The 104,686-nt window shown below is 41.9% G+C and overlaps 2 protein-coding genes across 9 annotated transcripts; both read left to right on the plus strand.

Moving 5' to 3' along the window:
• The first annotated feature begins 14,319 nt into the window (after positions 1–14,319).
• Positions 14,320–52,886, plus strand: nrip1b (nuclear receptor interacting protein 1b). The gene is made up of 2 exons (XM_084374548.1): positions 14,320–14,608; positions 46,565–52,886. Exon 2 carries the CDS (start codon positions 47,020–47,022, stop codon positions 50,662–50,664), a length of 3,645 nt encoding a protein of 1,214 aa, XP_084230674.1. The 5' UTR covers positions 14,320–14,608; positions 46,565–47,019; the 3' UTR covers positions 50,665–52,886.
• An 11,616-nt stretch (positions 52,887–64,502) lies between these two features.
• usp25 (ubiquitin specific peptidase 25) lies at positions 64,503–99,201 on the plus strand. Of its 8 annotated transcripts, XM_084372861.1 has the most exons (27): positions 64,504–64,743; positions 66,583–66,728; positions 71,230–71,307; positions 71,890–72,034; positions 72,184–72,307; positions 74,134–74,296; positions 76,567–76,653; positions 77,846–77,983; positions 80,336–80,412; positions 80,576–80,649; positions 81,587–81,738; positions 82,867–82,994; positions 83,119–83,214; positions 83,871–84,035; positions 85,723–85,964; positions 86,107–86,177; positions 86,273–86,501; positions 87,320–87,586; positions 88,159–88,298; positions 89,354–89,527; positions 90,382–90,477; positions 91,815–91,993; positions 92,659–92,737; positions 92,918–92,997; positions 93,327–93,450; positions 95,581–95,773; positions 97,746–99,201. In XM_084372861.1, the coding sequence occupies exons 2-27, from the start codon at positions 66,708–66,710 to the stop codon at positions 97,916–97,918; spliced, it is 3,495 nt and encodes a 1,164-aa protein (XP_084228987.1). In that variant the 5' UTR covers positions 64,504–64,743; positions 66,583–66,707; the 3' UTR covers positions 97,919–99,201. The 8 variants fall into 8 exon arrangements, with proteins under 8 accessions (XP_084228986.1, XP_084228987.1, XP_084228985.1 ...); XM_084372860.1 differs by lacking the exon at positions 66,583–66,728 and having other exon boundaries at positions 64,503–64,743; positions 80,339–80,412; XM_084372859.1 differs by lacking the exon at positions 66,583–66,728.
• The last annotated feature ends 5,485 nt before the right edge of the window (positions 99,202–104,686 follow it).

Genomic DNA, 104,686 nt, shown 5'->3' on the forward strand with positions numbered 1-104,686 from the left:
GTTTGAAGTGTGCCTTAAAAAAATGCAATTTATGTAGAACTTATGTACAGTTAGATGGAAGTTTTACTTGTAATTGAAATACATAAAGTCAATGTTTCAGGGAAATTACTTTTTTGAGTGTTATGGGGCCGAACCTAACCCAATCCCAACAAGAGTCAGGTAACCGTACTACAATGCCATTGTTCATCAGCCCAACCCTAGTAGGGTAGTAGGATAGACAGCCATCGACTACTAATCCCTGACCATCGTAACATCGTCATTCAAAAGGCTTCCCACCAGATAGTTCAACCCAAGACACTCAGTTAAATTTGTGGCAGCAGTGTTTCTTTCCCCGCGGGGTGCCACAGGGTTTTTACACACAGTTTTCTTAGGCTATCTTCCTTGGCTAGTCAGCCAGCGTTGCATATGAGGTTGAACAAAGCTATGTCACAAACATTTGGTGCAGAGACAAGGACACTTTTAAACCTGGCACAGGGGCGTATGTTGGTGGTAACGGGAGATAGTTTCCTCCGCAGGGTGAGATTCATGTCAGAGCAACGGTGGGCACAGTGGCAGCTACAGTGGTGAGCTAATACGCAACTGCTGCCTGAGGACAACACTGAGGGGACACGCTGCCTCAAATTCATAAACAACGATGTCATCGTCCATCACAATGTTTCACCGTAGACATCGTCATATGCCAATTCGGCAGACATCCGCCAACCTTAAACCCTACCCCTAGATGTGAACACTCAAAACAGAGGGGTAGGGCTAAGTAGTGGGGGCAAGGGGTGTTTGGCCTGATATTACAACTCATCCTGAGGAGAACATGAATGTACCAAATTTAAAGGAAAGTTATTAGTTATCAAAACATGTCACTAAAATTCACTGATGTTGACCTCATGGACATGGTCAGAGGAAAAGTCAGGGGATCACTGAAGTAAACTTCACCCTTTGGGGACAATGAATGTATAAAATTTCATGACAATTCATGTTATTTGTAATTTATGCAACTTACAGTACAACTAGGAGGAACAACCTCTTATACACATACTGTTGATTGTCATTGTCAAGTTCTGTCTCTCTCCCCTTTGTTCCTTTAGATAGGGGCCTGGTCTTGTTAGCCTGAAATAACTGCCCGGGGTAGTAGCAAAGATGGCTGCTGAGTGCCGAGACTGTGGTAATAACTGTCTGGATAGACTTTCAAAATAAAAGCCTCAGACAAACATTACTGATATTTTGACTTTTTGACTGTTAATGTTGTTAAAGGGTTGTAGTTTGGTTAGGACTAGACACCAAAACTACTGGGTTAGGTTAGAAACAGATTGTGGTTTGGGTTAAAAGAAGTGTGTCAGTTCAGTTACCTAACTGAGCTGACATACATACTAAACACGGAACTCAATCTCCAGTTTCCTAAGTGGATGTCCTGTGTCTGACAGAAATGATGCTAGAGGGGTAACTACAGCGTCATAGTCTGAAGTGTTGGGCCACTGAGCAAGCTGCCATTTTTCCAGCTTTGGGAGTGAGAACAGGCTGTGATATCCATCTGTCTGTCCATTTCTAACAGGTTTCATAACATGACACAGATAAGCTGAAGTAAGGTATGCTAACAACCCTTCATGATTCAGAGATTAAACCCAGTGATTTGTTGACCCCGGTTAACATCAGATGCTGCGGTAACACTTCATGCACGGTATATCCTGTCGGTCTGGCCCCAATCTAGTTCTTCATCATTTTGTTGAAAGAACAAAACCAACTCATGCAGTTGTTGATTGGTTTGCAATCTTTCCTTTCAGTTTCACGGCATGTACAACAGATATTTGGGTGGTAGTGCAACTGAAATGAGTTTACATAACCAGACAGCAAACAGCAATGGAGAATTTGAGTAATGGCAATCATATTCAAAATGAACACAAGCCTGGTAGTTTTAAACATAAAACGCACACAAAGAAACACACACACACACACACACTTTCTAAGCAACACAATAAGCCACGCTTCTTGCTGAAATTAGACATTGCATAACTGACATCTGTAACTTGCTGACACATTTGCAATTTCCAGTGAATGCAGCAAATCTTGAGGCATCCTATATATGAAGGGATGGCTGTAGGAGGAGGAGGAGGGGTGGAGGGGGAGGGGGGGTGTTGCCAGCACTCACCTGGCAACCCGCTTTGGTTGCGCTCTTAAAGCGTCAAACATTTCACAGCTCAAAGAGTTTGCGGGGGAAGTCTTTAATATGGTTGGTAGTATCTGCCGCCGCCGCCTTTTGCGTCTTGCTCGTCTGCCTTTGAGGTGCAGCGGCAGATCAGACGCATCAGTGCCATCACTGCTTGTCATGAGGAACAATCATGTCTTGAAATAACACAAACAGCCGTGTTCAAAGACCAGACATGAAAAGATGACATGCATATCAAGAGTTGTGAATATGCTCCTGTGTGTGAGCGTGTGTGTAGACAGTTTTTGCAGGGATGGAAAATAGAGGGGAACGAGTTTAACACGAGGTGCGGAAAACGAGGGATTTAACGTGAACGCAACTACTGTAGAAGAAAGAGAGAGAGGGATAGAAGGAGGAAACAGTGAGACAGGCAGGGGGGGGAGGGAGGGGATGAGAAGGATAGACTTTAACTGTCTGAAGGACAAAGCTACTGACCCGCGGATCATTCAGAGGATTGCCTTTCAGTTTCAGAGCAAGGTCAGGCTGCTTATTTTACCTCAGTGTTTTCACTAATCTGTTTTTTGTGTGACACAAACAAACACTGAGGCCGTGTACACATACACACAGGCGGCACACGCGCACACACATGCAGACACTGAAACTAAGCCTTCCCATACTGCCTTGAAATAATAACAGCCTATGTAGGCTTTGCTATCAATAAACATTAGATGTGCAGGCTTTGTGCCTACATGAGTATCACACTACCTCGGACCTGTCATGAATATCAATTGCTGGAAGGGGCTGTCACAGACTACACATGTCCACGCTGAATTCTAATGTCTGTGAGACATTTTTTCGCGGCTGCTGATTTGGCCTTCAAATGAATAAAAAAATAGCGTGAGCTTTAATGCTTTAATCTATTGTTAGACATCGGAGCGTAATGAGCTAAAATCAGCCTGCGTTTTACTGCATATTGACAGGTCTTAAGGAGCTGACAGTGGTTGGTGGTTGGCAGCTCATTAGTAGCCACACTACATTTATGTCAACACGTTTACTGACAATCAGCGGGGGGATGCTGGGAAGCCGTGCCTGTCCCAAGGGACCCGCCAGCATCTGTGGAGGAGACGTACCAGTGGGCGTTGAGCTGCTGGTTGAGCACTCTGTCACAGTACAACAACACTGAGGAGTGATGGTTGGAGCTCGCTCAGAGCCCTACTGTGGGTTTGAGGGTAGGGTTGCTATGGAGCAGCGGGCCAAAATACTGTTCTGAGAGCAGAGTAATCCGCAACCAGTGTGTGTGTGGAGCGTGAGGATGTGTGTGTGTGTATACAGAGTGGGTTAAAGTGCCCCACTGTGTTCCATGCTGATCTGATAATGAGTGAGCAGGGTCAATAGGATGTTAACGGCCCCGTGGGAACGGCTGGTGGTGGATGGGTGGAGGAAGGACGAGGGCCCAGGGACACTGAGCTGTGTTTTCACTGTCCTCGCTCCCCGCCATCTGTGTGTGTGTGCGTGTCTGTGTGAGAGAGCAGGGACAGTAAGGTGCCTCTGTCCCTGATATTTGACTCTTTAGCTCAGCCCCCGCTGTGTCCTCCCAGTAAAGTCTCAGTCAAACAAAGCCGCTCGTCCAGTGTAAAACCAACATCAACACAGCAGCTTTGACCACGGATTAGCCGTCGCTCTACTGCTTCATTTGTCACACACATGCTAAACAAATATGCACATTATACAGTGTATGATCTTATCAAGAAACAGTGGTCGAAACCTAGGGTAAAATTCTATGTTAATATCTGTGTGGTTAGTGCTAGTTAAAGGAACAGTTCACCCAAAAATGAAAATTCAGTCATTATCTCCTTACCCCTATGTCAGATGGAAAGTCAGATGAAGTTTCATGGTCCAAAGAGCATTTCTGGAGCTTCACAGCAAAACAGCGTTGCAACATTCTCCTAAACGGAAGTAGATGGGGATTTCAAAACCCATTGAAATGTCTTCATACAGCTTGTCGGGTGTGGTCCACGTCTTCGACAGCCCTGAGATCCCGAACTGATTTGAAAAGGCATTATTTACCCCCTCGATGTGCAGCTTGTGCACCAACTTCTGATGGGGTTTGTGCTAACACTTTTAGCTTAGCAGCTACACTGAAGATTTTGGCTTTAAAAAGGGTGTAAATAACTTCTTTCAAATCAATTTAGGATCTTGGTCTGTGAGTAGATGATGACTGAGTTTTCAGTTTTAGGTGGACTTAACCTTTAATTGTCCTTATAAGATTCTTAATAATATAATAAAGGATATATTAAATTAATAAAGCATTACTTCAGCTTTTTTTGCTTTTGCTCACTTTCAGTTGCAAAAAGCATATGTAACTCTCAATAAGAGCATAGTTACCTGTTGATTAACTGTCAGTAAAGCATGTATTCACCTAAATGAACCAACAAAAAAGCTTAGTAAAGGTTTATCAATGACATAATAGGTTAGTGAACCTCAATACATGTGTTTTGTTATAAACAACTATAAGAAACTAATTTTATTAATGTTCTCAAGTGTCTTTAAACTCTTTCTTTTAAAGGTTTATAATGTCTTATAATTTAACAATGAACATGTTTATGATGCTATTATTAACTATTGTTAATGAACATCTTATAAGGACTTATAAGATTCTTATTAACATAATAAAGATTTAATCTTACTAGAGCTACGGTAAGGTTTAAAAAGGACATTATGTTAGTTAAACTCAAAAAATGTTATTATATACAATTATAAGAAAGTCATCAGGCTTTAATTAATTGTCTTTAGAGTCTATATTTAGTGTCTATGTCTTGTAAGCGCTTATAAATGTCTCATAATCTAACAATAAACATGTTCATGATGCTATTAAAGTTAATAAGCATCTATAAGGACTTATTACCTATTACCTAATGATTATTACAAGGGACTAAACATAAAGCGTTACCAAACCGATAAGTGGCTCTAAACAGATGCTTGTTTTTGCACTTTCACTTCCAGCCTAACATCATTCTGAAGGTGTTTTATAGAAATATGGCACAGTATCGCTCATTATGCTTGCAAATGGCCCATACTGAGTGAACGAACGGGTTAGAGGAGCCATAAACCACAAGGTGAAAGAGTAATTGGATCAGCCAAACATAAGTAATAAAACCTCATACAAGGAGACAGCATGTCAGCTGTGTGTCAGTGGGGAAACTCCTGTTACATGTGTAAGCTGAGAGAGCAGCACTGATAGCTGAACGGTGTGGACGGCTACGTGATCAGGACTACGGCCAGGCCTCTAATCGCTCGGAAAGAAAACACACACGCAAACACAAACACAATGAAAGTATCAGTGTCGCTTTGAACCAGTGGGTCAATATGGTGAAAAAATATGGGTGCCTTTTATGTCTGACAAGTGGATGAAAGAAGAAGAGCCATGATGGCATATGAGAGCTGGAGAGAGAGAGAGAGAGAGAGAGAGAGAGAGAGAGGAGGTGCAGGGAGCACTAAAAAAACATTGCGTGTTGTGTTGGCAGGCGCTCCAGTCAAATCCCTTGGCAGTTCAGAGATGTTGTTTTTTTTTTTTCGTCGAGGCCCCGCCTTTGCCATCTGATATTCAAATGCGGAGGAAACTGGAGGAGAGCTCCTCCCAGACCACCCGCAGAATCGTCAGGGATTAGTCAAAGAGCACCAACTAGGTCAACAAGATGCAGGGCCAGTGCATGTTCAGGGGGACGTGAGGCAGCTCACCCACACAGGAGTCGACCTAGTCTTATTCACACGCGTGACTCGCTCTCTCTCTCTCTCTCACACACACACACAAACGCCGTGCTCTCACACAGAGGCAGCCACGCTTATGCAGTGACCTGTTTTCCCATACTTTGACAGTTATCCAAAAACAACTCCAAAATTCCTCTTGATTTTTCTATTTCAGAGCAAGTGGGTATGGGTTAAGCATTAGATATGAGGACAGGCGTAGGGAGATGTAAACATTCCCACTGCTGTCAGCAGCCTTACAATTGATTCCCTGGCAGAACATTTGCTTTGCTGGGTGAAAGCAAAATGATGAAATGGAGAGTTTGAGTCAGTGAGGACGTCCTTTCTGGAGCAAACTAGTTGTTGCACCTCTAAACTCTACATGCTGGGTGCGTTCAGGTCATGTAGACTATTGGATAACATCTCTGCAGTTTCACAGTCACACCTTAACAAAACAGCTCCAGGCAGGATGGCCTTGGAGATTCCTTTCTTTTTTTTTTAACCATAGGTGTTTATGAAGTCTATTCTTCTCTGCACTGGTAGCAGACTAAAGAAACTGTTGAATGGGAAAGCAGACACCATCCCTATTGTGAGGCCAGCATCATGATATCCATTCGCAGGGTGCTGCTCCGAGCGTGGATCCTTTCAGGCAGATCACTGGCCCTCCAGAGAAACTCAAGACGGAGCTGCTGCACTAAATAACACTGACATACCTGGACAGTGACCGTCGTATCAACTGTCTGGGCGTCAATTCCCCAGAAGACATTTCTCAATGTCCCACGATGACCTCAGTCAAATATAACGTTGCTTTCCCGGAGCACTCTTCCTGGCAGCGCACACTTAAATAACTCAGAACGTACTGATTGTGAGTCTGATGACAAAATAATGTGAAATGGGAGAGATGGGGTCATCATATTGAATCAGTAGTTTGGCACACCTTTTCTGACGGCGGCAGCTGTGACTTTCATGTATCTCCTCTATTAGCGCATTGCTGCGTTGTGCTGGAATTATCTATCTTGTCTATCAGGCATAGTTTCATCTCCCTGACACACTTCAAGGACAAAAGTGGAATATTTACTGAGACGGCTGAGATGGCTGTTTAGCATGTCTGCCATAATCCACTCATAATCACTCTTGTCTGTTTATTTTGAACAGAGGTCATGCATTTTTCTTCTTCCATCCATAGTTTGTTGCAGCAATAAAGACAGTTTCACTCGTTAATGAATAATCCACTCATCCTGAGGCCACTGTCGAGTCTGTATAAAGATATCACCTTCATCTTTAATGCTCCGCAAGTTCTAACGCTTCTCTTTACACTAAAAACTGAATGTTGATTTACCTGCTTATTTCTTTATTTGCTTTGTTGAATTAAATATGTGGCCTTGGCGGTGTTTTATTCAAGCCGAAGAATCCAAATGGGCCTCATCTGCCTCTCTGCGGGCAGGTTGTGCTGCATCACAAATTTGGAGGAAAACCTTCCCTGCAGCTGTAAACGTGAGGAATGTCACAACCATCCCTTACTCATTCCAGTTCAAAGGTTACAGTATGGTGTGACTTCCAGCAGGCCCTCCCACTGCACTCGCACCTGCCTCCTCCCCAAGAGGGCCTTCTCTCACTCCAAAGCTTGGGAGACGCCGTGGCTGAAATTGGGGAGTAGAGGTCAAAGGTGGAGGGTTAATGTCTGCTGACACTCCGGCTCCCTCCCTCGGAGACAATCAGGCGTCTGAATCTAAACTCTCCTCTGTTTGCACTGCTGGGCCAAGAGAACACCGCTGCAGAGCTGACCTCTGCCCACGCATTCATATGTTTTCCATCTATTTTTTTTCTTTACCTTCAAATATTCAGCGGAGTACAGTATAAGTGTATAGAAAACCAATTTCAAAGAGGGCTGGGGTCAGATTACTCTATTCCTGAATGGAAGAACAAATCAAATCTGCGTATCCCATCCAAAGATTTGAATGATAATCTGCCCCAGTAACCGCTCAGTGAACTCAGGCTGACATGCGAGGTGAGGCACAGATGAATTGGCTGTATTACAGCGTTATGCAGATGAAAAATCTGGTGTATAGTTTTGAAATATGTTTATCAGCAAAGTGTTTCTGCTTGAAGTTTTCAGATGTTGCCTCACAAAATGCTTCTGTTTTGATTAGCTCAGAGGTCTGAAGTGGTTTAATTAGAGAAGCAAACTTCATCATGGAGATATGACTGGTTTGTTTTTAAAGCCTTCAGTTATGACTCTCACTTGTACCTCTCTGTATGAGGTCAAGTCAGTTAATGTTTCTACAAATTTCTGATATGTTCACATCTGTACATGTCATAGGCCGACATGTCACATTATCATCTCTACAAAGCGTGTCATATCACTTTCGCAAAATATGTTCATGACTTGATGGCATCTGGAGGGGTTGCTGGTTTCCAGACGTGTTTGTGGCAACAAAAAACTGATATATTTGATGAGAGGTCGTAACTCAGCCATGATTGTGGTGACCATAACAGGTATTTTAAGCCAAAACATGATCTTTCCCGACCCTAACCATGTTGTTTTTGTGCCTAAACCTAACCAGACCATAAGCACAGCACTGTCACAACATAAACTAGAAAACTGAACATAAAGAAATGTAGAGTTTCAACATATCCATGATGTGCAGAAATGTACACTGCCAACATTTATTCTGCCGATTGTGTTGGTTTGTCTACAGCTGTCGGTTATTTTGATCAAATTCCGCTACCAAATCCCAGTCCTGCACTGTTTTACACACTTAATACGACACTGTGTTAACAAGATTGTAAAAAGTCAGACTTGTAAAACAACAAAGTCTGTTTCCTAATGACGTTCAAATGCTTGTTAACCTTCTCTTTTATAGTGCGACACACTTTTTCCATTTTCTGCACTCCTTCTGTCACTAGCCACAGCTGTATCAAGCCAAACACTGCAACCAGTCTGTTAACATCTGCAACTAACCGTTGTTTTCAGCACTTCCTCACAGACTAAAATATCATTTCATGATAGAACCTTTCAGAAAGGCCCCAGACCTTTTTGTTAGCCACAGTCTGTCCCCATAAGGTCAAAGGACAAAGTTTGCTGAACCACATTTGTGTGGAAAGCTCCGGGGCCAGAGTTCAGCCTCTTCTGGTTGGGGGGAGGAATGAAAGGGAGGATATTGTATCTCCATTTATGTGGCATTCGGGGTCAGAGTTCAAAGATGAAAGGTCACTCCAGTTCAGAGGTTACAAGGTGAGATACCATCCAAATTGCTGAGCAAGTCTGCTCATCTGACTTAAGGCCGATGTTAACACACAACATTGTCCTGAGCAGAGCTCGCGGTGCAATCAGACAACAACAATAAAGTCAGCAACATCAACTTTTTATGAATAGCACTTTGGCGAGGACTTTGATCAGACTTTTAACTGCTGTTGTACTCAAAATGCAAATTGCAGGTAGCACCTATTGTGGACAACAGCCTTGTAAAATAAAACTATCCAATTTACCTGACTGACATGTTGAGTGCCGCCTCTGTTTATACTACTGGCAATGAACTGAATTACTGTTTAAACACCACGGTGGGGGCAAAGCAGGTTAGAAGGCACAGTATCCAACTGGCTGAATACAAGTGGCCAATAACACAGCATGATGTGATAGCAGAGACGTGGGCGGAGGAGGAGGAGCTAGCCCCTGGCACACACACACACACACACACACACACACACACATTCAGAAGCACGCACTCTGTCTCTACTCACGCATACACTTCCCCCATCCTGGATTTGAAAAGGGAAACAGAGACAGGGATGGGTAGAAGTAGGTTATGTTGTTGTGTTCTTATTCATGAGAACACTGATGTTCCCCTGGTCCTTAGAGACATTTTGTTCAAGGCCATGTTGAGAAGCCAGGCTGCAGGCCAGCGGACCTGATAGCACAGATTAACACAAGATGTCAGAGAAGAAAGAAATAAAGTTGTGTGTAAGCATTTGGGTCATAATCATAAGTTTAGATATACTCTATTAATGTTGGACTGTGAAAGCCACCTCTTCCTAGGGACGGCTGAGAGACAGGAGGTGATATTTGAATTCATTTAAAAGTTTCCACAGGCACATCTGCTGCTTGTGAATGACACCCTGCTTCACACTTTAGTGACACACGTTCACACCTGGGAGCAGTGCCTTGTTCAAGGGCACCTCGATGGTGTTGATGTTGTTCCTCTTCTCCACTTGGTCACTGTGTGCTGCGGCAGGTAGTAAATCTCCCGTTCTGTGGCAGATATATCTTTCAATTCTCATATCCAAGGAGAGGCCTAATGATTTGTTTAGAGATGCTGAGTAAGAGGTTGGTTGGGCCACTTCTTACTTAATTCTTCATTTAACTGAAAGGCAATTTTATTAACCTGCTTCTGTTATAAAGGGGATAGGTTAAGGAATTATTGTATAGTCTCCATTAAGGTTTTTGATTTCAGACTGCTCATTAAAAGATATTTGACTGTTATTATAAAACAGGACACGTGGAGATGATGTACAAGGGTATTAACTGTGGTGTAATAAATTATGTAAATTCTATCTTCCACCATTATGTTTTATGTTGGCCAAAAAGAGGGGAACAATCATTATTCCAGAAATAAAAAGAAATGTGGGACTGAATGATCCTTCGTTAGAATATGTCATGTATATGGATACCGGTGTTGAGGAGCTTTGCTGAATGCATAGCTTTGCAAGCTACCAAGTACTTTACACTGAAAGAAGGTAACTACAGCAAAGCTACCCTCAACAGAAATCTATTTCGGGAAACTAAAAATACTTAATAATAAATACTGGTTTATTATGCTTTGTAAAAGAAACTGTTCAAAATGACAATCAATAAAATATAATATAAAATGACACTTAGTTTAATATGTCGCGCACTTGTTTACAGGTCATACATAAACCAAAGAAGGAAGTATCGACCCTACAGGGTAAAATGCAAAGAATGTCAGCTTTGGTTTTGTATACCATGTCCATCAGTCATCTGACACCCGCCTTCTGGAAACATCAGTCCATTTGGGGGTATAGAGTGCTGCAGGAATGAGCTAAGACCAGGAAATAAGTTAGCATTTTTGCACTTCCAGTTCCCCCGTCAGTGGGTTTTTGGCTAAATGTCTGAATCACAGTCTGTGTTTCACACAAGTTTGAAGCATTCAAGTGGCTAAATGACACTACAGAGGCTGTCGGGGACATTAAACATCATCATGGAGACTCACCTACTCACTAACACAACATGCAAGCATCATAACCTTGTGTTTGACACGGAGCATATTCTGCAATAATCCAAAATCCAATTGAAAATGATGGGAACCAGGCTGGTGCTTACTTCATCCCTGCAGCACTCTGTTGCAACAAGTAGGATTATTCTCTTAGCCAGCTAACTTCTAATATAGCTGAACTCCTGGTAATAAATAGCAAAAATCACTACTTACCACTAAGTGACACCAAATAAAATCAAGTGACAAATGCACTGTCTGAACATATGGACATCAAATTTTAAAGTTGTGCCAACTCTAAAAACATTCAGCCCTATAGAGTCCTTTCTATTGCACTTTCACAAATATTGGAGCAGAGTTGGAGTCACATTAATAAAACAAATGATCGTACTATGGGTACAGCTCCAAAAACACTGGATCCTATATTTCCCGTAATACATCTTGATAGCTTCTTTCTCTGAACTTCCCCTGCTTTGTAAATGATCAAACCCTGCGCCCCAATTTGTATCCCCAGCTTTCTGTCTGGAATGTTATTCTCCAGGCCCAGCGATTTAGACGTTTATTTCAGACCCATGTATTTTCTCTGAAGCAGAGCAGTACTTGGTCTTATAGAAACATGAAGCAAATTTTTTTTCAATCAGATGGGTTGTCAGATGCAAATATTTACATAATAAACAAAACATTCATGAACTAAGATATTTAACCTGTAATGTTACTGAAATCCATTGAACTCGATCGCATGTCAATTAATGTATGAAGTAACTGGGTAATAACATGTGAACTGATCACATGAAGTCATAGTGACTTGATCACTTGTGATCATGTGTATGGAACTCATAATACATCCTGCATCGACTCATCATGAATCATGCATTAGCATTACCTAAAGATCATTTCCACACATGCATTATGGCACTATTGGAAATTCTCTGTCATGTGTCTGACATGGTTTTTGCAGAAAAAAGTATATACAAAGTATAATTGCTACATTAAAAACCTTAAAATGGCACCTACTCCTTCTCCAACGTTAGAAATTCCAGAATATATGAATATGTAAATATTTTTAATTTCATAAGTTTAACTGCAGGTCACAAGATGTCTCCTCCTTCACTGAAAATCCATTCTCAGTGTCTGAGCACTGGACGCTTCATGTTTCCACATCACACTTGTTTATGCTAAATATTGGACCGGGATTGACTTCTAAACTATTTGTGAAGTCACAACTCATGCTCGGAGGCCACGTCCTAAAAACAAGTTTCTCATTGAGCACAGAGAAAATTTACACTTGGGTAGCAGTGAATATGAACACAGCCTGCTAATGTCAAACTCTGCACAGACATTTAACTGTAGGAACATCTCTGCGACCTCACAATATGAAAGGTTGCAGCGACCTTTGACCTCCAAAATCTAATCAGTTCACCCTCGAGTCTAAGTGTAGGTTAGTGCCAAATTTTGGTCACAAGATTTGAGGTCACAGTGACTTTGACCTTTGACATCCAAAATGTAATCAGTTTATCCTCGAGTCGAAGTTGTCATTTGTGCCAAATTTTAAGAAACTCCCTCAAGGAGATCTTGAGATACTGCTTTCACAATGCGCAACGTCACAGTGACCTTGACCTTTGACTTCCAAAATGTAATCAGTTCATCCTTGAGGATCGATGGACCAAATCTGAAGAAATTCCCTGAAGACATTCTTGAGATGTCGCATTCATGAAACGTGAGGTTGCAGTGACTGTGGACCACCAAAATCTAATCAGTTCATCCCTGAGTGTATGTAGATATTTGTGCCTAATATAGCCAAATTTCTTCACAGCGTTATTGAGATATTGCGTTCATAAGATGTTAGGTTTCAGTCAACTTTGACCTTTGACCTCCAAAATCTAATCTGTTCATCCTTGAGTCCAAGTTTGGGTTTGTGCCGAATTTGATGAAAATCCCTTAAGGCGCTCTTGAGTTCATGAGGCAGGAGGTTGCTGTGACCTTTGACTTTTGACCCCCAAAATTGAATCAGGTCATCCTTGAGTCAGAGTTGACATTTGTGCAAAGTTTGAAGAAAACCCCCCAAAGCGTTCTTGAGATATCGCAGTCGCAAGTAAAGCCCGGAGAGACATGCTTACGTACGTAAGGACAGATGGACTGACAACCCGAAAACATAATGCCTCTGGCCGTGGCTGTCCCCGGCTCAGAGGTATAAAATACCTTGTTCACTGGAGGGGGACTTTAAAGGACCTGTTCACCCAAAAATGAAAATTCAGTCATTATCTACTCACCCTCATGCTGATGGAAAGTCAGGTGTAGTCCACAAAACATTTCTGGAGCTTCACAGCAAAACAGTGTTGCAGCATTCTCAGAAAAAACTGTAGATGGGTAAAATAGCTCCATACAGTCTGGTGTAATCCAAGTCCCTGGTAAAGGAAAAGTTATTATTAACATCCTTGACACGCGGTCGAGCTCCTGCACCCTCTTCAGACAGGGTGATGAAATGCTTTTAGCTTAGCAGCTACAGTGAAGATGAGCTTAAATCGCTTAAAAAAGGGTGTAAATAACATCTTTTCAAATAAATGTGGGATCTGGGAGCTTCCAGAGATCTGGATTACACCGTAAAAAGCTATATGTAGACATTTTATATTTTGATTCAATGTTTTCATCACATTTTAAAACAAGTCCCCGGCTACTTCAAGTTGTTAAGAAGAATGCTGCAACAATGTTTTCCTGCGAAGCTCCAGAAATGTTTTGTGGACTACGAAACTTCACCTGGCTTTGCATCGGCAACGGGGGCGAGTGGATAGACTGATGACTGAATTTTCATTTTTGGGTGAACTGTTCCTTTAAGTAGGCTGATTTGTACCAAACACTGTTGCTACAGTTAGAGATACTGCTGCTACTACTTCTGCTGAGGCCTTTTTTTCACTGCTGCCACTAATAGTACTGTCCCTGGTAATGGCTTCTGCTGGTAGTGTCACAACTATAACTATATGTACAATAATAATACAAACAATTAGAGCTTTAATAACAACTAAATGAATGTATTTATAATTTGTGTTGTTGTTGTACTTATTATTATTATTATTATTATTATTATGAGCAGTGTGTGTGTGTGTGTGTGTGTGTATGTGTGTGTGCGTGTGTGCAGCAGCAGCAGCAGCAGCAGGGTGAAGCTTGTTCCTTTAAGGGTGGTGTCGGCGGCAGCAGAGTAGGAGGAGTGTGGCTGTCTCCGCTCACTTCTCCACAGCGAGGGGACTGTGAGAATAAACAATCCCCTCAGACTGCACGCCACACACCTCAAGCCCGCTTTTCAGTCGCAGCACGTAAAAAGACGAGGCATCTTTTTGGACTAAACATTTTTGAATTTTTTTTTTTTTTCAAACCCTGCCTCGCCGTCCTCCCGTCCGCTGCCACAGAGTGTCAAGACAGACGCGACCGTTTTCATTGGATTTGCCTCCTCCTGTCGAGCACTAACGATGCGCCTCTCCGGCTGACTGTGGGGTGGACAACGCAGGTAGGTGCTATAGATGAACGCACTGTCATATGTGGGGAATTATTAGTATCAGCGGCCGGGGGTGAAAAATACACGGGGGAGGCGGTGTCGAGGATTATAGTGGGTTATTTCGTGTGTTTTTTTCGAGGGGTAGGAAAGAGCTGCCCGTGTGTCGTAAGGCGAGCAGAGGCGCGTATGGATACAGCGCTGAAAACGCTGCATAAAGAAGTGAATGGAGCTGGCTGTGTGCGGGGCTGAAGCCTCCTGTTTCAGCCCGCTAACTCGTTCACTTGTAACCGCCGAGGTCCGCACACCCTGGCCGACACATGACCACTGAATTCGGCCTACAGCAGAGGGGTTTTATTGTGAAATGAACGACACTTCCAGCGCGTTTATTCTCCGCGGAGCGACCCGCGGCTAAACCCAGCGAACCCGTCCTGCTACACCTCCGAAGTGTGCTGTAGCTCCTGCCCGTGTACAGCCCTGGAGGGATGGAGGCTGCGTTAACACACAGCACACACAGTTGTAATGTAACGTCAGTACACTTAATGTAGTTCATCACATCGGGTCACAACAGCGGGCAGCCTCCTATCTGCGAGTCGTTTTAGCACCACCAACGGGAAACACCTCACAGTTGCACCGCTCTGTACATTATAGTGAGACGGGTTTTGAATGGACCTCAAGGCCTTGAAGAGGAGCTGGGCTGTGATTATGTGTGGACCCTGAATCCGAGGTGTTAGAATACAGCTTTGTCCTGGATGCAGTGAGAAATCTGCTTAGTCTCCCACACTCACACTGCACTGTGAGCTTCTTACATTTGGGGCTGGAATCTCTTTAAATGGTACACTACTGACTGATGGAGTGTGGGATTTGCCTTGCACACATCGGTGGTGTTATATCTGTGTGTGTTTTACATTGCAGTGGCCCTCAGGGGGAGTCGGTGACAATGGCAGTAGCCCCCGAGCATGAACAGTAAATACAAGGCAGGCGAAAGTGGCTGAAATGTTGCAAATCGTTATCTGTGTCTGTTGATACAACAAGTCTACATTACAGTCAGTATGAAGGGCAACATTTGGCCCGTCATCGCATGATAAACAGTCATAGTCCGGAGTCATGACTTAGTTTATGATCCCCATTAATGCTCATTTTGTCGTACACATTGTAAAGCATGTACCCGTCTGTAGCCGCTGGCTGGTCCATTCAGGTTTTTGGAAGGGCACTAGTTCAGTCTGCAGATGAAAGTGCAGTTGGTCCGTTGCAGCCTGTCACATCACTGTGTCATCATGTCAGATATGTTTTGATAGAGTTCAAAGACTTGGATGTTTTTCACTGGCTGCCAGAGAGGCTCTCTGAATGGCCTTTGCGTAGGTGTTCCCTTTCCTGAAATGTATTATTGCTTCACTGGACTTTGGATCAGCTCGGAGGCAGAAGGTCAGGGGCTGAAGTTTGCTGTGAGTTACAGGAAAGAGGGCAGAGTACGTCTCCAGTTCAGGATCTAAAAGGGCAATTTACAAAGCTTCCTAACAGTGACCTGTTGGGATGTCGTAATATGAGGAGGATTAAACAAAAACAGCGTGTTCAGTTAATGTGCTACCTTTCACAGAGGCACTGTAACTCAGACTAACAATCTAAAGTGATGTGGAGAAAAGTCAAACTTCTTTAAAGCCTTCTAAATACTGTCTGTGTCTGGGGGTCTGCCTTTTAGCCTTTCTTTTGTTGAGCATTTAAGCTGCTTAATTATTTGACCCGAACTTACACAAGATGTTCAAGGTAGTTCAGCTTGTCCTCTTTTGCCATAGATAACTAAAACCTGCACATTTATAGCTCATCTTTAAAGTTGCAGAAGTACTTGTGTTTGAGCGGTGTGGCCTGTGTGCTGGAGCTCAGAGGATCCTCCTGTATGTACTGGATGTAGCTTGATTTGACTGGGATGTCTGCTATTGTCCAGGGAGCTGCTGTTGAGTGATGTGCAGTAGCCTGCAACAGAACCAGAGGACATTCAAATGGCCAAATGCAAATGATGTCGAGGCTGCTGAACAGTCACAAGACTGGACTCTGGACTACTGCACTCTACTCTCCTATCCACTGGCTGCCTTTCATGACAACAAATCTTATCTGCCATCAAAACACCACTGCTGCTGTATGAAAGTGACATGTTTTGGCGCGAGTGAGTGTGTGATTGTGTTCACGCAGGTGTGTTCTGCATCTTTTTCTGCCCTTAACGTAGAAGTAATTCCAGAATCGCACTATTTGTTGCTGCTTAGTGACGTCCATTCTCCTGTAAATAATTTGATGTGATAGTGTATTTTTATCCCGGGTGATGCCACCGATACAGGAGTACCTGCCTTGGCACTTATCTCTACTAACAGCCTCTCTAACTGCTACCACTGTGCCGACTCAAGCCCCACTGTTTGTAAATCTGTCAGTCACAATAGCATGAGGCACGGCGCAGACGAAATCGAGGGCGGCATCCCGCTTTTTGATTGCCGAGATAGTCGGCGAAAAAACAAACTAATGTGCAATCTACCAGAACAAGTGTCATGCATTTACTGCAGAGTTTTTGATTTATTATAGACCTGGGAGCTGCCCAGCACTTGTGTTGTTGGCCACCGAACATTGTTCAAGGGCACTTTGACAGTAGATGTTGAGGAGTAGAAGTGCATTTCTCATCTACTTACGGGCCCGTACTGTCGGCCCGCTGAGGATCCAAACCTGAGACCTTTTGGCCACGAGCTCATTTCTCTAATTGTTTGGGCTCTATAATATTTGTGTGGAGCATGCATTAAGCCAAATCATTTTATTGTTGCGTTTATTGTTTGTTTATTCAGTAGACACTCTCTGCTAATGACAGTCGTCACTACTACTGCTGTTATTGGGCCGAGATTTACACCGCAACAATTATGCTGTAAATTTAATATTCGGACTAAGACGTTTGTCTCAAATTTACGAGACCGAAACACAACGTCGTGTTTGAAATGATCCCTTTTCAGTATCTCACTACTGAGAGGATGTTAGCACTCCTTAGCATCTTGACTCTCTTCTGCGCCTCCTCCTCCTCCACACCTCTTATCTCTCACTGGATTTCACACAAGTATTATACAGACTGCAGCATCATACTCGCAAGTCTTGATACCACAACAAGGCCAGATTGCATAAAATTGGACTGGAAAATGTCCTGTAATGGATATGAAGAAGACGAAGCTAAAATGTCAAGGCTTGACTGATGAAAGTGTAAACACACACAGATGGATTTAGCGACTGAAGCCAACATAACTGAATAAAAAATGAATATATAATAGAAAACTACCAGCGGAGCTCTGCTATTCTAAGCTCGTCCTACATCCATATTGGCCTGATATTGGGGAAATTTACATTATTGGCTGTTTATCGTGTCTGAAGAATTATAGCCGATAAATATAGACTTTCATACATTTGTGATTGGCCACACAACACAGGGGTGAAGAAGAGGAAGGGCGCAGTACTTGTCCTGCAAAGGTTCAGAAAAGGAGATTTAACATAGAAAATCTTATGAGAGCCGGGATTGACATCTTTGCTCACTACATCTCAGCCTTTCTTACCTTCAGGTTTGTAGAAACTACAGGTTAGGAACTTCTTTTTAAAATACAAAAATGTGAAATTATATGTGAACTTATCAGTATTGGCCAAGACAAGCAGGTAATTATCAGTTATCAGTAGCGGCTCAAAAGAAAATCCATGTCATGCACCCCTACTTCAATCAAAGAGGCATGCAGACATCTTCTGTTTACTCATCATATGGCATTTTAGTGTATTTTATGAGATTATTCTTCCACTAGAGCACCCAAAGAATGAGGCCGCATCAGAAAACAAGGCGCAAAACTCCTGAAGTCAATTTTTCTGTCTGAAATAAGATCATTGTGTGGGCAGTTTTGGAGTATTCCCATTGTGTGCTGCTAAGAAGATAGGGTTTAGTGAGGGCTCTCAGTTATAGCAGCACTATCTCATTCTGAGACAATCACTCCGGCTCCTGTTGGTGCTTCTGTCATGAACAGAAGGCAACCAAAGTCAATGGGACTCATTTTGATGACAAGGCAGGAACTGCTAAATGCGTCTTTACAGCCATCGCTCCTGGATGCGGAGCTGGAATGACGAAATGCGAGGAAGAAAGATGGACGCCTCCGCTGCAACCCCTGAGAGCTATACTAGCCAGAGCTCATCTGTTGAATGGCTCCCCCCCCCTCCTCCTCCTCCTCCTCGTCCTCCTCTCTCTTCACCCTCACCTCCAACTCTCCACCCCTCTGCCTTCGCACTTCACCTTGGCCTTGGCGCAATGACAGGCCCCTCAATTATCTCCACCGATTGATCGCTGCTGATTGCAATTGCCGTGAATTATTTAGACTTTGCTGAAATTGCTCACTAAAGGGGAGGGGAGACCAAAAAGAGAAAGATATTGTCGGCCAAATAAATTACACATTACCCACACGAAGCATCGGCCCATTACGAAAACAACAGCTGTGGAAGCCGAACTGTGCCGATCAATGAAGCAGAGCAGGGAAACGGCATCAAGCTACCTTGTGCTGTGGTAACGGAGCGACCAGCTCAGCACCAAATCCCCACCGCCCCTCTCCTCTGGTACGTTAAGTAAAGACTGAGGAGATGTAGCGTGGAGCAGCAGACCTCCTGGGTGATGTGAGAGGAGCTGACTCTTTCACTGGCCGGGCTGGTGTGGTCACAGCAGAGGAGCGGAGTGGAACTGACTCCCTCCCTCGCTCCTCTCCCTCCCCCTCTGCCTCTCGTGCTCCTGTAGCAGAGCTGCTGCCCCCGGGCTGTAGAGGTGCAGTAGGAAGGTTTCTCTACCATTGTGGCAAGCGTGCTGCCAGGATGCTGCAGTCAGACGAAGGGGAAGGTCTCTGCTTTGCCACAAGCGGGCCAATGTCACAGGCGTGACTGAGTGGGCGGACTGCAAGGGGAATGAGGACAGACGCTCATAGATGGCAGGAATACCCAAGCTGTGTGTGTGCATGTGATGAAGAGCGTCTGTCTTGTTGTTTTCACAAAGGCTAAAGATGCTAGATACTTGTCTGCTTTTTTGAAGCGTTTGTTCAGCTGCAACCGTCACAGGATGTACGAAATTAAGTCTGTGATAATGCAGTCGTTGACCCTAAAGATCATAGCACACATGGATTCACGTGAGCTTGCGTCACGCGTCGCTCAAACAAAACAGCTCCTGACAGGCGTCAGACAAGGCTGCTGCACCTTGTGTACCGAATGCTATTTGTGTTGCCTCCAAATGTATTATCACATACATGTCCCTGGCATGGTCTAAGAAGCCTTAGGGTTGAAGGCTAGGACGGGTCACCAAGTCCAAGGACTGAGGTCGGCTGTTATTCAACTGTCTTATTTTAACCAGGTTATGTGGCAGGCGTGCAGGGGAGAAGCCGGGGCTAAGTGAAAATGCCACTCATTCCTGAAGAGTCCCTGGCCTCGTCAAGGTTAGTGGCTTGTCTTTGTAAGTTGAGGGATTGATGCATGAGCCTGTCTGGCGCTGAATTCAAAGTCCAAAGCTGTCACAGGCAGCAGCTCTCCTTCCACTCCCCCCTCCAACCTCCCTCCCTCCCTCCCTCCCTCCCTCTCTTTGCAGGCTATCACAGGGCCCCGTCCTTCCCAACTTCTTAGCAGCCTGTCCTTTTGGGAACCTTGAGCAGCCCAGGCAAGGACACAGCGTCTGGTGCAGTAAGCCTGTGCAGAGGGGGAGGCTTTACGTAACGTTCTGCTTTAAACATGGGTGTATGACTTCCCTGACACGGAGCAGTGCGGTGCAGAGCTGCACAGCTCACAGCACATGTCCCCTCGGCCCCCCCTGGACAAGGAGGGGGCAGAGAGATCCCTGCAACTTAATTATATCTTTCTCTTTTAAAAGCTTTCGTTTGAAATTAAATTTTCCCAGGCAATTAACTAAAGAGGAGTTTTCAGAATTTATGAATGAATGATGGATATATTGCACAGGACGACAGGGGAGGGAGGGAGGGAGGGAGGGAGGGAGGCGGAGGGGGATGCATATGCAGTATATGCTGTGAGGTTGTGTCTCTGAGATTTATTTCCATTGTGAAACGGGTGAAGTTCGGGGAAATTCAGGCATCATTAAACTTTGTACCTGAGAGCTGTTCTTTTATGCCACGGCTGCTACAACACTTCTGAGTTCATAGTACACCATTCTACTGTCAATATTTGGGTTATTTTCAGTACAACCCTGTGAACGCCCGCATACTTCCACATTGCTCTGCTTTTCAGGATGGAGGTGGGGTTTTCCCACTCTCTCTCGGTCATTCAGCCCCATCTTACTGAAGTTGGATGTAACTTCCTGAATGATGTTACATGCTGCACACCCCAAATCCTCTTTTGGCTTGAACTGTAATTGTGTAACTTTTTGGCTTCTAGTGATGAGCTGAATTGTTGCTGGGCAACAAGGGACCTGTGCGGGTGGCCGTGGAGAGTCTGAGCTATGTGAGTTCAGATAGATCTGCAGCACATTATCCGGATTCCCAAAAGAGGAATGTCACTGAATCCCCCTTGAAATACCTTCTTTTTTGCATATTATTCCAGGCTTGATGATTTGTCATTCGGCTTTAATAATATTCCATTAGAGTCTGCCTTCTGAGATGCATAAAGACTGGCCCTGTAATGGCTCTGACATTACAGGCTCCCTTCACTCCATTTGAAATTTGTCAATGAATACATAAATGACTCATTGCACTTTCAATAAACATCTTTTAACAGACGGCGGTTAAATAAGTGGCACATCTCTAAATTAAAAAATGAATGCACTCCCACGCCACAAAGCAAGGAGCGAGGACATTTGGCATAACCCCCGTCCCCCTCTTTCACTCAGAGTGGTCTCTTGAATTTCTGAAACATGCTGTCCTTTTGTGAAGCTCCAGCCCACTTTTAAATCCATTAGTGAGGTGGCGTTATTCAGCGGCTCCTCACTGGAGCTGGGTAAACAGACCGAGAGACTGTGGTTCAGACTTACAGCTCTCCCATAACTGTGTTAGGAGGCGCACAGTAGCAGAGAGGCCATTTGAGAGGAGATGGAGAGCACTGGGCTGATGACTGGAGGCAGCCATATGACCTATTACTTTGGGAAAATGGACTGGTGACCAGAAGATTGCTGGCTCATACTCTGCTCACCCTCTGCCCTTGAGCAAAGGCAATTAACCTGGATTCCTCCAGTAAATATCCAGCTGTAGAAATAGAAAGAGATGTGCAAGAGTGATAATCGTGTAAGTGACTTTGAATAAAAGTGTCCACTAAGCAGGAAGATTAATACAGCTAATAGAATCATAGCTTGTGTTTTCAAGTTATCAAGGACCCAGGACTGCTGAACATGTAGAGGAGTACGTAGTCACCCCTCCTCCCCCCCCCATCTGTCTTTGTGCACTCTTCCACACGCACTCATTCACAGACTTCTCTCTTTTCCTGTAGCTTTAAGTCTAAAGCATGACCTTGACCTGATTGCTCAGGGGCTTTTTAAGTAACTCTCCAGAAGGCGATCCAATCATATGACACCCTTCACCCAGCCTCACCCCCTATCCTCTCTCCTGACCTTGTATGTCTATGAGGACGAGGGGGTGGAGACAGTCTTGCATGCAGCTGCAGGGGCTGTCATTCAATTGGGTAATCGCCCCAAGGTCAAACAGGGTCAAGGTCGTGTCAGAAAGAGCGCCGTGGCTCCAGCAATCCCCCGCCGCTATCGGAATTTGGGAATCGCCAGCCACAAGTTTCCGCCTGGTTTGACTGTGGTGACGAAGTGAGCAGGTTTAGTCATCCTCTCAATTCTTAATCACTGATACCAGCATATGTCAGGGAAAGGTTGTTTCATGTCCAGAGTGATTCATGTCCAGAGTGAGCTGGCTGCTAGGATTTGTGTTATTGCAGTTGCCTTCACTCACTCCCTACAGCTGCCCCGCTGTTTAAACCACGCTGGCTCACTGTCTCGCTTCAGAGCACGCTACTGTCTCTGCTTCAGAGTATTTTTATGCTAGTACGTTAACATTTCTGCCCCCTGGATATGTTTACCATATGGCTGGGTAGATCAGGATCCAGGCCCACTTTGTTAAAACATGCAATCATACACCCAAGTCAAATGTCAGTCTTTCTACATGTGATTGAACCCCTCTTCACTTCTTGGATTCTGGATATTGCGCTATGCTTTGTCTTTAAACTATAGTTGTAGGATTGGAGAATCAGAGGGAGGCACTGTTTCCACCACATCCTTTTAGGTTGGTTGCAGACTATTATCATTTTTATGATTATTATGACAGTAATATGTTTCCATATAGCGCGTTTAGTGAGAGTAAATGAGACATTTTAAACCACAACTGAATTTTAAATGTAACATCCAAATCAGGCGTGGACCTAATGACTATTTCATTAATGAATAATCTGCTGATTATTTTTTACAATTAATAGTTTAATGGTTCAGTCCATACATTGTCAAAAAATTATGAAAAAAGCTGAATTGTTTGACATTTGAGTAAATATTATGAATACACTGGATAAACAAACTGACTTTAAAGGACAACACAATTTCGTACTATCTCACTCTATTTTATTTTAAAATTGCAGGACCCTTGTTTCAAACTGTGTTCTGGGGAACTTATTTCACTGTGAGGACGACTTGTTTATTCAGTTATGGAAATATATAAAATAAATTATTCAGAGCTTGTGTTATCACCATATTAATGTGGTATTAACTTTCTGAGTTTGAATTTCTTTTCCAAAACTGCATAGTGCACCTTTAGTAGATTATCAAATTACTGTAGTTGGCAACAGGTTGTCTTTCCTTGACTAATCGTTGCAGCTCTAATCCAAATGATACACAATGTGATGTACCATAAAAATGCATATTGGAATGGACTGAAATAGAATTCAGTCAACCAAAGTTAGTTGACATTTTGTCAGGTGATTAAACACAACCCGTGATGTCATCAGTGCACCTACTGTAAATACATATCTTAGTTGAATTAAATGTTAATCCACCCCCTGATATAAATGGAACACTGTATCTGACACGAGGGGCCTCCTGGCTGCACACAGGGTCTCAGGAACCTATATGACAAAGCAAAGACTAATTTCAAGACTTGTTGTCACAGAAATGTCCCCGTTCTTCACTCTCTGTGGAGCCAAGTGTCATTAATTCTCAAATGCTGTGCTTCCTATTTTATCGTAGTGTTATTAGAAAACAGGCAGAGACATGCCAGCTTTAATAAAACAGTTCTGGAAGGAGTATGGCATTATACAAGCCTGTTGTCATTGTCAGGATGGACAGAGAGGCGTTAGCAGAAGATCCAGAGGAGCATATGTCCCGTATCTAACAACTGTTTGAACGAGTGTTCTTACTTTTTCATTTTTCTCTTGTCTTGACAAATATTGCAGTTTTAATTTGGTACTTGTTTATCAGGCATTTTATTATTATCTCGGATGGCCCCAGTGGGAATCAGACTCCAGATCCTGGTATTGTTAGCGCAGTCCTCTCCCCTGTGGTCCCAACACTTCATAAGCTCTCTTGATTGTGTGCAGAGACTTGTCTTATTAGACACAACTAAAATGAAGGTGATCTCTTGCAAGGATTTGACATTTAAAATCAGACATCAATTGCTGCCCGCGTGGATACACCTTTAGCTCACACACACACACACACACACACACACACACACACACACACACACACACACAAAGGAGCCGACAGGAACCTGTAGCATGTACTTGTTGGATGTTGACTTTTTCAGCTGCTCTTGTATAACTGCATTATGTCCAAAGAGAGCAGCACGACAACTTGCTAACTCATATGTCACTTTAAGTTAAGCCTTGTTTGGGTTATAAAAGGTAATGGTAGCTACAGTAAAGCTTGTATAACGTGTGAGATCTCTCTTTTTTGCACGCACACACACCTAGGGTGAGCACAGGAGCGGTGTGCTTGTGTAACTGTGTTTACACGTCTGGGGCTGGTGCTGGCACAGGAGCCAGACGAATGTGGTTTATCCAGGGCCTCTTTCTCTCTAAGCCACCTTCCCTTCCATTCAGCGTTGACCTTGGTGCTTATGAGGAGGCAGGGCTTGACCTACATCCACCCCCTTAACTGGAACTAGAACCTCCACCAGCCCCCGCCGAATAAAGAGACCTGACACCCTATCCTGCTCGCTCCAACAGCCATTTTCTCTCTGTCTCCGGACCTATTTGCTGCACTTTACACATGAAAGTAAGAAACAGCAGAGCTCCATGGTTTTTTGCAGCGTGTCTGGCAGCAGAGAAAAGTGGAGCAGCGGGCTCCATGACTCGTCTCTGAGGCACCAACATGTCTGTGTGCACTGGGTCACCATTAGCACGCAGGGGCTTAGCACCGGGCTGGTGAGAGTTTAGCGGCAGGTCAACCCTCCTCTGGTTTTTAAAGTGGAGTGTCAAACTGTGGCTGATGCAAATGAGTACACACGCATACACATGTAGTCGCTAGCATCTGGTGGGACTAATGTTCGTGTGCGAGCAAACTGTGTGACACTGGGGTGCTAACATAAGGCACGCTAATATTCCGAGAGCTATTTGACAGTCTATTTGTAAAAGGTTTGGGTAACCAAATTTTTCGGATTTGCGTACATGAGTCCTGCTGTGGTTTCAGAAGGGCTAAGATGTGTAAAATCATTGTAACACGTAGAGACGAGTACAAAGCTACTGCTGTTTGATCTCACTTTACTTCACTTTTTAATCAAAATATTTCTTAAAGGTCATCTCCACCAATTTTACACACTGAAATGTGTTTGCAGGTCTTGAGGAGTACTACTGCATATGTGAAAAGGTTGATGTCACTCAGCAGCTAAGTTGCATTGTGGGTAATGTAGGTGACAGGTTGAAGAATGTGTGGAATAAAAAAGGTGATAACTCTGGTTCTGCTGTATCGATTGTGATCATTTTGTTTTTAAACAGTCCCTAATGAGAAACAGTGTTATAGGAGTGGGATGCTAGACCAGTTCACTGTGTTTAAAAATCTGGTGCATACATTACCCACCATGCAACTTAGCCACTGAGTGACATCACCATTAGATGCAGCTTACTCTGGAGCCACAAAAGGTTTGATGCTACTGTTTTTACATATGCAGTTGTATTCCTCAAGACCTGTAAACACAACTAAAAGTGGCGAATTGGTGGAGTTGCCCTTTAAATTGGTCTTGCTTTATAGGCCATACACTGTTTGATATTCATGATATAACACAATATTTAACCAAACACCAAATCCAACACCATAAACATATATTGAATTAGACATTATGGATACGTACCTGGAGTGCAATTAATAGTGGAATGTAGCAAAGTGCAATTACTTGAGCACGGGTCTTAAGTACAATTTTGAGGTACCTGTAACCTGCAACTTTATATTTTCACTCCGCTACGTTTTGGAGTCAAAGATTGTACCATTACATTTATTTCATAACTTTAGTTACGAGTTACTTTTCAGATTCCATCCTGCGTCAGAGCCAAAGTGGTGCTTTTTAAATGAACTTGTACCACATTTGGATGAAAAAAACAAAAAAACACTGATTGGTAAAATCAGAAAAAATACAGAATTTCAGATCTAATGATCAGCCAGGTCGATTATCAGTCAAAATATAGTACACAGTATGTATGTTAATATACATATAATTTACTTTCATTTGTATTTTTGATACTTTATATTTACAGCCAGAAAATGACACTGGACACTATCCAAAATGACATTGGATAGCTTTACTCGGATACTACATCAGATACTTTAAGACTTTGACTCAAGAACTATTACTATGGGTGACATTCACTTTAACCGAAGTTATATTTTAAAACGATGTCTTTTATTCACGTTTGACTATTAGGGACTTTTTACAACACTGAATGCAATCAATATAATTGCTCTCTTCTACATTCAGAGCTTAGTCTGCAGCGGTGCCAAAGACTAAAAGTATAAAAGAAAAGGTAGCACGCTGCAGCTGAAGTAGTATTGTTCAGTTCAGTCAGTCTCTTTAAAGGTAAAAGGTTTTTCAAAGGTAATAATTAAATGTCACTCTCACAGTTACAAATATAGCTCTTGAACAGAAGCTAAACAAAGGTTGCTAAGCGACACCGAGGCACTGAGTGATGAGTGATGATTTTTGGCCGCTGCATTAATATTTAAATTAGCAGTCAAAGATGTGCGTTGATTAGGTATTTCACAATGGCTTCGAATAGGAATCCGACAGTGATACAGATTGCAGAACAAACTATCTGTTTTTATAAATGAATGAAACTCTCAGCTGTTGTCGGAGGAACGTGCCTGTCGAGGAGAGGAGAGCCGTGCTTAATGTATGGAGGGATTACAAAAGCAATGCATGAGTGAGCGCGGCTTAATGAGGGAAGGGTTTGCATGAGAGCACCGTGCGTGATCTGAGATATATCATGAGCTGTCCTATCCCCGCACGGAGGCATTCGAGGGGGCCAGTGTCATGCTACCAGGCATTAGGGCAGCTCAGCTCAGCTAGCCCCGTAATATCTCCCCCAGCCAAGAACGGCTCATAATTTTTCTGGCTGGATGACATGTCATACCTTCATGGGTGTTAAATGACTGCAAAAAGCAGTGTGTATGTCTGCGTTTAAATAAGGCAGAGGATCCCATTTAGCATTCTGAGTAAGACATGAGATAATGGCCACCTAGAAGACGAGATGTAGAAATTAGGTGGCGGGGTGCACTGTGGATGGTGTTTAACCTCAGGAGCAGTTGTTGTATCAAGGCGTGGGAGGGGTTTTACCAAACATACAGCAAGCCAACTGATAAGGGTTGCCTCTAATCCAAAGGCCACAGGAACGCATCGCTAAAATGCAAGGACCCATCACAGAGACGCGTCTGAGTGGGTCATTTTTAACTTCTTTTCTTCCTTTGTTTCCCTCCCTCTCTCCCTTTTACTGTCTCCCTCGATCATGCTCTGCAGAACTCCTTGCACGATCTTAGGGAGGGGAGAGAAAAAAAAAGAAGAAGAAAAGTGGGTCAGGGCGACCTATTTTTTTTCCCACAGTTCACGGAGGCAGAGGGTGGCGGTGTTATCGTCAGTTAGACGAGGAGCAGGGCCTGATGGGGAGGCAGGGCCTTGTCGCGAGACGCAGCCACTCAGAACTGGGTCAGCAGCAGAGGCTACGTCTTGTAAACGGCTTGTCATACTGGGGAGAAAAGCTGCAAATGAACCATAGATTATACGCCCCAAGCTGAGCACTGAGGTCTCTCCTCACTCCCCAGCCCCACACTTCAAAAAACACACGCACATATAAGCCTTACAGTAGCGCAGGAGTCTCTGAAGCACTGCCACCTCCTATAAGTTCCTCTCTTCCCCTCTCAGTCTCCAGTAATAGCGTTTGATTACTGCAGTCAGACCTGACAGGCTCAAAGCCCGAGCCACACACACTTTTAAGTAAAGGATCCTTTCACATTTCTCTCTCTCTGACACACGGGTTGCTGTTTGCTAAATATAGTGCGCTTTCTCCCAGATTTGCCTGACTTTATTCAGGTCAGGTTATTTACTGTACCAAGTTCAACTGTGGTTTAGAAATGAGCAATACAGATGCTTATTCAGCTGCAGTGACCTCTTTGCATATCATCTGTGCCAAAGCCAGACATGTGAATACTGAATAGATAATATGCCTACATGATCCCTCATGAGATATGATTCTTTTTTCTGACCAAAAAAAAAAGGCTTTTATTTAACTCACTCTGGTTAACTGTTCAAAGGAACCTCAGTATCACTGCAGTGCCAGCTAAACCGACTGATGGTTGATGTTATGTTAGAGGAAGAATTAGTGGTAGGTCAGATTTGCTCATGTGGATTTTTGGCAGGTTGCCCTCAAGCCGCGGGGAAGATATAATCCACGGTCACCATATATTTTTGATATTGATTTCAAATGGGTCTGTGCCACGGCTCGTTGTTTCATATCCTTTGTGTCTCCGACAGACAAAGCGGGATAAACAGTGGGTTTGATCTCCTCCTCACAAATAATTGCTGTGGCTGTTGTTTTGAGCTAAGACCTTAGAACTGAATATCGGGGCTTATTCTTGCATTGGGGTCTGCTTATGGAGCAATGCAATTTTCAGGCAGTAGAGCTCACTCATATTTCACTATGTGGAACAAATCTGCCTGTAATGAATCTCCCAGGACACTGTGGTGTCTCCACAACCCAGCCTGCTTTTTGGCTCTTCTGCGGGGGAGATCTATAGTGGGCATTTTAATATTTCAACACACCCATCTCCCTGATATGAAAACTAGATTTTCGTGTTGGATGGGAGGGATTTCACTCCAAATAAACACAGGCTTCGTTAGAGTTGGTGTCTTTTTTTTTTTCTGCCTGTATCAGTCCCGACTAATGCTAATCATATTGGTTTCGCTCCGTGTAAAAACAGCCTTATTAGCAAAGGTGTCACACTAACAAACATAACATAATATCCCGAGGTGGGGCTAAACATGGCGGGGGATCGGATTAGCAGCAAGACTCCGGTTAGTACACACACCCGGCTCTCCTCGGTGCCACAGCTCCCGAGCACTGCCACTGCCGGGCAGCAGACCTGTCTAATGTTATTCTTAGCCCCAGAACTTCATGTCTCTGCGCGAAAGCCCCTTAACGCTAATTGAGGAGACTGCTCATGGCTCACGTCGCTCAACAACAGCCTCTGAGGGGGTGTATACGTGTCGCCGTCTGTCTACGTGTGTGTGTGTGTGTGTGTGTGTGTGTTTGTGTGCGTGTGTGTATCTGTGTGAAGGTGAGGCATGCTGAGCTGTAAACCAGTCAGAACCAGTACTTGGCCACTCCAGCCAGTGTTGTGTTGGGTTTTTTTTTTTACGATAGGGAGCCACAACAGTGCCTTTAGCAGATGGTTTCCAGCAGGCCTGCGTATGACATGTGATAACATTACAGTTTGGAAAGGTCAGGCATGAAGAGAGCCAGTAGGAGGGCTAGACCAGTCTCAGTGTCCAAACCTCCAATTCAGTCCTGTGCTCACACACTGTTACGGAGTGTACGAGCCTTATGTTCAAAAGAAAAGGCCTTTCATGATTTTCCCAACACCCAGTATTGAACACATTGCTAACAAGGCAATGCAAATATTTACTGTATTACTTGAACCTTGGTGGCCTGAGTTGCAGTCGCAGGGAGGGTGCCGCAATATTTGCATACTGATAAAAGCCGTCTTTGTTGCTTTTACAGTAGACGACGCTCAGTAACTCTAATGCGAGAGTAGTTTGACAGTGCAGAGCCAGACTTTGGACTGTGGACCACGGTGTTCTCTTTAAAAAAACAGAGGTCTTCTTTTGGACCCAGCAGGTCATCATCAACCTGTCAAAACACTGGCTCCGAGGCGCCGCCCCCTCTCTTAGTCGGAGAACCTTGATTGGCCAGTAGGCCGACGCTCATCCTTGGAACAGAGGCTGGGGTGTTTGTGTTGAAGCTACAGGTCACTGTGTGCCAATGGCTCAGAGCGGAGCACGGGGGAAAAACAGTCTGGAATTTCCTTGTATGTAAACAACACCTCAAGAGTGGATGGACATCTCATCACACAGGTGTATTCCATGAAGCCCCCCCTCACCACCACTTTCTTGAAATGGCACAGGGCTTGTGCATGAAGGAGGAGGAGGAGGTGGTGGTGGTGGTGGTGGTTTAAAAATAAATCTGCGCAGGCCGGTCAGACATTTTGAAATTCTGTTTCTATCTCAGTCTGATAGAGAGGTTAAAGATACAGCATCCTGATAAATCTCTTCCCACCAGGGGGAACAGATAAGGAGTGGCGTAGATTGAATAAAAGAGCTGAGGAGAAAGGGGGAGGATAGGTGGGGGGGGCTGAGGGCTGAGATGTCTATCAGGCCGCGTGAAGGTTTTTTTTTTTTTTTTTTTTTTGTCTTGCAGATCCAGTTCAAGGGCGCCCGCAGGCGAGGCAGCTCTCGCTCTTGCCGTGCCAACGCTGCTGCTCAAGGTCATATGAGCCAGCCCTGTGACATTAAAGAGGAACAGGAAAGGGGAACGGGGAGGGGGGCAGAAACCATCAACCACAGACATGCACACACACACACACACACACACAAGCACAGACACAGGATTGAGTCGTAAGGGGAAAAGTAGCCTTTAACTCCGTGAATCGCTCCTGCGACTTTCTGTACTGGTGTCTGGGTCTACAGTGGATTTTGTTAGGGCAAGAGCTTTTTAAGGGCAGTAATGAGAGTGTCTTATTCTCTCTGCACAGAGCCAAGAGATGCTTGGCTAACTGCTTTGTAGTTGCCAGCCACACGCACACACACACGCACACGCACACACACACACACACACACACACACACACACACGTGTGTGAGAAAGAGAGAGAGAGCAATGGGGAACGATGGAAGAGAGAAGAGTCACAGTGATAAACCTCGGGGGAGGGAGGTAGAGAAGAGAAAAAAGGTCTTAAAGTTATTTAAAGGGACAGTGAACCAATGGCAGCCGCTTCCAGATCTTCCTCAGTTGAGGCCTGAGACTAAAGTGTGTTTTTATCTTAGTGGAATTTCACCTTTTTTGACCAGTGAGCTCCAAAGAGCATGCACTGCCTTACAGGCAAACTATAGTATAGTGCATCAGCAGGTGGTTCCACATAGAAAGAAGATTTGTAGCCACAGGTGCATGTGTTTAATGTTTGTTACTGTTCTTGTAAGTAGCAGCTGCAGCTAAATGGCTGCAATGTGATATAAACAATTTTGGTACAATTACTCAGCATTTTAATTATGTCAGGCCTATGCTATCCTGTACACCCAGTGGGTTCCTGAAGTGCTCATTTGAACACCAGAGTTCCCCATGAGTCAGAAATATACTTGGGGTGAAGTCAGAGGGGATGCAGACTAGAGACAGCAGGCCTTTCAAACTGTTGATATTTTCACATTATAGTAGGAATAGCACAGTTTCCATTTGGCTGCTTCAGAGTAGAGCCTAGTCGATTAATCGATCAGTCAGTCGAAAGAAAATTAGTTGCCAATATTTTGATAATTGATTAGTTGCTTCAGTCCTTTTTCAAGCAAAAGCATCAAACATTTACTGGTTCCAGTTTTTAAATCAAACGGTTTGCTGCTTTTCTTTGTCATTTATGACAGTAAATGAAGTCTTTGGTTTTGGTTTGACTGTTGCTTGTACTTGCTGGCTCACTGTCACACTGCCAGTGGCTTGCTGGGACACTTACATAAATCGGTAATGCTATTAGCAACACCTGCACTTTTCCTACCATGACATGTCAAAATGTCTATGTGGAGAATTGTGTAATATATTATTTGTGTATAGATTATTTTTTACACAATACTGATGTCTCTTTTGGATTGAAATCATAGACAGTGCTAAAATAAATAATGCAATAATAATGTGCGATACGCTTTGGTGGCTGTCAGTAAAGCCTCTGTGTGGGAAGTAATGTTTTCTAACTTCAGTACAGTACCTTGACAAACATTCATAGTCAGTACCATAGCACTGAATATCATACAAAGAGACCTATAGTGTATTGTGATAGGAAACATACTTACTTACTATTTTCTTTCATCATTGACAATGCACATTGGTAATCATTGTTTTCAATGTGAGTTTGCCAAATGGCTTCTCATGTGTAGTACCTGGATAGATGAAGTCATCTTAAATATTGTAAATCAATAGCTATTTTATACAAATTTGCTTCATCAGTAGCAGTCAGACTTTTGTTTCCTGTTTTGATGTCATAGTAACAAAAGGGAGCTCACGACTGAATACCAACCAGGTAGTATACAGTATCCACTGGCTGACTTGCTCGTCCACTTTTTGTTTACATTGTAGTCATGTGTCCATCGGTCAATCCGGTATCGGCTTGCAGTGCCCATTACATTGTGACTGCACAATGTCTTGTCCTGTGACACAGCTGTTCGTATCAGCTGCACTTTAAAAGCATCAGAGTTGTGTAGTGAGTTTAGAAACTGTCCTTTAGCCTGACAACCTCAATTCAAGTCTATGTTTTTGGGCAGCATATTTTTGTTTGTACTGTACTGTCATTAAACACTGTATTACTATCAGCTCCAGACCAGGGGCTCAGCTGTGGAGCTGACTCTGACCTCTGACCTCCCTGTGTGAAGAGGATTTTCCTCAATAAAGTATCACATTATTAACAGAACCCAGTTATTATTTAATGCAGCTGTAAATTTGCATTGAGTGTATGTTTATCCCCTAGACTAGCATGGTTATTGCGGTCCATAGTCAGACATGAGAAGAACCTCCTCATCTATGATTAGTCAATACACGATTAATTAGGAAAGCCGTACAAGGTGAAGGTAATTGGGATGATTTTTGGACAAAGATAAGACTATGTTTTCTGGAACAGAACTAATAGCCCCTACTATCATCTAAATTTCCTTGTAGATGTAAAAGTACAGGCAGACATTGTATGAGTCCCCAAAGTCAGTCAGGCTGCTAATGGAGCTGCTTCAGGCTATGCATCAATATGACATCACAGATTACAATCTTTAGACTTTGGGAGCACTTTAGGTACTTTCAGTGCTGGAAGAACGGAGCAAGAACTGGCCGACAAAACACTGAGTCATTATAATAACAATCACAGAGATGGGTGGAGTCGCGCACTGATACAGCCAGAAATTACTCAAGTATTCCCAAAGGGACTTGTAGTGTCTGCGGGACTTAATAGGGATTTTACATGACCTTAATGAACTTTAGAGCATCACTTATCTCATAGAGTATTACAGTATTTCTTTTCCTATTATATTAGTCCAGAGTACAGGATTGGATTGCAGTATTTTTTTGTTTTTTGTCAAAGTCACATTAATTGGCAACGCACATGTAATTTACATTGATTTCAGAAAAAGCAGTTGAAATGCTGAAACTCTCCGCAGCCTGTCAAAGTAACCAAAGTCAATGTAAGTCAAGGTACCGGTGAAGCTTCAAGCTCCAGTAATAGATGGTGTCTAATGTATATGTATATGTATATTTACACTTTATGTCTTCGAGGGACCAAAATTGATATTAAACCACCGTTAATGGTATAATACGTAACATTTCTGCATCATAATGTAGCGTACTCAAGGTAACACTGCGTTTCATTTGGTCGCCTATTGCCAAAATGTCTGGGAGAGAATAAGAGAGTGGGGAAGGAATTCGGTGAATGTGACTAAACGTGGATAAAACATTACCTCGTCTGTAAACATTTCTGCCTGAGTCGAGTCAGAACGATTTTCATCTTCTGTCTTTTCATCTTTTTTTCATCATCTCTCATTAACCCACACTACTTCACAACCTTCAAAGGATATCATTTGTTTTTTGTTTTTGTGCTGCAGAAATGACGCACAAAAAGCAAGAAATAAGTTAGTATTTATGCACTTCCGGTTCTCTTGTCTCAAAACTCAAGGTTTCTTTTTTAATTGGCTTATGGTTAAATACCTGGAATAAGGTCTGTTGCTAACACAAGCTAAAGATATTTTCACATTTTGTTCTACAACATAAAATATAATTATAAAAAGTTTACGCGTCGCAAAATAGGCGGTTGCTTGAGTTGAAAACTATTCCTTCTTAACTTTAGTTGTAGAAGGATCAATGTACAGGCAACCAGGGCAATGCAACCTTACGCGTTAGTTGACTGAGAAACCCCTAGTCGACGAAATGACATACAGTGCTTTTAAACTGCCCCTACAACAGTGAGTAACTGCATGTTACAGGGATTAGTAACTGTAATGCAATGAATGGATTTCAACCTTTACACTGTGCTCATTACTGAAAAAGTAATCACATTTCTGTAACGTGTTATGTACGTTGACCAACTCCGCGATAAAACAGTAAAGGGGTTTATACGTTGCCACGGACTACAGAGAGGAAATGAGAGTGTTGCTACCTTGGAAAAGTCACTTCCAGTGATGAATAATAAATTGACATTCAAATTGCAGCAGAGAAAGTCCTTTCTGTGAGGGTTGCTCAGGGGATTTCAGTGTTTATCCCCGTTGCATGCTCTAACTATATTAATGTAGCAGGGCATTTTTACTCTGCCTCCGTCCTCCCTTCCATTTTGTGTGTGTGCTGGCTGACCGCCTAGCAGGGAGGACGGGTTTACCCCAGACACCTGTAGCCGAGTGAAAATCTTCCCCTAGGGTAGAGGAACATATGTATCCAGCCTGGATGACATCTAGCCTAAGTCTCTATGAACTGTACTTTCTACTCAGACAGGATTTACAGGATAAGTGTCCCTCTCTCTTGTGACGCAATCCTTTTGAACACTAACCACTCAAAGCTGGATTTGAAGCTCCACTGAACCCTGATGAACTTTGACATTTAAAGTGGAGCTAAGGAAGAAAAGGGTGTAGAAAGAGTTCCCCCTCACCAGTTAAAACCCCGCTGTGCGTCCCCTCCGGGCCCCCCTCAGTCACACCTGTTCATCACCCAGCTGGCGTAGGACCATTTTGACTCTTTCTTTTGATTAAACGGAAAAGCATTTAGACTAAACAATCAATAGGTACAGGCTTGAGTCCTGAATTGCTGGAGCATAAATCTTCCCGGTGCCTGGCGTGGAGTCGTCTCTGTATCATTTTTGCTGATTAGTTTTCCCATTACTCAAAACAGATGTGTTCGCTGGTGATGAATGATCCAATTATGGGATATTTGTCACCCATTTGATATCTGCTGCTAGTCTGCGAGTGTAAAGAATCTCAGTGTGGTGCTGCCCCCCCAGTCCACAGTCCACTGCTGCTGGGGACGTGTTGACCCGGCCTTTGGATCTGTTTAAATGGCCAACTGGCCGTTACACAGAGCTTGCCCTGTGGTGTTTTTCTGTCCCTGGGAGCACCCAGCCATTTCTCCCTGATCATCTCATCAATCTCGTGCTTATAGATAAGAGAGGTACTCTACTCAATACTCAGCACTCGTTTCATTCTGAGATAAGAATAGTTGCCCTGTCGAAAAAATTTAATTTAAGTACTGTATCCTCAAAAGTCCCTGCTGCCCCTCCTGATGACATGCCTCACATTGTAGTCATACATGTCTAAACTGTAGTTGACCCCCAACTGCTCCACACATACACACACACACGCACGCACACACACGCACACCAAAACAATACACAAACACTCACAGCTGAAAGGATTCATGTACACCCCCCAACCCCCCCTCTGTCTGTGGACAGTAGGCTGATTCTGCAGCCTCTCTCCCTCTCTCCCTCCCTCCCTCCCTCCCTTCCTCTCTTTCTCTCTCCTGCTCTGCTGTGCTGAGCTGTGTGTGTGTGTGTGTGTGTGTGTGTGTGCGTGTGTGTGTGTGTGTGTGACAGCTGCCTAATTGGGCATTCTCCCCTCGTCGGAGCGCCTGCCTCTCCTCTCTCTCCTCTCTCTCCTCCAGCCTGGGCCGGGGCTGCTGACGAATGGCAGCGGATTACAGATGAGGACACGGTGACCCGCCTGACCTTGCTGCACAGCCGCGGGGGAGGGAGAGGGGAGGGGGGGGGGAGACAGAGCGCTAGGGGTGGGGCGGACGGGGTGCTAGGACTGCAGAGGGGGCGGAGTGGTGGGGGCGGCGGTGGGCATAGGTGGAGGGGGGGGGGCAAGTGGCGTCAGGTCAGTGGAGGATGAGGTCGAGCGAAGGTGGGCGAGATATTGGGATGGGGGGGCGGAGGGGGTGTTTGCCAGGTGGCCGGGCGGGCAGGCGGGTGATCAGGCGAATGACAAGAGTGTCACATGACAGCACCCCCCTCCCTCCTCCACCCGTGTCAGTATGTCAAGGGCGCGAGCCCCCGCTGGCAACCGCCACTGCGGCATTTTCCCCCCACTTTTATTTATATATTTATTTCCTCTCCTCCCCTTCCCCTCCTCTCCTCCTTCTTCTACTTTTTTATGTGTTTTTATGTGTCTATCAGATGAGCAGCTTCTATATGACTGCTGGCTTGCCTCCACACACCCCCGGGCCGCGATGTGGTCGGTCAAAAGGAGGCGGCGGATCCTTGAGTGTGGTGAATTTTAATTTCTGTGCGCACTGTAGATATTTCCATGCCCCCGCCCCCAACCCCCCCACCTTCCTGCTGTGTGTGTGAGACTGCCAAGGTGAGGTTGTGTCCTCTTGTTAAGAGCGATTAATGGCACTCGTTATGTACATAATGAAATATCCCTGCTGATGCATAGGGTGGCGTTGTCTCTCTCTCTCTCCCTCTGACACACACACACACTCCTATTGCCTGTATATGTGTTTGTGTGTGTGCCGTGTAACATTGAGGACGCTTTGTTACAGCCCCCAGGCAACTCTGGTATGTGTTTGATATGGTGTAGAGACCCCCCCCCCCCCCTTGTAAGCCATCTCTCCAAATAGAAAAAGGACGGGAATTAAGGCCCTGTCAATTCACAGTCGAGTTTGTTCCTCTTTTTCGCTTTAGATGCGCACAACACTGCAGCCCCCTGCGTGACATGTGTTCTGAGAGATAGAGATGGGTGGCTCAACACCGAGTCCCGTTTTGACTGGCGGAGTAAATTTAGATCTAATCTTCTTGTGTGTGTTCTTTTATAGCCCGAGAATGTTCACCTAACATCAGCTTTTAAGTTGACCTTGTTGTGTTGTTTGCTCGTCTGAGGCTCGTGTGCATGTGTGTGTTTCTAGGACGAGATGCCGCCGGCTTCCCTATAGGTTTTTATTTTGACCTCGTGTGTGTTTGCCTGTGCGCGTATGTGTGTGTGTGCGCGCGCTAACACCATTCAGTGCCTGAGTCAAGCTGTGCAAGCTCTTTTAATCCCACGCCCCGGTGCACGTAGGCTTGATTAGTGGCAGCAGTTATCTGTGCAGAAGACAGCCCGCCCTCCTTTAGCATTTGGTCAGGTCTGGGGCACTGGGGGGGTGTCAAGTCATGAGAAAGGTGAACGAGGAAGGAGAAAGGCAGAGGGGGGTGGTGGCGGAGGGATGGCGAGAATGAGGGAAGAGGGGAGGGCTGAGGCCTGATTAGTATTCTAAAGGAGCACTCCTGCCAGTAGAGCAAATTGATTACTGCACTTTACCTGTATCAGCCTCCACAGCTAAGGATGACAAGGTACAGGAGCATGATGTGTGTCTGCGTTCACCCCCCAACCACAGCAGAATATGCGTGTTAGCATTTGGCTTAGTGTGGATCTTTTTGTTACTGTGTAGAGAACTTTTACGTTTACCACCAGATAGTTTTCTCTGTCCTCTCCATCTCCTTCATCACAGCGAAGTAATAGGCCAGTTGCAGTTGGGTGCTGGCCTTGTCTATCTCTCTCTGTCTGATTTAATAGTCAATGACTGACTGAGGGAAGACAGACTCATTTCCTGCGAGCCTTGGCCCCGTGCTTGTCTGCTTTTAGGCTGACAGTCGGTGTGTGTTTCACTCTTGGTTACAGTAAAGGCAACCTGATCAATTTCAAAGCAACTACAAACCTTGCAAAATTGAATTAATCTTTTATACTTTTTCATAATGTTCATTTTTATCACACTGTTCATTTAAAAACATGAGTTCACTTCTGGTCTTCAGGCTGCAGAGCCCTGCTGGTTTTCATTCTAGCTGCTCAATCAGGGACTGATTACACCTGGGCTGCCAGGTGAAGGCAATTAATTGCAATTAACCTCTGCTCAGATAGAAACCAGCAGTAGTTTGAGTAATGACGACCAGAATTCAGACCCACTGACTTGGATACAATACTTGTGTTTATCCACCCCTCTACTTTTGTCATGGCTGACTGAAGCAGATAATGTAATGGAAGACTAAAGTATTATTTTTTCAGCCCAGAATATGTGTTTCACTGTGAAATTTTAATTCAAAGCCAATTACACTGATCGGTTCAGCTTGTCAGTTGTGCGCTGTGTTGTGGCCGGGAATATTTATATTCTCTGCTGGTTTCAGAGGGGTGGGCAATCTGGCCAAAAAATATTATCACTGTCTGCGTATTGCAATCACGACCCGTGATCTTAATTGCGATCTTTTTTCTCAATTTTGAAATGTTGTGTAGACCACAGCCAGACTTTAAAAAGTCTATGAATTTCTCCATTTAGCTACAGCTCACATTGCATTATTTATAACACGTTACCCAAGGAAGAAGTAATTCATCCAATCAGCATAGCCCTCTAATTGGTTACAAGTGTCTATTGGTTTGTTTTTGTTACGTGGATCTGCAACATATCTTCTTACTTAAAAGACTGAAGACATGACTAAGTCACTTCTGTTACTAATGTACCTAGGTTATGTATAAAACTTTGCTTGCATAATGCATGTGACATATCTTTAGTAAGTTAATATACCTTGACATTAACTTTCGGTTTCTCCTGGGTGAAAAGTCTCTTTGACCCAACCATCCATCCCAGAAATCCTCCATATACAGACTGGTATGGACCCTCATTGTACTATTTCATCTGACTTCCTCCTCAACATTTACCTAAAAAGTAGCTTTTATGGATGCCTTCAAGATCACCCCTACCCTGCTTGTTCCCGGCCTGGCCCACATCATTAGCCATCCATTCACTGACAGAGTTTGACCACTGAAGCTGATTAAGCACATTTTTATCAGTCCACCTGTTTTAAAAAAGGATCCAGGTGAGATCTAGAAGCAGGTTTATTATTTCAGCATGATTAGGTGGTTATCACCAGTGATCTAAATGCATAGGTGAGGCCTGCCAACACACGCCTTTCTTTGTGCACAGAGATAAATATTCCCTATGAACCACACACCTGAATACTCTCGCATGTTGCTAAAATCCATTTATTATATCCATCGAGAACGGTTATTTGACTAATGATGATGATGATTTTTTTTTTCAAATTACACACAATCACACACATAGCTGGTGTATCTACGGAGGTAGTAATATAAAGAACTGGGCTAGTATATAAATCTTTGTGATAATGAGTTCCTGACCAAGGCAGCTCATTCACAAATACTGGACAAAGAACACCTCAGACAGAGCCTCATATCTTGTTTTCTAGCACTCAAGTTACCATGGTATTTTTTTAGTAAGTACTGCAGACCGTACTGTGTGTTAGCTTTTAAGAATTAATGGTGAGGGGATGGCTTAAATTCAAGGAGGAGGTCAAGCTCAATAAAGTGTGTGTTTTGCCCTGGTGTCTGAAAGATATGGATTTTTCTCTGGTTCAGTTGGAGATCATGGTGATCTCATAAAGAAAAGACTTTTAGCATGTGCAGAGAGAGTTTGTAGAAAATTTCACACTTCAACTTCTTGATGCATCTAACCTTGCAGAAAACTGTATTTTGTGTAATTATGTGTATTTGAATACATGCTTTTACTCTTTTCTTTTTAATCTTTCATGTCCAACTCAAGGATTCTGTAAAGCCTGGAAAAGGTTATGATACAAAGATAAGAGTTCTTCATATTGACAGTATTTTTGAAGTCAGATTGAAGTCATTTTTAGGTCAATTAACCCCTTTATTTTGTAGAGATGGAAATGACTGATGACCTTCTCATATCATGCTACACTGATTCAGGTGATGCAGACTTTAAATGAAGTTTTTTAACTGTCTGATTTTAGGATATGTTGAATGAATAGTTTTGAAATACTGAACTATGCAGTAGTCACCAGTAGAGTTGACTCATACTCTAATTGCTATGCAGTAAAATGTTTCAAAAGAAAGATGGGGTTGTCCTTTTTCTTTTTCTATGGCAGATGTTAAGCTTTATATTTCTGAGAAATGGGAGGAGAGGCAGATGTTTCCAGAGTCAGTAATGTAAAATGTTCTTTTCCATCTTTTTATTGGCAAATAACTTTGTTGTGATGTTTAGTGGAGTTTACTAACTGTTTTAGCCATTATTGCCAAGTGTTGGTTCATGTTTTAAGCTGAGATGCAGAGTAGTGTCACAGCTTTTGTTCAACATGGGTCCCGTTAGGGTTATTTTAACAGACATTGCGATTACGATACAAGTCTTGATTTTAGTGGGAATGACAACCTCTACATTTAATTTTCACTGGAAAAATATAAAAATAATGATGTGATTTTTGCTGGTGCTTCACATTGGTGACACATTTTACCTTTATCAAAAGTCGGCAGCTTCTGCAATCTGGTCTCCTCTTCATTGTCATCATCCTTCACTCTTGTTGTTATTTCCATTCCAATACCAAATGTGTATAAACAAAGCTATTGAATGTGTTGGTTATCATTATATTTTGGCCCCATGGAAGATTTAAAGCTGTAGCACACCTGATTTAAAAAAAGCTTTTTTTGTATTTGTCTTTTTGACCATGCAGAAGAAACTTCATAGCCCACAGGGCAGTGATGGCAAATATTCCATTATAATGTGTGTAATGGTGTAATGAATAGGGTCATCTGATCTTAATAATTGTCTAAAAACTTGTTTTGTCGGGTGTTTTGCCTGCAGAGCAATCATATGAGGCCTGTAATGATAACATGAGATGGGTGAGGTTGCCTGTCTGAAGCGTGTGCTTGGGTCTTCTCCAGGTTGTGTCGTAACAGGGTGCAGGGTGGGTACCAAGGACCTTTGGGGTTGCAGAATGGCAGGCATAATGTTTTTATTGTATCATCAGCGTCACCTAAAAACCCTTGTGGTGAAGTTCAGTTAGCTGCAGTTACTTATTTTGTTTTCCTAGCACTGTTGCTCTTAATGGGGCATGTAGTTGCACGGTAATAGGTTAGATCACCCATTCAGCTTACAGATGTATGGACATGAACGCGCCACCCACACCTAATTGCCAAGTAACAAACTTGTTTTTAAAGGTGCCGTTGGTTATGAAACTGGTTGCTAATTTAGATTCTGAGACTGTCAGAAATATTTAGAGTGAAGCAGTTTCTGTTGGTTGCACCAGCTATTGCTCCGTGAGTCACCGGGTCGAGTATCAGGGCCAGGTGTAGGACTAATCTTATTGAAGTCTCCTGTTCATTGGCATGTACTCAGCTCTGCCCTGCCAACTGGATTTGTGCTGCTTGAGAGATTTTCTCAGAAAAGGTTACACATAATTGTTTTATACTTTATTGGGTTAAATGTATCCAATTGATTTAAATGATTTCTTTAATTATGTTACTTTGAAATGGACTGTGTTCTTACTTAAGTAAAAGGAGAGGGAAAAAAATACAAATTGTGTTTCTGATGATTCTAATGGAATGTCCCTTCACAACCCATTGTACCCTTTAATATCATTCTCCAATCTCACTCAGAGCATTAGGATGATTTAAAAACTAGAAAGTAGGTCAATGGGAGCATTATGAAAGGCAAAATGATAGCAGAGATATGTCCTCTTCTTTTTTTCTGTCACTTAGACCTCTGTCACACACCATATTACTTCAAACCATCCAAAATTACTCACACTTAAAAGAAAAAGAGCAGTAGTCTTTTAACCCAATGAAGGCAGACATCTTGCTGACTCACGGCAATAGCCTTCTTAGGGCTGATGCCAAGGATATTATGGAAATGATTCATTAAAGGCCAAGGTTTTTTGGTGGTTTTATCCAGCTTTCAGGGCAGCCTGACAGTGGGACATTTGATCTCAATTGCAAAGTGGCCCATTTCCCTCAGACATCACCACTGCAGTCTGTTTCAAGAGCCTAGCGCTGCCTTTTGGCGTGCTGGCCATGGGGCAATCAGCTGTTCCTATTTCCAGCACCAGTGTTTACAAATGGAAAATGTGTGTTGTTTCGGGAGGGAAATGAGCACCATTTTGGACCGCCGATGTAAGCAGAAGATTACCTCAGAGCCCAATAGAAATGAATCAGGTATAGATTGATGGCAGCCACGGCTCATTAAGAAGGAATGTGTGTGTGTGTTTAATTGATGCAGTAATTTTCAGCCACTCAGGAAATGGCCCTTGGGTGGGTCTTCCAAATGGCACACAAATATTTACTATCGACACAAACATTTTTATAAGCACATCCATGCAAGCCTGGGCATGTAAGGTGAGGGGAAAGACAGTCCCGGTGTGTGATACAGTGCAGTGATATCATTATTGCACTGGGTAGTTTGGCTGGGTCCTCTGCCGGTCAGCTGGGCTCTGAACCGCTTAGATGACTCATCAGTGTGCATGAATTCCTCTATGCTCTCTCTCAACCCCAAGAACTCTTTGTACTGATGAGTACAGATGAAGTTAAAATCCGCCCCCGCGCTCCTCATCCAAGGCCAGATGCAGGCCAAGAACTCGAGCACTCCGGTCCCATTTTGTCCGTGTCTGAAATGTTAGCGTTCAGTCATCACACACTGTTCCTCACATTCAAGTGCTGTGAGTAGGATGATTTTTTTCCCAATGGATTGCCTGTGCTACTTAACACAAGAGGTCTGACTTCTCAGCATTTATGTATCACATTTCCTTTATGCGGGGTGCATCCACGGGTTTCTGTGTGCGCACATGGAGGCATGTGTGCTGTGCATGACTTGTTTGGTCAATGCATCCTAAGAAGTGGGTCAGAGTGCCCTAGTTCTCATTGTGTGGGCGTGCATGTGTCTGTGTATTGCATTTCACTGTTATTTTGTCCTGATTGACTTATCTGCAAAAACATCTTCTTGCTTGAGCTCTCCTGCTGTTTGCTAGCATGTTATTCTCTTGTTTACCTCTCTCAAGGTGAACAAGAGCTTTTAATTCAACTTTCCTCTGGTGCACTCGTTCACTTGTGGAAGGCTTGCAACAACTGCGTTTGGTCAGGTAGCTTATGTTTTGTCTTATTTAATCATGTCAGGCCATATTGAATTTACAAATAGCGGTCACGCCGCATGTGTAAGTGAGCTACCCCGTTGAGTATGTGCAGCAGGGCTGGGCTGCAGATTACATGATATAATAGTGTTTAGGCATCGCCTCTCCTTTTAAATTCCTTTAACCTTGACTCCCCTTAAATGCAGGGAGAACACATCTGCCAGGCTGGTGTCAGACATTAGTAATACACACCGCTCGGGCAGCATTGTCACTTTTTATTAACGCCCAGAGCTTTGCATGGACACCAGCTGTTGCATCAAGTGGAAAAGCCTTGGCGGCATGAATGACCTTGACTTTAACTGCCGCTCCTTTGGCTCTTCCCCTTTTTAATTCTTTTGTTTGGTCTCATACATTTTAAATGGCTTAAATGGATTACCATTCCTGACAATGAAGGTCATTTCAGAACTCACTTTTTTAAGATAAAAAAACAGGGGCTGTATTACCAGCAAGTGTGTTCGGGCCTGTGTGTCAGTGGGTGGCGGAGTGGGTATAATCTGGAGGTCAGTGGTGGGAATCAAGGTCACATCTAAGGAGATCTAATCCGTGACATCTGTATCGGCACATTTTTATGTCAGCCTACTGGTAATTCCACGTATCTACGGAAGTGGCTGAAAGTGCAGTGACCTTTTCTGTTCCTGGTGTCTTTTAAGTACAAGAGGAACGAAACAGAGAGGGAGAGAGAAACGGATGAAGAGTCCACCAGCCAGGGGATGATGAAGCTTTCACCCCTCCCCATCACTTTCCCTCCCACTCACATGTACGTGGCCGACTGTAGGGGTAAAAATCACTTTAGAATGGTGCCTGCTCTGTCATTGGCTGACATTGTCAAGGATAATGGATAATCACCACAGAAACCGTAGAGCAGCTCATTGGTGCTGTGGTGTCCCACAGTGGGGGAGGGGGGTGGAGGTCAGGCTTTTTGGGTGCCACCACCAATGAGATGACATGTTAACAGATGTGTAAGGTCATTTTCAATGTATACACCAGGGGAGATAATGTAATAGTAATGCACATCACACATTCAGAGAGAGGAAAGGAGGAGGGCTGTATGCTTTAGGGGCTCAGTATAGAGGACAGCTTTCCACATATTAAGGTCATTTATTTGTTAACAGAGCTCTGTCACTGAACAGAACATATTTTTTCTTGCCCTTGCTGTAGCAGGGCTTTTTAACACCGGCTCTGTCATTACATGTCTCTCAAGAGCCTGAAGGTCTCCACTTTGTTTAAAGAGTTATTCCTACTTAATGGGAGATAGTGAAGGCAGTATCTCTGTTGTATATAAACTATTACAGTGCCATGTCATCGTGTCCCTGTGCTGCCTTGTCTGCTCTGTATTGAAGTTTCTTTGGGCAAAAACATAGACAAGGTCAACCCTAATTCCAAAGGTTCAGTGCCAGCAGCAGAGAGATTAGCAGAATTTCTCATGTTGAAAGCGTGTCAGTGTTTCTTTCCCATTTACATTTTTTCTCTCACTAACTGGGGGGGGGCTGTATCTTGGCATATTAGTCACTATGCCATGCTATGTTGAAGGTACACACGTGTACATGTTTACAGTGCTGATCAAACGTGGTGTTACGGAGCATTCTATTATAATTGCGTTAAGCTCACTGGTGGGAAAATAGCCCTAATCCTGAGCATCTAAGATTAGCATGACAGCAGACGTCAGATGGCCCAGTATGACCAGGTTGGCTTTTGTTGTTGTCAGATTTAGGTCATCAGCTTAAAAATGGCCTTGAACTGTAATTGACGCTGATGGGCCAGTCCCAGTTAAGTCATTCCATTCTATAAAATGTGGCACAGTCTGAAGAGTCTCATCAACCTTTAGACCTTTGGTTGTTCGAATGGCTAACCTGATTGTTTTCCTACTCCTACTCAGACTTAATTGTGCACTAATCAACTTAAAACGTTTAAAACCTCCAGTTTCTAATCCCAGCTCATTTTCAAGGTGGCATTAAAAGTGCTACCTTGTTGGCCTTACTGTCATGACAACCTGTGGACCTTGGCCACAGGGATGGATTTTAGCCTGATTAGAAGCCTGCTGCCTTGTTGTTTTTGGCCCTTGCTACACTGCTCTCTGTGAAGTATTTAGGCTGGTGGCTGCGTGGGTTGCCATGGCCTTTCGTCATAATCAAGGGCTGCTGTCCTGTTGTGTGACCTGCTATGTTGGTCCACTCAGCGGACACCAAAGGTGAGGACGGCATCGGGAAAGGACACGGACAGCAGCTGAGGCGAGGTGGAAACTCTGTATTAATTAACCTTTATGGGATGCGGCCAGGACTGTCGGAGGTGTCCTGTATCCACGGAAACCACGCTGACAGGGTTCAGAGCAGAGGTCTCCCAGGGCAGTGCCGCTGACACTGTCATGGCAACTGGCACAATGCTCACCCCAGTGTCACCGGTTCTGCCCTCCTGACAGTGGTGTGGTGTGACAGGTGCACCTGATCCTTAAGCCACCCCCACCCCTCAATACACACACACAAAAGCACACTTGACAGTCAAGTACAGCTTGTCTGTTAGCTATATCCTTGCTGTGATTCTCCACTGTCTTTGTACTGTACCAATAAACACAACTCGTATCAAGCAGTTTAAATTTTGCTTTTGCTTGTTTTTTAATTTTAAAAATAATTCATGGAGGATTCACAGCTGGCCAGGTGTTAATACAGAAACTGAATTGGAACCAGGATAGGTTCCATTACTCTGTGTATGTAGAGTATGCATGTATATATGCATGTATGTATGTCTCCATGCCTATTTTCATGCGTGTGTCTAGGCATGAATGCTTAAAGGCTAACTTGTATGCATGTGGGTGGGTGGCTCCCGCTTTATGTAGACCGAGGGTTGCGTCGTGTGAGATGCTGCTCAAGTGCATAAGGAGCAGGAGGTAGTGGGGGGGGGGGATAATCCACTGAAATGACAAGCTGCATAAGAAATTATTCACAGCTCTCACAAGGCCCTTCACTTTTGAAAGACATCGCTGTGAGGGGCTTGCAGCTCAAGACCTGAATGTTTTCAAGGTAGTGGGCTTGAATTTTCAATTTGGATCCAATCAGGCCTAATCTACATTTGTCGTCTGTTCGGTGGCTGCAAGGGGAGAGTGCAGAGAGGAGAAGGAGCCGTGTGCAGTCAATCTGAAATGTTGCTAAGTAACAGAGATGGCAGACGAGGTGGTGAAATGAATGTGATATAGTGCTGTGCAAATCCCTGCTTCTCACACAGTTTCTCCTTTTTCTCCTCTTTTTCTCTACCCAACCATCTCTTTCTCCCTCCCGCCCTCCCTCTTTTCTCTCTCACTCACTCCCATAGGTCCCCCATGTGAGATCTGCAAAGCTGAAAGGCGCCACTGACAGAACCACAGCCAGGCCTTCGGACAGACATCCCAAACAGCCACAGCCACGGAATGTGTCAACATCTTTGTGGTGAAATCCAGCTGACTCGTTGCTTGCTACTCGCATAAGCCTGGAGCTGGGCCTTCTGGGATCCTGCAGTGTTTAACGGCATAAAACAATGCCTGGGAGGCCCACCTGCCCCAGATTGCCTCCAACCATGGTTGCTGTTTCACCATAGTGCTGACTGTGCCTGATACAGAGAGGGATCACATCCGGCCGGTGCATCCTTCAGTCCCCTGCAGACTCACTCTGCAATTGCCTGCCCTCTTTTTGGTATTTACTAAGTACATGCCACTGTCAACCAGATGACCTAGTGGACATTTGTTTCCCAGTAGCAGTGCTGAACCATACGAGGGGATCCTAGTATTGAACATGACTCATGGGGAGGAGCCTGGCCCTGAGACACACAAGGATTCAGCTGTTCTAACTTATCTGGAAGGTTTACTGATGCATCCAGTGGTAGCCGGGCCAGGGGCCACGGCAAGTGGAAGGTCTGAGGCTGCCCACAGCAACCAGGAGCAGGGTGACAAGGTGGGTGGGCCCTTCCAACTGCCCAACCATGGCCCCACAGCTCCCAAGGCTGGAACCAATGGACCTACACTAGGTTCTTCGCAGCACCTGAAGAAGGCCCGTCTACTGCGCTCTGACGCCTGGAATGATCCAGGGAACCAGCGGTTGAGTTCACCCCCAATGGAGCTGAATGGCCAAGGGGGAGGCCTACAAAATGGAGCACTAGAGGGGTCTCCTCATGCTGGGGAGAGCACCCTGTTGGCTTCCTTGCTTCAGTCATTCAGCTCACGGCTTCAGAGTGTGGCAATGTCTCAGCACTCTAATAAACCTCCCAGTGAGTGCTCCTCTCCCTCCAAGGCACCACCTGCAGACAAAGAGCCACTTCCTGTGTATGGGACCGCCTCAAGCCGCTTGAAGGGCCTCATGAGGAAGAGCAAGCTTCAAAATCACAGCAACACACCTTACAGTCGCCGGGGGCACAGTCAGGACAGACCACCAGAATCTCCTCGATCAGCACACAGTGCCACGCCTCCATCTGCTCCTACAACTGCTGAATCAGTGTCCTGTGCAGAGCGTCTGAAGGCTGTGGCCAACATGGTGAAAATTCGTTCTAGTCCAGCACCTTCACCCAAGCCCAGTGTGGCCTGCAGTCAACTGGCCCTGCTGCTGTCCAGTGAAGCCCATCTCCAGCAGTACTCCAGAGAGCATGCGCTCAAAGCCCAGCTTTCAGGAAGATCTGCCAGTGAGAGACTAGCTGCCATGGCAAACCAGCAGCATGGCCAAGACAAAAGGCCACCTAGTGCGGGAGGGACTGTGCCTGGAGCCCCAGACACACTAAGCTCCTTAACAACCCAAAATGGAATGACAACAACAACTACAATAACAACAACACTCCCTCGAACAGCCCTGTCCAGTCCACAGAGCCCCTCTTTGCTGCATGGCCATAGCCAAAGCTCCCCACCCACTCCCCCACATGTTCCAAACCACACTCACAGCCAAACACCTAGGGAGAAGCGAGGCTTTGACTCACGTCCAACCCGTCCCCCCCAGACATGCAGCAGCCTGCTGCTGCTGCTACTCAACAACCACAACAACCAGAAGCAGCTGACCAAGAATGGGCACCTGGAGGACAGCTGTGGCATTCTGCCACCAAGCGGCTCCTCTTCAGTTACGTCGGACAGCGAGTGCTCCACCCAGGAGAGGAGCTTGACCAAGGACAGCAGTGATGCAGAGAGTTCTTACTCAAGTTGCTCTCCCATTGACCTCTCCATGAGAAACCGGGCCCATACACAAGACACAGGGCCCAAAACTATCACCCCCACTTCCACCTTCTCCTCCTCCTCTTCTTCCACCTCTACCCTTTCTTCTTCCACCACAGTATTTTCCTCAACCCCAGTTGCGTTTTCTCCTCAAGCTTCTGCTCACCCCCCCAACACAACCTATTCACCATCCTCTACTGTTGTCTCCTCCGTTTCCACTGCTATTTCTGCATCTTCCTCCTCCTCTATCTCTACATCCTCCCTTGACAAACTAACAGAATCTTTAATAAACAAGTGGAAGCCAGAGCCATCAGGATCAAAGGTGTCCAAGAACAAGGAGCCTGAAACGAGCCCAGACCTGAAATCCCACCCTAAGCTCACACTTATGCAGCTTCTTCTTGAGCGCAGAAATAATGAGATGGCTAATAAAAGCGTAGGTAACCAGGAATTGCCACTTGATATAACTATGGCCACCATGTCTCGAGGCCAAACAAAGGGACTGGTGCCCTGGGAGGAGACCAGGACAAAAAGCTCCTTAGATAGACCTGTAGCACCAGCCCAGCCCCTGTACCCACTTAATCGTGACCCTAGCAGTGCACTATCCCCATTCTCATACCCCTCCCCCAATGTCCAGTCCAGCCCACTGGATTTGTGTAAGTCTAAAGCCTTCCCTGCTGAGAAGGCTTCAGAGCCTGCCTTCAGTGCCAGTAAACTGTTACAGAATCTGGCTCAGTGTGGCACAGCTTCTTCCTCCCCACCCATCCCCTCCAGCAAAGGGGTGGGTCAGGAGCTTGATGCCAGTCGGCCTCTTGCCCTCTTGGAAAGGCTCAATGCTCCAATACATAGGACCACCACCACTCCTCTCTCTGACAGACCCTCAGGCAGTGGCACACCTTTCAGTCAGAAGGAAGCCTCTCCTCCTTCATCCCAGATTGAGAACCTTCTGGAGAGGCGCACTGTGCTTCAGCTACTTCTGGGAACAGGCTCCGCTACTTCTACAGTCAACCGCAAAGATAGACCGAGTGGCAGTGGCAGGAGGAGTGTGGAGATGGCAGCGGGGTGCTATGAGAAGAGCCCTGGTGCTTCTATCATCTGTGACAGCTCCAATGGGCCCCCTTTGGACATTAAGGTCAAAACGGAGATTACAGAGGAGGTTGGGCCATCCTCAGCCATGTCTGAGGACTCCAGTGGCAGAAAGAGACCTAGTAGCTATGAGAAGAATAGTCCCTTCTCCGATCAACAGAACTTTAAAACAGAACCACGGCCTGCAGAGGTCATAGCAAAATATGGCCTCCTCAGCCAATTGCTTAAACAACAGACTGCTACCTATTACACCAGTGCTGCTATGCAGACTGAGTCACAGCCCAGACAGGTTAAAGAGGAGCAGAGGGAGTACCCAAGCCCCAGTCCCAAGAAGAGACGCCTCTGCTCTGATCGGACTGATAGTTTGAATAATATGAGCTCTCCTCGAGCAGTGGACAATGACACAAACATTTTTGCCTCTTCTGCTGTTCAGGAAGAGCCTGTACAGCAGAGGAGTCTGAAGGAAGAGGAGGCTCCACCCAGGAGCCCACCAAGTGAAACCCTTACAAGAGAAAGTCGGGGCTTCAATGTGCTCAAACAGCTGCTGCTCTCTGACAACTGCCTGAAGGAGCTGTCCCAGCAGCCCCGGGGGACACCCAGTCCTTCTGTACTGCAGTCCAATGGCAAGGCCAACGGCAGCATCCTCATTCAGCCTTCCCATAATCACAGCTTCCTCCACCTGCCCAGCTGGCACCCCCATGGTTCCCTTAACTCAGGGCTTCCAAGTAATCTCAGACCACTGCCCACCCCTCCTGCAGGTGACAGCCCTATTTGCACCCCCTGGAGCCGCCACCCGGCTCCATGGCCAGTCACTCAAAAACGGGACCCCCCTACTCTTGTCAAACAGGAGCCTGAGAGCCCTGTGCGATGGAGTAGTCAGGAGAATGAGGAGGAGGAGGAGGAGGGTTGTGACTCAAATCTGGACTCTCCACGGCTCTCGCGTTCCAACCCCATCCTGTATTACATGCTGCAGAAGGGCAGCATTCAGCTGAGGAGGGAGGTGAGGGATCAGACAGAGGGAACCCAGTCTGTGATCAGAGTTAAAGAAGAGCCAATCAGTGACATGCATGCCTATGAACACAGTCTGAGCTCCACCCCCCAATCACCGACCCACAACGACAAGCACAGCCATGAGAGCCAGGGGCTGAGCCAATCATCTGAATAGAAGTTGTATCAACTGAAGAAAAATACAAAATGGAATCGAACTCATTGACTCTTTTATTTTTCCTTTTTTTAATGACTTGCCAAATTGGTTTGATGAGACATATAACAAAGAATGAAAAATGTTTTTTTTATGGAATAGAGCAAGTTCAAATTAAAGTGTATACTTGCATCAGTTTCTCGATTTTAGTCAGCTAATGGAATGGTACAAAAGAGGTCTATCATAGCAAAATGTCTAATTGATTAAACCAACAGTCACAAATTTGACCTTTTCCATCAGTGATTATCATGCACTACATATTTCATTTAGTCAATTATGAAGTCCTTTACAATTTGGTCTTGGTTTACACTTAAGCTATTATTTGTATCTAAATTGTACACATATCACTATTCCATGTCCTCTTTGTTGCCTGCCATAAAACATTTAGAAAGAACATTTCAGGCAGCATTTATTATTGATGACTCCAAAAATGTTAGTGCTCACTTCAGTGGACATTTATTTATTTTCTCTATCAGAACATTTTCAGATAGACAAAGTCCCATCAATTTTAGATAAGATTCCAAATGAAGTCATTCTAGGGCGGACACAGTGCTCTATTACAACAATGTACATGATAAATTCATTCTAAGGAGGACCTTGAAAACAATATTCACACTGCAATAGCTTCAGTGAGGATCCTACCATGATGAATGCTTTGTCTTGCTTTTCCTCAAGATTCCTGGTGTGGTATAATTACCATGGAGTAAGAATATATCAGAGGAGGTTTGAATGGTCACAACTCATTGAATTATGCTTTTATTTGAATTGAACTTTTAAGGGCAATATTCGACAGTGCAAGCTCAGGGTGATTTGTTTGCAGATTATGCAGTTTAGAGCAGATGGGTCAACAGAGCGTGTGTGTGGTGCTTACAGTTGAGCAACTGTATGTAAACAGGTTTCTAGAGCAACAGTTAAAAGGCTGCAGTGTCTGAGAAACGTATCTTGCCATCCTGGTTAAACCCGCACCACTTTTCTTCATGCACACAAACCTTTCAGTGTGAAGCACATGGCTTTCTCTTTCCGGTTCATAAAAAGGAGCACCCAGAGTTTGCACCGTCGAAGCTGAGTCCTCTGTGTCCTTTTCAGAATAATTTAATGGCATGTAATAAAAAAGTCAGTATTGTTATCTGTTGAGAATTTGACAGTTTGTGGGTTTTCTTTTCATCATTTCTTAACTGTTGTGGTTTATGAACATCTTTTATTTTTGTGGCAGTCTCTTAACTCATAAAATGTCAAAAGAATTGCATGATAACTAAGAGAAGACCACAGGTACATCTTTGTTTTCAAAGCAGCTGGATATGTGTACCTGCCCCCCAACAATCACCAAGACATTTTGGTGTCTTGAGGGATATCTGGTATCTAGCTCCTTATTTTGATTGTACTGTATTCTTTTCAGTTAATTTCACACACGGCTTTATCCATTTAGTCTTGTGATCTTTTTAATACATATATCTATGAAGTACGTCTCTTCGATTAATACATTTTCACAATGGTTAAATATATTTGTGTAAATAGTACTTTCAGTATGAAAGATGACTATTTTGTAATGTTTAAGAAAAGATATTACCCTAGTTTTTAATGCCCTGATATGTAAATATGAATTATATGCGTACAAGTGTACATACAAAGGCAGAGGATGCTATGCCCATCTTTTTTTGGTTGGTTTGTTCTTTGCATGTGTCTCTATGTGGTAAATGATAATCTATCCTGCGCTGTGTTGTGTAATAATGTCTGACTCTCCTCACTGCTGCCTGTTGCATGCAGACGCATGGGAACTACCTGTGTATCCCTACTGGTGATGGGGGAAAATGTCAAGTCTTAAAATAGGTCTTTTTTATCACAGAGAGAGGTTCGTTTAGAATATGAACAGTCCCTAAATAACCACAGACTGTTGAGCAAGTTGATTAAAATGTGTGAAAAATAAACGTGCATTGAATATTTTTGTGATTTTTCTTTTCTGTTACTGGTTAACAAAGCTCTGTGAAAGAGCTCGGGGCTATAGTGGGGGATTGACGTACAATCATAGATCTGCATTGTGCATCTAAGAAATACATTTGTAGCAGCAAATATAAAAAAAAGGTGTTTCATTTTTTCATGTGAAGACCTGAAACATTATTTCATTTTTTATGTTTTCATTTTTGGTGTTCATTTGCACTGATATCTCAGAAATAAAGTACTAAAATGCATGACCTAGTATGAATGTGTTCCTCTTTTTCTAGTTTGCCATTCAGATGTGTGGATTTCTTTTGCACAAAATGGGGATGCGTGCAAGTAAATCAGATGGGGGAAACTCTTGTCTTTCAGATGCTACCATAAAACACATTTGTGTTTACATGAGTTTAAATATTCTCTTGTTCAACGGCAATGTGCTGCCTAGTTTACATTTGAGTGATCACTTTTACAGAACTTATCAACATGAACCAGAGCTACCAGCAGGGAAATAGTGGCACCATACACCCCAATATCCAACTTCGCCTGACAATACAGATTATTATTCTTTAAAAACGACATCAAAGAAAGCTGCACTTTGTATAATCAAAGAGTCTGGTCCATTAGAGTCGAGTGAGAGGATGTCCTGTATTTGCCCTAAAACTTGTGCTTCTGAGTTGGCTGCTGTTCACTACAGTGCTGAGTCTTAACAAAGACAGGAAAGACACTGAAAGGAGGGAGGACACATTGAGGTCACCAGATGTACACTGCATGCCCAAGGATGTGCCTGACAAAATGGAGCATATATCTTTTATTTAGGACCCAAAATAGATCTCATTGTACAGTCAATACAAAACCTTAATTCTTGTGCTCAGTCCAGAAAGTTTAGTGATAGTTTTCTTGACTGGAGAAAAACAGCCCATAGCGTGAGACTTCCTAAAGGTGAAGATGAGTTCAAGCCAAACTTCCCTTGCTCTGGGTTTGAATATGAAGTCCAGTGGGTGAACAGACGTCTTTTTGTCTGCTGTGCACTTTTGAAATCGCAGCGCAGTTCCTCAGCCCGACTTCCCTTTTATTTAATACTCCCCATGACTGACTGCACTCTCTTTAAACTCGCAGTAACCTTTCCCCTCAGTGAACTTCTCCATTTCAAGATTCTTATCAAGGCTGAACCGCCAGTAACCTCTTGATTTCCTCTGATTGCTGAAGCAGCGGCACACATAAAGGAGCGAGTCACAAGTTTAAGCTGAGGTCAAGGTGTAAAACTTGACAATCGGCTGTGTGTCTGTGGCTTCTCTCTTTGATTTCCTGACCTCAGCATGAGGCCAAAAGGATGTGAGCGCTGCACACCAGGCCACCAATGACTCAACTAGAGGCCAAGGACTCGGAAGTCCCACAACAGGCATTTCATAGTTAAGAGGCCTCCCAAAAACTATTTCCTGGCATTACAGATGTGTGTTCTCCGACAAACAACTTAACGACTGCACTTAATGTGCTCGCCGTACATGGGAACACACGAGCTGTTTAAAACACCAAAGACTATTGTGCATAGATTTGAGTGTTAATGAGCTACTTTCATGTTGGGTGCTTTGTTTATTCACATGGAGGTCATACAGAGCTAACACTTGTCACCAGTTGTCATGGTGATTGGTGTGATAAATATGCTCACAGATGTTCAATCACCCTCTCCTCATACAAGTGTTTGAACTTTGAGCACATGGTTTGACCTCACATGTTATGTAAACACACACACACACACACACACACACACTGTAATTAGCATTTTATGGGTGGCTTGGCCCCATTTGGAGTGTCATAACGACAGAATGTTAATGAAAATGCTAAAATACCACTTCTCTACTGAATATATCTGTACTGTGCCTCAGTGTAATGTTACTGCAGTGCCTGGATGAGTGTAAACATACATGAGAGCAGCGCCTCCAGTCAGACAACAATAAAGAGGTTAAAGCAAACACCTGGGGAAACTCCTGCTCCGAGAAAGGAGGTCAGATTGGTTTATTTTCCCAACCTTATACCGGTTCCCCCAGTGGGGCCTTTGCTTTTGAAGATGTACCTCTTTGTGAAGTCTGTTCCTTAACCCCCGGGGTCATGACCTTTTGGCCCCCTTCCTCGCCCTGACCTGGCTGATCCTGTTTCCCGGGACAGGATCAACTGTTGGCCTGCAGCTGTGGCAGCCCCCCCCCCCCTTCACATACACACACAAACCACACACCACCAGCACCACCCACCTTCCTCCCTCCTCCCTTTACTCTCCCAGCATTACACTGAGGCCATTCTTCTAATGTTTTGTGTAAATATGACAAGTGGCAGCATGGCTTAAGTCCCTTCTTTCCTTTTATGCCTGATAGCCTCTTGACCCTTGCTGCTTCCCATGGCCTCCTTGTCTACGTACATGAAGGGGTAATTAGTCATGAATGACTAATAAGCTCGATGTGCAGACAGGGTGGAAACAATAAGTCCAAGTAAAAAGACTACCTACTTCCCCTACATGAGCCCATTGGGTGTAAAGTACAAGAGTAAAGTACAAGAACTTACTGTTGTTTTTTTTTGTTTTTTTATAGTCGCTTACATCAACAGCAGCTATTTTGAAACACTTCCTTATTGGTGGCCATGTGCAAGCATGTAAACAGAGCCAATGCAATATTCATGATGAGTGAGAGTCCCTGCGGTCCACAGTTCAGCCTGTCAGCTCGAGGGATCTTGGCTGACACTGAAAGAACATGGATGATATTTGCCATGTCGGATAAGCACAAGGGTAAATGTTTTACAAACTGGCGAGGGAGAACTAGCATTGTCAATCCCCTGTCTGTCTACCTCCACAGTGGAAGCATTCTCTTGTTAAGTCCTTTTGAAGAAAGTCTTCCTCACTAAGCTGAAGGGTTTGATTCCTGAAGATAGAAGCAAATCTCCTCTGCGGTCAGTGATGTTTTCTGAGGTGATTAATCTCACTCTTGACCTGACTCTGACCTTAACTTACTCTCAGTTTAAACCTAGAGCAGGCGATGTTAACAGTTATCTCTTGCAATTCTAACACTAACATGTGGAAAATGTCTTCTTCAGGAAATGAATTCACCACTAACTTCCTGCATGTTTCGTCACAAATAATGACGCTGTGGTTGATCTGCAGGGTCATGAACTTTCCAAGTAAACATTTCTCAAAATCCCCGGTAGAATGAGAAAGGGCAGTTCAGTGTCAACCAGTCTGGCTAAGACCGGCTCGGGATGTGAACTTTGTGCTGCGGGGGCTAAGGGCCATTTAGGACGAAGCATGCCAAATTTAACTCTGTTGAGTTTGTGCTCTGATGTTCCACTCAGTGTGAAGTCAGACAGAAAAAAAATAATAGAGCTGCATCTGGCCTTCAGACGGGATTCAGTTACATCTTTTAAAAGAATGTGAGGAGCTCTTACCAAGGCTGACGATGGGAAGCAGCATTTAAAAGAGCAATATAACTGGACGATATGACGAGGGGACAGAAATATGTTATTTTGCCACTGTTCAATATGTTGTAATGATAAACAGCAGTATGGGGTCATATTTGCAATCCTTATCATCAGGTGATGCTCATATTTTATTTATTGGCTGAGGTTTTAGCTATGCTAGCAGTGTGGCAGAATTACTTTCTGTCAGTCGGTACACAACTTTGTTCCACAATGAAATATCTCAACAGCTATTGGATGGATTGGCATGAAATTTGGTTCAGACATTCACATCCCACACAGAATTATTTATTTTATTTGCACACACACACACAGGGTTAAAATCAGATGAGTACAGATGCAAAATAATAGGAAAAACACAAAAACAGTAAAAATGTATATAACATAATTTGATTTTTTTTTTTTAACTAAAAAAGACAAGAAATTAGCTGAAACAACTTTGGTGATTCCTCTGACCTCTCATGTAGCGCCCTCATCAGGTCAAAATTTAAATTTGTCCAACACTTAATGATCAAAAATTAATTAGTCTCCTTTTTGTTTGATGCTAATTTAGCAAACGTTAGCATGCTTATGGTGAACATGCTAAATACTAAACCTGCTAAACATCAGCATGTCAGCTTTGTCATACTCAAGCATGTTACCAGGCTTTTGTTGGCATTTAGCTCGAAACACTGATGTGCTTAAGTAGGCTACAGCCTCTCACAGCTGCTATGACCGCAGGCTGTGGTCACGATGATGAAAAGTCAGATTTCTGTGTATTTTATGCTACAAATTATTTTATGTATGATCTTTTACAACCTTTCCAATGATTTGGAGTGACTATGGAATAGATAATATGTCAAAAAAGAATATTATTGAAAATATGATATAAAAAAAATCAGGTATGCAGCCTAATCTCAGTCATCAAGAAGATGTTTTCTCCCTTTCTCTTCAACCCTGTGGTATAGGCATCTTGTGGTGTTGGTAGTGTGAACAGTATTCAGCCCCTTTTCTTATGTAAAAGTAGTAATGTCAACCATTACACAAGTAATATTCTGCATTTAAAACCTTACTCAGAGCAACATTTTTACCTTAAAATAACAGCTTCAAAATCATTTTGATGGTACAGTATCTTGTAACAGAGTGAATGGTGTCTCTGTCTCAGCCACTCCACCCCCCATCACTTGTTTCTGCAGTATGTTACCTCAGTGAGAGGGTAGAATCACAGAGTTACATGCATGTTTACTTCAACATACAAGGTTTTAGTTATCATAATGAGTTTTTTTGTACTTAGCACCTACATTATGTCTGACAGATTGTTACAGACCTGGGATTTGTATTAATGACAGTGGTGTTGCACTCAGAAACTGTGTATGAAAAGTGAAATGATTCCTTCTGCAGAATAATTGTCCCTGTCAGTGTTTTACTATTGGCTTTATTGTCTTTTAAATGCACTTTTAAATCTATAACGGTTTTTATTTGCTTGTTTTTGCTTTGTGTTTTATTGTGCTTTAAATGGAATTCTAAAATGATCTTGATGTCTTATTTCTAATGTATTTCTATGCCCCTGTAAAGCCCTTTGAATTGCCTTGTGTCTGAATGGTGCTATATAAATAAACTTGTCTTCTCTTATATACGGTATATGACGTTTTTAATATTACTGCTGCATTACATTTCCAGGTTTTTGAAAAATAGTTTTTATCTTATTAAGTAGAATATTTCATATTTGATTTTCATAGATACAAAGGTTTCACTAGACAGGAAGGGTATGGAAGACTGTAATCTGGGAAGTAACTTGTAACTACTGTCACATAAATGAAGTGGAGTAAAAACAAACATGTCGTCCCTCTGAACGTAGTGGAGCAGAAGTATAAAGTTGAAAAAAAAATGGAAATACTTACTCACATTTGTACTTATATACTAAATGGACTGAAAATACATTCCACCGCCCTACACTTAAATATAAATTGTATTTCATTACTGAAGGGGACTCACTGGTGGCTAGTGTTGAATAGAAATCTTGAAAATGGCTGAAATCCTCAGAAACAAATATCTTGTCAGGATGTGCTACATCCAGCCACGACAGGGCTTAACTGCTTCATTCTTTACACTGTCATAAAATCAATGCTCATATTGCAGTCGGAGGCAAAGAACAGCGAAAGGGAAAGGACACAATCAGTGTTGTTTATAATTAAATGAACTATGTATTACTGCTGCCATGACTGTCTCCAACAAAATGCATTAATATATGTTCACTGACTATAACCCTTGATGTGCTGCGGTGAGTCTCAGGTACACTGTGTTCATAGCTTCTGTATCACATATTAACATCTATGATAGAAAGACATCTGTGTCTGTATTTGATATTAAATATAAGGGTCAGTCAGTAAAAGCTCTGTGTGGCACTGTAATTTCCCCTGACCACCAAACACACCGAGGCTTATCTTGCTTATATGAAGACCGAGACCTCATATACAGTCCCTTATTTTAGACGGAAGAAAAATTGCTTTCAGATGACACATCAGTTTTTTATAGTTCATGTTTTATGACAGATAAATATCCTGTTGGGGAACTATACATTTGTCAGCAGAGGTGAAAATGTCTTGTGGGGTTCGCTGCAAGAAAGAGGCTGAATTTGATTGATGTATTGATCAACTGGCTGCTTTCTCCAGGAAAGCAACTGCTACAGATGCAATGGTTATGATCCGGGGTGGCTGTAGCTCAGGAGGTAGAGCGGGTTGTCTAGTAATTGGAAGGTCACTGGTTCAAATCCTGGCTCCCCTCAGCTACATGTTGAGCAAGATACTGAACCTCAAATTGCTCTTGATGAGCAGTTGGCGCCTTGCATGGCAGCCTCTGCCATCAGTGTGTGAATGGGTGAATGTGGCAAGTATTGTTACGCACTTTGAGCTGTCAGTAGACTGAAAAAGCCCTATAGAAATGCAAGACCATTTACCATAATCCATGTGTTTCTGCATAACAGTTTCATAAGCTAACCTTTTAATAGAAATAATGTTATTGAAATGACGTGTAATTGGATACTCGTATTGAGATTTACCAATTAAAAATTGAAGAAACTAGACTCTGTCAGCTTCAAAAAGAGATCTTAACAATTAGATCAATTTACACAGTGACTGTGCCAACTCATTTGGACTTAAAGCCATTATGTGATAGACTACACTCATAAAAAAATATCACAACTCAATTTCTTATAGTGACCGGCACAATGGTCTGTTCTGGAGCGTGTGGATGATAATGGATGATGCTTTGTCAGCCATATTCAGAGTCATGTAATTGCCGCAAGCCCTTAGTTAATAAAAAAAAATTGCTTCAGTCACAATAACTCTACAGTATCCATCTGCAGCCTTGGAGCCTGGCCTGTCTCTAAAACCCCCGGTGGGGCAGAACATGGACAGTGAGTAAAACCTGGCAAGTGCACAAACAGACTCAAGAGGGCAGCACAGAGGAGATGACCATGGATGCGATTCAAGACTTTGTTTCCAAAACATTGTTGCAATATAATGTGTACACAGAGCGTGTGCATGGAGCCAACCTGGTCTGTTTGGAAAGGGTCTTATTTTAGCGACAGGCTGGGCGCCATGATTGGTGACATCTGCTAAAAAAAGAGAGAGAATCCTGGGGGATAATCTTAAAATATCTCCATCCATTCATTTTCTGTTTATTATTTTGCAGGATCCCAGGAATGCGGACGTCAAGGTGAAGCAAGCATCAAGTGAAATTAAGTCATGTAAAACATAAAGCAATAGATTTCTCTGTTTTATTCAGTGTGGCTAAGGACATTACGCAACGGGCAAATAGATGTGCTGAGACATCCAAAAGCTCCACACCTACAGATACCTTTGAAAATGTAAGTCCAAACAGCCCCCCAGTTCGAGAAACATGTAGGACCTGTATGCTAAAGGGTGAGACCTTGAAATCCATCAGCTGTATCAATGCAACAGGATACAGTCTGTGTGCAACATATTTATTATATTAACAACCACGACCGTTTTACTCTGTTGTTAATAGAATTGCATGAAATCATTCATGTTCCAAGCAATACTTTTGTAACAAATACAGTTTTTCTCATGATTTTTTAATATCACTGATTTATTGTTACATTCACAGAGGTAAAGCACAGCTGTGATATACGTAGTATTTGTGATGGATTAGTGAATGAGAGACAGAGAGAGCAGGAGGGGGTTTAAATGTCCTGGTGTGAGTGAAGCTATTATCATACAGCCCTCGGGCTCACTTTCAGGATTCGTTTTGATCTTCAACAAACAAGTCTGAGCTCTTTATATCAGCTTGTCAGCCAAAGATCTATTCAGACTGCAGCGGCTACCGTTTGACTTTGCCAATTGATTCATCAACTTATTTTTTGATTGGTTTCCTGACAGCTTCCCAGATTCTCTGACTGATAGCTCTTACCTCCTGCCTTGAGCTCCACTGAGGATGTGTCTGCTCAAACAAGAAGGCCATTTTAAGAGGTGTGCCGGTTGCTTGAGGTAACCTTCATGCACTCTGGTGGTGGGTCAATATTTCAGCATGCTGCACATAGAAGTATAAAATATTGATTAAGGTGCAGTGTTGTAAATTGGAGAGAGACTTTGTGATTTATAATGCTACTTGATTTACCAAGTGCAATCATTTTCATCATTCATTTCCTTTTGCACAGTCCTGCTGCTACAGTGTGAGTCTGTCATTATGCAAGGTGGCGCTCCACAGGAGGATGTTGCCATCTGCTGGACAAAGGCTGAAAGACAGCGTAACATTTAGCACCTAATGTCTGTACTGAAAAAAACATTAAGACTGTGGAAAAATATGTTTTGATATAAACTATATATTTGTGCATATAAAATCAAATGGACCTCAGCAGGACTTTAATTAATATCCTTCTTCTTCTGTATCTAATATGAATGTATGTGATATATGCTGATGAAATCTCCCTTCATAACGTCCCTGTTGTTGTTGCTAAATCCTGCCCCCAATAACACAACAAAGTTCTGACTATTCCCATTAATATTTATATGTGCTAGTTAGATGACACAGTTCATGTTAACAAAGCATGCTGACTGCTTCAGTTATAACTATTACAACAATGCTATTCCTGAACATCTAAAGGATGACCCAGTTCTGTGTGAGAGGACTGTTCTCTTCCAACTTGCACTGAATTAATCACAGCTGACAGACTTGAATGCCCACTGTTTGGATGTTGGTGATATTTTATCTGTCTGAATAATTAGGCCACAAATTGGACGACTGAATTTAGTCCCTTTATCCACAAATGACTAAACCTGTGCTGCTTAACCAATGAACCCTCACGTCAGACTCCAGCACCTACATTACACTGTGGACAGGGACTGTGATGATCTGGGGATCACAGTCTCTTGGTAAACTTGGTTCGGTCAGTGGTTCAGATGTTTATACTGATACTGCTTCTAACCTGATGATTGCCAATACCATATTATATTCAGTTTTCATATTCAAACAAAGACGGGGCAACATTATGTAACAGACTATTTAAAAGGCTTCCAGCACATGGATGTTACTCATGTCAAGCTTGAGAATGAAATTTATGTAGTGTTAGTGCTAGTGTTAGGGTTCGAAATTCTTGGCATAAGGACAGTAAAAGATCTAAAACTATGCAGTCTTGGTGTTAGCTCCATGTCTGGTCAAAAGGCAAAATTGCTGTACGCGGCACACTGTTCAGTCCCACATGTTTGGCTTGATTTACATCCACCTACATTATCAGTGTGGTATGATGAATGACTATCATTTCTTCCTTCTGAAAGGTTATCCAATGTACTGCAACCTGAACCTTAGAGTATATCGAGCTTAATATGCTCATTAAGCTTTTGTTGTTGTTGTTGTTGTTGTTGTTGTTGCAAATGTCTCCTCTTTGTGTTTTTCTCACTTGTGCTTTGTGGTTTGTTTTGATTGTCTATCTGTTTTTGTTTGTAAACGTGTTCATGCTGTGACAGCAGAAACAGATAGGTGCTTAATTAATTAGACTAGATGTGTATGCTGCTCTCCTGATATGATCCGTTTTGCTGTTTAAAAATATAAAAGGGGGAAAAAAGAATCTGAATAAATGTCACCTTATTCTAGATAATTCATAACACAAATTAACTTCTATTATAATAGGCTAGATGTGCGCACTTGTTTTAAGAAAATAAGACTTTTATGATCAGTAATCGACACAAATTACTTGGCCAAATGAAGATTTTTGTTTGCATCACGCAAAACGTAAATCTGCAAAGTAATGCAAGCAGACATGTAGTGTAGTATCAAATTTCCTCTGAAATATTTCAAAACTCAAAACTAAACATAAGAATAGTACTTGATGCTTTGTTTCTTTCCAGCACCACTGTGAAATAGTAGCCAGAAATGATCAGCAGTGATGTTATTGAAGCTGTGGCAGTAATCTACATCTGCATCCTTAGTGTCCATGTGCATCGCTTTGGCATTATTGCTCTGTATATATGTATATTTATTCTAGTGGAGTGTAGATTTCTTGTATTTTTGTTTTGTTTGTGTTGTTCTTGTTTATATATAGATATTATTATTATTATTATTATTATTATTATTATTATTATTACTTAATTACTATTATTATTATTATTATTATTTCTGTATATTCTGAACTTTGAATGGGAGCAGCTGTAACATAAACAATTTCCCATCGGAGATGATAAAGTATTTCTGATTCGGATTCATACTAAACCAAGTGTGTTTACATTGGTACCCTATTCAATAATAGTGGAGTGGAAGTTCCAAAAGTTTGTGCTATTGCTATAGCACCTCCTGCAGGTCAGATGATAGTTCTAACCTAAAAGGAGCTAAAGATAAGGAGCAGGAGGACACAGTTGAGCAGTTGTAGTTATAGTGAAGGGCTCATGCTGCAAGGTTGTAGAAGACTTTATCTAACTCAAGCAAAACTATACTGACGAAAAAGCACAACATAAAAGATAACAGCAGCAGGGGAAAATAAATCATTTCTCTAAGGTTGATAACCAAGCACTGAAGTATTTCACAAGTGAAATTTAATGAAATGAAACTATCACCCCTGAAGCAGATGCTTTTCATGAGATGGCTTCATGTATAAAGAAGGGAAATACATCAGAAAATAATTCTCTGCAACCCGTTAGTACAGCACCATTTCCTCTCTGTTCTACTCACTGCTGTCATGTCACATAATAGAGTAATGACATGGCCTCAGTATCACCTGACAGTGACTGACATTCCTTATGTGAAATCATCAAACCATTAAATCATTCTATAAATTGTGAAATGAAGCAAAAAATCTGTTGCATTTAATTCCACTTACACTCCCAGAACATAATAATCCACTGGGTCCACTGGATTTAAATGCTGACATTTCTAATATTATGATGTTGAGTTATTGAGTTGATCTACATCTCACAATGCATGATGTTGTTGTTAAATTCTTTATGTAAAAGTTCATAGTTTTATTGGATGGGTCATTTACAGTGAAGATAGGCTTGGCTTAATGGAAAGGTTGACCAGAAAGAATATGAAACAAGCAATGTGAATATGTGGAGTAAATATGCAGATTCAGATGCAGATCACTTCCACAACGTCCTTGTCTGTAAAACAGTATTCAAGTATAGCTACATTCCGTAGTCCTTATAAAATCTAAATGATCTTCATGTACTTAGGTAATAAGTCTCTGGGATTGAGACAAAAAATACTAAATATGTTTGAGTCTCATTGTTTCCACTGCACTCAAATATGCCAAAACAGTATCTATCCATAGCTAGACAAACTATTACTTGAACGGTCAGGTAGCCAATCTTTAATGTCTTCTGAACATTTTAGAACTATTTTAAAAACAATTTACAGAGATTTTTTTTATTATTGTTGGAAATACAATATGGTTATTATTTCTGTTCCTTTCTTTAAAGGGGCCGTATGTAGTTTTGGAGAAGAAATTCAAACTCAGAATTTTAATATTTACAATATTAATGAGGTTATAATACAAGCTCAGAAATAGTTATTTTTCCCATTACTGAACAGACAAGCTGTTCTCTCAGTTAATGATCTTTCTCTTCTGATTAAAATTTCAGTGCACCTTTAAAAGGATAAATGGGTACATATTCAGGACAGAAACACCAGGGAATAATACAAGTTAAATAATAGAACAGCACAAAAGAGTACACACATGAAATATTAAAAGTACTATAGCAGTGTATTTTGCCAAGATAATCCTCAATTTAATAACGTAGGTGCTTAGATGTGTTCGTGGTCTGATCGTGAACAACAAACAATACATGTTCAGAACATAAAGGACTCCAGGAAGGATGTGGATGATAATAACGCCTCAGATATCAGCCTGCACTCTTCTTATTCTTATTTTTTATCCATGATTTCCAAAAATCTGAGCAGTGACGTAGTGCCGTTCAAACAGACGTGAGTAATCGACCCCAGATCTCAGTGAAGCCAGAGCAATGTTTTCATGCCTGCTGACGACCTGCGCCCATGGCGCCCGTAATGTCGCTGATTAAGGAGGGGACATCATAACATCGTGTTTTACTTCGCTTCAGTAGAAATAATCGCGTGCGTTTTGCAACTCCTGGTTTACATTTAATTAAATCTATCTCTGAACCCGCCATGACCGTGGAGCAGAATGTCCTCCAGCAGCATTCTCAGAAGGTAAGCTTACAGAAGCTAACTTGGTGGCTAGCTAACTTTAGCCTAACTGTATAGCTACATAGTTTTAGGGCTTAAAGTACTTGCAGACACGGCTAGTCAGCACCTTGGTTAGTTACGTTAACCTTGAATAGTCGTTTTATTTGGGATACGGGCTGTCCGTTGGTAAGGAATGGTTTTTAAACCGCAAGTAAATTTGTTTGGGCTTGGCCTACCGTTATGCTCGCGCAAAGCGTTATCCAATATTTTGCTAACTGTTAGCAACGTTAGCTAACGGTACTACGTAAAGTTAAGGAAAAGCTTAGCGTAGTCTGTGTTCTGTTATGTTATGTAACGTTTACGATAGCTAGCATTTCATACCTATTGATATGAGCGATACTTCCTTCGGTAACGTTAGCATCTTGGGCTAACTGTGTCGTCAAATGAAATAAACAAGGCCAAGTGACAGTGACAGATTTAGCTTTAACGTTATCGTTACTCTCGTCAGCTCCGTAGTATTTAGTTAGAACATTAACGTACATTCTTTTATATTAACGGGGCAATTTTCTGAGGACATTTGATAATGTAAGTTACCACCAACTATAATGTTTTGTTCGAAGTGGATACTGCGTGTTTGTGTGTGCAAATGTTCCCTGGGTTACTCATAGCATATCTGATATCTTTGTTTACAAAGTATGGCCAGCGGCGAATGTGGAAGCACGGCCGAGCCTTGATGCTTGGCGGAGATTGAGGAGCCAGATAGCAAGCCAAGTGTGTAATGGTTCATTACCGAGAAGGCACATTTACTGGGTTACATTCAATCAAACGCTCGGTTTATGAAAGTGCATGAGGGGCGGTTCTGTTGGTTGGGCTCGTAGTTACGGGATTCTGTGACCACCAAACCCAGCTTTGCATAGCTCTGGTTAGTTATGTAACCACTTGAGCGATGTTGCTAAAACGCAAGTAAGATGTTTGCTCTGCCAGTCCAAATGAAAAGAAGCGATCATTTTGCATAAGGTTTATGTAATACAGCCATCATTTACCACACTGCATACAAGAGAGTGCCCCTGTTCTGCAGCATAGTCCTTTTGTGTTGAACCAAATCTGACATAGCTCACTGCTAGAAGACATAAGATAGTGGTGTGAGGTGAATGTCTGATGGGGTGATGACAGTCAGACAGACGTCAGTTGACAATTTAGTAGCAGTGTAACACAAACCCTATTATGCAGTCTGACCTTTTCAGGGCTGAAATGAAACCATGATTAACAACAGTGACAGTAAAGACGGGCTTACGTCAATACGTTTTTAACCCACTTTAGTCCACAAACAATTATATGAATATAGATATTCTTTCTTGTCTCCTATAACTTATTTGTATGATAGTCTTTATGCAAAAATGTTCAGCTTTGATTTGTTTTGTCAGTGTGTGTGTGTGGTGGAATGTTATTATAGTTTACAGTCGTGCGCCATCATTAAGTGCTTCACGAGAGCAGCTTGCGGTGAGGTTTTCATGTAGTGACCTGTAGGTAGAGAGATGAGGTCATGCTGGAGGACTCCTACTTCTGTAGGTGCAATTTGATTTTGTTTGCAACTCCTTCACATGCAAACAAAGCAGCCGTGAGAAGCTGATAGTAGACTCACTGGGAATGCCCCCATCTGTAGCCTCAAAGATGTTCCCTGTGCCATGCAGAGAATTATGTGGTGTTATTCACAAGCTGCCAAGTAATGGCTGAAGACCAGTGTGACAAGCACTCATGCCAGACATGTCACATGAAGATGAGAAGTATGTGTGTGTGTGTGTGTGTGTGTGTGTGTGTGTGTGTAACTGCTCTTGTGGTTGACTTGGCCCAAATCTGTCACAGGTGTAACTTCCCTCACACTTCACTGACGCCGCCATCCTCCGTGCCAACAAACCTGCATCCATCAGTCTGACAGTGACCAAAACACACCGTCATCTTCATGTTTACTTGTCTCCAGTGGTTGAAACATGGCGATATGTAAAAATGTTGTAAGTGCACGAGTTACAGTTCTATGAATGCAATTGTAATGGGGCTCTTTTGGAGCTCGCAAAACTATACTGACCTACTGTAATTGGATGCCTTGGGATATAGGCTGTATTTTCTTATAAGTCCTTATAAGAAAAAGGATAAGAAGTCCTTTTCTTATAAATAAGGCCTTACAGTAAGGTATTTGGTTAGTTCCTGTCTTTGTTTTATTCCACAAAATGTATTTCTTGTAAATTAGCCCTGATTGTCAGACTTCCACTGCAATATTTGTCATTCTCTACAATGACATGTCAGATAACGCATAGCAGCACCTCCTCTATAAGTTTGGTATACAACAGTGTCATATTGTCATTTACCAGTCCATTGCTGTGAGCTAACCTGCTCCACAAGTATTAAGCTCACTGTTAAATTATGTATCCTTTGTCTCGTAAACTGTGAGCATGGTCACAGACAAATTGGGTTTAATGTATTATTTATGTGCATTTACTCAAACAACACCGTGAACTTTCTTTTCACTTACTCCGGTGACTGTATGAAAAAACATTGCCCCTGGGTTAAATAAAGCACTTTTGCTTTCAAAAGCTCACTGAAAATGATGTAGCTGATAGCAGGATTGGAGTCAGGGCTGAAAAGAATTAAGTGTCTTACTTCAGGACGCTACAGTAGGAATGATGCCTTTCTGATGTCTTTGACGGAGCTGTCAGTTCTCAGTTGTAAATGAAAGTTTTTCTAATACTAACTGTAGTTTGTTGTGATGAGAAGGACATTGTTATAATGATAAGCATTCTTCAAGTAGTTCAGTTTTTTAATATTTACATTTGCCAGAGATCAGTTTAATAGTTGGTAGGCCTGTCATGATAACTACTTTGGTAAGACTTTATAATAACTGTCATTAATAACTGGTACATTTATAGTTAATAAACAGTAGTTAATAGTTATTTCATGGTTAACAAAACAACGAAATGCTTTATAAATCATTTATGAAACAATTGTTTATTGTAAAGTTCCAACTGATGTTTACAATATGTATTAATTTATTAATAGATAATGAATACTTTGTAGTTCATGTATAAACATGATTTGGATGGCCATTTAGTTGGAACTGATGTTTATAAACCTTTACAATTGCTTAATAAATGGTTTATAAAGCATTTATTTTTTATTAACAGTGAAATAACTATTAACTATTAAAGATAAATTGACTTTGAATTTACCATTTATAAATTATGATTATTATAACATTTTACCAGTACCTTTGTTGAATAATATATGATATATTGTCCCAGAAATAATTGGGATAAGCAATGTTATTGTTATTTGACCATTTTTTGACACCAAAATAATGATGATATAATAGTTTAATAAGATACACCCTTTCAAAGAGCAATACACTCCCTAATATTCAGACTGATTGGAATTGGAATGGGAAAAAATATGTAATATCCTGAATAAATAAATAATAAAGTAAAACCATACAACCCAAACAATAGAATACATTAGAATAGCACAATATTATTGGCCAAGTACAATATTTGTGCACTGCAATTTTTTGATGATGTTAAAATCAGTCACAACATGCCATTATAAATGAAGTATTGTAGTTTTACAGAGATGCCCCAGCCTACAAGTCATGTTCTTCAGATCTGAGGGAACATGCTTGTTTGCTATGGACCCCCAAAAAACATCCCGTTTTTTTTTTTTTTCAGTCAGAATTTAATGCAAAAAATACTATTCCCACTAAAATGGTGACTGATATTGCAATAGCTGTCATAATCAAAATGAGCTCTTCCTTTGCGTATTGTTCAAATGTAATGGTGCTAGGCCCAAGTCTTATAATGGGAGGGAAAACCCTGCTTGTTAGTCTGGCATCATTTTGGCTAAAATGTTGGAGACATTTTTATGTGAACAAACATGCATGTAAACACAACGGGCATTATCAAAGTCAGCGGAAGTTATCAAGGTCGTGTACATACATCGATGAGTCGATAAGATATGTACAGTAAGTCGGAAACGTTATTGTGACAGGCCTATAGAATACTAATCCCTCCAAGCTAGCATCTTCAAGAAATTAATGGAAAATCATTATTACTTTCTTGTGTCTGCAGTGTGTGACTCTTACATTTATAATTAAGTAATCTATATATTTTATTTTGTGGCACTCCACATAGATTTTTTTAATCACAATCACAGACTCTTTTTCTCCAAGGCATGCCACAGTCTCTAGTGCAGTGCAAATAATTTTTGTGTGCATGACTGACAACTCTGTATCGCTTAAATTTCTTTAACCTTTACAGTGATTTTGATATGTTGATCTGGTTGTTCCAGGCAAAAGGCTTAAGCAAACCTCCTTTGGGATCAACAGTTTTTCTGTCTTAAAACCAAGTCCTCCAAATCAGATTTCAGCTGTGAAATATAACGTGACTTACTTTCTAGACTGCGTATATGATGCAATTATGTACAGGGTTATGCACCGCGGAAGCTTTTTGTTTGTTGTGGCTTTAAAACTGTAAAAGAAAAAAAAATATTTTAAACACTTTGTATCATAACTTGGGTGCACCAGCTGTGACTGCTGACTTTCCCAATCTGCCTGCCAGCTGGCGTGTTAGTGGTTTAACAGAGAGTGTAATTTCCAAATCACTACACTGTTATTTTGTAACCCTGATAGCAAGTGATGTGTCGGACCCCTGCAGAATGTGGTTGGAGGTAATGAAGGGGATTCATTCGACATCACTGTAAACAAGATTTTGTGTTCGTGGCGATGTTGTATCGGGCCACGTTTACACTTGAGAGAGTTCTTTTTTTCCAGAACTGAGGCCATTTTCTTTTTAGAGTTCAGTACTTTTGGTGAATGGTGATATCTTATGTTTAATTTAGGCGCCGTCAAGATGTGGTTACCTTTATCACTTCACATAATTAGTGCAGATTCATACACTGCACAAGAGCACAACACGAATCACATGTTGGATGAAGTCCTACATTATTTATGTGTTGTTGTTTATGCTGCTTTATGACATGGCGTGCTTTAGGGGTGGGACGATAAAAGATTTTATCGCGTTAAAAAACACTCGCAATAAGTTGATTGTGGTAAATTTTCATTATCTGAATATTTCTGAATCGAGATAATTGTGAATATCCTCACATGACAGACTTAATAAAGCTGTCTAGCTCATTGACGTACAGTCCTATATTGACTTTTTTGAATTGCCTAAGCCTGTCCCCATGGTTGAAGGCTCAACTTGCACATTGAATCGCTCACAAAAACAAGTAAAATCAGATGTCTGTAAATACCATGGATAGGAAGATTAGGTTCCCACTATTTTTTTATCCTTTATGTGAGCAGCAACACCTTATGAGTTATGATTATTTATTTAAGATAATTTTTTTCACTAAAAATATATGTGCTGATACAATAACAAATAGTTGTTAGCTAACAAAATGTAATGTTAAAGTGATTCCAGTATGTTTTAGTGCAATTTAAGTTTTATTTTGTAGTTTTAATAATATTTTTGTGATTTTCGGAATATCTTGAATCGCATTTATGTTGGATGGAGTAATCATGACATGAAATTTTCATATCGTCCCATGCCTAGCATGCTTCCAAGCATAAATGGTTTAATTGCCTTTTGTAGCTACTCCATTAAATTGTTGTGTGGCGTAGATGTGTGTTTTGCAATCAGTGTGTGAAAAGTACAACCTACAGTGTTAAGTCCTAAACCAATGTAGACCCATTTGAACTGACACTCTTATCTGTTGCCTGCTGCACCTGTGACAGCAGTCAGAAAGCAGTCTGTGTTCCTCTCACCTAAGACTTCTGCCTTGGCCACTGACATTAAGTGCACTCCCTCTTTATTTATAGTGCATTAACTCAAGCCTTGCATCGCAGGTTGAGTGTGTGTTAAGGCCATGCAGTCCAGCTGTGTTTGACATCAATAAGTGACCAGACTTCAAAAAACTCATCAATATGGACAATAATTTACAGGTCTGATTCTTGAAGTTAATACTGGGTATGTTATCGTGAGAGTATATAACTTTGTGATTTGCTATTAGGATTGTTTGTGATTAATGGTTATTTTTACTGTGGTTGATGGTACTGATGAAACAGTTAGAGTTTCCAGAGTCTATTTTGAGAGTGAAGCAGCCGTTTGCCATGACTCAGTGTTCAGTTAAACACTGTTACGAATATGAATCAATCAAGAATATGTCAACCCTGATGCTTGTGATGGTGCAACATTATTTCTGCATCCCCACAATAGTGGTTCCATGTGTATAGCTGTTAAGAGCAGCTGCACCTGCTGCTGTATGTCACTCTGCATATTCAAAAAATAATTTTAATAATCCAAATAATTGCTAATCAATATCCAAATACAGATTTAGTTGAAACATTGGTTGTTTCACATTTACAGTTGTGGGTCCTTTCCATTGTTTTTGAACCTGTGCTAAACCTTCTCCTCCATCATGCATTGCTTTGAACTGATATGTATCCTCTTTTTTTCTCTTCCATAGCACCAGCAGACGCTATTAAACCAGTTGAGGGAGGTCACAGGCACCACAGACGTTCAGCTGCTTCAGCAGGCTCTGCAGGTAAATCATAAAACACATGCATTACAAGTCCTGATACCAGAGCTGATAGATACACACTATACACACTGTTCTGTTGTTGTTTCTCTCTCTGTCTCCTTCACACTTTTTAGACACATCAATATATTGTCTAATAATTTTTTTCTGTTTACAAGCTGTTTTCACACAATCCATCCAAACACACATGCTCAGCAAAAACAGCAACAGACCCATTTCATGTAAGAGACAAGAGGCTTCTCTACCTTAAATCCATGTGTGATCCATTCATGTGCAACTGCTGACACAGGCTAATCTCTGGTTGTCACAGAAATATACAAGCAGCTCAACAGAAGTTATTACTAAACCTTAGAATTACACAATTTTACATTAGATAAACACCAAATAAAGTTGTGAAGTTTCAGGTTTTTTGCACACACTTTTTAGAACAGTTGTATTCCTCAACCATTGTTAGCAAATAAAGATGAAAAAATAAATGCAAGCCTGATCTGAAACAGGCTTCAAGGCCTAGTCAAGTTTTCCGACTACTTATTTTCCTTTGTTCCTAACCATCTGACATAAGGCTTTACAAATACATTGTTGCTGCAGGTGAGCAATGGGGACATGGCCGAGGCTGTGGCGTTTCTGACAGAGAAGAATGCCAAGGTTCCACAGCAAGATGAGACGACTTACTACCAGACGTCCCAGGTGGCCAGCGACAGATACATCAGCGTGGGCAGCCAGGCAGACACAAGTGAGCAGCTTACTTACGTGTTAGACTTTGTCAATATGGACTGGATGATGTGAAAAAAATTAACTGTGTGAGTATAAACCATGAACATAAAATAGGTGTTCATGCAATCTAAATTACTTTGTGTGTGTGTGTACTTTTTCTTAATGCAGATGTGATTGACCTGACTGGGGACGATAAAGATGACCTGCAGAGGGCTATCGCCCTCAGCCTGGAGGAGTCCAACCGGGCATTCAGGGAGACAGGCATCACTGATGAGGAACAGGCCATCAGCAGGTGGGCTCAACATTACTCAGCAACTGAGAGCAAATATGCCAAGAAATTCTGGGCCCAACATCTGACCAAACAAAAAATACAAAAAACAAAGCCTTGGATGAATATCCACACTTACCACCTACATTGTCTCCATCTTTGCCCAGGGTGTGATGAAAATATATCTTGCATTCATTTGTGTTGTGTAATGCCGAGTAGTCGATCTGCAGTGAAAAATCAGGGATGTCCTAAGCTGATCCTAAGGATCGGTCTCAAGGCAGATCTGGGCGTATTTTAATGGGTCAGTATCAGGTCAAATAAAGCTGATAAAAATCAGCTAGCTGGGATCTACCCTGGGTGCAATTGGCTCTGAAAATAAGTGCAAATGTGTACAACCATTTTAAAGTACCAGTGCTTGACTCTGATCTGACACCATGATTGCAAAATAAACTGATTCATTAAAATCCAACACTAAGGAATGTGCTATCTCTCCTCTCTGTTTTCAGCAAAGAGCAGTATAGAAAACACTGAGCTAACTGCTTCTCAGTTTGAGCCAGCACTGACGGGTGCTTTCACTGGTTAAAATGACAAATGTCACCTGCGGCAGATCATACAGCTGTCAATAATTAATGTTAATTTTGTGAGCATCTTGATGACAGACCAACTTTAAACCCGGCTGATCTCAGCTTCTTGGGCTCTCTGCAGCTGGTGTTTGCACGCTGCCAGACCTTCCAACAACTCTAACAGAGTGATACATCCTCTCTCCAGAGGATTGCGTCACATCAGATTCAGAAGTCCTGTTTAACTTTCATCGTAATCATATCAACAGTTTAAACTAATACAAGCTATAGTTTTGAATAAGGACCTTCATTATTTGGATCAAGCAGCCTGTACAAGATAAGGTGCGACAGATTTAGTAGCTGCAGTTGTTATTTTGTTGTGTCAGATATATATATCAATATTAATGTAAATTTAAGTATCAGGTCAGACTTTATATCGTCTAATACCTCATATTTAAGGGTTTTAGTTGGGATCTGGGTAAAAAAATCCTTAAATTGGAAAATCCCTTATTCTATTAAATAAAACAAGGTCAGATGAGGTCCGAGGCAATTGCCACCTCATAGTTACATGTTCAGCAAATCATTTCTGTCCAGGAGATAAGCAAAAAAGTGTTGAATAGCCTTTCTAACAGTCTTAAAAGAAACCAGTTTTGAAATGGGGTCTCAAATATTTTGGACATTTCCAGATTAGGTTTGAGGTTTGATGTCAGTTGAAGGGCACATTTTAAAAGAATAAGGGTGGAATGAATATTTTGACAGGTCACCACTTTAACCACACATAAGAGTCATATTTTTTCCTTTCATCCTCAGTCTGAGGATGCAAATGGTCACTTACCTTGTAATAAATGTGATTAATTTATTATGTCCTGATAAGAGAGAATAAGAGCCTTATGAACATTACAATTTAAAATCACAAACCTTAATATCAGGTACAATATGACCTGATTGAAGCACAATACTCAGGAGCCACTATCTGGCAGTTTAATTAAACCCCATTCTCACTGACCTGATGTGGACCATTGAGATAAGCCCCTTTAATGGCCAACTATGTGGAAGTTTATACAGTGACATTTCGCTTTAGAGAAACACTTTTGAACTGTATGTATTTCAATAGAAAGATACTGTATAATGAAACATTTTAAAAAACTGTATATAATGTACATAAAGCCAATAATCCCTCTACCCCAGTGGGTTCCAGCCAGACCTTTAAAATAATAGGTATGGCAATGCTAAGATGTTCGGTGCCTTTAATTGAATTTGTATGTGTTTTTCCTTCCTCACTCTTTTTAGAGTTTTGGAGGCCAGCATAGCGGAGAACAAGGCAAGTCTGAAGCGTACCCACACAGAAGTATGGAGTGATTCACCCAACCCACATGACAGGAAGAGGATAGACAGCTGCCCTGTGGGTCTGAAAAATGTTGGCAATACCTGCTGGTTCAGTGCTGTCATACAGGTGGGCACAGACACACACACATACACACACACACACACACACAGACACACAGAACATATACGATGTATATCGTTATCATGACTTGAGACACCGTCTGAGATTTTGGTCTATATTTTTGTATTTCTTTCCTTGTTCCTTTTTGGTTGCCTGTAATTGTAATGGAGCAGGAATCAGTGCTTTGATCTGTTGTAGACATCAAGTAGTAATGGATAAGATAATCATCAAAATGTTAACATGCTTGAAAATACTGAAAAAAACTTTCAAATCTCAGTTTTCACAAAGCCTTAGTTTCCTGTATGCTGGTGGAGTCGTTGGTAGAATGTGACCTGAGCTGAAATATGCCGCATGAACACTGGATACACCATCACATGGTGCCTGGCTCTTGTGTGTAATGTAACCCCCAACCCAACCCCGCTGCACTCGGTGAAAGAACAGGAGTAAACAACTTTCTCGTTAGAGAATATTTTAACAACTTTTATATTCACTTTTACAAAACAGAAACTACAAATCATGACCCTTATTAAAGCAAGTGGCTCTTGTTATTATGTGTAGATGGTTCTTGTTGCACCATGTTATAAAAGTACTAAAAACGACCAGTGGTGATGTCGAAAAGGAAGGAAATAAGCAAAAACTTAGTCTCGCATTACAGAATGTTGTACATAACATGAAAAAACTGCACATATTCAACTCAGCCTTTCACACCGGTTATTCCATGTTCTAAAGACAGGGGTCAGGTTTACATTATATTTGTGTACAATATTGCTTTAATTTCTGTTTTATGAACTGGAGCTGGCAGGAGCATGTGATGGATCAGCTGGCAGGGGTTTGAATTGCCAGAGGGGAGGTCTAAATGTAATTGCAGAGAACATGCTGTAAGATTTTAATCTGAAAAATTGTTTTAGTTTTCAGGGAAATGTGGAAAATCGAGTTACAGTGGAGCAGTATTTTGCATATAGAGCACATGTTGCGTGCACTAAGTAGTATTAATAATTTATTGAAACCTTATGGCATTGAATTTTTGTGGATTCCTTGCTTAGCAGAGGGAAATGCCACGCTTTGTAAAAGGTCTCATGACATGTTCTGCCTGTGAGCAATGCCTCTATCAGTTAAGGCAACACTAGATTTTTGAGTGCATTTAAAGATATAATATATAAGATTTCTGCATTAAGATGCCTATAAATGACTTTTGTTATTTATTTTGTAGAGGTGTGAATCTTCACTGGCCTCATGATTTGATTACGATTCAGCTGTCAACAATTCGAATGCAAAATGATTGTCAATGCATCTTAGTGGATGACATCGTCATTGATATTACTGCACATGGCTACTTTTTCATCATTTAAGTTCCCCTTTTATTCAGAAAGTCCTTCCAGTAATCAGACTACAGCAGTCTACAAAATAAAAGCTGCATCTTTTCAAGACATAAACATTAGAAAAACAAAACATTTGTCCATCTGCAGTGCCTTACACATTTGTTGTAATCTACAATAATATTGTTTTCACATAGCAGCTTTATTTATTGACTCTGCTGCGCGCACCTTTCTCAGAGTTGGACAACAAAGTTGACAGCGCCTCCTCAGATCTGGCTGATTAGCTTGGCTTGCTGTAGCAGTCATTATTAAGCGTGGGTCTCGTCCAGTTCGTGCTTCCCAGCGAGTTCATAACATCCCACGTGCCCCAAGATGTCCGTTTTTGAAAAGTACGCTATGAGTTTTATTTTATCACTCGCAGATAAGTAACGTTAGCCTAATGTCCGCCCACATTTCAACGCATAGGATCAACGTTGTGACGTGATTGTTGCGACGTGATTGGTGATTGATAAGCTGCAGACTCTCAATTAAGCTCTCTCTGTAATGTTCATGATGTTAAGTACATTTCCCCTCCAGCTCCAGTCAGCAGTCAATATTACAGCACATTAACACCTCTGCAGATTGCTGCTGCAGTCAGGTTGATAAACAAAAGTGAAGATAAATCCACTTTTTATTCCCAAAAGTTAAAACGTAATCTTAGGAGCTCTCCTTCCATTAGCAAATGGCTTTGGATCAGAGCAGAGTCCGATTCGCCAGTCCCTCCCCACACAGCACTTCGCCAACATCTTGTGTTTTGATTTAATAAAGAGATCCCTAGCAGCAGACATTTTTATTAATTATTAATTTATTATTAAAATATTGTGCGTTTAATCCCGGTCGATCTCTCACATGAAAAAATGGGATAAAGCTGTCCTATGATTCTATGTTACTAACATTTGTTTATCCCTCTTCAAATTCAAGTCTCTGTTCAACCTGCTGGAGTTCCAGAGGCTGGTGCTCAACTACTCACCACCAGCCAGAGTCCATGACCTGCCTCGCAACCAGAAGGTTAGAGCCCTGCCTCTCTTCTCAGGTTCTCAGCAGAGGAAATGAAAGCAGCAATAACAACATCAGAGTGTGATGTCTTTTAATGGTTTTTAGCTCAGTTGCCTGTGTGTGCAACCTCACATCAGCTCTGTTGCTGTTGAGCAGCTCTTCTGTAGCTTATCACAGCAGCTAGCAGTGCCTTAGCTCAGAGGGTTTGACCCTCTTGGAACTGCAAGCCACCATTCAGCAGCTGTGTGATCCTGCCCTAAGGTCACTGCAGCTTAATGTTTTGCCCCTTCTGGTTCACATAGCTCGCTTCTAGCAAGCTACTAGAAGTAGCAACTCGTGTGAAATGTTTGAAGAAACATCAGGACATGCAGAGAGTGTATTTGATTGGTGTTGTTTGTTTTTTTTTTACATTTGAGATGCTCAAATTTGTCTATTCACAGTCACTACATTGGCAGAATAGTTCTCAGCATGTGTTCACCACAGGGTCAGCAGCCTGTCGCTAATCTGCTCTAAGCCTCAGCTGTGGAAGTGTGGCTCTGGGCAGTCATCTCTTCATATCACTTCCCTTAGTCCTAATCACTGACCTTTTACTTCAGCAGTACGAGACTGCAAGATCTTACAGTCTAATCTTTTAAAGCATCTCTGACTCACTAGCTCAGAGAAATAAGTGTTGTTATTATGCATTGCTGAGTCATGTTGCCTCAGTATCTCATGTTATAATGTCAATATGGTAACACTGCACAACTTAAAAAAGAAGATTTGGGAAAAAGAACCTTGTTGTTACTAAAAGTTTAGGTCTATCTATACTTTTGTAGTACAACAGAGTGACGACTCTTCTCTCGAGAAATAATTTAATTGCAGCACCTTAAATATTGGAGAGTTCCAGGTGAACTTCTTTCTGAATCAGGACCTCTATTATCTGGATCAAGTAGTTTATCAGCTTTTTATCAGTGTGTCAAAATAATCAGTATCAGTCAACAATCAACATTTCATATCTACTGCTGCTCAGCTCATTTTCAGGGTGTAGCTGCAGGTTGTGAAATCTAATTAGGCTGGCTTAATGAATGCTGATGTTGACTAACCATGTTAACTACCACTGGAAGCTGTAGTATGTATGGCTTTACACCAAAAACATATAGATAATCATAAATTGACATTATCACCTCTTAGCTGTTTCTAAAGTTGATTGTTTTACTCTTACCAGGAGCACAGGAACCTGCCTTTCATGCAGGAGCTGAGGAACCTCTTCTCCCTCATGGTGGGGTCCAAGAGGAAATATGTGGATCCATCACGAGCTGTGGAAATACTCAAGGACGCCTTCAAGTCGAGTGAATCGCAGCAGGTGAGCCTCTTTCTGCCATAACCTGCTCAGCATAATAATATTCACTCACTACAGGCAGTGTTCAATGAAGAGAGCTTCATTACATCAGGCAGGTGACAGATAGTGTCCAATGTTACCACATTTGTATCTCCTACTGACAAAAGCAAAGAGACAGCAAACATTTTACACAGATAGCATCCATAATGTGCAGTGGAGAACACATTTCAGTTTTGACCTGGCAGATGTTGAGATGCACAGGAAAGTCGTAACAACATTGAAGTTTTCTAATTATGTTTATTTATCACCCTCCTCAGCTGGATGTTTTCCCTACAGCATACAAAGCTGTGTTAGTTATGTTAGCCTAGCTGCATCAACACCTAGTAACTACAGACCAATCTCAAATCTTCCAATTTTAAGTAATGTTTTAAAGAAATCTTTAAAATTAAAGTCCTTGAAAAAGAAATAGAAGTCCAGATGCCAAAAAAACCTTTATTTGTAGTACTACTACTACTGAGTGCTTCTGTTTTGGTTGTTTCGGTTGTTCACCATATTCTTTTAAATAGACTGAGGAACATTGGCCATTTCTGTTTTTCATGGTTTCCTGTTGTTTTTCTGCAAATATTTCTCCTGTCTTATTATCAACTTGGCAGTCCTGCCAAAATCAGAAATAAATAATTAAATATATAAATGGCTCAATAAATAAATGAATATGCAATTATGTGCACCAAAAAAAAAATTGAAAATGAATGTAGGCATTAATTAATTTGTGAAATGTGTCATAAATAGATATTTCTGCTTTAAATTTGCCTCGCTTTTTAATTCCCTTCTTTATTAATTGAAGTATTTATTTACTTTCCTATTTAATTTTCAGGTAGTAAGAACGGGATACTACCAATGCTATGTAAATACTGTATAACAATGGTCAGAGCATAAAACCAATGATCTTTTGATATTTACAAATCAAGACTCGATAGTTTAACAATGGCATAGTCGTCAGGGCTGAAAATAAAAATAAATAAATTAACTCATAACCTCAAAATAAATAGTCAAACTGTGGATGTGGAGAATCATGACACCCCTGAAGAAGAAAAAAGAAGCTGAGAACAAGAACATACAATATGAAACACCAAATGAAAAATTCAGAAGCAAAAGAAAAAAAGGCTCACAAAAAGCTCCAGCTGTAAAACTACAGTATGTTTTTAAATGCATCCAAGCTAATGTTTTGTGGCTTGGAAAGCAGCTAACATTAGCCATCTGCATATACTGACTGAAATCCTCATCCTGTCTAAGAATACTGAAGGAGAGATAAATATACTGTATGAATGGAAGAGAGGGGATAAATGCTAGCTGATCACTAAATCAAACAAACTTTATTTGTGTTGCATCTTTTATATGGAAGACTGAACCTGCCAAAATCAGAAATTGTCAATTTTTGATTTGATTTTAATAATTTAATTTTAATGCTCATTTAGATTGATTCTTGATTAAGAACTGAAATCGTGACACCCCTATTATTATTATTATTATTTTTTTTTTTACAATTATTTATTACTACACACTACGGGTGTTTCAGTCAGTTCCAGTCAACTCTCAAGAAATGTGAATAATTCCTATAGAAACAGCTGTGTGTGTTGATATTCCTCTTCTTTTGTCCTACAGAAAATAAGCATCTTTTGCTGTTTGCACATACCGGAAATATTTAATACCCTTTATCCCCTCTTTGTGCCAAGTCCTTTCAACCGAGGGCATGACTGCTCAGGTTCATTTTCGTTCTACTGACTCAGCTCTACTGAATCCAAGGCACTTCACCTCTCTTATCCATAGCTATTAATCCTCAAACCCACATCATCCCCTCTGAACTTTGCAAAAAATAATATTGACAACGAATTAGCTGTTTTGTGCATATATCCTATAACGTGACATACACATGTCAAATGTACAAACTGTTCTGTTGTTCTCCTTACATAAGCATTCACACTAAGCCTGTGTCACTGCAGAGGTTAACTGAGGTCAGCCCTCTGGCCTCTGTACTCATCAGTCTTGTCACTACTCCGTGTATTAGTCAGGTTGGATCGGCATTGGCCTGTATTATCAGAGGCATTGATGTCTGAGATGGTGGCCTTGTGTCATGCAGGTCCCCTTTGAAGTTCAGCTGTCAGTGAACTCCTCCGCTAAGACGAGTCATCTTTTATCCAAAGCTCAGTGTACATCAGCACATGACAGACGTGGCATTGATTTGACTGATTGGACTGACTTGGACTTGATTGCTTGTAGGTGCAGTTAAGTCTTGTAGTTTGACTCTGTGACCTCTGTTTCCCAAAGGCAGTTCCGTAATTGGTCATTTTTTATGTACGTCTGTGCTTTGATCAACAGCAGGATGTGAGCGAGTTCACCCACAAGCTGCTGGACTGGCTGGAGGATGCATTCCAGATGAAGGCTGAAGAAGAAAGGTAACCACAGCTCTTTATATCTCGAGGTCACAAGCAGTAGACAAATGCCTGTTGGTGTTACTGAGTCAAATTAGTCAAGTACATTCTTGACTTGGAACTGAATCAAAGATGTCTGTCAACAACTTTGACCTATGTTTTTGAACGCCACCTTTCTTGCCTGCAGGGAGGGTGAGAAGCCAAAGAACCCAATGGTGGAGCTTTTCTATGGTCGCTTCCTTGCTGTGGGTGTCCTGGAAGGTGAGTTGAGGTGTTCAGTTAATACCAATACAGCACAAGAGAAAAAGTGAGGGGCAGCTAGAGAATCACAGAGAAATGAAGCATTAGCATGGTCTGATTGCTGCAGCCAGAAAGCAAGCAAGTCCTTGCCCCTAGTAATGAAAGGTGACCTTGTCTTAATGAGATGTGCTCCATGTAAAAGAGGAGAGCGGTTGCATTGATCGTGGAAGACCTTGATGGCTGATTGACATTGCGCTTATTATGCATGACAATACTGGCCCAGAGCCACCAAAAGCTGGGCCAGTGGACTCTGCTGCTCGTAAAATGACCTTAATGCCTCATCTGCATGTCCGCTAGCGACTCCTCTCTTTCTCTTTTTTTGGGCTTCTCATCAGTAGTTTATGCGGGGAGGTCTGTGCAGCTGTGTAATGATGAGTGAGTGACTGCTGAACAAGTGAAAATCAGCTTGGATGCAAACGAGTGTGAAATGGCTCGTTATTGCTTTTACTTTCACGCTCTTTGCTTGTCCAACTCTTCTGTCACGCCTGGCACACCTCTGACCTACATGATGTTTAAGGACACACCTTAACCCTAGCCTTCTTTCAGTTAGGTCAGCAATTAGGATCTTTTATTAATTATTAATTACAGTGATGGAAAAAGAACAGATTTCAATAGCAAGGGAAATGCTGAATATAATTTCCAGTGATCAGCCAGGCCAATAATAATAATTTAGCCACATACTCAACATATAAATAAATGTATAATTTACATTTACTTTCACTTTTGATACTTAAGGAAAATATGGGGTATTTTTTATGAAGTACTTTTTGCATGGGGGGCTGTAAATAAAGTAATATTTTAGCAAGATATCTTTTTACTTCAAGTATGACTTTTCGGTACTTTTTACAACACTGATTAATTACAATTTCATGTCCATTCTATGTTTGTAATTTCACAGGTAAAAAGTTTGAAAACACAGAGATGTTTGGGCAGTACCCTCTGCAGGTAAATGGCTTCAAGGATCTCCACGAATGTCTCGAGGCAGCAATGATAGAGGGCGAGATCGAGTCCCTGCACTCAGCAGAGAACTCTGCCAGGTCTGGACAAGAGGTCAGTGCCAAAGCAGAATGCCAACAGTTGTTTCCATTGAAATGCTCAGGACATTTTGATAAGTTATACAAACTAAAATGAATTGTGTTTTGTTTTCATTCTCAGATGTTTACACAAGTAATACAAAGATTGTTTGTGCTGCAAAGGAATTATTTTAATAGCCTTGTGGTGTGTCATACATATTTTATTGAGGCCGAACACCAAGTCAAAGACTAAACACTTTCACAAAACAACTATCCGTCACCGCCTATCAGTAGCACTCTTTACAAAAGAAGTCAGGTCAGGTTAAATAGTTGGGGCTTATGTGTTGGATCTTCTCCAAAGGGTTGCCCTCCTTGCCCTTATGTGACACGTGTGCTATTCTGGGTTTGACCTCTGGTTAGCTGTAGCCTTCCTGAACACTGTCCCACAGCAGCTGGGAGCAGCTAATTATCAGGTCAGTGCACAGATGAGTATGGCACCAAGCCCTCTGGAAAAGCCCCTGCCATCATCACAAGTGAGCAACAGAGACAGAGCGGGAGTGACGTTTCATCCACATCATACAGGAATACAGGGTTTCCCCCAGGGAAATTGTTAGCAGAGGTGATAAGCCTGTAATCACAAAAAGAGTTAGGTGATGATTAATAATATTAATATATGCAGGGCTCTTGCACATGCCAGTGAAAATTTAAAATGTGCAAATCTAAAAAAAATATTTGGCTAGGGATGCTCCCCAAACACTGGTTTTGAATTGGAACTGGTTTTAAATTTGGAATAACCTGGAGCATTTTATAGGTTCTTGTGAAAAATATGGTTCTGTTGTACATTATGGTCACACAAGCAACCTATCCTGTCAGTCTCTCTGTCCTTTGCTCTCTGTTGAAGCGTTTGACAGAGGGTGGTCTGTGTAAAATCCTGACATACAGAGTACAGGATAGAAATTGCAGAACGCAGTATGTCACCAAATGTCAAGTTCCCATTGTCACCTGAATAGTGAATACTAATCGCATACCAAACAGTGTAATGCAGGGCAAGAGAGGTGGTAAGAAGGAGTTGTTTTGTTCCCAAATTAAGGGACAGACAAACTCTACTCTCAAGGGAAAATGATAACAGAATTAATCTCAAGATCAACCTCCAATTTTCTTTCAGCACTGGTTTACAGAACTCCCTCCTGTGTTGACCTTTGAACTGTCAAGATTTGAATTTAACCAAGCACTTGGACGACCTGAGAAGATCCACAACAAGCTGGAGTTCCCCTCTATGCTCTACATGGACAGGTAACAGAAATATTAGCACCAGCCTTTATTGTAGATTCTACAGTGTTTGTCTCTGCAGAATATAAAGTATTAATCTCAAAGCACTTAAAAACTGAAGCCTCTGCTGCGGTGTTTGTGTTGTTAGGTACATGGACAGGAACAGGGAAATAACCAGGATCAAGAGAGAGGAGATCCGGAGGCTGAAAGAGCATCTGACACTGCTCCAGCAGCGACTGGAGAGGTAGCTGCCTAATGCACAACAATGTTCACTAGCTTTGTCTAACTTTGTCTTATGCCACAAGCAGGTTGATATTTTTGAGTTTAAATGAAATATGTTGTGTAAACTTTTAGACTATTGCCATGAAAATGTGCAGACATGCATGCCCTTCTCACTTTGGTCATCCCCTGACTTTTCATACAGCATCAGGTCAAGCTTAGAATTGTTGTTATACTTTAGTTTATGACTGACTACTTGCAAATCTAATGATTTTCCCCATCAGCCTTGGCTGTTCTTCTGTGTTTAGTAGTTAACATTACATATGCTTTAAATCAGCATGTTAGTATTGTCATTGTGAGCATGGAAACTTTAGCTCAAAGTAAGAAAGTCACAGATCCACTAGCAGGGCTGTAGACTCTCAGTCTTGTTAAACTATTAAATTCATTAAATAATAATAATACTACCACGAGCAGTGGAAATGCGACTGGAGAGGTACTACTCATCCAACTATACATGTTTATTTAGCCAAGGTCAGCAAAGCTCTCTAGACAGCCATGGAGAGTAATTTTGCTCTCTGACCGTGTCCTCTCTTTATCTGTCATTATGCCCTCTATTCTTCTCTCTCCCTCGGCTTCCCTGCATCTCTTTGACACACTCACTTCCTCTCTGTTCTCTCTCAGGTATCTGAGTTATGGCTCAGGCCCCAAGAGGTTTCCTCTGGCAGATGTCCTCCAGTACGCCATGGAGTTTGCCTCCAGTAAGCCAGTGTGCACTTCCCCAGTGGAAGACATTGACTCATCAGCACCCCCCGGTGGCACAACAGGACAACAGCTGCCCCCACCAAGGCAAGTTTCATAACAGATGGCCTGCTGTTTGTTGTCGCTGCTTCTCCTCTTTTCCATCATTTGCACTGTTAGTTTCAGGAACAGGAAGCAGGTGAAGATAAAGGAGATGAATGAAAGGATGGTGCAAGCAGGGAAACAACGGGCCTAATGCGAGATCATTTTCACATTCTTATCTTAAACCCCTCTTAGTTTTTGTAAGGCGTGCTTATACAAGTATTTCAAGTCAGATACAGCTGGCCCTCCGAATTGAGCGAACTTGTCATCATTTGCCCGTTGAATTGATGAATGCTGGCTCTTCATAAGTATGTGCATATTCATGTGAACAAGCCAGTTGCAAAGATTGCAGGAAAAAAACCTTACACTAGTCTGCAGGGGATGTTACACTGTCAGGTGTTATGACAGAAAGCTGTTCACCTGGGCAGACTTCGCCAAAATCTCCCTCCAAATCTAATTTTACTAATTAAAGTGTGTTCACAGGCCTTGGGGTGTACTTATACATATCTGAAAAAAGTAGAGTTGAGGACATTCTATAACCCACAATGCAACTAAGCCACTGAGTAACACCACTGGAGGCAATTTATCAGATTACATGCAGCTTCCTCTGGAGCCACAAAAAGCTTTTTAATGTTTTTTTCACATATGCAGTAGTACTCCTCAAGACCTGTACACACTGTAATGTGTAAAATTGTTGGAGTAATCCTTTAAAATTTCTGTCACCTATTTAAACAGTGCAATAACCTGCAATGTCACTTGAGGGCAGCAGAAAAAGGTTGTGAATACAGCATTGACACACTCTTAGTCCATTAACTTTTCTTTAACTCTTGATTTTTGGTCCTTACTGTGGTCTCTACCACTTCTTAAGGGAAACATCCGTCTCATTTAGCTGCCTAATGCTCAACAATGTTCACTAGCTGGCCTCTAACTTTGTCTTATGCCACGAGCTGGTTGATATTTTTGAGTTTAAATGAAATATGTTGTGTAACCTATTAGACTATTGCCATGAAAATGTGCAGACATGCATGCCCTTCTCACTTTGGCCATCCCCTGACGTTACAAACAGCATCAGGTCAAGCTTAGAATTTTTGTTATACTTTAGTTTATGACTGACTACTTGCAAATCTAATGAGTTTCCCCATCAGCCTCCGCTGTTCTTCTGTGTTTAGTAGTTAACATTACACATGCTTTAAATCAGCATGTTAGTATTGTCATTGTGAGCATGGAAGCTTTAGCTCAAAGTAAGAAAGTCACAGATCCACTAGCATGGCTGTAGACTCTTAGTCTTGTTAAACTATTAAATTCATTATATAATAATAATACTACCACGAGCAGTGGAAATGCCGTACGTGTTTGATTAAAAAATTTAATTGGGATTTGAACAACATTTAACATGTCTTAACATACACCCTGTCTACTTGTACTTTATAAACCACAAAGTTGCATACCTCTCAAACTGCACTGAGGTGATTTGAACAGCTTAGAGCACATGCTGTGCCCACACTGCCCTTAGTTAACCTCAGTAGCAGTGTCAACACTTTCTGAGGGGATTTGTGCTTTGAGCCCTGAAATTGAATAGGATTTTGTTTTTCATCGATTTAACCTGCAAAAGGCTGGTATTGGTTTTATTTCACCAGATCCTTTTTGATATATTTTTTGAGGTTTTACCTTTTATACTGTGTCTCTCACCCAGCAGCACAGCCGAGCAGGACTCCTTGCCTCCTCTAGAGAGCTCAGGCCCTGCCTCAGGTCCCACTACAGCTCCCACTGCAGCCCAGCAGCAGAGAGTGCCCATTCATAAGCCTTTTACCCAGTCCCGGCTACCTCCCGACCTTCCCATGCACCCTGCCCCACGCCACATAACTGAAGAGGAGTTGAGGGTGCTCGAGGGCTGCTTGCATCGCTGGAGGAGTGAAGTGGAAAATGACACCCGTGGTAGGTCGAACTGTCCCCCATTTGCAGCTGTCTTATGATCAGCTCTGTTGTGGTGGCTTCACCTTGAAGACAAGTAATACTGATAAAGTAAACATTATATTGGCACTTACTGATAGATTGTATATGATGTCCTTCTCAACAGATCTGCAGGGCAGTATAACCAGAATCCATAGAACCATTGAGCTGATGTACTCTGACAAATCTATGATGCAGGTGAGCAGCATTTTTCTGTAATGAGCAATGCAAAAAGTCACATCAACTGCTCCATGTGTTAATCAGTATTTTAAATCTCCTTTGTGTTGTTCCAGGTTCCATACCGGCTTCACGCAGTGCTGGTCCATGAAGGCCAGGCTAATGCAGGTCACTACTGGGCTTACATCTATGACCCACATCAGCGTTGCTGGATGAAGTACAACGACATCTCTGTCACTAAGTCGTCCTGGGAGGAGCTGGTCAGGGACTCGTTTGGAGGCTACCGCAATGCCAGTGCCTACTGTCTCATGTATATCAACGACAAGAAGCCCTTTCTCATAGAAGGTACACATGGACCGAGGTCTAGCTAGTAGTAAGGTGTATCTTTCATGCACAGTTGTCGGAATTGTTTTTGTTTATTATTCAAGCCATTTTTCTCAAAAGCATGTATTTGACTCGGTAACGATTACAGGCCAAAAGAGAACATCTGCCACTTATTTGTCAGGTGAAGGACTGATTCATTTATGTCATCATATGAACATCATGGCTTGGTTAACCTTTTAATCACTGATTTCTACAGCTTATTCCATCACTTGGGTCTTACTCCTTTGTTGGTTATCACATAATCTCATACCTTCGGATGTGGAAATAGTTGGCGTAGAGTTTGAAAAAAAGCAGTTTCTCATTATTATATCTGTGTACACATAGTTTGAAAAGCTAGAACAGATAAATAAACAACACACAAAAACCTTAATGATAAAACTTGCTAAAGGCGTCCACTAGTCCACTTGAACCATTAGATCTTGAAAAGTCATTTAGTTATTTTTGATGTTCTCCACATTGATTTTACATTCATTTACGAATTTATGTCCAATATTTGTTTTCTGTTGACTCAGTTAAATCAAAGTAGTGAAGCTGATTCCAGCAAAAATGACAAAGAAGCAAGAAGAACTGAGTTCTAGTCAAAGGACAGGTTTCATCTTCTCAATTTATGTAGTGGTGGTGTCGATAACAAAAGCATTTTTTTTGTGTGTGTGTTTTAAGTATAGCAATAAAAGTAAATAGTAAGTCCTGTCTGTTGAAAGAGTTCATACAAAACATACATTTAAAAAGCCACTGATGCTGAACAGATTGTTCATCGTCTCCCTCTGTTGTCTGTGCAGAAGAGTTCGATAAAGAAACAGGACAGATACTCAGCGGCATGGACAAACTGCCTCCTGACCTGAAGCAGTATGTGAAGGAGGACAACGAGCTGTTTGACAAGGAGATTGAGGAGTGGGATGCTCTGCAGGCCCGCAAGGCCCAGCAGGAGAAGCTGGCCCTGGCCGCAGCCGCAGCCGCTGCAGCTGCCTCGGCAGCATCCAGCATCTCCACTTCTTCATCTTCCCCTCAGCCCATGAGTATTGAGTCCAGCCCTCCAGACAACGCAGGTTAGGGTCATGGCGCTCAGAATACAGAGTAGAATACTTAATTTAGAATCAATACTTGGTAGAAATATATATACAGAAAAACCTCTTGATCCCTAGAGAGTTACAAACAGACGAGGAAATGACTTTGTGCAGCCTTACAACTCTAACTCCCTTTGACATGTTATTGTCTATAAGATTGTATGCAATATATACAGTATATCACAGCAAAGGGTGTGACTTGTGCTGGCTGTATGAAAATAAGATGCTTCAGCCCAGAGCACTCGGATGTATTCATATTGAATTGTAGTGTGTCGATTGACTGAATTAGGCAGTAAAAGCTGTTTGTTATTGGGTTGTTAATTTATTCAAATAAACATATAATGGAACCCAATTGATAGTTTAATGCAGACACACTGTAAAAAAGCTCAGCTTAGTTTTAATTTAGGATTGTCAAAAAATCAGAACTATTTACATGTAATCCTCGATACTGGTGAATACTATGGTTACTTTCTCCAGATAAATTTGTGTACTTTTGAAACGTAAAGTATCATGCATTTGTGCATTTCTCTAATGTTGTCATTGTCATCCTGCAGTACCCCAGCAGGATCCAGAGTACATGGAGCAGCCATCACCCACAAATGACTCCAAGCATCTGCAGGAGGACACCGAGCGGGCCATCTCCAGGGCTGCTGCTGAACAGGAGGAGAGGAGCCCCGAAGCATTGTTAAATGCTGTATGTAAAACATGCAAAAACAGCACACCACACTCTCATAGAGATGCAGTAGGCAGCTGTTTTTTCAGCAAAAAAGCTTGAAGTCCACTGTTCACTACCTGCCTAGGATCATATAGCAGAACAAAGTTAGAGACTAGCTGGTCAACATAGTGTAGAATTTAGCAGGTAAAGATCCAGATATTTGTCTTAGTAGTTGATGGAAACTAAAGAGATCCATAACAAGGAGAATATTGTACATACATTCACCAGCTGGTCAGAAACACACCTGAAAATGAATGATGATGTTGTTCTGTTACTGCTGGTTGCTAACAAGTTCACCATCAACTTTTAAAGATGCTAATACAGAATGTTTCTGTTGTGTTGTGTTCAGCTTCTGCCTGCTGCCCCCAAGCGACCAAAAATTCAGTTAAATGCGGGGAATGACGTTCAACAATCAACTATCTCTCTCCAGGATTGCTCACCCCACCGTTAATGCAGGTCTAAAGGATGGTTTCGACATTTTTCAAAACAGTCTGCTTTCCTTTCTGAGCTGCTTTGAGGAATGGTACACCAACAGGGAACTTATAATAAAAATACTATAACGACACCTAGTTGACCTAGCTGACCTTCAGAATGCATTTTATGCACAGAAAGCAAATTATGGACTTTGTGTTTTACATTTGAACTGTGTTGGGAAGGGAGCTCTTCACAGCTAGTATAGAGAGGGGGAGCACTTACCCCCTCACTCAACATCAGTGTTGTTTTAAGACATGCTTGAAAAAACCTGAAACTATCCTTTAAACCCATTTCAAGCTTATTCTAGTTTCCAGCACCGTGTCCACAATTGTTCCCAGTGAGTCTGAACAAGGATTAAAAGTTATTTGATCTGTCAAACCCAGTCTTTAACAGCCAATGAGAATATGTCAGTCTTTTGAGAAAACCACATCAAATCTTGTGGTGTTCAGGTATAAAATGCGTTGTATTCTTTATAATATTTCACTGTATCTTTTCTCTACATTTAATGTTCCTCACCTTTCCATCAGTCCTCTATCCTTTCTGTCCCATTCTCTCTACAGTCTCTTCCCCCTCCCACCTCCCCTCAGCCTGAGGTCCAGGTGAGCACCCCCTCCACCCCTCCTCCTGACCTGGTCACGGACGATGAGTCCCCTGGCCAGCGTACCGTAGAGGTGGCCATTCCTAATGTGGGGACCTTTGTCATTGAGTCAGAAGAGGGGGGGTATGATGACGAGGTAGCTCTCGCCCAGACAAACCTTCTCCCCCTTGTTGTGCTGACAAGTCTGTGCCTGTTTGATATATTGAGTGAGAGCATCATTGCCCATTCACACGGCTCTACACGAAGGTTTTTCACACCTGAGAAAATCTGACACTTTATGCCAACATATTTCTGGATTGGCTTGAGGCTGAAAAAGCTGCGCAATAAGCCTGACCTCTTTGTTGGCCTTTCTGCGTTACTCTTGTGTGAAAAGTCTCTTCTTGAGCCAGTCTGCATCTTGGCACAGACGTAGGTTGACCTTTTGCAGAAAGCTTAAGTCTGCTGCTTCACACAAGTCACTCTTACATCGAAAAAGACAAGAACGCAGGCTCATGTTGTGATTTGAATAAGCTGTTGTATGTTTGGCCTGTATATAAAACCGAATGCAATTCCAGGGGATGTTAATGATAGTTTGTACAGATTTCATGCAGTTATCATGGTTCATAGTTTGTTTTTCTTTTGGGTTGCCTTGTTAACAGCAGTAGATGTAGGTCAGTATGGTCTGAGTGTAGAGTTGCTGCTGCTGTTAGTATTCCAGCCTGTCCCCCCGCACTGTTGGCTATCTGTCACACACAGCTGTCACATGGCTGCCTTGGTTTTCACACATTATCCTTGTGAGGGTTGTGCATTGTGCCATTGAACTGACTGGCTGTGTCCCTCACAATAGTGTCACTCTAACCAATGCATGGACTGCTGAGTGATGTCTAGCATGCCCTGACTGTGGTATGCTTTATTGTAGCGCCTCAGAGCGCATAACATAGTGGTCGACCTTGCTCGGCTCGTCACAAGGACCTGTTGTTGTGTTTAACATGGTTCCTGCTTCCTGGGCAGGCGATGATGACCCCCAACATGCAGGGTATAATTATGGCCATTGGCAAAACCAGCAGCGTATATGAAAAGAATGGGCCTGAGGCAGCCTTTTTTAAGGTACACACTATCTCTCCTTTACCTTTCTTCATTCCACTCATTCACCAACTTAACCTCCATCCACCTTCTCTTCTGTGTATGTGTTTCTTGGTCTTCTCCTTTGTACTTTTTTTACAGTGCAGTAAGATGGATAAAACACTTACAGTATTTAGTAACTACTACAGTCACTGTAACTCAACAGAGTAACTCCGACATGTGCTGTGCAGCTACTCAGCTCTAAACTTCCTAACTTTTTGGGCAGCACATTGAATATTTAAATCAACCACATCAAGTCAGCACCTCCTATGTTGCCAAAATCGTCTAGCTTTGAACTTTCAATTCTCAGCAATGAAAGAGTAAACTTTAGGATACATGTGATGGTTCTATATACCATTTCTCATGAAGGCCGATGTGTAGTGAGGTGAAAGAAAAAGATACATTTCAAATCTAATAGAAGCCAATAATGTGATGATAAAGATTCCCCTAAATAGACTATCTCAAGAATAATCTTGTTAGATTGCGTATGTAACAGTTTTCCAGTTCTGAGAGAGTAGAGCATATGTGAGTGTGCCCACCTTAAAATATTTGATATTTTTATGAATCATGTACCAATTTGTAGAAGTTACATTGTGTTTGCATCTAACTCTTGAGTGCATTGTGACTTCATAAATCAACTCCAAATTTGTAATATGATGAAAACAATCATGTCTTAAATGTATTTAACTGCAAGCCTTTGCAGGTTGTCCTGTAGTTCTGAACTCAAAGCTTAACCAATTTTCCACATTTAAGTGTGTCTTAGGGAGTACTACTGCGCATGTGAAAAAAGTTGTATAAAACCTTTTGTGGCTCCAGAGGAAGCTGCATGTTATTTGATAAGGTGCCTTCAGTGATGTCACTCAGTGGCATTGTGGGTAATGTAGGCGGCAGGTTTTTTTAAGTAAGAAGAATGTGTGATATCTATATAAAAAAAGATGATATCTCTGGTTCTGCTGTATCAATTTTGATCTTATTTCCATAATGAGTCCAACATGTTGGTGTTAGTGACTGCAATGCAAGACCAGAGGACTGCTTTTCGAAAGCTACATCCATCATTACCCACAATGTAACTGCACTGAGTGACATCACTGGAGGATGTAACAGATTACATGCAGCTTCCTCTGGAGCCACAAAAGGTTTTATACTACTTTTTTCACATATGTAGTAGTATTCCACCAAATACTCATTAAAGTGTGTTTACAGGTTGTGGGGAGTTACCCTTTAAGAGGACCCAAGTCAGTAGTAGTATCCATGTCACATACTACCTCAACCTTATTCAGAGTTTGTAACCGTTACTCTGCTGTCTCTGTCTCTCTGGTCAGGCCATAAAGCTGGAGTATGCTCGTCTTCTGAGATTTGCCCAGGAGGACACACCTCCTGAGAATGACTACCGACTGCAGCACATCATCGTCTACTTCATCCAAAACCAGGCACCCAAGAAGATCCTGGAGAGGACTCTGCTCACACAGTTTGCTGACAGGAATCTGGCCTTTGATGAGAGGTAGAGTAGACAGCCTTAAACTTTGTAATACAATAAGATTTTATTCCTGTTGTCTAAAACTTGGTCAGTTGAAAGAATTACGTTACATCAGATCAGCTTCTTAAAATGACCAGCAGAGGGCAGCAGAAACCTAGACTCTGACATACAGAACATATAGGTTTACCCTCAGCAAATACTGACGCTGTGTACCGGACAGTGATCTGATGGTATTCCCTCTGTATTTTTTTATTATTTTTTTCAAACAAAAATCTTAGGAGACACGTGTCCAGTAATAATTTTCTTTTAATACTGCCGGCAAATATCAAGACTCCCTGCCTATTAACATTGTACTGCTCTTGTCATTAGGGTATATAATGCCCCTTACTATCTCTTAGAATTTTCAACTACGCTTGTTGGCCTCAATCCATATTCATGAGTGAAAAATTGATTTCTCCCTTCTCCTCTATTTTGAGCAAGATAATTAGATTTATGTGTGCATGTGGCCTCAATAGGAGCCTCCGGAGGAGTGTTTCACTTCTCCTCTCAGCACTAAAGAGTGATTCATTAGGCCATGTTAAGGCCTAGGGGCAGGGTGGACTCTTTCATCTCCTGGAGTACCTCACAATGACTCACCATCTCATCGCTAACGCCGCTTCCTCTTCCTGTCTCCCCACCTCCCTTCACAGATGTAAGAGCATTATGAATGTGGCACGTGCCAAACTGGACCTAATTAAGCCAGAGGAGGTCAACATGGATGAATATGAGGTCAGCAGTGGTGTCTTCCTGGTTCTATTTATCTAACATAGTAGATCTGAATCCTTTTATACTGCCTCTAATGCAGTATTATACATGGTCTTTATAGCCTATGCTATATTTGACAGTTGATATGACTGGATATAAATTTCACTGCACTTGCCTATGGTAACTTCTGTTTCTCTAAACCAGATGTGGCATCAGGTCTACCGGAATTTCCGTGAGATGACCATCTTCATGGTGACTGGCTTGGAGCTCTCACAGAAGACAAAGTATGTTGACACCTTTCTAGTGCTTCTCCACATACCTACTGTTAGGAAAACTCAGTCTCCAACTACCTTGGTAAAGTTTTAACTCAGTTTAGAGTTGCACATCACATTCATTTTCAGTTAATTGCCTATCTGTAGCTGCCAGTAAACGTTAAGATGCCGCCTGCAGAGGGCAGCATCTTACAGTCTGCGCAGCTCCCAGTTGTATAGTTGTGCAGTGAGTTCATCAGGTTTATTTCTTCAGTGAAACAGCTCACTCAAACACAAGTTCTCCGTGCAACTTTGATACAATTTTATCTGACAGTAACATCTGTGCATCTCTTTCGTTCCAGTTACATGGAGGCCCTGATGTATCTGATTTACGCGTACCAGTACAACAAGGAGCTTTTGTCCAAAGGGCTGTACAGAGGGCATGATGAGGAGCTCCTTGGTTATTACCGTCGGGAGTGTTTGCTGGTGAGGGAATGCAAGCATCAACGCAGTGATATATTTCATTGACTATTGAAATGAGTGGATATGTTTATTCTTTTATGCCATATTTTTTCAGCTAAACAAAGTGCTTACAAAGTGGGCATTGGCTCTGTACAGAGTGTGTTTGTGTCCAGCAGTTCTCTCCCTGTGATCTCCGTCTCTTCTTTGTCACTCCCTTTCCTCTGGATCAAACTTCCTCTGTTAAAGTGACTCAGCAAAACTAACACGGCCAGACATTTCCCCTTCAATACTGAGCCGTGGTACTATAATCAAATTGCTTTTGCTGAGATATTGCTTTGGCTTGCTCGCAGCCCACAAAAGATTCCACTGAAGGTTTTTCATCTGATACTGACAGATGAAAATCCTTTCAGCGTTGTGATGTGAGCCCCTTTTCATTTCAGCCCCACCAAGCTCCAGGCTGTGCTCTGGTATTATTGGTTAGGGCCGAGGGTATTTTGGTCTGATCAGCCTCATACTGGTCCTCAGAAGCCCTCTTGCTGCTGCACTCAGTAACCTTACACCAGCATTGTGCTCGTAATGTAATCATTGGAGTGGGAATAGGAAGCAGGAGGGCCAGCGAGTGTAAACACATTACCATGAGACACAAGCGTGTCCTCAGCTAACCTCAAACCTCAGCTCTGCACAGCCTGATCGGTCATCTTAGATCTCTGGCCAGGACCTCTGGCTGCGTCCGCTCAGCTGTTTACCTTCAGCTCTTGTTTTAATTGAAAACACTGCTAACATTGACACAGTTAATGTACTTGGATGTTTTGCAAATCCAGCCTCTCAGTCCCCGATTCCAAACTGGCTAGCAAAAAAAAATGTGTCGTTTCCTCAGAGAGGAGGTCAGGGAGTTTGTCTGTGACAGCAAGGTGGTTAAGGCCAAGAAGAAAAGCTCGTATCCACATGAATGCAAGAACGCCAGGATCCACTTCAGTTCCAGTGGCTGCAGGATATTATGTGATATTAATGATGTGTGTGGGATTACTCTTAGTACTTTAGCTGACTAGGATTTATCTATTAGAACAAATGAAAAACTTTACTAGAAAGAACAAGAACCGCGAAATGAATCATGTGGTAAAGATGAAAACACTCAAGAATATTGTTTGGAATAAAAAACAATTATATAACACAAATATAATAAATTGCATACTTGGCAAAGTGTGTTCTTTGACAAAGCTATTTCAAATAAATTAAAATAATATATAATAATTTTCTTGGCCAGAATGTTCATGAGGGCAACATGGCCTTTCTGCTTGAATCAGTGCCTCCCTAGGGGAGAGTTGAGGGGGGCGCAACAGACATGAGGCAAAGATACTGTATGAGATGAAAGAGACAGGTTCATGCCAGTGTTCTAAAAACAACAGGAAGTTAGTCATGCACACAGTGACGAACAGCTCATAGAGGCTTTTAAGGTACTTTGAAAACCTTAGCACCCGATTGCTGCAATATGCATCCAAATTCATACTCCCTCCCTTTCAGAGTTAGAACTCAAGTCTGAACACAGAGACTAGAGACACATAGTTTTATTTTCAGTGTCACTCACGGTGTTCAAATATATCACTGCCTCTGAATTACCATTTATAAATCTGCTAACTCAGAAAAAAGACGCTCATTAAAATTGTGCAAGTTGCCTGAGAATCATCAGGTTTTCAAGTTTACTTTAGTATCAAAGTAATGCAGTGATAATTGTCTGTATATCTGTGGCAACAGTGCAAAGAAGAACTGCTTTTAGCTAATTCTGCATATTTTCAGTGGCGCCAATTTTACAAAGCAATTATAGGCACACAAAAAAAACAGATCTCAGGCTGTAGCCTACAGCTAACTAATTACCTCTACCTTACCTCACATTTACATGCACCCTAAACCCCTAAATTTGGGAACAGTAGTTCAAAAACTTAGAGGATTGATAACTTCCCTAAAATCGAAGGTGTAAGACAAAGAATAGTAGCTTAAAATATTCACTGCCAGATTTTACAGTGTGAGTGTTGGGCGCGGTTGTTCCACAGCCTTGGGCAAGTGTTAAAGCTATATATCACATGTGCTGCAAGAGGAATGAATGTAAAACATATCATTTTACATACTGAAAATTCACCAGTGTCTCCCCCTCCACAGAAATTAAACGAGCAAGCGGCTGCCATGTTTGAGTCAGGAGAAGAACCGGAGGTGACCACTGGCCTGGGCATCATGAACGAGCTGGTGGTGCCCTGCATCCCTCTGCTGCTGATCCACGACACAGAGAGGGACCTGCTGGCGGTGGAGGACATGAGGAACCGCTGGTGCTCCTACCTGGGCCAAGAGATGGAATGTGAGTCCCTGGGAGAGGAGGAACAGTCTCGGCCTATTAGATATTTCTGGAGAGTTGAAGTCTTAGGTTACTAGTACATTCCCCGTACCCCTGCCAAAGATCATCAGAATCAGGCCACTGCTCGGTTCACACAGTAGAATGCCTTCCAGGTTGAGAAGCAGTTCCACTTGTTCTGGGAAATCTGAAAATTTAAAGTGTTGTTTTATCTGGAAAAACTGCTCGAGACAATTTTTTATAGAATGTTTTAAGATGATTTAAGAGTTTCCCAGCAGCAGTCACCTCTTCAGTGAAAGTCATAGCCTCACAAGTCTTTACTTTCCTTCCCTCTACTTAACATTAATAAGCAGTATACAAACATTTATAAATGGTTTATAACAGACTGTAGATGTAAGCAGTTATAAAGACATTTTTAGTGTTTATTAATGTACAACATTGAAGACTGAAGATTTTATATTATTACAACTGTGTGTTGTTGTCATTCATTATCTGTTCAAACAGCAGCCTCCACTTATGAATGCCTACAGGAGGAGTTTTAGTTGTTGACAAATACATTTATGATCAATGTTATCTGCTTACAACTACATAATAGTGTGTTATTCATTAGAGCTACATTATTTAGCCATTTTAACCCCAGATTCATCTGGGCATGTCCGCGTCGCATTTTGGCTGCAACACAGCTGCCGGAGCCATTCTAGTCAATGCTCGTGGTTCCGCCAGGTGCACCAAGATGCATTTCAGAAGTGTCTTTCCCCACTGCTCCACAGACAATACGCTGCGAGTCTATTTTTGAAGGAAGCTGACAGAAGCCGAGTAAAGCTGCACAGAGCAGGTCCAGCCAGAAGGATGTCAGACACAGGAACGGCAAAGAGCATCCAATACATTTTCAAAATAAAACACCCTGTGCCGACTTGGGATCTATACTATATACTATATACTACTTAACCGACTCATCCATGCTAGAAGCACAGAAATCAAGGAAAAATGACCAAATAAACACAATCAGAACAAGTCAGCGACAACAGGCAGGCATGACGCTTCTGAAACGCTCCCGAAGGACAGAACAAAGAACGTTGCACACGTGAGGTTACAGAGATGTGACAGGTGGAATCAAGCCGTAATAATCCACTTATTGTCATAGTTATGTTAAAAAAGCCAAAATATTCATCAGTTCCAGCTTCTCAAATGTGAGAAAGTTAATCAAGTTAATCAAGAAAACAATTAATGGATGATGAAAATAATCACCGGTTGCAGCCTTGATATTAAACATTTATTAAATGTTTTCATGCTGCTTATAATTGCTAAATAGTGGGACAAAATGTTTTTCCAACATATTCTCTTTGACTTGACGTTGCCCCTTTGACTCACTGTCAGCTATCAACACATCAGCATGTATCAGAGATGTTGCATATATATTATATGCACATATATTTTGATAGTCGTTTAATTTTTTGTGTCGCTTCTCGATCAAAACAGCCACACATTTGAGTACTTTGAGTGTTTCTGTCTTTTATATAAACTGAATAGCTTTGGGTTTTGTTCTTTTCATTGGTTTTTATAAACAACACGGTTATTTGCAGCCCTACATACAATGAATCATTTTTTAGATTGTGGGTCAGATGGCTAAGCATTGTTCAGAGAACACTCCTGAAAATAATTTATTGGTAGAGAAATGGTCCTTAAGAGGATTCAGCTTTTATCAGTATGTTCCAGTAAGAGTCCAGAGGGAGCCTGTTCTCCTTATTGCTGGCCTTTGTTCAGGAAAAGCTGAGCTTATCACTCAGACCACTATTCACTGGGGTTTTACAATCTGTATCTGTTGTGGAACATGCTTTGAAACCACTTGTGATATCACATTGAAAATATTTACCCTGTGATTCCTGTGTCTGGAATCAGACTTTCACTACATTGTGATGCAAGGCCCGTACAGTTAATCACTTCCTATCTTTCTGTCTGTCTGTCCTCCTGCTGGCAGCCCACCTCCAGGAAAAGCTGACCGACTTCCTCCCCAAGTTACTGGACTGCTCGACGGAAATCAAAAGCTTCCACGACCCTCCCAAGCTGCCCACCTACTCCACCCTGGAGCTGTGTGAGCGATTCAGCCGCATCATGGCCGCCGTCTGCAGGGTGCCCACCGAGGGGAGATGAGCTCAGAGGGATTGCAGCACACCTCTCCCTTATCACAGGCCCCACCCAGGGCAGAAATCCATGGACCTCTCTTAACCCATGCCTTCCTTATAAATCCAGGGGTCACTCGCTTCTAGCTGTTATTCCTCTGTTACTCTTTTGCTGCTATAGGTTTTATCATTATAAATATTAGTTCACTTTTATTTTAAACAAGACATGACGGAGGCAGGAGGAGAGGACGGACTGTTGGACTGTTGGGAGGGAATAAAGAAATGAGAGGAGAAGTTGATGGAAAACAGTGGCAATCATGCGGTGGTTGAAAGCCAAGCACATTCTGCTTCAGTTTAGCAAAAAAAAAAAAGTTTGAGGGTTTTTCATAGTTTATTATTGTTGTTGTTGCTGTTTGATTCAAGCTTCCCCAACCACGCTCATAGCCCTTTCTAAAGCACCCCACTCTGCGTGAAAAGGATCACCCTGCTGCTCTGCCTCCAGTTTGGTACAGTATTACCATGTTTTGTTTTATTTTTCTAAGGAAGTTAAGGAAGAGAGCCTTCAGATTTATCAGCGGCTCAGAGTATCTCAAAATGGGTCTCATGTCTTTGTGGACTGCGCCAGAATGAGATGTTTTAAGTGCTGTGGTAGACAGCCATGGACTTCCTGTGGCTTGTTAATAAATCGAGAGAATAAAATTTTATTTATGGCCCTTTTAGGCCAAATAAACAAATCTTTTGCCTGGTGTTGATTTTTACTTTGCTTGCATGAGAATAACTTCTCCTGACATTATATTTAACATTTCACATCGTTGTTACAAGTGAAACATTCTCTTCCATTTGAGACATTAAAGGAGAAATTCACCCAAAAATAAAAAGTCATTAGTGCCGAATGCTGCAACTCTGATTTGCTTTGAAGCTCCAGAAATATTTTGTGGACTACGAAATTTCACCTGACTTTCCATCAGCATGGGAGTGAGTAGATAATGAATTAATTTTCATTTTTGGGTGAACTTTTCCTTTAAGGTAACGGCCAAAGTGACTGACAGTTCACAAGGTAAGTACACTGTAAATAATTTTGGGCTGTTTCAACTTAAGTGTAAGTTCAATTGCTGCTTTGATATTTGAGTTAACCTCATTTCGGCTGAATAGTTTGTTTAACATCTTTTACATTTTTTTGTTTTTTGTGAAACACAATTTAAAGTTAACTGACCTTGAGAATGCATGTTCGACAAACCTGAGATATAAAGTTGAATCTACAACTGTTGACACTGACAATCATTACAAATAAATTGGATATCTTTTTAAATGTGATGATTTCTTTGAGGAGTCAGTTCTTCATTTCACACAAAGTGTAGCAGCAGGAGCTCCTTTGAGTTAACTGTCACAGGATCAGCGTGGAGACGTTACATGAAGCAACTCAGCAATTGATCAGAAGTGCAAAAGTGTGATGGGCTAAAGGCAGAATTCATAGCTAACCTCTGTCATGGCTAGAGTTTTTTCCCTTATTGTATAAAAAAAGCAACCATGACTTATCTTAACACACAGCAAGTTTCCATAACGGATGTTTTCTTCAAACTATAAAAAGAAGGGACTCCAGAGAGTTTTACCTCTCAAACAATGCATGCTGGGAAGTCTGCCAATATACTGATCATGTTTCTTTAGAAACCTATTTCTATGAGTTGATTGAACTCTTTACATTACATTTGTCCAACTCATCATTTCAAGCCAAAAGACTTCAAGTTAAAAGAACTCAGTTTATAAGTTTGGAAGTGGTCTGAAAATAAAAACTATAAACTTTAAGCTTAATCAATCTTGAAACAAAACTCACATATTTATGTTAATTAGAAAAGATATGTTGATTCCACTTAATTCTAAAATGACTTTTTTACAGTGTAGGGGTTTAGTGTCCATGAAATCACACTAACATGACATACCATATGAATCCAACCTGAGACCTAGTCTCTAATCTCATGACGTCCTGCTGTGCTAATGCAGCTGGTATTATGCAGCTTATTAGAATCAGACTTTCATTAACGTGGGGATACAAACTCCAAAGCGAACAGCATGTGGCCGAATGAATAAAAAATACCAAACCGAGACTCGATTTTAGTTGCTTTGAATGTTTTGGGTTTTTTAATGATGCAGTTTTGGACTAATTTCCTGAAGTAAAACTAATTTCCGGGAACACTGATCACTACAAACAGCCCATGTGATGAAGGCAAGAAGCATTTCCAGAAGCATTCTCAAAACGTGGCTACCAGCATTGAGCGGGTCGTAAAATGAAAGGCATTTTCAAAGTTGTTTTGATTATACTGAGTCATGTTTTGCATTTTACTCTGAGCTATAACCATGAAGACAAATCAGTCTGGAAGATCACAACTTTTAGATCCTATCCACTATATTACACCGATGTGGTTACAAGCACGCATCACCTGCTCTGTAACAGTCCATTATTTTATCTTGGCACCAGCTGATTTTGTATGAGCTGATGTTCATCATGTTCAGTATGCTCATTACAAGCATCTTAAGCTCTTCTTAAAAACCAACAAATGTACAAAAGAAGGTCTGGAAATCTCATGGAAAGAAGATGGTGAGTAACATATTTGAAATCACCCCTAATTACCACAACACTACCTTAAAAGTTGTTTATCCCAACATGATTTCATACTAATGTTATGGGATAAGCAGTTAACAAATAGCTGTTATTTCTTTAAACTGGATTCTGTATAACTTCCCCTCAGCAGGCCTCTAAATGAAGCCAGTTGTTGCAGCTTAATTTTCAACTAGTTGTCTGTGCAACTTTAAGAACAATGTTCCAGAATGTCAGAGTTTTAGCCAACATAAATGTGCTAATTACCAACAAATACAACTTCATGATTGAGAATCAAAAATTTCCCATTTTAAAAGATTTGTCCGTTTGTTGCTTCTTGAGACCTCATAATCATTTTGATACCTTGGTATAATAACTGTATGTGTGAGAGTGACGGAGAAAGAGAGAGAGAGAAGTGAGTGGTTTATTGTTGAAATGTAATCCAGTTTACTGACCTCCAGTTTACTGACCTGCAAGTAGAAACCAATTGGAAGTTTCCTGGAAGTGTTTTAAAGGAAATTTTCAGCTATTAATTAACTGCTTTTAGGAAAATAGTAGAAAATGATTATTAATTAATATCAGGGTGATTTTGAGGTCATTATTATGGTAGATTTGGGGTTATTTCTAAGAAGTTTTGAAATATTTACCAGCTACTTACCATTAAATGTGGTGACAGTAGAAACTTTTCTGTTTGTTTTCTCTTCTTTAGAAATAAGAAAACTATCTTCACCCTGCACTGACATGTAGATAAGGCTGGTGACAGTGACACAATCAAACATATGTAGATACTGTGTGTAACTGCACTTTTAAAGGCTGCACTGACCTCTTGGTAAAACAAAATGTCCGTCTCTCCACCTTTAAAATGAGACCTGGTCTATACGATGCATGTACAGCTTGTCTGTATTGACTGAAGGCGGTTAATAAACCAGAGTTTAGAAGAGCAGCTGTCACAGGATCACAAAATATTCTCCAAACTTTTGGACACACTTAAATAACTTTGGCTCTGGCTAACAAGCCGCCTGACAAACAGTCTCTGTGATGGTTTGTAGCATTTACTGTACGCTGCGTCTGTCGTTTGCCTGGGGTGAACTTGTATTGACAAGTTAACAACTGCTTGAGCATTCCTTCACGTCTCTCTGTACCAGCGTTGGACTGTTGGTTGACAGCTTGTCTGCTACAATCGAGTCTGCCTTCTTTGGCCTTTTTATCAATGAGTCACGTTTCCAGCCACAGGCCTGTCACGTCATTGGCTGGATGTTTTTTGAGTGGTGAAGCGAGTGGTGAATGTTTCTACACAAACACACACGCACACAAAACGAACAAAACAGTTTTTGAAACACTTAAACTGTCAGCCAAGGCACATATTGACTTGTTTGATTTCATTCTGCAGAAGAGCTGAAGCTTTTTTATGAAACCTGTACCCATGTTAACAGTGGTCACATCCTTTACTCAGGTAAAAGTACATGCTCAGTCATGTAAAACTACTCCATTACAAGTAAAAGCTATCGTCAGCAACATGTACTCATTCCATTGCTGTCACTATTAGATTACTCTATATGATATTATTAGGTTGTTATTGCTGATGCATTGATGTGTAAGTAGTGTAGTTACTGTTGTAGTTGGCAGAGGTGGAGCTAGTTTGAACAACCTACAACTTGGTGTCATGAAATGGTTAATAGATTACACAAATCTACTTATTCTGTTTTTAAATGTTTCATCGTTGGACACTGAGCAGATGTTTAAATGAAACCATGTGAGAGGTTTACAGTGGGAATCACTATTTGGTAAGCTGATAACAACTCAGAAATCTGAAATGTGACGAGGGGCCACAGCTCAACACTGCTTCTTTTGTAAGGGGTCTGATGCCAAAAATGTAGCAAACCGCAAATCAAGTAGATTTTATCTTTTATAGCCCAGTATCACAGGCTTGACAATCTGCACAGCATACAAAACCCTCCATCCCGACAAAATCACATAGCTCAAGCATAGCATTTACACAGAGGGAGAGAGAGAGGCAAGAAGGAGAGGGTGAATCTCCTGCAGGATGAAGATCATCCAAACATCTGGAACGAGGCACCGACAGCCAAGGGTGGAGAGAGAGATGATGAAACCACTGGCTCCATCTTCTACAGTGTGTCGTATTTTATAAACTTATATTTTTCTTTGTGGACAATCTTAATCTGAAAAGTAACATGTAACTATAGCTGGAGAATAAATGTAGTGGAGTAAAAAATACAATATTCTCTCGGAACTGTACTGGAGTAGAAGTTTAATATGGCAGTAGCTTGCAATTGTTCTTAAGTAGAGTACTTGAGTAGCTTTCCACTACTGCATCTTAACAGCCTCAATCTCAAAGTGTGCCTGTAACAATAAAGAGTAAATGATTCTACTAACAGACAGCAGCAGATCCATCCTGCTATTTCAAATTAAAATGTCTACACCCACACGCAGCAATAAATAGAAATGCAACATTAGAGTACTATGACAGCAGCGCAGCAGCTTTTACTAATATTTGCTCTGCTGACTCATATTTAGAGTCTACTACTGAGACAGCTGGTGGTTTTGTTCAAATCTGTTTTTTCTTTCTTTTGATCCAAGTCTCTGTCAAATAAACGGTTCCAACCCCTGTATAGGACTTTCTCTGAAATACGGCGCTTTTAAGGCCAGACAGCTTGTGTAACTCTTTCAACCTTCACTCTAAATGTGAAGATTAATAATCTATCTCTCTGTTTATGAATGTTTAAACCCGAGACCAGTAATAAGAGTTGAAGATTTACTGTAAGTGAGTCTGTACATCGTCCTCGTTTTACCCCTGTCTTAAAAACACCAGGGCAGGAGTTATCATCTGCATTGCTGTGTGTGTGTGTGTGTGTGTGTGTGTGTGTGTGGTTATGTGTGTAACCACCTTTGAGTTGGCCTTTTGATAGACCTATCCGAGCAGACCACGTAGGACTGAAAATGTTTATGGGGCATTAATTATCATTATTGGCAGCGGCATCCCCTAATTTTGCTCATTATTTCTATTGACTTGAAGTGGGGCATGAGGCCAAGTTCTGTGATGATTATAGAGTAGAAACTGTGGCAGTTTATACCGTCCATGATACTGATGGACAGGCTTAATTGGTGGTTTGAACTGGTTTTACAACAGCATCCAAATTTAAACCCCACAGGCCAGATTCATGACCTGCAGTTGTTAGTGGGCAAAAACAGCTGAGACAATACACCAATCTCTGCCAAGTCCTTCTTATTATATATTCAATAAGATGTGCATAATATATATCTTACATGTATGTGCATCTTTGCTTATAAGGCTGCCTCCTGTTCATTTGTTTACAGGTCAGAGTTGTCCGTGCTATAATGCTTAGACACAGCACCATACAAATACTATTCTGCTCTAATATTAAGGATAATAACTGGGCATTTCTGATCCTACTGGGACATTTCTGTAATTATTCAACTTCCTCTTTACATCACCCTCCATAACTGTGACCACAGTTTAAATAATTTAAAGGTGCAATACAGCCTCCGGCCACCAGCTGCAGTACTGCTACTGAGCAGCCATCCAATCAAGAGGAAAGAAGAAGATATCTGGCGCCATCTTTTAATTTTAAGTATCTGTGGCTTTTGCAGGCCTCCAATGTAGGCCCCCCAGGACAAGCGCCAGGCTCTGAAGCCAGTTTTCATAGTGGCCAAACCGTATAATATATCATCACATGAGGCACTGGGGTCCGAAAAGACTTTTTCCCATAAGCTAACATTGTGAATGAAGCATCTGTAAAACGGTGGATACATATTTTTGAGCCCCAGGAAAAGACTCCTTTGACTGTCATAATTTGAGCCATGAGGTCCAATAATCCACAATTAAATTAGTTTATCCCGATTCAAGTTAGCCGCGTGCTAAACCAGAAGTTAGTCGGCTCATGCACCACTATCTTCAGCCTGTGGTAACCACACACCTTATTTCAGGCATTTAACCAAAAACCCACTCAAAAAGCCCGCTGACTCTGAGACGAGAGAAATGGAAGTGCAAAAATACTGATTTCCAGGCTACCTGCCACAAAGATGTATTGCTTAAGCTATGAGCCAGCCAGCCCCTCAAGAATGGAAGAGAAAAATGCAGCCAAAATTTCCCAATAACAGCATTGTCGCTTGACAGTGGTGAGTGCTTACAATAGCCATGTGCGTAATTTACTTTTATTAATGTAT

This window comes from Pagrus pagrus (genome assembly GCF_965226575.1).
Source record: "Pagrus pagrus genome assembly, chromosome: 14".
Classification (NCBI taxonomy): Eukaryota; Metazoa; Chordata; class Actinopteri; order Spariformes; family Sparidae; genus Pagrus; species Pagrus pagrus.

Coding starts and splice junctions, on each gene's coding strand:
- usp25 (XM_084372859.1), top strand. CDS start 64,702: ATGACCGTGGAGCAGAATGTCCTCCAGCAGCATTCTCAGAAG. Junction 85,965..86,106: donor AGTGGAAAATGACACCCGTG/GTAGGTCGAACT, acceptor CCTTCTCAACAG/ATCTGCAGGGCAGTATAACC. Junction 92,998..93,326: donor GAGCTCTCACAGAAGACAAA/GTATGTTGACAC, acceptor CTTTCGTTCCAG/TTACATGGAGGCCCTGATGT.
- nrip1b (XM_084374548.1), top strand. CDS start 47,020: ATGACTCATGGGGAGGAGCCTGGCCCTGAGACACACAAGGATTCAGCT.